The sequence below is a fragment of the Aotus nancymaae genome, unplaced genomic scaffold (assembly GCF_030222135.1).
Source record: "Aotus nancymaae isolate 86718 unplaced genomic scaffold, 86718_ANA_hifiasm-v0.15.2.pri h1tg000020l, whole genome shotgun sequence".
Lineage (NCBI taxonomy): Eukaryota > Metazoa > Chordata > Mammalia > Primates > Aotidae > Aotus > Aotus nancymaae.
The window spans coordinates 23285369-23429547 of record NW_026988432.1 but is presented as its reverse complement, the minus strand read 5'-3'; the positions used below and the strand labels follow the sequence as shown (position 1 = coordinate 23429547).

At 39.4% G+C, this 144179-nt stretch overlaps 1 protein-coding gene, 1 non-coding gene and 1 pseudogene across 3 annotated transcripts; all 3 read right to left on the bottom strand.

The window, feature by feature from the left end:
* Positions 1 to 28365: 28365 nt before the first annotated feature.
* Positions 28366 to 28906, bottom strand: LOC105725271 (ferritin light chain-like; annotated as a pseudogene).
* A 38507-nt stretch (positions 28907 to 67413) lies between these two features.
* On the bottom strand, positions 67414 to 135270 carry MBD2 (methyl-CpG binding domain protein 2). Of its 2 annotated transcripts, XM_012464255.3 has the most exons (7): positions 134610 to 135270; positions 117292 to 117451; positions 101843 to 101980; positions 78227 to 78317; positions 76680 to 76857; positions 72324 to 72462; positions 67414 to 67887 (listed from the first exon to the last, which is right to left on the bottom strand). In XM_012464255.3, exons 1-6 carry the CDS (start codon positions 135158 to 135160, stop codon positions 72336 to 72338), a joined length of 1245 nt encoding a protein of 414 aa, XP_012319678.3. In that variant the 5' UTR covers positions 135161 to 135270; the 3' UTR covers positions 67414 to 67887; positions 72324 to 72335. The 2 variants fall into 2 exon arrangements, with proteins under 2 accessions (XP_012319678.3, XP_064235220.1); XM_064379150.1 differs by lacking the exons at positions 67414 to 67887; positions 72324 to 72462; positions 76680 to 76857; positions 78227 to 78317; positions 101843 to 101980 and adding an exon at positions 115007 to 115371.
* On the bottom strand, positions 132303 to 132431 carry LOC135276149 (small nucleolar RNA SNORA30/SNORA37 family). The gene has a single exon (XR_010343713.1). It is a non-coding gene; the product is annotated as a small nucleolar RNA SNORA30/SNORA37 family (small nucleolar RNA).
* Positions 135271 to 144179: the final 8909 nt, after the last annotated feature.

Below are 144179 nucleotides of genomic sequence, written 5' to 3'. Positions count from 1 at the left end.
GAGGTGAGCCAAGATCATGCCGAAGTCAAAATGTATAGCAAATTTTGTAACAGCCTGGGCAACAAGAGTGAAATGCCATCTCAAAAAAAAAAAAATAAAAGGTTAAAACAAAATAGTAAATTTTCTCTTATGTACTTTTTACCACCATAAAAAAATGAAGTTGACTCACAAGCGTCTTCTGGCTGTTCCAGAATAAGCAGAATATGTAACCTGCATTTGAAAAGAAGGGGATTAGGTGGGGAAGAGTAAGAGAGTAGAAGCATGGGTCGTTTTCTACCCAGAAGGAATATTTGGTAGAGGGACCTAGGCAGCCAACTGGCCATAGCAGGGTGCCAGGTGTGTTGGGGATGAGAAAGTGGACAGGATGGAAAGGAAACTGCAAGAGAATGGCTAGGAAACAGTCAGGGTGAATAGACTGGGGCATCTGTCACCCTGTTGATCCAGTTGGCCTATCTGGAGTCCTCTTCCTTCTTCCATTTTCATGTATGTCTTTGCCAAGGCTGTAAAGACTAATTTTCTAATGTGGGACCATCATTCTTGATGAAAGATAAGAGAATAGCAATCCCCTGCTTGGACTTCCAAATAAGCTCTTAAGCCCATTTGTTGGAATCCATAGAAGCCACTCCCATTTTTGCTTTTATAAGTGCCTACTCAACCCAAATGCCCATCAGTTATAGATTGGACAAAGAAAATGTGGCACATATACACCATGGAATACTATGCAGCCATAAAAACAATGAGTTCATGTCCTTTGTAGGGACTTGGATGAATCTGGAAACCATCATTCTCAGCAAATTGACATAAGAACAGAAAACCAAATACCGCATCTTCTCACTCATAGACGGGTGTTGAACAATGAGAACAGGTGATCTCAGGGAGAGGAGCATCACACACTGGGGTCAGTGGGGGGCTAGAGGAGGGACAGCAGGGGGTGGGGAGGGTGTGGAGGCATAACATGGGGAGAAATGCTAGATATAGATGAAGGGGGAATGGAGGCAGCAAACCACCGGGTTATCTATGCACCTATGCAACAACCCTGCATGATTTGCACATGTACCCCAGAACCTAAAGTACAATAATAAAGTAAAATAAGTGCCTACTCTAGTTTTTTTTGAAACATTAGCTCACTTAATTTAAAAAATACTATTATCATTATTATTTACATATGTAGGTAAGGAAACAATGTCAGGGACATTAGGAAAATCTCTTCAGTATCATTCAGTTAAACAGGGGATGGTGGCTCACACCTGTAATCCTAGCACTTTGGCAGGCCAAGGTGGGAGGATCACGTGAGCCCAGGAGTTTGAGACCAGCCTGGGCAACATAGTGAAATCTTGTCTCTATGAAAAAACTAAATAAATAAATAAGTAACCGGGTACGATGGCACATGCCTGTAGTTCCAAGCTACTGGGGCCAGGGGGAGGGGGGTGGGTTCTAAGTGTCTGAGTGTCTGAGGTTGGAGGATCACTTGCGCCCAGGAGGTTGAGGCTGTAGTATCCCAAGATCACATCACTACACTCCAACCTGGGCACAGAGCAAGACTCTGTCTCAAAATAATTATAATAATATTAATAACAGAGCTGAAAATTAAGTCTAAATATGTTTGGCAGAAGGCCATAGTTGATTCCTAATGGACAAATACATTATCATTTGCTGAGAAACATTTGTCGAGTACCTACAATTACAAAGTATGATACAAAGAAGCTTGTCTTGTAGAAAAAACAAAGAGATATAAATCTATCTGGGAAGATAAACCATACACCCATAAGAAGATTGCTGCCACAAATTCAAACCAAGAATTGCTCATGGCTGTAACTGTTATTTATTGGTACAATAGGCTGCCGAACAAACCACCACAAAATGCAGTAGCTTAAGACAATCATCATGTAATAGCTTCCAATTGTGCCAAGCAGTGATTTAGAGGGGGTCCCAGCTAAGCTAACAACACAAGCCTAGCAGTCAGCTGAAGTTCAGCTGTTCTAGGACGGCCTCTCCTGGGATGGTGGGGACAGCCTCGTTGGCCCCTCCTGATTTCATCCTTCAACCTTTCTCATGGAGGGTAGAGGAAGGAGAGAATCGATATAGGAAATGAAAACACATACATGCTTTTTTAGGCCTCTGTAATATCTTATTTGCTGATGTCAGTCATGTGACTAAACTAGGAGGGAAGAGAAGGCAATGAGCTCTAGCTCTGTAGAAAAAAACCTGCAAGTCACATGGCAAAGAGCACAGACCTGAGGAGGATGAAGAATTGAGGTCAGCAGTGCCATCCATGTGCCACAAGAGCCAGTGGTGGCTGTAAGAGAAAGTCTGAGTGCAGTGGGCAGGGCGCTCTTCCAAGCATTTCATATAGTCTTTAAATAATTATCAAAGCTTTTCTACACGATAGTGATAACTATCCCCATTTTATAGATGAGGGAACCGAAGTATATAAAGGTTAACCATGTAGCCTCTGTCTGTAAATGGCAGAGCCTAATGTAGACACTGTCATGTCTGACTCCAAAGCCTTTTTGTTCAATTTGGACTTCAGAGAAAATTATTTTAAATAACGTTAAAAGGGTGATTTAAAATTTAAAATCTAATTTTAAAAACATGACATTTTATAAGAATTCCAATCATAAGCTCTACAATTTCTAAAAATATGTTTCATAGCAATTCTTTAATAATATTTGGTAGATGAATCAAGCCATTGAATATTTATGTTAGATATAAATACTTTACCTTATTTGCAAAACTCTTCAGTAGGATTCATGAAAATCATAGCAAACCTGACATAAACACCAATTTTCTTCTGACCTGAACACTAGGGAATATTGGAGTGTTACATGCTAGGCAAGTGACAAAAAGCACCGGAGAAAATGTGCTACCTAGTATGCTTTTACATGTAAGAACTCAAGAAGGTATTCTAATGTATCTTTTAAAATGAAATTAAAGCTTCTCGAGTGGTCAGAACACCATTGCATTGAATTTAGAAAACCGTAAGCAGGACAGTCACAAACTATGCCATTTGCTAACACGGTCCATTACATTTTGTTCATTACTGCAGTGCATTTACTACAAACAGCAATAAATCATTGAGAGCTATGGAAAATCTGGCCTCTGAAACATGCAGTGGTAAGATTCAGCACAAAACCTGATCAAAACAATCCCCACACAGCTAAGAAATCGTAGCTCACTTTTGGCAACAGTACACTTCAATTTCCTTTCCACCTTTTCGTTTCTCATAGCTCCTCACTGTGATATTATCAGTTGGTGTTATCCTCCTCCAGTCTACCTAGCAACAGGCAAGGGAGGTGGGAAGAGAGGAAAATCCCAAGAGTCATGGGTTACTTGCCTTGTAGGGAGGGCAAGAGCAAGGAAGGAGGGATGGAAGGATTTTCTTTCTTTTTTTTTTTTTCTTGAGACAGAGTCACGCTCAGTCACCAGGTGCCAGGCTGGAGTGCAGTGGCACGATCTCGGCTCACTGCAACCTCCACCTCCCGGGTTCAAGCAATTCTCCTGCCTCAGCCTCCCGAGTAGCTGGGACTACAGGTGCATGCCACCATTTTTGTATTTTTAGTAGAGACAGGGTTTCACCATTTGGCCAGGATGGTCTCAATGGTTTTGACCTCATGATCCGCCCGCCTCGGCCTCCCAAAGTGCTGGGATTACAGGCGTGAGCCACCACGTCCGGCCAGGAAGGATTTTCAAAAAGGAGATTCTAACACTGGTTCCCTGCTTGGACACCGGCTTAGGCAACAGGCTTATTAATATGCCCTGAATTTTAAAAAGCAAAATAGAGACAGGTCTGCAGCAGAGCAGCAAGCCCTTCCTAGATTTAGCCAAACAAGAATGGTGAATGTGCCATGGGCAAAGTGGACCCTTCAGATGCTAATCAGCTTGAGCAATTTTGTCAGTCTCCACCCTAGAGAGCTTTTCATTGGGACAAGACCTCACTGAAAGAGTCTTCAGCATTGACACCAGCCTTGCGAATTAAACATGCTGACTGTGCATAGCAAGGGACAGTCTGCAGGTGCATCTCACAAAATCTCACTAAATCCTCCAAGGGACTCACACATTTGCCACAGAGGGGCCAGCATTTGGACAGCTGTCACAGAGAGAGCATTGAATGGCAACACCCAATGCAGGATTGCAATTCCATACCCAGTTAAGTTAAAATATATATATATTTTTTCCTCCTACCATATCCAACCCCAGAAAAATCTAGAGGCACAGTAGAGGGAAGAGAGAGAAAGCATGGAACACCAGACTATGTTCTTTCTCTATTCCAAGCCCTTCATAGCCAGGCCTGGCCCATGCTAGGAGGAGGGGAGATGATAACCTACATTAAGACTGGCATTTTAAATTGGCCTAGGCTGAACTGGAGTTGCTAATAACTGAAAGTGACTGGAAAGACATGGGATAAACCTGAGATGTCACAGAGAAATAGAAAAAAAGAGATCAGCAGAGCATGGTATAAGGCAATGATTAGAGAAAAATAGCACGATTCCTGAATCAGACTCTTCATAAGTCTGTGACTCTTTATCTAGGTCTCAATTTTCTCCTTTGAAAATTGGAATCCTTCCAGTTTTAACATTCCCTAAAAGCCAGGCTCTTTACCTACATAACTGGATTTTTCACGTGACAATCGAATTCTAATTCTAATACCGTTCTAATGCTGTTCACAGCGTGTAAAATTGCCACATTCCATCTTCAATTGCAGGTTCTGCTACAGTAAACAAAACCACCAAAATTAGTATTCAGAACCATCAGAAATGAGTAATGAACATTCACCGATGTTGACATCATCATCATGGACCTCGCCCCCTTGGAGTGGGAGACATTAGTCCAGGTGTCAAAACATGATTAGCTTTAGTCCTGCTTCAGAATAAATTTTCTTAGTTTCTCTAGTTCTTCAACCCAATGTATTCAGTCAACCCAATATATGCTTCTGACAGTTGTTTAACAGATGTAGTGAAGTTTGCAATGTTATGTTACACTGTAATAATGCTTCTTGAGTTTTTCTTTTGGGAGTGATTTCAGTTTCTCATAGAAGGCAGTAATGAACCATTGGTCTCCCACTAATCATTAACAAATCACTTGATCATTTCCCTGAGGACTATTTCTGCCTTTATTAAACAGTGACAGCAGAAACTTTGTTCTGAGTTTTAATGGAATCCTTTCACTGGTAAGAGTACACAGCTTTTTTGTAAAAGTCAAGCAAACTTATCAATGACTCAAGGACATATATTCAATGTTAGTGATTAAGAGGAATTCTATATAAAATTATTTTATGAAGTAAGCCATCTCTGGTTTATTTTCTTTTCTATAAATTCTATTTCCTATTTATTAGGCCAGCAAAAAAATTAAGTTCAGCTGACATTTTTAAAGTTTTGTTAATATAGGTGGAGCTAAGAAATACCAGCACCTCCACTGCAGAAGGGATTGTTCTGAAAGCAGGCATCCCCCCTGGGCTCTGGGGCAGATGGAACAGAGCACACTGAGAGGATGAGCCTGGACTGTATTTGTTTCCCCAAGCCTGCAACCTAAGGACTGATAAGGAGCTCATGGTAGTTTGGAAGGCAGAGGCCTTTTTTAGCAGACCCACATGTAATCAAACAGTAATTGAAGGGGACGACCTTATGGCATAGGACCACTGAAGAGGATGGCCTTATGGCGTAGGACCATTGAAGGGGATAGCCTTATGGCACAAGCAACCTAAAAGATCAGCCATACATACAGGGTAGGTATCAGAGCACTGGGAGTCATGTCAAGGAGGAACCCATAGAACATTGGGATAAATAGGCCATTTTTATTCAGCTATTAGCAGGTTGTCTATTATACAGTATAAAACAATCCAGCTTATAGGATGATCTAAGTTTTCCTTCTCTAAAATTCCAATCTAAATGATACTTGTTATATAACAAGTACCCTGGTTTAATTTCTACCATTTAAGCAAGTGATAACAGATAGACCCTTGGTCTCACTCTGTCTGCCAGGCTGGAGTGCAGTGGCACAATCATGGCTCATGGTAGCCTCAACTTCCCAGGCTGAAACAGTCCTCCTACCTCAGCCTCCCAAATAGCTGGGACCACAGGCGTGCACCACCATGTCCCAATAACCTTATTATATTTTTACTGAATGAGTAGTTTGCCCAGCCAAAATCCTGGGTCCAAATGCTTATATCATAGTAACTGTGAAAGAAAGTATCTGCTTCCCACCTACTGCAGCTGCTAAGAACTGGACTCACAAGGGCTGCTGCGGCTTGAATGTGTCCCACAAAAGTTCATGTGTTAGAAGTTTCACCTTCAACACAAGTGTTGGAATGCAGGTCCTAATGAGGACAGAGCCCTTATCAATGGATTAATGTCATTCATTATCATGGAAATGGGTTAGTTATTAAGAGAGTGGGTTGTTTTAAAGTATGTCTGTTTGTTCCAATTCTTCTAAAATATCAAAATTTTATATATTAAAAAAAAGCATGTCCAGCCCTGGTGTCTCTCTTTTTGGCATGAGCTCACTTGCTGTCTCACGTTCCACCATTTGACGGCACAGTCCAAAGGCCTTCGCCATATGCCAGTCTCTTGATTTTGGACTTTCCTTCCTCCAGAATCATGAGATAAATAAATTTCTGTTTCTTATAAATTAGCCAGCCTGTTGTATTCTGTTATAGCAACAGAAAACATAGTAAGACAGGGGTTTAACCCCAGTACTCTTGGGGAAGAATTCTTTTAACCATCAAAGGTCAACATAATTAAGAAATCCATATGGGTCAGTGAGTTACAAGCAAATTCCAAACATATAACTATAGCAGATAAAATACTCAAAAAATGACATAAGCCTGATTCTATGTTCCTTATTGAAGAAGAGGTCAGGTGGAGTAAGTGTTTAAAAGCATTCCAATCCACACATGACTCGCCACTTAGTGACATAAGCTCAAAGGATATATTGTCATTTGATACCAGAAGATGTCAGCTCAGGGTTGTCCTCTGAATTTCTGTTTTTGAGTGTCCCTAGGTCACACTCAAGAGACACATGACAAGTATTAGCACTTCATTTAGACAATGATATGCAAGTGCTACTTTTCAATTAGCATAAGTGCATTAGACTGTCCTCACATTGCTACAAAAATATACCTAAGACTGGATAATTCATCAATAAAAGAGGTTTAATTGGCTCACAGTTCTGTAGGTTGTACAAGAAGCATGATGCTGGAATCTGCTCAGCTTCTGGGGAGGTCTCAGGAAACTTACAATCATGGTAGAAGGCAAAGAGAAAGCAGACCCATCTTACAAGCCCAGAGCAGAAGGGAGAGAGAGCAATGGGGTAGGCGCTGCATACTTTTAAACAACTCAACAACTCACTATCACGAGAGCAGCACCAAGGGGATGGTGCTAACCCATTCATGAGAAATCAACCCGCATGATCTAATCACCTCCCACCAGGTCTCACCTCCCTCACTGGGAATTATATTCAACAGGAGATTTGTTGGGGACACAGATCCAAACCCTATCAGTAAGTCAGTCTAAGCAGATGGGAGTCAGGGAGACAGACAAGCAGAAAGAAAGGAGACTGTGAAGCCAGAGAGGACCAAGGGGATATTGTCCTCATAAAGACTAGCTTTTAAATGAGCAAATGCACCAGCAGAGAGTCTAAAAATCAGTGCAACTACTGACGTTCATCAACGGCAAACTATTGTTTCTGAGACTGTGCTAATAGATCACTAAGGCAGTAGCCATCACTTAGAGATTACAGTTTTGCTCTGGTCTCAAACTCTTAACCTCAGGCGATCCACCCACCTGGGCCTCCCAAAGTGCTATGATTACAAGCATGAACCACAGTGCTCTACCTACCATTTTGCTCTGAATGCAGCAACAACCTCATCAGGTGGCCCTTCACCTGCCCTGCTGAGCGATGTGATTCTTGCCTGTCTGGAGTGGTAATGGCTGGGCCTGCCCCAAAGACAAGCAACCAGTCAGCCTCACGGGCTCTCTCACCACCTTAGACTGCTTCCATTGCTATGACCATCCATCTCTACCAAAACATGTGCTGTGTTATTTAAAACCAATTTTTCAAAGCTTTTCATTGATTTTTCAAAGCAAAACACAAAGAATAAGCAGTAAACCCATTGCTTATTATTGGCAAAGCATATCTAAAGTGTCGCATCTAATTTCGATGAAAACTGCACTTTAGTGGTGTTTGGTATGAGTGCAAACAAAACGCAATGACATTTTAGAGCTGAGGGAACATCCTCATTTTACAGATGAAAAGACCACTATCCACAGGGTAAAGACGCTCAGGCAAGGAGTGTGGTGCAGAACTAAAAATGAAGCTTTGGTTTATACTCCACTCCACCCAAGCCTCTGACACCATTACAGGCTGGCTCCACCTGTTCTCAGGTTAGGTCCACCACCTGATAGCGGAGATGTTGCTCTTACACAACTCCACGTGCCCTGAAGTGCACGCTGAGAGCCACAGACTATGGTCGCACTCTCTCTCTCCATTTCCCATAGTCATGTTTCCTTAAGACTATAGATGAGTCTCTGAGCTGAGAGTTTCAAGAAGGGTCATCCTTGATCTCAGCCCTCACACCTCATCTGGCCTTACCAGATTTTTCACAACTTTGTGATTTAGCAACAGCCTCATGTATTATTCTTTTATTGTATTTCCTCTTGACTCTGAAATTCAATGAATATGAATACTTTTCTAATAAGGGCTCCTATTTGATAATGGCAGTATTTCCACAGACTGCCTCAAGTAACACTCCTCCCAGACTGACCCCATTGCACTTTGTCTGCCTGATTTTCCTGGTGTAGTAGTTGCCGTTGGTACTTGCCATTATCTAAATGTTTGTGTCCTCCCAAAATTCTTGGGGTCCTCATGAATGGGATTCATGCCCTTATAAAAGGTGCCCAAGAGAGCTCCCACTTACCCATTTTTTTTTTTTTTTTTTTTAGTCAGAACCTTGCTCTGTTACCCAGGCTGGAGAGCAGTAATGCAATCTCAGTTCAGTGCAACCTCTGCCTCCCAAGTTCAAGTGATTCTCGTGCCTCAGCCTCCAGAGTAGCTGGGATTACAGGCGTGTACCACAATGCCCAGCTAATTTTTGTATTTTTAGTAGAGATGGGGTTTCTACTAAACTATAGCACTATGTTGGCCAGGTTGCTCTGGAACTCCTGGCCTGAAGCAATCCACCCACCTTGGCCTCTCAAAGCGCTGGGATTATAGGCACGAGCCACTGCGCCCGCCTCCCTTGCCCTTTCTACCGTGCGAGGACACAGCAAAAAAGAGAGTGGTTCATGAACCAGAAAGCAGGCCCTCACCAGACACAGAATCCTCTGGGTTCTTGATCTTGGACTTCCTAGACTCCGGAACCATGAAAAATAAATTTCTTTTGCTTAAAGGCCCCCCAGTCTATAGCACTTTGTTATAGTAGATCAAATGAACTAAGAGAGTACCCTGCCCACATCATCTGGGCTGATACACGCATCCCAGCTGCTTGGAGAATTGGAAGTTGCCCATTTCTCTGGATAATTGCCTATAACTAGGAGCCACCTCACCCAGGAGGAGAAAGAGAAAGGAGAGGGAGGCAGCCCAAAGCCAGTGACTGATTGAATGAGCACACAAGGCCAGTTGTTTACCTGAAGGAGGGGCAGCAGTAGTGTTGTTTGATTTATTTTCTTAGCCCTCTCTTCTCCCATGGAACATGCCAAGACTAGGCTTTCCCTCAGACCACACCCTCACTCAGTTCCTTTCCCTTCCTCTCCTGCTCTCCTCACTCTCTTACAGGTTTTTCTGAAGATTCTCCCTCACTTGCGGCCAAATCTTGCAATTTGCATCTAGAGAACTCTGCCTAGGATATCTGTCCTTGGAGGTTAGCTGTGGCCACTCATTGAAAACACTAGCTGCTGTCAGGGTCAACACCTCAACCTACTGAGCCTTGGAGGGATTTTAAGTCAAGTTCAAATTCTGGGATATGTTAGCTCCTTGAAATTGGTCACATTATTTAACCTTTATAAGCTTCAATTTCTTCATCTCTAAAATTAGATATTAGTAGAAAATTAGGCCTGGTAAAGTGACTCATGCCTGTAATCCCAGCACTCTGGGAGGCTGAGGCAGGTGGATCACCTGAGGTCCAAAGTTTGTGACCAGCCTGAGCAAAGTGACAAAACCTGTCTCTACTAATAATACAAAAATTAGCCAGGTCTGGTGGCAAGTGCCTGTAATCGCAGCTACTTGGGAGGCTGAGGCAGGCGAATCACTTGAACCCGGGAGGCGGAGGTTGCAGTGAGCAGAGATTGCACCACTGCATTCCAACCTGGATGACAGAGCGAAACTCCATCTCAAAAAAAGAAAAAAAAGAAAAGAAAAGAATATAAAAATTATTGTAAGAATTAAAAGTTGTAGTGCTACTAAAAGTTTCTAGGCTGATGCTAAACACATTTCGTCTTATAGGTCAACATTAGTAATAGTAGTAGCTAATATTTCCTGGGCATTTACTATGTTCTAGGATCTGTGTTAAGCATGTTATATTTGTTATTGGATTTAATCCTCACATCAGGCTTTTAAGGTTGGTTCTACTGTTTCCCCCACTTTAAAGATAAAGAAACTGAAACTATAACTTGACTAAAGTCTCATACTTAGTAAGCAGTAGAGCTCAGATGTGGACCCAGGCAGTTAGTGCTGTATTTTGTGCTCAGTAGCATTACGTTTGCTTTCTCATAGCCATACCTTTCTTCTTACCTTCATTCTAAGCCCCTAAACTCCTGCTTCCCTTAAGATGCCTACTTACACGTAGCACTTCACAATTAAATGCCCACATGCTCTTGGTCTCTATCTCCCAACAAAATTTACCCCTGTGTTCTAACCCCTGTGTCCCGTTCTGCATTAGCTGACTCTGATCATCCCAAGCTCACGCAGGCATCATATGACTGAAGACAATGATTGTATGTGGATCAAGCACAGATAACCTTTGTGTTTTAAACTTGTCCTTCAATGGCATCTCCCCAACAAGTGCATGTACTGTCATAATTTCAGGCATCTTGGTGGGTCAGTAGAAAAAAAAAATATTTTTGTTGGCAGAGTGTTTATTCCAGTATTTCACAAATCCTTCCACATTGGTGATTACCACTTTCTCACTGCAAAACATTCCTAGCCAAACCCCTGTCTCTGAGGAATTACACACCTGATCATTGGAGGATCAATTTTCCATTAGCTCAGCTGGACAGCTCCCATTCAGTTACCCCTGCCATCATAAACATTACATATTCCTATTTTTTAAGGCAGAAAAGACGTTTCTACTTCTGAAAAGCATGAGGGTCAGTTTTAGCTTCTTCCTTACAAACAGGAGAAAAGAGAGAGAAAGAAAAATGGAAAATAAAAATGAGCTAATATCCTCTTTTCTGTTATGTCTTATTTTATTTTAGTTTACTTGTGCAAGTATCTAGATTATGCTTAAACAGCAAAGCTTTCTTCTTTGCAGTCCCTTGCAGACATTTGCATTAGGTAGAGAAAAGAAAGGTTAAGAAAAAGTTCCGCTGAACAAATGAGCCTTTAGATAGGAACTTTCATTAGGCACACAGCTCGTTGAATCTAATCGGAGAGATTCAAAGGAGAGTCACACTTGACCTCAACCCTCTTCCGCTGGGGTAGATAGTAGGTGCTCAGCTTGGTCCTTGATTTCTGAATGTCAATTAGAGAGGAAAGGTCCATAAGACATGCTCACATGGATTATGCATAAAGAAATGGGGACTTTAAATCTTTTTTTTTTCTTTTCTTATCCCCACAGGGAACCCAGCAAGTTCCTTAATAATCAGAAAATACGCTTCGCAATTCAAAAAAGCACTACAGGATCACATTTCAGATATAATGGCTAAAATTCACAGCAAATAAGCCAGAAAACAAGACTTACAAAGTGAAACAAAAGAAATCAGATAACAAAAGCAAATCACCTTAGATCACTAACTGAAAAAGAAAAAACAAAGAAGCCTTACACAACAGTATATATGGTTCATGTCGGTTAAAAAAATACACATATATATACATATGCATTTCTTAAAAGATCTAGAAAAATATTCAATAAGGTGCTACCAATGGTTATCTCTGAATGGCAGGAACATATTTGATACGGTTTGAACTGTGTCTCCCAAAGAGATATGTTGAAGTTCTAATCCCTAGTACCCCAAAATGTCACCTTATTGAAAACAGGGTCAATGCACATGTGATTAGTTAAGATGAGCTCACACTGGAATGGACCCTTAAGCCAATATGAATGTTGTCCTTATAAGAAGAGGGGAAAGCCATGCAGGGGAGGGGACCATGTGATAACAGACACACGAGGAGAGGGCCACATGCCGAGAGGCAGGGATTAGGGTGATGCAGCTGCCAGCCAAGGAACTCCAAGTCTTGACAGCCCCAGGAGAAGCTAGAAAGAGACAAGTAAGGATTCTCCCTTCTGTGTTTCAGAGAGCTACGCTGTCGAGGCCTTAGTGTGGGATTCCTGGCCTCTGGGGCCATGAGAAAAAAATATCTGTGGCTTTAAGCCACCCAGTTTGCAGCACTTTGTCATGGAAATCCTGATAAATGAATACAATAATAATTTTCAAAATTTTGCTTGTCTATAAGTTCCTACTGTCAACGCACATAGACTAATTTTGCATATATACTAATGCTTGACACTAATTTTGTAATTTTGAGAAGGTCGTTATAATAAAAGAAAGAAGAGAGGGAAAGGAAGAAAAGAAAAAAGAACAAAGGAAGGAAGAAAAGATGGTGAGAATAAATTCTTGTATTGTTAAGTGAGCCACTTTGGATGATGCCACAGGAGATATTTAATAAAAGAATAATAAAAATCACATCTGACAGGAGCCCGGAGATGCCAGCAGCACAGTTGCTGGGGGCCTCTCTCTATATCCCTTGGTCACTTCATTTGCTGATAAGTAACTATGTCTTACCCTCTGATAAGTTCCTCCAAATACTAGCAAAGTGCCCCTGAGCTGCTGCTCCTAAGCCCTCTCCATTCCATTTATCAGTCCTGTTGCCCCAGAGCCCTGCTCTCTGTATGACAGTCTTTTATTTATTCACTCATCAATCATTTGTTGAGTAGTACTCTGGTCCAGGCAATGGGCTAGGGATGTCAAAATAAACAAGAACAGCCCTTGTCTGCAAGGAGCTCACAGTCTAGTAGAACAGAAAGGCAAGAAACAGAAAGTTCATTAGAGCCGCAGTCCCCAAACTTTTTGGCCCCAGGGATCAATTTCATGGAAGACAATTTTTCCACTGACTAGCAGAGGGGGCTGATTTCAGGATGATTTGAGCACATTACATTTATTATGCACTTTGTTTCTATTACTATTACATTGCACTAAATAATGAAAAGTTATACAACTCACCATAATGTAGAATCAGTGGGAGCCCTGAGTTTGTTTTCCTGCATCTAGGGTGGTCTTATCTGGTGGTGATGGGAGACAGTAACAGATCATCAGGCATTAGATTCTCATAAGGATCATGCAGTCTAGATCCCTCACACGCACAATTCACAACAGGGGTTCACGCTCCTAGGAGAACCTGAAGTCACTGCTGATCCGATAGGAGATGGAGCTCTCAGTCACTTGCCCACCATTCACCTCCTGCTGTATGGCCTGGTCCGGAACAGACCACAGACTGATACTGGTCTGCCAGCCCCTGACTTGGAGACCCCGTATTAGAAGTTTGTAAGTGACTCGTTAGGCCAAGCAAGAGAGAATGAGCTGAAGGGCTACCAGGCAGAAGAGTGGCTGAGAATGGTAATACTCCGACACATTCCAGGTGCGAATCCTATTCGCTATCTACTTTTTGCATAAAGTTGGGCAAAGTTACTCACCTTTTTGTGCTTCGGTTTTCTCTTCTCTAAAGTGAAAACAATGATAGGACTTATGAGGCTGTGGCGAAAATTAAATGAGATAATGCGCATCAAGTGCTCTACAACTGTCCGGCATATATTATGTACTCAACAAACATTATCGTTATTATTAATACTCACTGGCCAGGCGTTGTGGCTTAAGCCTGTGATCCCAGCACTTTGGGAGGCCAAGGCAGGAGACTTGCTTGAGCGTATGAGTTTGAGACCAGACTGGGCAGCATGGAGAGACCCTTGTCTGTGCAAAAAAATCAAAAAATGTGCTGGGTGTGGTGGCACATGCCTGTGGTCCCAGCTACTTGGGGGGCTGAGGTAGGAGGATTGCTTGAGCCTAGAATGTCGAGGCTGCAGTGAGCCGTGATTGTGCCACTTCACTCCAGCCTGGGTGACCACTAAGACCCTCTTTCAAAAAAAAAAAAAATGGCTGGATACAGTTGCTCACAACTGTAATCTCAGCACTTTGGGAGGCTGAGGCAGGTGGATCACGAGGTCAAGAGAACGAGACCATCCTGGCCAACATGGTGAAACCCCGTCTCTACGAAAAATACAAAAATTAGCTGGGCATGGTGGCACACACCTATAGTCTCAGCTACTCCAGAGGCAGAGGCAGGAGAATTGCTTGGGGAAGTGGAGGTTGCAGTGAGCAGAGATTGCACCACTGCACTCCAGCCTGGTAACAGAGCAAGACTCCATCTCAAAAAAAAAAAAAAAATTTACTCACTCATATATATAGATGAGTCCAGAGACCTTTGCGAATGTTGTGGAGAGTGAGAGTAAGAGACAAATTCCAATGCAATTCTAAGTTTTAACTGGTATCTATCTACTCTGCTTCCTTTTTCCTGGCTAACTTAAATGAGATCTTTTCTCTTTTTTTTCTTGCAGATAGAGTCTCACTCTCATCCAGGCTGGAGTGCAATGGAGCAATCTTGGCTCACTGCAACCTCCGCCTCCTATGTTCAAGTGATTCTCCTGCCTCAGCCTCCCAAGTAGCTGGGATTACAGGCGTGACCCACCATGCCCAGCCGAGATCTTTTCTTATACATGACTCTCCAGAAAGTCCTCCTGATTGCTTACGTCTGGATTGTCTTATGAGCCCCATGCACTGTCCCACTATAGCATTGACTACATGACACTATAATGGTTCTTTCCCTGTCCCTCCCTGGACTGCAAGCTCCATGAGAAAAGGGCCATGTCCACAGTATTCATCACTGTGTTCCCAGTACTTAGCTTGGCACTGGAGTTTCATATAGTTATGATGAGTGCACAAATGAGTGAATAATTTTATTAATTAATCCAGATGAAGGGGAGAAGATAGCAAGGTCAGTTTTGAACATCTTCAGATTAAGATATCTGCAAAATATTCAAATGAAGTTATCTCACAGACAACTGGTAACAGGTTTATAGAGCTCCAGAAAGTATGTTTGGGCTAAAAATAGACAATCAGCATTAGCAGCCTCAATAAGATAACAGAACAATGAGGAAACCTGGGAAAAATCAGAAATATGAGAAGAGATTGAGTGAGTGAGTCACAGCAGGTTGGCTGACATCTCTGTGCTCTGTGGTATTGCCCTGCCTTTTTTGAGACAGAGTATTGCTCTGTCACCCAGGCTGGAGTGCAGTGGCACAATCTCAGCTCACTGCAACCTCCCCCTCCCGGGTTCAAGTGATTCTTCTGCCTCAGCCTCCCGGGTAGCTGGGATTACGGGCATGCACCACCATGCCTGGCAAATTTTTGTATTTTTTGTAAAGAAGGGGTTTCACCATGTTGGTCAGACTGGTCTTGAACTCTTGACCTTGTGATCTGCCCGCCTTGGCCTTCCAAAGTGCTGGGATTTCAGGCATGAGCCACCATGTCCAGCCTGCCCTGCCATTTAATAAAAGCAATAGTAAATCTCTTATGGATGATGATGGTTTACTGAAATTCTTTTTATAGATGGAACTCTCTTGGAACCCCTCAGAACATACCATGTGGGCAGCCATGTAGTGAATTAGTCCATCTCTCTTAGTTCCAGCTACTGTAACAAAATATAGATGGTCTCCAACTTATGATGGTTGAACTTACAACTTTTTGACTTTGCATAACCCTACTGTAAGACTAGGAGCATCTATACCATAGACTGAGTGGCTTACAAACAACAGAAGTTTACTTTGCACAGTTCTGGAGGCTAGAAGTTCAAGATCAGGGTACCAGCATAGTTGAGTTCTGGTGAGGCTGTGCTTGCAGATTGCAAACTGCCATCTTGTATCCTTACATGATGAAAAGAGAGCAAGAGAGCTTCCTGGGGTTCTCTGTGTAAGGACACTGATCCCATTCATGAGGGGATCCACCTTCATTGCCTAATTATCTCCCAATGGTCCCACCTCCTAAAACCATCACATTGGAAGTTGCAATTTCAACATATAAATTTTGTGGTGACATAAATATTTAGTTCATTGCAGTACTACCTGTTCAGTAGTCTATCTCTAGTAGATAATGCTGATTGAGTGCTTATGATGTGAGAGGTATTATTCTAAATGCTTGTATTCTCTCATTTAATCCTCACAATACTGTGAGGCAGGTCTTGTCATCCCCATTTTACAGACATAGAAACTGAGACCCTGAGATTCAGCCTATTGTGACTCCCTCGTAAACCATAATGACAGCTCTCTAGATATATTAGAAAACAAAATTGTTTGGTTGCTAAAACCAAGTGTCCAGAGAATGAGGAGAGTCTCCAAGTCAATAAGCTCCATGTGATTCATCTATAAGACCTGGGGGTTTTATCCATTAAGAGCAAAGCACCATCCTCCCTTAGTAGAAATGCCCCTTCTAGACTTCGTTCACTGGCAACACTTCCTGGGCACGCATTCCTGACAGCTGATTGAACACATTAAATCAGCCCACAGGAATAAGTCAAAGTCTATTAGTAACTCTGTAAAAATGCTAAGTCTATTTATTTATTATGAGTTATTCACAAACATCAAGACTAGACTCTACAATTTAATACCACCTGCAATGAGTCCTGAAAGTGGCAGTATTTTACCACTACGATCTGATTAATTGAGCTGTTCAAACAGAGCTCCAACTCAAGCATAACTTCCCTTTGACAGAAGTGTATTCATCTTCATCTCAAAGCCAGCCTTCTTGACTCATCAGGGGAGAACAAAACAGCTCATCTAAGGAAACCAATTAAAAGTATCTAAAATAATATGGATATTCCACTAAATAAATATTTATAAGCTCTTAGTATTTTCTTTTCTAAAAATATACAAAAGAGTACACACTTTATCATTTCAATCATATATGTTCAAAAACACACAAATATAATGGAACTGTCAGAAGTCAGGACAAGGGTTTTCCTTGGCAGCAAAGGCTGGGAAGACCTAATCCCTGGGGTAGGGCATGAGAGGGGCCTCTGAGGGACTGGCTCTGGGTGCTGGTTTCATGGCTGTGTTCACCTTGTGAAAATTCATCATATGCACACCTTTCCAACTCCTAGATGTAATTACTAGATGGGCAAATCACATTAAATGAACCTCAGTTTGCTCACTTGTAAAATAAGAATAATGCCACTGCATAAGTGGGTTAAAAATGACTATAAAAATTTTTATATATGTTTATATGTATATTATTATTTGACAATTTGTAACTTGCTATGAAAATTCAGTATTATGCTACTATTATTGTTATAATTATTATGTAATCCTTAATTTCTTTACTTTTTTTTTTTTTTTTTTTGAGACAGGGTCTCACTCTGTCACCCATGCTGGAGTGCAGTGGCATGATCTCAGCTCACTGCAACATCAGCCTCCCAGGCTTAAGCAATTCTTGTGCCTCAGCCTCCAGAGTAGCTGGGTCTATAGAATTGTATACCACCCCCAGCTGATTGGGGTTTCTCAGTGTTACCCAAGCTGGTCTCGAACCCCTGAGCTCAGACAATCCACCTACCTTGGCCTCTCAAAGTGCTAGGATTACAGGTATGAGCCACGATGCCAGGTCTACAATCCTTAATTTCAACAAAGGTGCATTTTACTCTTCCTGACTGTGCCTAAGCAGAGAAGTTAATACTTTGACTTTTTAAAATTCTATTTGGATTGGCCCTGAAATAATAAAAGGATTAAACTAACAAGAGCCCAATATTTTGCCATGTCTATGAGTCTTGAAATCCCATTGTTCATAACAGTCACAGGCAGGGCCAGCCTTTCGCCAGGATGAGTTAGCAGCCCCTCTTCCAGACCTTTTCCTCAAACCCTAACCTAAAATTCAAACATGAGGCATTCCTTTGACTGGCAATAGAGAAGAATACACAATTTGGAAGAGAGAATCAAGTAGACCATTCTCAGCCTTTTCAAGTTTCCAGCCACTCATTAGAGAAGCAGGATGCTGGGTGGAGGAATAAAGGCAAGGGAGATTTACAGCTCTAAAAGATCGGGTGTTCCACCATTATAGATGGGATGTGTGGGGGCCATTATCTTGTTCTTTTTTTTCTTAGGTCTATTGCCACAGACAACTGCTTTCAGATGAACTCATTCTTTTTAATGATGTCAATACAGGCAAATGGTTTACATTCAACGTCATTCATTCCACAAGTGACTATGCATATATGTCAGGTGCTGAGGACGCTGTTGGAGAAAGTCAGTAAGCTCCTGCTCCCAGCAGGCTTACAGTCTAGAGGAGGCTGTAGAAGGCTTTCACAGTCAGGCAGGTATAGTCAATATTGCATATGAGGTTCCCTCATCAAGGAGTGACAACATTCATCAGGAGTAAATGAACCGAATTCTCTTTTACCACCATGTTTCAATCTCAATTAATGCTTCCATCACAGCACACACATTAATTCTAGAACACTGAGAAACAGTGATGTAGATTAAAATCGCTTCAAGAATTCAGGGAAATAAGAGAACAATAAAGACTGGAGTCATCAGAAAGGCTTAAATAGAGGAAATGAGACTGGCCCATGGATAGCTTGATTCTTGTTTTTAGACAGTTTGCCCTCAAACATTAAGGATGAGTTTCAGCCTCTGTTCTATGAAAACATCCAGTGTAAACAAGCTTAGCACTTAGCTGGTTCCCCAAGGATACACTTGACACAAGGCTACTTGCCTGGTAGCCTGGCCATGTCCGTCACTTGACCTTTCTAGAATGAAGCAGGGATCTTGAGGCCTTGCAAAGGAGTTTTTCTATCTACAAAGGACTTTAAAACCATCTAGCCCAGAGTTTCTAAAACTGTGATTATAACCTATGAGTGAAATCCAATTCAGTGAGTCTCAACCAGCATTTTTCTTTCAATAAAATAAAAGAGGCCAGACATGGTAGCTTATGCCTGTAATCCTAGCATTTTGGGAGGCTAAAGCAGGAGGATCACTTGAGGTCAGGAATTTTAGACCAGCCTGACCAACATGGTGAAAATCCGTCTCTACTGAAAATACAAAAATTAGCTGGGTGTGGTGGTATGCACCTGTAATACCAGCTACTTGGGAGGCTGAGGCACAAGAATTGCTTGAACCAAGAGGTGGAGGTTGCAGTAAGCTGAGATCACACCACTGCACTCCAGCCTGGGGGATGGAATGAGACTCTGTCTCAACAAAAGAAAAAGATATATAGATAGATAGAACGGAATCAAATGTATTAGAAAATATCAGAGCATCATACATAGAAAGAGTAACACTAATTTTTTCTTGAAACTTTGTTTATGTGCCTATTCATACATGTGTGTATGTATACTAGGTTATAATATAAAATTCATTTCTTACTGTGAGTTGTAACCAAAATGTTTAAATGCCCATGGTACGACTTAATACCCTCATTTTATATATGAGGCCAGTCTCATTTTCTTTATTTAAGCCTTTCTGATGACTCAATTAATGAAGAGAAGTAGAGTAGGTGGCTTACAGACACAGAGCTAGCTAGTGATAAAGCCATAATTAGAATCCAGCTCCTGAGACTCCCTGTTCAGTGCTCCTGCCACTACATCAACTATTCAAAAACAAAGTTACACCTCATCTCCACCTTTAATACAGCACATTCCTGCCTATAAAACTTGTTTAAAAATGTATATACAATAACTCTCTGTTCCTTGCCTTAAAACTCTAAACAAGATAATAATATCGACCTTTGTTGAGATCTATACCAGATAGACATAGAGCCTGAGGCAAACCTAAAGGTGTTTAATTTTTTGCCTTGTAAATCTTCTCCCTAAATATGACAGAAGGGAATATAGCTGGAAGCACTATAAACTCCTATTAAAGAAGTTATCTCTTAAATAGATACTGCTTACAAAATAAACCATACAGTCCCATTTTCTCCTTTATGATCTAATTTTCTTGTCAGCAGAGCTTAGATATTTTTTTCCTAAGGGGGTAAAAACCTACTTTAGCTGCAGTGGTGTCTTCCTTACCCCCCAATCAACCAGAGCTAGTTATAAATAATAACAACATGATCCTAGGGTTACAGTAGCTTTTAAATTGCAAAGAATTCTCTCAAGGGATTTAAGTCAAGGGGGTAAAGCCTAAAATATAGCATTTTCAATTAATCTACTTACTGGCAAAAGTTGCTAAAGAAGAGAAGGAAAATGAATATTATTTTTGTTTCTTCTTTAAATCTTTTACAAATAATTATGCAAGGTACTTCAGCTATTTAAATTGAACTTCAAGCCTGCAAAAAAAAAATTGTGCTCATGTTTCTGAAGATAAATTCTCTAAAATAATAACTGGCACATGGGAAAATACATGCTGGCAGGCGTTTCAAAGGCAAGAACTTTTATTTTTGTTTTGTTTCTTCCTCCAGGGCAACTTTGTGAGCCATCATTTTTCTTGCAAGATTTCTATCCCCTGAGGTGTTCCACATATACACTATAATAAATGAAACAGGTGCAATTCAAAATGTATGGAAAAGGGATGTGGACAGAATAGATTTGATTGAGATCCCATGGTACTGGCCCGAGTGATGGGAATTTCACTGAAATGCCCCAGTCTGCTGAGTTTATGTTAGACCCATTCACCCGACTCTCCATCCTGCACCTGTTTTGTGAGTTCACAGAGCAATTGCCCCGACACAGCTCCAAAAAGGCAAGTCCTAACTTACCAGCATTTGTCTTTCAAATGTTTGCTTTTAATGTGGTTATTTGCAATGCTGTCTATAACAATGATAACAATAATAGTTCATATTTATGAAGTACATTCCATGTGCCAATTTTTATTCAAATTGCTTTACATGCTTTAACTCATGTCTGTAATCCCAGCACTTTGGGAGGCCAAGGTGAGAGGATCACTTGAGCCCAGGAGGTTGAGGCTGCAGTGAGCCATGATCACATCACTGTACTTCAGCTCAAGCTACAGAATAAGACTTTGTCTTAAGAGAAAGAGAGAGAGAGGGAGGGAGGGAGGGAGAGAGAGAGAGGGGGAGAGAGAGAGAGAGAGAGAGAGAGAGAGGGAGTTCTTGTGATTACAGTCATTTTACAGAAGAGAAAATATGGTTATACAATCAGTACATTATGACTTTAAGATTCAAATGCTGAATAACTCATTCTGAGTTCATGGGTTTTCTTATTGTAATCAACTGTCTTTTACTTACAGATTTTAATTAATTTGGCTTTAATTATTTTAAAAAATAACTTTTAATATTTTTTCCACCTACCAATGAATCATTGCACATTGCAGCATACATTCACCATCCTAGTTGGAAACCACTGGCAAGCTGACTGAGGCAGTCTGTTTTTAACTGTGCTTGCTTTTCTTAAATTCATTTTATCCTTGTCTTAAGGTGGTCTTGCTCATGGTAGTAATTAAAGTTTAAATTTTTTCTGATCACAATCTTGCCTAATCTAGACTTTTTTCCACACAAAAATCAATAAAAGACAAATAGCTAAAACACTATACTGAATCTCACATCACATGCTCATTTGATGTCATTCCCCAAAGCCATGAGATATTAGGAGGGATTTCTCCTTTCACAAGTCAAATGAATATGTAATTTGCTGTAGGCATAAGTAGGCAATTCAAAAGAGAAACAGAAATAGCCAAATCATGAAAAGAATAGCCAAAACAATCTTGAAAAATAACAAAGTTGGAGGACTCAGACTTCCCAATTTCAAAATTTATGTCAAAGCTACACTCATCAGGAGAGGGATAGCAGGGGAGTGGGAGGCTAGGGGAGGCATAGCATTAGAAGAAATACATAATGTAGATAACGAGGTGATGGATGCAGCAAACCACCATGGCACGTGCATACCTATGTAACAAACCTGCACGTTCTGCACATGTACCCCAGAATTTAAAGTATAAGAAAAAATAAAAAATAAAAAAAAAAAAACAAAAAACAGTGCCATACTGGTATAAAATGCATGTATGGTCGTCTCCCCTTATCTCTGGGGGATGTGTTCCAAGATGCCCCAGTGGATTCCTGAAACCATGGGTGGTACCAAACCAGACTGCCATAATCACAACACACTTCTGCTCACATCTTCTACCCACAAATTTAATACCTTTCCCGTCTTAACTAAATATTCATCATGCACTTTGGCTGTAACTTTTGCAATTTGAGGTATGACAGCAAAACCAGATTTTTTTTTTCCTGTCTTCACAATTTCATAGACATATTTGTTCTTACCACAGATCTTAGCAACCTTGGCATATAGGGATTTTTTTCTTTCCTGATTAAGTAGAGAACTTTCACCTTTTCACCTAAAGGAAGCACCCTAAGGCTTCTCTTTGGCATACCCAAATTGCTAGCATCACTACTCTTGTGCTTTGAAGCCATTACTAAGAGTGACTTGAACTCAAGCACTGCATGACAGTCTATCTGATAACCTAGATGGCTTCTAAGTGACTAACTTAGGGTGGGCAGCTTAGACAGCAGGGATCTGCTGGACAAATGGATGATTCATGTGTCAGGCAGGACAGAGTAGGATGGCACAAGATTGTATCATGCAATTTAAAACTGAGGAAGAGCATGCAATTTAAAACTGGGAATTATTCATTTGTGGAATTTTCCATTTAATATTTTTGTATTGTAGTTGACCACAGGTATCTGAAACCTCAGAAAGCAAATCCACAGATGAGTGAGGACTGCTGTATGTATCGATAGAATAGGGTTGAGTGTTCAAGAAATAAATTCATACCTTTATGGTCAATTGATTTTGCAACAGTCTTGTCAACAAATACTGCTGAAACAACTGGATGTGCCCATCTGAAAGGATGAAGTTGGACCCATCCCTCACACCACAGATGAAAATTAACTTGGCCAGGTGCATTGGCTCGTGCCTGAAATTCCAGCACTTTGGGAGGCAGAGGCAGTGGATCAGGAGGTCCAGAGTTCGAGATGAGCCTGACCAACATGGTGAAACCCCGTCTCTACTGAAAATACAAAAATTAGCCGGACGTGGTGGCGCATGCCTATAATCCCAACTACTCAGGAGGCTGAGGCAGGAGAATTGCCTGAACCCAGGAGGCAGAGGTTGCGGTGAGCCGAGATAGCGCCATTGCACTCCAGCCTGGGTAACAAGAGCGAAACTCCGTCTCAAAAAGAAAAAAAAAGAAAAAGAAAATTAACTCAAAATGGACCAAAGACTTAAATGTAAGAGCTAAAATGATAGAACTCTTAGAAATTGTGAAAAGATGTTTAAAATCACTAATAATCAAAAAATACAAATTGGAATGTTAAGAAACTGTATTTTATTTCTTCCAATTGATGAAAGAAATTCTAAAGACCAGTACAGGTTTTGGTTTGGAGGAAACAGAACATAGATACACTTTTTATGGTTATGTGTATTGGCCCCTTCTGGAAAGCAGCTTGGCAACATGAATCAGTGTCAAAATGTTTAAGTCAGCAATTTCATTGAAAAGGGATTACCCTAAAGACATACTGGATAAAGATACAAAGTTGTACATGCAAAGATGCCCATCTAGGCTTTTTTTTTTTTTTTTTTTTTTTTTTGAGACAGAGTCTCACTCCGTCACCAGGCACCAGGCTGGAGTGCAGTGGCACGACCTCGGCTCACTGCAACCTCCACCTCCTGGGTTCAAGCAATTCTCCTGCCTCAGCCTCCCGAGTAGCTGGGACTACAGGCGTGCACCACCACGCCCAGCTAATTTTTTTGTATTTTTAGTAGAGTCGGGGTTTCACCATGTTGGCCAGGATGGTCTCGATCTCTTGACCTCGTGATTTACCCGCCTTAGCCTCTCAAAGTGCTGGGATTACAGGCGTGAGCCACCGCGTCTGGCCTCATCTAGGCATTTTAAAGAAGAGCAAGTAATTTAGAGTAAAATAAATGCTTATCAGTTAGGGTTTGGTTATATACAGATATACAATAAAGTAATAAGCAACCATTGAAATCATTGATTGATAGGTGTGTTTTATTGACATAGAAAAAATGTTGAGAATATATTATTAAGGTAAAACAATCAGGCAATAAAATAGCATATTTTTTCTTTTCTTTTTCTTCTCAACTTCTATTTTAGGTTCAGGGGGAACATATTCACATTCAGGTTTTACATGGGTAAACTGTGTGTCATGGAAGTTTGGTATATAGTTTATTTTGTAACCCAGGTTATAAGCATAATTCCCGATAGGTAATTTTTTGATCCTCACCCCTCCTCCCACAAGAAAGCCCTGGTTTCTGTCATTCCCTTCTTTGCATCCACGTGTACTGAATGTCTGCCCCCCACTTATAAGGGAAAACATGCCATATTTGGTTTTCTTTCCACCTTAATTTGCTTAAGATAACAGCCTCTAGCTTCATCTATGTTGCTGCAAAGTATATTTCTTGTTATGGCTGTGTAGTATTCCATGGTGTATATGCACCACATTTTCTTTTTCCAGTCCACCATTGATGGCCATGTTGATTGGTTCCATGTCTTTGCTATTGTGAATAGCACTATGATGAACATACACGTGCATGTGTGTTTATGATAGAATTATTTCTATTCTCTTGCGTATATACTAAGCAGTAGGATTGCTTAGTTTAATGGTGGTTCTGTTTAAATTTATTTGAGAAAACTCCAAACTGCTTTCCACAGTGGCTGAACTAATTACATTCCCATCAACAGTGTATAAGCATTTCCTTTTCTCTGCAACCTCACCAGCAACTGTTATTTTTTGACTTTTTGATAATAGTCATTCTAACTGGTATGAAGTGGTATCTCATTGTGGTTTTGATTTTTATTTCTCTAATGATTAGTGATGTTGAGCATTTTTTCATATGCTTGTTGGCCATGTGTATGTCTTCTTTTGAAAAGCGTCTGTTCATATCCTTTGCTTATTTTTAATCCAGTTGTTTATTTTTATTAATTTTAAATTGCTTACAGATTCCAGATATTAGACTTTTGTCAGATGCATAGTTTGCAAATATTTCCTCCCATTCTGTTTCTGTAGGTTTTTAAAGTTTTAGGTTTCACATTTAAGTCTTTAATCCATCTTGACTTTATTTTTGTATACGGTTAAATGAGGGGATCCAGTTTAAATCTTCTGCATATGGCTAGCCAGTTATCCTGCACCATTTATTGAATAGGGAGTCCTTTTCTCATTGTTTGTTTTTGTCTACTTTGTCAAAGATCAGATGGTTGTGTGTGGCCTTATTTCTAGGTTCTCTCTTCTGTTCCACTGATCTGTGTGTCTGTTTTGCACCAGCACCATGCTGTTTTGGTTAATGTAGCCTTGTATAGTTTGAAGTCTGGTAGAGTGACGCCTCCAGCTTTGTTCTTCTTGCTTAGGATTGCTTTAGTTATTCAGGCTCTTTTTTGATTCCACATGAATTTTAGAATAGTTTTTTTTTTTTTTCCAATTCTGTGAAAAATATCATTAGGAGTTTGATAGAAATAGCATTGAATCTGTACATTGCTTTGGTCTGTATGGCCATTTTAATGATATTGAGTCTTCCTAACCATGAGCATGGAATGTTTCTCCATTTGTCTGTGTCATCTCTGATTTCTCTGAGCAGTGTTTTGTAATCCTCATTGAAGAGATCTTTCACCTTCCTGGTTAGCTGTATTCCAAGGCAGTATTGTGTGTGTGTGTGTCTATCTGTGTGTCTATTGTGAGTGGCATTGCATTCTTGATTTGGCACTCAGCTTGGATGTTATTGGTGTATAGAAATGTTGCTAATTTTAATACACTGATTTTTTATCCTGAAACTTTGCTAAAGTTGCTTATCAGATCTAGGAACTTTGGGCAGAGACTATGAGGTTTTCAAGGTATAAAATCGTATCATTTGTAAAGAAAGGTTGTATGACTTCCTCTGTACCTATTTAAATGCTTTTTATTTCCTGATTCCTCTGGCTAAGACTTCCAGTACCACATTGTTAAACAGGAGTGAGAAGACCATCCTTATCTTGCTCTGGTTCTCAAGGGGAATGCTTCCACCTTTTGCCCAATCAGTAAGATGTTGGCTATGAGTTTGTCATAGATGGCTCTTATTATTTTGAGGTATGTTCCTTCATGCCTAGTTTATTGGAAGTTTTATCATGAAGGGATGTTAAATTTTATCCAAAGCTTTCTCGGCATCTATTGAGAAGATCATGTGCTTTTTGTTTTTAGTTCTGTTTATGTGATGAATCACACTTATTGATTTGCATACGTTGAACCAACCTTACATCCCAGGGATAAAGTCTACTTGATTGTGATGGATTCACTTTTTGATGTGCTGCTGGATTAAGTTTGGTAGTATTTTGTTGAGGATGCTTGCAAATATGTTCACAGAGATATTGGCCTGAAGTTTTCTTTTTCTGTTGTGTCTCTGCCAAGTTTTGGTATCAGGATGATGCTGGCCTCCTAGAAGGAGTTACAGAGGAGTCTCTCCTTCTCATTTTTTTGTAATAGTTTCAATAGGATTGGTACCAGCTCTTCTTTATATATCTCATAGAATTTGGCTGTGAATCTGTCTGATCCAGGGCTTTTTCTGGTTGGAGGGCTATTTATTACTGATTCCATTTTGAAACTTGGTATTGGTCTGTTTGGGGTTTCTATTTCTTCCTGGTTCAATCTTGGTGGGGTAGTATGTTTCCAGTAATTTATCCATTTCTTCTAGGTTTTCTGGTTTTTATGCATAGAGGTGCTTGTAATAGTCCCTGAGGGTTTTTTTTTCTATTTCTGTGGGGTCAATGGTAATGCCCTCTTTGTCATTTCTGAGTGTGTTTATTTGGATCTTCTCTATTTTTTTTTATTACTCTAGCTAGTGGTCTATAAATCTTATTTATTCTTTCAAACAACCAACGTTTGGTTTTGTTGATATTTGTATGGTTTTTCATGTCTCAATTTCATTCAATTCAGCTCTAATTTTAATTATTTCTTTTCTTCTGCTAGCTTTGGAGTTGTTTTGCTTTTGTTTTTCTAGTTCCTCCATGTTTAATGTCAGTTTTGTCAGTTTGTTAATTTGAGGTTTTTCTTCTTGATGGGAGCATTTAGCACTATAATCTCTTTTAATGCTGCTATTGCTGTCTCCGAGATTCTGCCTTTTTATAAAAACAAGAAGATTTATAGTCTCATTTTTGTAAAAAGGCATAATCTATCTCAAAACTTTAAAAATGTTTTTCTCTGGATGTCGCAATTAGAGCTGATCTTCATTCTCTTCTTTTATATCTTTTTTTTTTTTTAGTTTTCTGCAATGAGTTTTTGTATTTGTAATTTTTAAACTATATGGATGGCATTTGGAAAAAAAGAGCCCCTTTCTTAACAAATAAGTATGAAGCTACGTATCTATTCCACTATCATATAGTTGCCTCACTTGCAAAAATAACATGTGATTGGAAAACCTCTCTTTTCCCACAAGCCTACCCTTCCCCTATAACTAAGACTGAAATTTCTTCAAGAGAAAACAAGACCATGGAGCCATATTTGACCAAAAAAAATACATTTTTCTAGAAAAAGTACCACATAACTCAAGCATTGAGGATATGTTTTCTCTCATTCCTACCCGTTCCTCTAATACCTTTCTCTCTTGCCTCTACTCCCTCCTCAACACCAGTATACTTTGCTCCACAATTGTCTGTTGAATGAATTAACAAGATCAACCTATTATCTATAATCAGAGAATTTTCTTAAAGCTGATTTTGATAGGAATATGTGGAGAGCCTATAAACACCGTATCCCTAACTCAAGGAAGAGAAAATGCAATAGTATACTATAGAATAGTAGATAGAATAGAATACTAAGCAACCGTTTAAATTGTTAATGAATATGTATATTGATGGACATGAAAAGTATTCAAATCTTATTGTTAAGGTAAAAAGAAAACAACTGTGCATTCCTGCCTCAGCTGGGGAGTACAGAAAAGAAAAATTAATATCCATTGAGAATACCTGAGTTGCCGAAGTTGAACTTTGTCTCCCCGTCTGCTTTTTCTTGGGTCAAATCTGGCTGTCTATTTCCTTCAGTATGCTACCATTTGATTTTTCCTTTTTTTTCTTCATATAGCTTTATTTCCATTTGGTCCAAGGCTTGTTAGGGTAGTTAGAAAGCTGCCTAGTGGCTGGAGGGAGAGGCTTAGGCAGAAGCCCTGTTATTTTGCAAGGGTCCTTCAGAAGTTGCTGGGCTCAGTAGGCTCTTAGTCGTGCTTGAGAGTGAGCCTTTCAAAGAGATACTCGCCCAGCCCAGCCTGTGGGCCAGCCGGCCTGTGGAGGTTGGTCAGGTGGTCATCCATCTTCTTGATGATTTTCACTTCCTCATCTAGGAAGTGACTCTCCAGGAAGTAACAGAGATGGGGGTCCGTGCGGGCAGAACCTAGGGCATGAAGATCCAAAAGGGCCTGGTTCAGATTTTTCTCCAGGGCCATGGCGGCTTCCATGGCGTCCAGGGTTTTACCCCACTCATCTTGAGCCGGCTTCCTGATGGCCTGAAAGAGAGCTTGGCCGCCCCGCTGGTTTTGCATCTTCAGGCCTCGTGCTTCTCCTCGGCCAGTTTGCGGAATAAGTGACTCAAGCCTTCCAGAGCGACATTATCGAGGTCGAAACGGTAGCCCAGAGAGAGGTAGGCGTGGGAGGCCTGCAGGTACACATGGGCCAGGCGGTTCACGGCTGCCTCCACGTCGGTGAATAATTCTGACGAACCTGGGAGCTCATGGTTGGTCGGCAAAAAAGGAGCTAAGCACAAAAACGGTGTTAGCAGGTTTCCAGAAGCAGGAGATGGCCGAGAAGATGGTCCCGGAGGTTGCAAGTGGAGAGGAAATTGGAGGGCGGTCAGAGGCTGGAAGAAAGAGTCCTTGGGATCTGTTCCGTCCAAGCACTGTTGAAGCAAGAGACAGATCCGCGGGACTGCCTAACTGCCTGATTTTTTTCTCTTATAAATGTGTCTGAGAAGTACATGCGCTCCACCCAGCTTCTAGGCTGGAAACAATCTGAACATTAGACCAACACTTATAATCCCATAATTTTAGATTGGCTGGTAGACATCAAGGAGCATTATTAGACAGTTTTCCCCTATTACTCCAGCCTGTGGCAAGAGGTTCTAATCTTTAGATAATTGGGATTGATGATCGAAAGTTACTGGATAATCCCAAAAACTCTAAATCCTTTAATGTAAAACAAATCATAACAACCAGCATTCTCAGCTAAGTGGTGGTATTCCTTTGTATTACAAAACACAAACCTCAGAAGTCCTTCAATGCTCACTCTTAGTTGGAACCCTCTGGAGAAAATGCCTGTCTGACCCAGGGAAGAGATGTATTTTTTCCTCCCACAAACTCCCTGGCAACATGCATCTGTCAATACAACTAAAGCCTACCCCACCCCAAACAGAGCAAAAATCAATAGCTTTTCTTCCTATCTCCTTCAAGAGAGTGCTTAGAGCATTAAAACAGCACATAAAAGATAAGAGATCAACTGTTTTTATTACTTGTCAACTGCTTGAGCTATATTTCATAACATTTTGGACACGCTTCCAACAGCCACAAAGAAGGTCCCTAGATGTACTACATTATGCAGGTATCCAAGAAACCAGGCAGCTTGCAAAGCTCCAGAGACAAAATACCAAGGACTGAGGCACCTGTCTCAAAAGCTCCTCCTTCCCTTCCTGGTGTCAAACTAAAGCACATATTCTCATACACTATCCATGTGTCATCCAAGCACAAAGGAGACTGACATTGCAATGAATCAGTCAATGTATATTTAGTTTCACTTCTGAAATGCTCAATTAAATGTGACAGTAAATTCATATTTAAAAAAAAAAAAAAAAACTGGGAACACATCTGTAACCCCAGCTGCTTGGGAGGCTGAGTCAGGAGGACTACGTGAGCCTAGGAGTTTGAGACCAGCCTGGGCAATGTAGCAAAACTCCATCTCTAAAAAATATTTTTAATTAAAAAAAATGTTTAAACTTGAGTAAAGTTAATGTTCCAGACAAGTTTCACATCTCCAAGTGTAAGCCATTTCCCAAGGTGGAAGAAGGAGGATTGCTTGTCATGTAATTCCAAGCATCACTAATGAGACAGCCTTAACTTTCTATTCTCTCCCTTTCATGAGAAATCTGTGCCCCTGGACCATTGCCTATGCCAGCTCAATTATCCTCAAAGATTTAACCTGATGATATTTTATCTTATTCTGTATCTGCCCTTCCAAAACCCCATGAGATATAGGGTATGGAATTTTTTAAAGAGAAGCACTACTAGACTGCTGCAAGAGGGGAGAGATGAATTTAATAGTGGTGCATGAAAAGCACCTGGTGCCCATATGTCTATCAAACAGAAGATCCATTTTTAGTCCTAACACTGATCAGAAAGTGACTTCTACTGTCAATAGTAGGGAAAGTTAAGGGTAGATCATGGGAAATACAAGGGAAAATGGCCAAAGCCCTGAAAGCAATTGGATTGAGGATCAAAAGCTATCAGAACAAACAGCTGGCATCTCATTCTTGAGATAATAATAACAACAGTTTTCAGAGCCTTCTGAGGGTAATAAGATTCATTAGGCAAACAGTATAAGTAAAAGAATATCTTGCTTCTTCTTAAAAACAAACTCTTCTGTTTTTCTGCCACTGGGTTTCATGATGGAAGCAACTGAAGTCTCTGGAAACACGAGTATAAGGGGAAAAAATATAAGAAATTCTTCAGAGAATAATCATATTTTATATAATGGAAAAAGAGATGCCCAGAGAAGACAAGAATAGGGCCTCTTCCCTTTGCATTCACTCATCATTTTCTTACTGAGGAACTTTCTACCAGATCCCTGCTTTTGCTTTGTTGTATGTATTTAAGTGCGTAGGAAATTTGTGTGACTTTCATTCCAAAGTATAAGTTCAATCATTATGAACTAATGTATCTTCACAAATTTCTGAAGTAAGGGCTAACTCCAGATAGCATGGGGGACAGATATCTGAACACAGGGGGCCCAAATGACTACAGCCGTTAGGAATCTAGTGCCAGGAGGGAACTGCTCCAACTGCATAAAGAATGTTACTCCAGAAAATCACCCACCTCCTAATACATCACCTTGACAGGATTTTTAATCTGTCTGGGAGGACTCTTTGCATTTAGTTCAGAACTTAGAAGACAAAGATGTGATTCTTTCTAAGTAAAGCCTAGAAAAGAAGGCCTATTTTTAAAAACCTTATCTGCCTGTGTGAACAAGCAAGGTTTCCAGCAGAGCTGAGTTCTTTGTATTGACCTGAGAAGTGACTCTATGCACAAGCATAGCTAGCCTCTGAGATAAACAACAGTTTGAGATGTAACTGGTTAGTCAAAGCTTTTCAGTGAAGCAGCCATAGTTTTCTTCTTCCTCTTTAGTGTTTCATAGTTACTAACATTCAAATATAGCTACAATTTCTAAGCCAAATACTAATTTTTATTATCTGATATTTAATAGATAGATGAACTGCATTATTCCTGCCTCTGTGGGAAGAGACAACAAATCAGTGTTTCACCAGGTTTTTGTAGCTGCCTTGCTCAGAGGTCAAATTCTTGCTCCTTTCTAAAAGTATCAGTAATTGTGCAGTAGATTGCAAAGACTTTCATCCAACAAGCTTGTGTGAAATACTATTACATGCTAGACACTGGATGCATAACAATAAGAAAAACAAAGTCCTGGACCTCCAAATACGCTAGAAGAAATGGTCAAAAACACAGATGGCACTATAGAAATATAAATACCATGTTAGAGATATGAACAAGACCCATGCGAATCCAGAAGAGTTGGTGATCAGAGCAGCTATTTCAATGTGGTTTACCAGTTACAGATAATATTTTGGGGCCCAAGAAATATATTTGTGCTGTTGCTCAGTGTTCTGCTGGAATCTATCTGCTTTTCCTAGGAAGGGTTTTACTGCCAGAGAGGACTTTACAAGCTCAGATCAAGTGTTAATACCACTATTACTATTCATCAGGCTGAAGGGTCATTTTTCTTGAATTCATCTTTAGGTGTCTCCTCTGATAATCCAATTTCAGTGAGGTCTTTGGCTTCATAAGGATGTGAAGCAAAATACTTGTATAGGTTGGTAGATGAATAAAAAGAAGTGATTCCGGATTGTAGACTTAGAGAAATTAGGATGAAATGGGAAAAAGAAATGAGAAGGCTGGTTAAGAGCTCTTTCAGAAATGTATTGATAACGAATGTGCACAAAACTACTATCTGTTCAATCATGTCTCAATTTATGTGTTATGTGCCATCTTAAAAACTGGACTGTGAAGTAATATTTGAGTCAAATTCTATTTCACATATACCCCAAGGCAATTTTTAAAAATAATTTGGAAAATTTCTCTGTAAAGCAGAGACTCTCTTACAACGTGAATAATCACTTCCCTATTTTATGTCTTGTAAGCTGGAGTTTGTCAAGTTTGCTTAATGAAGGACAAACTGCAACTATTTATGTTTAAAAAAATAAGTAATATTGACGCGTATGTAGGACTTTCTCTTTCTGTGCAGTCTAATCATTAGGTTCATGAGGTCAGTTGCTCTAATTCTGGATCACTGGCACCAAACAGACGAGCATCCCAGAAAATATTCAGAATAGCAGGGCAGTGTCTGCTCCAGGAAACCTCAGTTAAAAAACAGAAAGTGTGGCCGGGCGCGGTGGTTCACGCCTGTAATCCCAGCACTTTGGGAGGCCAAGGCAGGTGGATCACGAGGTCAAGAGATCGAGACCATCCTGGTCAACGTGGTGAAACCCCGTCTCTACTAAAAATACAAAAAATTAGCTGGGCACGGTGGCACGTGCCTGTAATCCCAGCTGCTCAGGAGGCTGAGGCAGGAGAATTGCCTGAACCCAGGAGGCGGAGGTTGTGGTGAGCCGAGATCGCGCCATTGCACTCCAGCCTGGGTAACAAGAGCGAAACTCCGTCTCAAAAAAAAAAAAAAATGTTATCTAAGCCAGCACTTCTCAAACTTTAACTCATATATAAAGCACCTGGGTTTTGTTAAAATGCAGATTCTAATTCAGGAGGTCTGGAGTGAGACACGAGGTTTTGCATTTCTCACAAGTGCCTGGGTGCTGACACCAATACAGCCGGTCCATGCACCACGCTTTAAGCAGCAAGGATCTAAGCTAAGCTGATTAACTAAATGGCAAGAAGCATGTGTTGTACTGTGCAGTTTATCAAACTTGAATATCCAGACAAAATATATTTGAGCAAAGTTTCCAAACCATATCAGTGATGAAACAAGCAGAAAAAAAGGGGGACTCACTGAGAAAATGTTTTCTGTTTCCTCCTATCACATTCCCATCTCCATCCTCACTTCCACAGGAGGGGGCACTCTGTTTAGAGTAGGGAGTCGGCTACCTTATCATTTCCTGCAGAGTCTTCCTATTTCACAACAGCAGTGAAAAAGCAGGCTAACTGGGGAATGGTCAAAAGTTTAGCTTTGATCTCACATATCATTCTTCTGAGCCTCCTATGCTCACTCTTTCAAAAAAATTAACGCAATGCCTTTTACTCTGGCTTCTTCCTCTCTTGAGATGTTTCTGGAACAGTAGTGAGGTGCTGGATATGCTAAGTTTTTCCTTTGAACTAAGGCAAAAGGAGTGCATAGGCCCCAGAATACCTTTAGGCTTAAGCACTGTATCAACTTTGAAACTAACTATGAGACTATAGTGTTATATTTTTAGAGATACATCTTTAACTGAAAAATTGTGGATAAGCCATTGCACCAATTTTTTAAAAGCCATGGCCCAAAAACAGGCACATAAAGAACTTCCCTCTCTTTGAGCCTCAGAATAATTTCTGTACCTTGGTTTTCTCAATAGTCAAAGAGTAATCCATAAGAAGATATACTTCATATTGCTCTTGTAAAGCTTCCATTTTCACATGATTTAGAGAACTCCTTAAAACCACAAATCAATCATGGCACTCAAAACGATTTAATCTCCAATCAGTAGAAGTAAGTCGACAGAAAGGATATTCAAAATCAAAATATTGCCACTTAGAAATTGCGGATAGCTATTCTACAAGCTGAAAAAAAATTATTCAAGTGGAAAAAATTAGGATATCAGAATTATTGTTTCAAAGATATATTAGGCAAAAGTAGGAAGTAAGGGCAAAATTTCTTGCAAAATGGCATGCCATGCCAAGTAATTTCACATTTATTTCTTCTTAAAATCTTTTTTTTTGTATGATGCCTATTTTATGCTTCAAAGTAAAACCAGGGTATACAAAACAATTTCTATTGCTAAACATCCTTTCTGTGTCCATAAAACCACTATAAGAATATACATTCACTTAGGATAGGTATCAATATAATATATATTTATATATTCTAGATGCTCGTAAATATTAAAGATATGCAGAGAAAGATACAGGAACGTAATTTTTAGGTTACATTTTTTACTAGCATGGTTTTTATTGTAAAACAGAACCTGCGTATGTTTCAAAAGATATGCCAGATCCGCCCTCTGGTGGAAAGATGGGATTAGCACTTCAAGCTTGCTACTCTGGTTTCCTCAATAGAAATTTGCCTGCAACTAGAGGAACATCATCACTGAACTAGCAGAAAAGTATGGATTCCATGCTGACCGTCATGTTGTGCTAGGAAAAAAGACACATCTGGGTATGTCTTTCAGTCAGTTGGGTAGGCTTTGCAGAGGTATGAGATATGAGAGAGCAGAGAAATGGAGAACCCTTGGGTAAGAGCTCAAGTGGAAGCCATCATGCCCATCCACTTGATGACAATGTTATAGACACCAAGGGATAATTTTGAGCACAGCACGTGTCTTTCATTGAGACTGTCCTCTGGCCCAAGGAGCCGTAGTCTTCTGTTAGAATTTTAGAAAGCTGAGAGCTGCTTGAACAGAATAATTTATTTTCAGGGTTATCATGGAAGCAGACGGTAGCACTGCCCTGGAACCAAGAGGGCATGACACAAAGCTAGGAGAATGATGTCCCCACACTTCATCTGTCAGCATAGTATGGCACCATCACATCAAGGGCACTGGACATAAAATAGCCTCAGCAGTGTCGGTGTTTTAGCACACAGCAGTAACTACAGGATCCTTTACAGTTAGCACTGCACAACTTCAGGGGACAAGAGCAAATACTGGTAACCAAGAGCTGCTTAGTAAGCAGCAGCACCAGAATCAAAAGCAACAAGGCACCATTCATTGCATGGGTCCACATCACCAACAACTATGGCAGAACAGGTCAGGATATATTGTCAAAAGAGGAAAATGGAAATGCCTTGTGGTGGCTGACAGGATTCTATTCATGAGCAACATGAGATACTCTCTGATGATCCCTAAAAATAACTGGCTGGCTGGCACGGTGGTTCAAGCCTGTAATTCCAGCACTTTGGCAGGCTGAGGCAGGTGGATCACGAGGTTAAGAGATCGAGACCATCCTGGATAACATGGTGAAAACCCGTCTCTGCTAAAAATACAAAAATTAGCCAGGCATGGTGGCACACACCTGTAGTCCCAGCTACTCAGGAGGCTGAGGCAGGAGAATTGCTTGGACCCAGGAGGTGGAGGTTGCAGTGAGCCAAGATTGCCCCACTGCACTCCGGCCTGGCGAAAGAGTGAGACTGCTTCTTAGGGGAAAAAAAAGAAAAGGAAAGAAAAGAAAAGAGAAAAGAAATAACTGGCTGTTGGAGATCCTAAAATTGCAGGACAGGAAAGAGCCAGACAAGTAGTATTTACACTACTATTGTGAGCAAGCTAATGTGGCTTGATAAAGAAAGCCCCATTAGTCCTGTGCACCATCTGGAACATTGTCATGATTTACTAATATGCAACATAAATTTTCTTGCGGATAAGGCAGCAACAGTTCTGATGAACAAACACACATCAAGAACAAAGGAAACAGAAGAAGTCTAGAAGAAACTAAAGAGTTTGGTTAAGATTGGAACAATCCAGGTTCCATAGAGATAAACCCCAGCAGATCTTCAATGCTCTAAACCTCAAACATACAGGAAACCTGTCAGCATCTTCACTGTGTTAATTATTCCCACCACAGGAGTTCATGCTTTGTATGTTTCAATTGGGCTTTTCACTTGGGTATCTGAACTCCTTATCATCATTCATGTCAAACTTGTTCCACATGTTTTCACCTCTGGGTTTCTCTGTGTCACTTTTAAAATCTATTTCCTCCACAATGTCTGGAACAGAGTAAGGGGCCGATACATTTTAAATGAACATATTTTATAAGCTAAATATTTTCCCCAACACAGAAGGTAAACCATTCTTAAAACTTACATAGAAATCAGGCTTCACTTCCCTCCACCTGCTTTTTATATTTATTCCTTCAGTATTAGTTAGACATCAGGAATATCCCAGGAATGAGACATATCAAAATCATCAGATACTAAAATTCTCATCCATAATTCCTGCACTATCCAAGTTTCCTAAAATAAGTGTGTATTACTGTTAACATCAAAATCAAAAACGAAATCTTAAAAATCCTTTCAGCTTAATTATCTTCTCCTAAACCATTTTTACCTACATGTTCACTCTCTGTTAATGGTGGGGCCACACCTCCCAGTCACCCAGTATCAAACCACAGGTGTCTCTGGACTCTTCCTTTCCCTGTTGCTCACCTCCCATATGCAAACAGCCTCCAGATTACATTTGAGCTTTTTTTTCCTTTTCATAAAGTATCTTGCAAACATCTTTTTTTTTTTCCATTCCCTCTGTCACGACCCCACTGAAGATTCTATAGCCTTATGGCTAGATGGCTGCAATCTCCTGTTGCACTTCTAGCTTTTCCCTGCTACATCCTGAAAATATTGCAAGGTTAACCTTATTTTAAAAATATATAGGCTGGATGTGGTTGCTCACACCTGTAATCCCAGCACTTTGGGAGGCCGAGGTGGGTGAATCACAAGGTCAAGAGATCGAAACCATCCTGGCTAGCATGGTGAAACCCTGTCTCTACTAAAAAATACAAAAATTAGCTGGTCATAGTGGCACGTGCCTGTAGTCCCAGCTACTCGGGAGGCTGAGGCAGGAGAATTGCTTGAACCCAGGAGGCGGAGGTTGCAGTGAGCTGAGATCGTGCCACTGCACTCCAACCTGGTGCTTGGTGACAGAGCCAGACTCTGTCTCAAAAAAAGGGAAAAAAAAAAAAATATATATATATATATGGGCTGGGTGTGGTTGCTCATGCCTGTAATCCCAGCACTTTAGGAAGCTCAAGTGGGAGGATCCCTTGAGCACAGGAGTTTGAGACCAACCTGGGCAAAATAGCAAAATCCCATGTCTACAAAAAATAAAGAAAAAGGAAAAAAAATAGGCTGACTTGATGGCATGCACTTGTAGTCCTGAGGTGAAAGGATTACAGAAGGCCAGGAGGTAGAGGCTGCAGTAAGCCATGATTGCATCACCGCACCTCATCCTGATCAAGAGAGTGAGACCGTGTCTCAAAAAAATAAATAAAATATAAACAAAAAATACACACACATATATATATTACATATGTATTATGGATATGTTTTATATATATGTATATCTTCTTTGGTTTGAGCAAATCACTCCAGTCAAAACTGTCATTCGTCCTTTTATTAGTCAGTTCTTGCACTGCTAATAAAGACATACCTGAGACTGGGTAATTTATAAAGAAAAAGAGATTTAATGGACTCACAGTTCCACACGGCTGGGGAGGTCTCACAATCACGACGAAAGGTGAAGAAGAAGCAAAGGCACATCTTACTCTTACATGGCAGCAGGCAAGAGAGGGTGTGCATGGGAACTGCCCTTTACAAAACCATCAAATCTCATGAGACTCACCATCATGAAAACAGGATGGGGGAGACCACCGCCATGATTCATGGTCCCTCCCGTGACACACGGGAATTATGGGAACTATAATTCAAGATGCGATTTGAATGGGGACGGACACAAAGCCTAATCATATCAGTCCCTCATTGCCTTGAATAAAAAATCCAAATGATCTAGCTTGACAAAGTTTTCTCCAGCTTCTGCTTGGCATTCAGCTACCCTCCTAACTTCTACACTCCCTCTTCTACCTGACTCATCACCACCTTCTATAAATTCTCTGTTCTCTATTCCTCATACAAACCATCTTATGTTCCCCCAGTGAATTTATGTCACTCACTTTTCCACACTTAAACATTTTCTCTCACCCTCTGTCACTAAGAAAATCCTCCTCTTTCTTCAAGGCCTGGGTCAAGGCACCCCTCTTCAGAGATTCTCTCTGTAGACTCCCAGTCTTGTAGTGATTGCTTTTTCCTCTGAACCTAGGATATTTGTGGTCCATATTACACATTGGACCACATCCTTAATGGGACCAGGTGTCCCCAGTTTGTGTGGAACAATCCTGGTTTGCACCTGTATTGCTGGTGAAATACTTAATAACATTTAAAAATGCTCGAAAATGCCCCAGTCTGGATGATTAAATGCAATCACCCACCTTATCAAACCTATCTTCGCAAAAATATCACCTCCCTGGCTGGGCTGCAAAGGACTCCATGATGGAACTGTGTCCCATTCCTCTGTATCCCTCTGCACATACTACTCTGTGCTTTTTCCAAAGGAGCAGCTCAAACAGCACTTGAAAATCAAAAGTCGTATTATCCTTGACAATGGGAATTGTTCATTTTGCTTACAAACAGATAATTCTATGGGAAATTACCTACCCCATCATCCTCCCTTGCACACGCGCACACACACACACACACACACACACACAGAGAGAGAGACTGACCAGAGTACAAAGAGTCTAAACTTCCACAGACATCATCTTATTCTCTTCCTCATTGCAGCTCAGGCTAGGGAAGGGGTTCCTTTGTGCCTTGCAGAGCACAGAACTACACTTTTAGATTTCAAATGTCCTTACTAGGGATTGGCCTGAAGCAAAATTCTCATGACATTTTGTCATCAATAACACTCATTTTCTCTTTTAGCACATCCACTGCCTCCTTCATTCACAAAACAATGAATGTCTGCCTTGTGCTAGACAGGAAGCAAGATGCTGTGGACTCAAAAAATCAGCAGCAGTCTTTCCCTTTAGGAACTTGAATCTGGTGGCAGAAAACAATCAGCACTCTACAGGATACACACGATGGAGAAATGGATCCTGTGCTAGGGGAGCATAGTGGAGAAGCACCTAATTCTTATTGGTCTGCTTGAATGAGTTGGGGAAGATTTCCCAGAGATGACATTAAAGCTCAGTGACCCTGTTTACAATAGCAAAGACCTGGAACCAACCCAAATGCCCATCGATGATAGACTGGACAAGGAAAATGTGGCACATATACACCATGGAATACTATGCAGTCATAAAAAACGATGAGTTCATGTCCTTTGTAGGGATATGGGTGAATCTGGAAACCATCATTCTCAGCAAACTGACACAAGAACAGAAAATCAAACACCGCATGTTCTCACTCATAGGCGGGTGTTGAACAATAAGAACACATGGACACAGGGAGGGGCGCATCACACGCTGGGGTCTTTTGTGGGGGAATAGAGGAGGGACAGAAGGGGACAGGGAAGTTGGGGAGAAATAACATGGAGAGAAATGCCACATATAGGTGATGCGGGGATGGAGGCAGCAAACCACATTGCCATGTATGTACGTATACAACAATCATGCATGTTCTGCACATGTACCCCAGAACCTAAAGTGCAATAAAATATATATATATACATATATATATATGTGTGTATATATATATATATTTGTAAAGCACAGTGTCCAAATAGAGAATTAGTAGGAAAAGGCACACCAAACAGAATTGCAAGGAAATTGTCCTGGAAAATGTCAATTAATTAAGTGTGTAAGAAACATGCCAGGCATGGGGCTGGATGTGGGGGAAGGAATGGGCAGAAAATATAGTTGGAAAGGGAGCGTGGAGCCAGATAAAGCCTTGGATAACATGCTAAGAGGTTTAGGATTTATGTTATAGGCAAAAATACACATATACACAGAGACAGAGAGAAAGAGAGAGATTTGTTAAGTTGGGAAGTGGTATGACTATTTTTATGATGACTATATTTATGTTTTAGATATCTTGCCTATACAGAAAGCTCCAAAACTCATACACAAAAGTTTGTGGGCAGCTTTCCTCAAATGAGAGGTTGCATGGAGAAGCTGTGTTTGCAGAGAAACTATGTCATTATACTTACAATGTGTTTACATAGGATGGTTGGATGGAAAGGGTGGTTTAATAGAGATTACAAAAAAGCAGCTGGGCACAGTGGCTCAGGCCTGTAATCCCAACACTTTGAGAGGCCAAGGAAGGCAGATCACTTGATGTCAGGAGTTTGAGACCAGCCTAGCCAACACGGTGAAACCCCATCTCTACTAAAAATACTTTGTCAAATGTGGTGGCACATGCTTGTAATCCCAGCTACTCAGAAGACTGAGACAGGAGAAGCGCTTGAACCTGGGAGGCAGAGGTTGCAGTGAGCAAGGATCAGGCCACTGCACTCTAGCTTGGATGACAGACTGAGACTCTGTCTCAAAAAAATAAATAAATAACTAAAACCCTCTCCACCAAATAATTGCCTATTTTACTCATTTGGCACCTCATATACGCCCTTTGTTATGGTTGAATTTTGAGGGAAACGAAGAAGCCATGGTGGGTCAGGAGTGTGAGGAATTAAAAGAGAGGAAGAGAAGCACCTGGCTTGGTCTACCAGATGGATAATGATGCCATTAATAAAGGTGGAGAATATAGGCCACTGAGATTTGGGAGCATATGATGAGCTTGGTTTTGGACATGCTAAAATTGAAAATGTTTGTAGGAGTTCCAGATGGAGAAATTGCATTGGTTATAGAACTATCTTAGAAGAAAAACTAAAGACAAATTTAGCAGAGTTTAATTGAACAAAGAACAATTTGTGAATCAGGCAGCCACACACACCAGAATAGGTTCAGAGTGATTCTAGGCCTGCTACATGGTAGGATAAGTTTTATGAACAGAAAAATGGAGTAAGGTCCAGAAAACGGAAGTGAGGTACAGAAACAGCTGAACTGATTACGGCTCAGCATTTCCTTTATTTGAATACTTGAATAGTCAGCCTCCTGTAATTGGCAGATTCTCCGTGATTGGTACAAGAGTAGATTACAGTCTGTTTCCACATCCAGTTGGGTCACAGTTCACTACGTAGGAAGAAACCTTTAAGCTGAACTTAAAATATGAAAGGAGGTGACTTTGACTTAATTTAACAATTGTCAGTGTTAGAGGTCAGGGAAAAGATTTGTTCTCAAGCTAAAGATTGGCATATTTTTTGCACCTGAGTACTAATTGAAACAGCAAGAAGAGATGATGTCATCCACAGAAGGGATGGATACCAAAATGAAACAGAATCAAGGACTGTAGGAGAGGCACAATTAAGGGAGGCAGGAAAGGAGGTTTCATCCACCATGTTGACATTGATCTATTGGTAGTGTCTGCAGGGAGTCCCCAAGGAAGACTCTAGGGCCACATTCAGGGTGCCAGGATGGATTCACAGGGTCGTTAGTCGATGGGGGAGGGGGAAGTAGTAGCACCCCAGATTTAGGAGACTGACAGAGAAAAAGGAGGTAGCAAGAGGTGACAGTACAAAAGAATGACAAGTAAGCACATCAGAAAGACATGTTTAATGGAGGCAGGTGCCTCAGGAGATGATATAGAATTACATGCTGAGAAAAGGGAGGCTGGAAATGAAACGTTTGCGATTTAATGGAGAGCTGTCATGTTGATTTAGAGGGGGCAGAACTGAGGAGAGTTAAAGAGCAAAAGGGAGGAGTTGAAATGACCTTGGTGAGTAAAGACGATGACCTCAAGAAATTCCCAGTGTCTTACCCACACTGTGAAACAACCCACTTCTACGTAAAGAAGCTTTGCCCTTCCAAGACTGCATCTCCAGTTTTAAAGTGGCTTCATTTGCACCTGGCTTAGAATCAGGACTCAGGGCCACCTGATCCCCATGGAGTGAACAATGCTCTCCAGCTGCCCTGGAAAGTTTATTGGGCTCAATAAGAGAAGCTGCATGGTGTCTGGGATCCTCATTGCCAGACTGTCTGTCTGAGCATGTGAGAGTCCTGATCGATTTTCCTCTGAGTAATTGCACTCCAACCTGGGTGACATAGTCTGCAATGTCTGCCTAAGAATCTCAACAGAATTCTTCATCCCAGCCTACCACTTTGGTGTGTCCTGTGTTTTTTGGGTTTTTGTTATTGTTGTTGTTCTTGTTTTGAGACAGGGTCTTGCTCTGTCACCCAGGCTGGAGTGCAGTGGCACACAGTGAGTCATAGCTTACTGCAGCCTACACTACCCAGACTCAAGTGATCTCCCACCTCAGCCACCTGAGTAGTTGGGACCACAGGCGAGCACCACCACACCCAGCTCATTTTTAATTATTTGTAGAGACAGAGTCTCACTATGTTGCCCATGTCCTGTGTTTTTTTATCATCTCTACCACAAAACCCCACACTACCCGCAACGTGCCCTAAACTGAACTATCCTTTGATAATATAACGAAAGAAGTAGAAAGTTTCCAATTTAAAAGATAGGCTGGGTATGGTGGCTCATGCCTGTAATCCCGACACTTTGGGAGGCCAAGGCAGACCGATCATTTGAGGTCAGGAGTTTGAGACCAGCTTGACCAACATAGTAAAACCCCATCTCTACTAAAAACACAAAGATTAGCCAGACATGGTGGCACGTGCCTGTAATCCCAGCTACTCAGGAAGCTGAGGCAGGAGAATCACCTGAACCTGGGAGGCAGCGGTTGTAGTAAGCGGAGATTGTACCACTGCACTCCAGCCTGGGTGACAGACTGAGACTCTGTCTCAAAAAAAAAAAAAGACAAAGGCCAAAGGGGCATATACATACAAAAGAAAAAGAACACACACACACACAGACACAAAACCAAGGCTCTCTCACTAAAAGAAATAGAATTTGGGGGCAGCTAAAGGGAAATAAAAGAACAGCAGTCCCCACCTACATTGGCCTGAACCCATGAAAGGACAGAGGGAGGAGAGAATCTTAGGTTCAAACAGAAAAGGTGAAAAGTATCGTATTTGAAAACAGCATTCCCAATCCTAAATTTCAAATTAGAGCTGCCTTTGATTGCAAATGTTTAAACTTATATTAAAGGAAAATGACCATCAAGGGGATTGTTTCTGGAGCTGGGCTCAGCATGAAGTAATGGGACTGTTCCCTCATTAGAATGAAACAGGAACAAAGCTATGCTTGAAACCTTAAAGACCAGGCTCCAGGGCCTGAGCTTGGGCCATTTTTTACGCTGCACTGACCCCTAGAGGTTCTTCGTTTTCATTCACAATCTGCTATACACTTGGCCCAGGGTAAAAAATAAATACAATAAGAGAAAATGTTGCTTTTCTTTCTTACAATCGAAAGGGGTATGAAGAGTAGGAAAGAGAAGGAAAGCGTGATCTCACTGCCAAGTGCTATCAATTAAAACCACCTTAATAGGAGCAAATCTCATCAGTGAATTTCTCATGCCCCAAGCGCCAGCAGTTAAGCTTGCTACAATATTAGTAAAACATTGGGAACAAGCGCTTGCATTTTAAATGTGCATCTTTGATTCCCTGCCCCATGTGGCAGCTGAGACCCTCGACCAGCTGCCAACCCCGTCCGGTCCCTTCCCAATACAAGGACAGTGGGAAGTTTTGGCCCTGTCTGAAGACCCGGCTGCTTGAATTGCTTTATCACTGCCACCTGGCTTAATTTCTCACCCAGAGGAGAAGGTCGAGTCCCCAAAGGGCCCACGTGCACATTAGGTTGAAACACGACTCTGCTCCGGGAAGCAAGCTGCATCATTGTTATGGGGTGGGGAAAAAAAGAGTGTGGCATGTCAAGTCCTCACAAGAATCTTAATGACACTCTTATGGCAATAGAAAATTTGATTTTTAACCACAGGCCATCCAGAGATCTGTCCTTTTATGGAGAAGGAAGGGAGGAAATCAGAAATATTGAGGAAGCTGGGATCCCCAGTCTGCAAGTGTAACCTAGGGGCAATTTTGAGAGTCCCTAAAATTAAGGAATTAATCCCTCTTCAGGGCAGACCGTCCAGAGGAATAAGAGTTCCAAAAGGGACTGGGACATGGGCCCTAAAATGCAAATAATCCACAACTGTGCATCCATCATTATAATTATATAGATTACATTATACAGTTACATATCATGTACATCATCTACAGTCTCACTAAAAGGGAAGAAAGAAAACTATAAGGCCGTTTGGAAACAACAGTTTGAAAACAATAACTTGGTTACTCTCTAAACATCATGTACAGACTTTTTCACCTGTGAAGCAGTGCCGTTCTACCTAAAGGAGACTTGCCCTTCCAAGACAGCTTCTCTGGTTTCAAAGTGGCTTCTTTTGCACCGGCCTAGGATCAGGACTCAGGGCCACCTGATCACCACTGAGTGAACGATGTTCCCCAACTGCCCTGGTGAGTTCACTGGGGTCAGTGGGAGAAGCTGCATATGGTGTCTGGGATCCTCACTGCCAGACTGTCTTTGTCTGAGCGTGCAAGAGTTCCTGTGAGAGTCCTGATCGATTTTCCTCTGGGTAATAATGGTCTTACCTGCATGACAGCTTCCCGAAAGCTCCTTTCCTCAGTGGTGGTGATCGTTACCACCTCAAAAAAAGTCGGCCTCTCCAGAGCACGCACCTGGGAAGAGGCTGAATTTATTGAAAATTGGTGAGCCTGAAAAACGTAATCTTAGGTAAATCTCTTTATCTCTACGAACTTTGAAGGAAGCATTTTTAAACCTGTGTGTATACGGCTGAATCTTTTTCTTCTGAAAAATGAATACTGAGTTAAGAACTTTTATCTGACTAGTGCAAGTCTTTGTAACTGATCAGGCCCAGAGAGACATGGCAATGAGGCAGCAATCATGCACTACTCCCCGCTTGGAGTTCTGTATTCATCTCTTGAAACTGCTTGCTAATGCCACAAATAGCCATAAATTCACCTAAGAATGCTGCACCAGCCACGATTACCCACACCCTGTAGCTTAACAGTGTATAGCCAATCACTAACCAGTGCTGTTTCTATAAACCCATGAGAATTCCTGGGTTTATACAAAGCAATTTTATATCAGCCCACTCCCTTTCCCTCTTTTTTGCCTTTACGAACGTACTTATAACAAAAGCCAAGGGAAGCCCAGATTACTGGGGTCTGAGTCTTCCAGACAGCTGTCCTCACTTTGGCTCAAGTAAACTCTCTACATTGTATGTTTTGACTCAGCCTCTTCCTTTTAGGTCTACAAAACTTACAAGAGGAGGGAGTTATTTCTAGTCTAGACATTGGATTTGACAGCAAAGATAAAAACATGGAAAGTAATTAAGCCACTGATGTCCTGTTACTTAACCAGTTGCCTTTTTCATGAAATTACACTTGTGCCTTAGACACTGGCCCAAGCATTATTCATTTGGAATTTCAGGCTGTCTTTACTACTGATCATCTAGTAATTCATTGGGTAGTGATCTGATTTAATGGGTGAGCTAGCTGAAATAACTGGATTGACAATTTCCATACATGAGGTGTTCACTCACCACACCATCTTTCACCCACTAGGATGTTATACGTTTACTCCAATAGATTCAAAGAGAATCATTCACAAAATTTTCCAATTTCCCACTACAGTTGTCACTCAGAAAGTATGCCAAGAAGCTCAGCAGAAGAAATGCATAAATATGTAAGCCCTTATTAAATGACTCACCTCACTGTTGGCAACCTTCAGTCTAGGAGCTCTCATTTTCATTTACTTAAGGAATTTTGACACAGTCCTAAGGCATATAGGACTACGAATGCCTTAAAAATGTATCCCGTTTCCTTACACGTATATTGAGTTTCCAAACAGTATCAGAACAAATACCAGTTGCAATATTACAAGGCTGCATGGTTACAGGTATAATTTCTGAAAAACTGGGTGCATACAAATATTTTCCAATTACAGAAAGATGTCACTAGTATTTACTTTCCCCATCAGTTGTGTTTTGTTAATTAAGCATCTTTTGCCTGAGGAAATAAGGCACTTCTTGTTCTCCCTGGGGTTGGAAGGTAAAAGTAAGTAGAGATTAGGCAGCCACTGGAATCCTAAAAGCAAGTGCTGTCTGGCTAACCCCTGTCCCCACCCCAGCCCAAGGCAAATGATAGAATGTTCTATTTAAAGAAGCCCATTGACAGTACTATTCTTTCAAAGCCTAGGAGAAAGTTAAATTGTATTGAGAATCTTTTTTTCCCTCCCTTCAAAATGTTGGGTATACATAAAATGATTGAGAAAAGAAAAATAACTCAGAGAAGTCTGAACTATGTGAGCTATGCAAAATGCATCAGTCCCAGAAAGGCAGGAGTATGAGACTTCAGTCATTTATCAGGCCCAGAAAGACCCTGCAACAACCCCTGCCTGGAGGCAATTGTTTAAAGGCATTTTGTTCTTGACTTCTGCTTCACTCATAGTCTTCATGTGTCTGGAGTTTGTGATACAAAAATCAATAACTTGTTATTTTAATGTAGATTTTGGTTAACAATTTAGGAACTCTGTCTTTTCCTTTTAAAAAAAAAATATTTTCCTTTAATAACCTACTTGTAACATCTGCTAATAGGAGTATATATTCAGGGCAACTTGAATCTATGCTTGCAATCCTCAAGCTTGGACCAAATAAACTCTCTACTTTTATTAATTCTGCCTCTGCTTCTTCCTTTTAGGTCAACATACTATGACATTCTAGAAAGCCTGATAAAGTTTTAAAGATTGTTATTTGTATTATTAAAGCAATTTCTGATAGTTATTGAGTTTAGATGCAATTATCATTGTTCATACATCCCAGGCAAATAGAAGGGTTAAATTTATGAGGTTTGGATGTGCTTGAATGCATGACTGTGGAAACACAAAATTATTGACTACCTGGAGGTAGAGAGCTCTAATACCAGCAGTTACCAAAGTGAGGCGCATACACGGCAAGGGCTTTTACAGAACTTTCAAATTCCTTCTCACTGTAAGTTTTGGGTAAAAATGTAAGTTATGTCAGTAGTTATTGATATAGTTTGGACATTTTTCCCCGCCCAAATCTCATGTTGAAATGTAATCCCCAGTGTTGGGGGTGGGGCCTGGTGGGAGATGATTGGATCAGGGACAGGATTTCTCATGAATGGTTCAGCACCATCCTCTTGGTGCTCTTCTCAGGATAGTGAGTTCTTGCAGGATCTAGTCGTTTAAAAGTGTGTGACGCCTCCCCCGCTCTTGCTCCTGCTCTGGCTACATGACCTGCCTGCTCCCCCTTCACCCTCCACCATGATTATAAGTTTCCAGAGGCCTCCCAAGAAGCCAGGCAGATGCCAACACCATGCTTCCTCTATAGCCTGCAAACATGTGAACCAATTAAATCTATTTTCTTTATAAATTACCCAATCTCAGGCGTTTCTTTATATTAATAGCAATGCAAGAACAGACTAACACAGTAATGAAGATCATTGATTCTATGGGTGCAAATAATATGGCTTGGAATTCTCGTGCATAATAGGAGAAAGGAGAGGCAGTGCAGGGTAGTGGTTAGCACTCTTGACCCAGACCATCTAGTTTTGAATCCCGGCTCTGACATTTGCTAATTCTGCGACCTAAGTTACTTAACCTTTGTGTACCTCAGTTTCCCATCTGTAAATATTACCTCCCTCAAGTGTCCCTGTGAGGATTAAATGAGATCCTATTAGGGAAGCACTTAAAACAGAGTCTGGCACATTATCAGAGCTATACAATGCTATATATGTGTTTGTTGAATACAGAAACAAAAGGTGGAGTGCTTGTTATTTATTGGAAGGATATTGTGAGATGAACAAGACAAAAACCCTTTATGTCAGTCATTAGATCCTTTTTTTTTTTCTTTGCATGGCAAACATTTTAAGAGTCTGATAGAAAAGTGATCATAATGTATAACACAATACATTTTGGCACATGATTTCAGTATGTTTATGGACCCTTACTCCACGTAGCCCATGGGCTCTAAATAAGAAGCTTTGCATTAAGCTGAAATTGTGTTTATGGTGAAAATATACGGGCACAGTGGACATTCATATAAACTTAACAAATGTAAACATCTGAGATGTCGTATGAGGTATTTAAGGTGTTAAGGGCAGAATTGCGTCCCCACACCCCCAACCCCTGCCAAATTCGTATGTTGAAGTTCTAACCCCCAGTGGCTTAGAATGTGACCATATTTGGAGACAGGATCTTTAAGAAGCAATTAAGTTCAAATGAGGCCATTAGGCTGGGCCTTCACCTAATACGACTGGTGTCCTTAAAAGAAGCGGAAATTTGAATACAGGCAGGCACAGAGTGAAAACTCAGGGAAGAGAAGATGGTCATCCACCAGCCAAGGAGAAAGGCCTCATAAGAAACCAACCCTGATGACATCTTTATCTTGAACTTCTAGCCTCCAGAACTATAAGAAAGTACAATTCTGTTGCTTAAACCACTCATCTGTCACACTTTCTTGTGGAAGACTTAGCAAACCAATAGCCCGGTTAATAGAAACAGCTGGAGCAATGAAGTACCCTAGACCAAAAAGTGGAAAAGTGTGGCAAAAAAGAAGAACATTTATTCCTTTATACTTTGATGTGCTAATAGTGAGAAAAGGTGGAGAAAAGCAGTGAATTCTACTGGGATTGCTATTATGAATTTTATTGGGACCTTGTTTTGAAATACCACTACATGCTCTGGAATTCCTAAATTAAAATGTGATACTATGTAAGATACAAATGATTGCTTCCAATGAGTCAGCAATAAACACAAAGCTTTTCATATCCAGATAATTTCAATTATATGGTAAGAGGAAAAGAATTCATAGGCAAGTACTCACAAGCATGAAAGATATAGATGTAGGTATTTATGTTTGGGGGAAAACTGTGACTGTCCCCTGTTAAAAACACTCATTAGGTTTGGCCAGAAGGCAAAGATTGTATCTCCCCATATAATACCTAGACTATCACCATACATAATTAAGGGTAATGGTAGGTATTTCAGGCAGATAGGAAGTGAATGTTAACACCAAATTGTATGTTCAAGTGAAATAATAGTTCAATTCTGTGAGCCAACCCTGATTGCTTTTCCTCTCCTAAAACAGATTCTGAAATGAAGCTATGCAGGCTGTGGTGCTGACTACTGAGAGGAAAGAAAGAAAAGAGGAGGCTGGGGGGAGGGGTGGTTCATGCGTGTAATCCCAGCACTTTTGGAGGCCAAGATAGGAGGGCCACTTGAGGTCAAGAGTTTGAGATCAGCCTGGGCAACATAGCAAGACTCTGTTTCTACCAAAACAAAAAAATTAGCTAGGGGATGGTGGTATATGTAAGCCTGTAGTCCCAGCTACTCAAGAGGCTAAGGCAGGAGGATTCCTTGCACCCAGAATTTGAAGCTGCAGTGAGCTATGATCAGGCCACTGCACTCCAGTCTGGGTGACAAAGTAAGACCCTATTTCAAAAAAAGGAAGAAAGGAGAGGAAAGAAAGGAAAGCCACCCCGTCCTAGAAATGGTTCCCTTTGATGTAGCCTGGGCAATCATTGCATACCAGCTCATAAAGGAATTAGAACAAAATGTCTGAGTGTGGCAAACTTGAACAGAACCTCAGAAGAGTTATTTTAGAAATTTAGCAGTGACTTTTTAGTGCCTGCTTCATAGAACACATTTCAAGTATTTCACTGACATTGATGAATGAGCTTGCAATGCTCATCTTAAATTTTCTTGAATAAAAACAATTCAGAAACTGGTTTGCACACATATTTTTACATTATTTTTAGAAAGAATGTAGCATTCGGGAAGGATATTAAATTGATAACTTATTCCCAAGAGTACAGAAAGTTTCCCATTTACCCTGCCTGGGCCATTAACTCTGCTTGGCCCATCTGAACCTGAGCTGTCTGGACAGCTAGGAAAAAAATGAAAGTAATGCAGCTGCCTCCCCAACCAAAGGCTGGAAGAAGTGAAGCATTAAAGAAGCACAGCAAAGATGCAAAACGCTAAAGAAGCAATATTTTCTAAAGTATCTAAATGTGGCTTCTTTCACCATGCCCTTATTTTCTTTCAATCTTTGACATAAGTTGTTTTTTTTAATCATCATTTTTCCTTATTCCCTGTATATATGTGAACGTATACCTGTATATATGAGTATGGTCCCACATATACATTTAAAATAGGGAATGGGCCGGGCACGGTGGCTCAGGCCCATTAATCCCAGCACCTTGGGAGGCCAAGGTAGACGGATTACGAGGTCAAGTGATTGAGACCATCCTGGCCAACATGGTGAAACCCCGTCTCTACTAAAAATACAAAAATTAGCTGGGCATGGTGATGCACACCTGTAGTGCCAGCTACTCGGGAGGCTGAGGCAGGAGAATTACTGGAACCCAAGAAGCAGAGGTTGCAGCGAGCTGAGATGGCACCACTGCACTCCAGCCTGGGCGACAGAAGAGAGACTCCATCTCGAAATTAAATAAATAAATAAATAGATAAATAAATAAATAAAATAGAGAATAGAAGGAATATATATGTATACATTTCTATCATAAGCCACATTTTCTCACCTTTCTCATTCTTTTTTCATTTCCAATTCCCCTACTGCTCTCAAACTCTCCATTCACCACTTGTTAGAGGTTATTTGACTTCTCTCAATTCTGGCGTTTCTACAATAATTATTGCCAAAAAGGTTCTTCTCTCCCTTTAACACAATCCATGTATCTCTAGGATCATTGTGGTTCCCCAATGCCATTGTTTCTCCGAATATACTAACCTGACCCACACAGAGAGAATCGAGAGGTGAAGATGGTGTCCTGTGTGGACCCTGGCACCACCCTGCAGGGGTTCAAGGTCTGTCTGAGGCCCACCAGCTGAGTGGCCCTGTAGAAGGTCCTCTAGGACTCAGTTCTCTCAGCTGCAAAATGGGGATAGTAGCATCTTTCATGCAGGGTTATTGTGAGTCTAAATTAAGAGCATGTATATCTGGTGTTATTGTTATTACAGTTGACCCTTGAACAACATGGGTTTGAACGGCGCTGGTCCACTTACATGCAGGTTTTCTTCTGCCTCTACCACCCCTAAGACGGCACGACCAACCCTTCCTCTTCCCCCTCCTCAGCCTACCCAATGTGAAAACAATGAGGAAAAAACCTGTATAATGATGCACTTCCACTTAACGAATAATAAATGTTTTCTCTTCCTTATGATTTTAATGCATTTCTATTCTCCTGCTTACTTTATCTCAAGAATACAGTATGTAATACATATAACAAATATCATATGTGTTAAATGACTGTTTATGTTATTGACAAGGGTTCCAGTCAACAGTACGCTATTAGTAGTTGAGTTTTGGTGAAGCTGAAAGTGATGTGCAGATTTTTGGCTGTGCACATTATTCCAGAGTCGACTATATTTCATGAGGTAGGCTCTGGAAGTTCATCAATTCAGTAAGGACTGATTAACATTTTCTATGGCAGCAAAAATTGGTTGTGGTTAAGAAACAAGAAAGTAATATTTATCCTGGATGTGTCTAACGTGTGTAATTTCCCAGGCAGGAAGGGAGTTATTGCAGGATGTTCTGTCCGTTTTCCAATGCGACCCCTAAATTGATCACAAGAGTGACCCTGGGTTCATGCCTCCTATATCCCTTCCCCTTCTCATATGTTTCTTCACACAGGGTTCTAAAAGTAGTTGCATCTTTTGAAAACACATCACTGAGTCAAACTGAGAGCTATTTCCTATGCTCACCAGTTCAGCCTACCAATTTTTCCTTATTTAGGATTATTAAGATGATGAAATCAGATTTCACCTTTTCTTCTTCAGGAATTATCCAAAAATTGTCCCCCAAACTATCCAAGAAAACAAAGAAACTAGTCTTCCATCAAAAAAGGAAATAAATTACAACTGAAATGTATGTAGTAAGGAAAATGCGACTATGATTTGTAGGTTCCACATTTGTACTACTATAGCCAAGATCTACCTGGAAAGCCTGCCTTTTCTCAGAGCTTCAGGAGGGTAATACTGATAAATGAGAAAGGCAACACACTCTTTTCTGGCCAGATCTGCTGAATCTATCCAGCAGATTTGTGGTATGGCAGATGTTGCAGCCAGATGTGTAGTCTCCTATCCACATTTGTTTAATAGTATGATAGCCAAAGAAATTCCGATCTCTAAGGATGAAAGTCGCTAAGATCAAAAAAAAAAAGGTCACTCAAAAATACTTACTAGGAAAATGTGAAAATAAATATCAAAATTGTTATATTTCCATAAGAATATCATTAACATTACACTATATTGTTTTCTTTTTCTCTTCAGCCCCACAAAGACTGTGATTACCAGGCAAATCACATCCCTATATTATCTTGGGTTAGGCCAGAGGACAAAAATGATGTCTAACTCATTGTCTAACACAACTAGTTTATTTTTATAAAATAAATGTGGTAAGATATACATAATATAGAATTCACAGTTTTAACAATTAGTATATATCAAAGTCAAGTACTGTGATGCCTTCTGCGTTGCTTTCTTTTGCTCAATTGTTTGGACTGTTCATTGTTTTTTGTGGTATCATAAAAATTGGGGGATTCTTTTTGTATGTGAAGAATGTCATTGGTATTTTGACAGTGATTGTATTAAACCTGTAGATCACTTTATGTAATATAAACATTGTAACAATATTAATTCTACAAATTTGTAAATAAAAAACATCTTTCTTGTCTTTTACTTAATATTTTTCCAGACAGAGTCTTGCTCTGTCACCCAGGCAGCCATGCACTGACACAACCATGGCTCATGCAGCCTAAACCTCTCGGGCTTAAGTAATCCTGCCACCTCAGCCTTCTGAATAGCTGTGACAGCAGGTGCATGCCACCATACCTGGCTAAATTTTAAAATTTTGTAAAGATGAGGTCTGTCTAAATTGCCCATGCTGGTCTTGAACTTCCGGACTCAAATGACTTTCCTGCCTTGGTCTCAAAATGCCGAGATTACAGGAGTGAGCCACCAGGCCCAATCTTTACTTAATTTCTTACTTTAATGTGCTTTGGCTTTTAGTGTAGAGATCTTTCATTTTCTTGGTTAAATTTATTTCTATCTACACTTTTTATAGCTATGGTAGTTGTAATTCTTTCTTGATTTCTTTTTCAGAGAATGTGTTCATACTGTATAGAAATGCTACTGACTTTGTGTTTTAATTTTGTATACTGAAAGTTTGCAGAATTTATGAGTTCTAACAGTTATTTGGTGGATTCTTTAAATTTTTTTATTATATAAGATCACATCATCTGCAAAGGATTATTTAACTTTTTTCTTTACAATCTGGATGACTTTGATTTTGTTCTCTAAAGGCTTAGATTTGGACATCCAGTACTATGTTGAACAAAAGTGATGAAAGTGGCCATCCTTGTCTTCTTATAGGTCTTAGAGAAAAAGCCTTACTTGTCTTTGTTTAGTACGATGTTACCTGTGCATTTGTCATACGGTCAGTATTGGCTTGAGGCACATTTGTTCTACACTGCGTATGATGAGAGTTGCAATCATAAAAGAATAATAAGTTATGTCAAATATTTGTTCTTTTTTTTTTTTTTTTTTTTTTTTTTTGACACGGAGTTTCGCTCTTGTTACCCAGGCTGAATGAAGTGCAATGGCGCGATCTCGGCTCACCGCAACCTCCGTCTCCTGGGTTCAAGCAATTCTCCTGCCTCAGCCTCCCGAGTAGCTGAAACTATAGGCGTGCGCCACCATGCCCAGCTAATTTTTGTATTTTTAGTAGAGATGGGGTTTCACCATGTTGACCAGGATGGTCTCGATCTCTTGACCTCGTGATCCACCCGTCTCGGCCTCCCAAAGTGAAATATTTTTTCTTAATCTATTTAAATGTTATACTTGGTCCTGGGGTCAGAATTTGGAGAAATGCATCCATACCTAGAGGAGTCCCCGATAGGGCATCACATTTAACATTCTGTGGACATGACCTGCCTATAATGTCTATTGTGAGTGTCTGACTCCCAAAAGAGAACTGAGGCCCAGGACTGTCATCTTTGTTCATTGAAGTATGCCTAGTTTTTAGAAACACAACTGTATAAATTAAGTGCTTTATATCTGTCTTCAATAAATGAACCCCAACCAGGAAAAACAAAAACAAAAATAGAATGGTATGCAGCTTTTCAGGCATGCTGGAACACTTTAGAATTCTCTACCCTCCCATCCACCCTCCATTCACTTCTGGAGATTGACCGTTACCTGAAAGACAAAATGAAATGATCAGACATCTCCACAGAATCTTAAAAAATATGTATTTCCTTAAGCCAGGGTTTTGGCACTATTGATATTTTGAAGGAGTGATCTGTGCATTGTAGGGCTTTTAGCAGCATGCCTGGCCTTTATGCACTTGATGTCAGTAGCAACTGCTCTCTTCTCCCCTCATTGTGACAACAAAAAATGGTTTAATGTTGTCATATATTTCCTAGGCAGTCTAAGGCAAAGCTAACTTAGACTGAGAATCGCTGCTTTAGACTAATTTTAAGAATTACTTTGGCCAAACCCCAAGGCTCATTCCTATAATCCCGCCAAGGCAAGAGGATTGCTTAAGCTTGGGCAACATAGTGAGACCTCATTTCTATTTTTTAAAAAAGAAATTGGCTGGGCATAGTAGCACATGCCAGTAGTCCCAGCTACTCGGGAGGCTGAGGTGGGAGGATCACCTGAGCCTGGGAAGCTGAGGCTGCAGTAAGCCAGGATTTCGCCACTACACTCCTGCCTGAGTGGCAGAGCAAGACCCTGTCTCAAAAGAAAAAAAGAATTACTTTATAGAATTGTGTATGCCAAACTATATCTGGTGTACTTTATAGGGGTTTAGAGAGTTTTCTAGGGTAATTTTGACTGGTGGATAGAGATATTTTTCACCTTCTCGACTTTGGAACCTCAGAACTCAGATAGTGATGACTTTATTATAGAAATAACATATGTCAAGACGTCGTCTCTTGTCCTGTAGCCTCGCTGATTTGGTTTATCCCTTTTATTAGAGTCATAGATTAGAACCAAAATAGTTCTAATATGATATAGGCAAAAAAATGGATAGAAAAGGTTTTAAAAATATTAAAGATAGAGAAGACCTATGGCTTCGTAATTGCTGCAATAACTATTATTGCTGAGCTTTAATGGAGATCATTGCTTTTTCTTTCCAGGAGGTAAAGTGTTTGCAAGATTACTGAGTCTATGTCCTTGTTGTTTATTCCTGAACCATTTATTTGCTTCAGATTAAGCAAAAAGAAAGCAATTATGTCTTAATTATCTTATATAATTTGTGAAGAAAGCACAACAGAGAAATTATCTTGCTTATTTTATGTGATGATTACAAGAACGTATTCCTATAAAGCTGAAAAATGAAGCTTTAGTGGAATGGCATTAAATGTTAATTGCTCTTAAAATATGATCATTCTAGAATACCTAAATAATAATTTGATTATCAAGGGAACTTTTCTCAGGGCCATAGTAATAATGAAATTAGTGTTTACTAACAAAATATTTATCACAAAGTATGGAATAAAGAATTTGACCTTGCCTAAAGAGAGAACTAGCCTTTCTCCTCAGCTTCTGGGGGATGTTCTAGGTCATATCTGATAAAAGTGCCTTCTTTTTAGGGTGTGACCTGGTCAGACTGGATTTTAGGGTAGGGCCACTTCCACCCAACAGTGTCAGGGTAGGATCTGACCACTCCAGAAAGGAGGTTTATACCCTCTGCGATATTTGTCAGTAATATCTCCCCCTCCCCATGGATATTAGAAAGAATATCATGGGGAAGGAGTATATTCCCTGTTATATTGGGAGTAATATCATCCTCTTTGCCCTGGATATTAGAAATAATATCACAGAAGGGGTGTACACCCCCAGTGATATGGGCAGTAATATCATCTCTCATCCCCTAGATATCAGGAACATTATCACAGGGGGGTTGTGCACTTCCTGCGATATTTGGAGTAATATCATCCTCTCCGTTTTTGGATATTAGAAACAATATTACAGTGGTGGTGTACACTCCCTGCGATATTGAGAGTATAATCATCCTCTCTCCCCCGGATATTAGGAACTGTATCACAGAAGCGTTGTACACTGCCTACGATATTGGAACAATATCACAGGGGCATGTAAACTCAATGGGATATTGTGAGTAATATTATCCTCTCCTCCCTAAGTATTAGAAAATATCACAAGGGGTGACACATCCCTTGTGATGTACATCCCTGTATATTAGTGACAATATCACGGGGGGGTGGTGTCTACCTTCTAGGATATTGGGAGTAATATCATCCTCTTTCCCCCTGGATATTAAAAACAATATCACAAGGGGATGGACACTGCTGCTTTATTGGGTGTAATATTATTCTGTCCACCCCCCCAAACTGGGTATTAGGAACAGTATCATAGAGGGGGTGTACACCCCCTGCGATTTTAAGAGTAATATCCCCCTCTGCCCCTTTAGCTCTTAGGAACAACATTAAGGATGGTGTGAACACCACCAGCGATACTGGGAGGAATATTATGCTCTACCCTCCAGATACCAGGAAAAATAGCACAGCATGGGTGTACAATTATTTCAATATTGGGAGTAATATCATCCTCTCCCCATCCTAGATATCAGAAACAAGACCACAGAGGGCGTGTACACCCGCTGGGATATTGGGAGCAATATAATCCTCTCCCTTCCTGGATATTAGAAAAAATGTCACAGGGGGCATACACCTTCTGTGATACTGGATGTCATATCATCCTCTCCTCCTCTGGATATTAGAAACACTATCATAGTGGGGGTGTACATTTCCTGTGATATTGGGAGTAATATCATCCTCTCCGCCACACCCCCCTCCCCTGGATATTAGGAACAATCACAGGAGTGGGGTCAACACCCCTGCGATATTAGGAGCAATAGTATCCTCTTCCCATGTGGATATTAGGAACCATATCACAGAATGGGTGTACACCCCCTAAGATATTGGAATTAATATCGTTCTCTCCTAGATATTAGGAACAATAAAACAGGAAGGTGTACACCCCCTGTGATATTGGGTGTAATATTATCTTCTTCCCCCTTGGATATTAGGAACAATATCACAGAAAGGTGTACACCTTCTGCGATTTGGGGAGTAATATTATCTTCTTCCCTTCTGAAAATTAAGAACAATATCATAATGAGGGTGTACACACCCTGAGATACTGAGAGTAATATCAGCCTATCTATCTCGGTTGGGCGCGGTGGCTCACGCCTGTAATCCCAGCACTTTGGGTGGCCGAGGCAGGTGGATCACTTGAGGTCGGGAGTTCGAGACCAGTCTGACCAACGTGGAGAAACCCCATCTCTACAAAAATACAAAAAATTAACCAGGTGTGGTGGCGCATGCCTATAATCCCAGCTACTCGGGAGGCTAAGGTAGAAGAATCACTTGAACCCAGGAGGGGGAGGTTGCAGTGAGCCCAGATCACACCATTGCACCCCAACCTGGGCAAAAAGAGCAAAACTCCATCTCAAAACAAAACAAAACAAAAAACCATCAGCTTATCCCCTTTTGGATATTAGGAACAATATCAAAGGAAGGGTGTATACCCTTTGCGATACTGGGAGTAATATCATCTTTTTCAAAAATTAATATTGAAAACAACATCACGGGGGGTGTATACCCCTTGCGATATTGGGAGTTATATCTTCTCTCACCCCTGGATATTAGAAACAGTATCCCTCAGGGGGTGGGGTAGTGTCCACCTGCTGCGATATTGCAAGTAATATAATCCTCTACCCTGCCCCCGATATTAGGAACAATATCACAGGGAGAGTGTACATCCTCTGCATTATTGGGAGTAATATCATCCTCTCTCCCTCTGGATATTAGAAACAATATCACATGAAAGGTGTGCACCCCCTGCAATATTGAGAGTAATATTATCCTCTTTCCCCCCTAGATATTAGAAACAGTATCACAAGTGGGTTGTGCACCCCCTGCAATATTAGGAGTAACATCATCCTCTCACCCCTGGATATTAGGGAGAATAACATGAGAAAGGTGTACATCACCTGTGATATTAGGAGTAGTATCATCCTCTCTCCCTTTGGATATAAAGAACCACATCACAGAATGGGTGTACACCCAATGCGATACTGGGAGTAATATCATCCTCTCCTCCCCTGGATATTAGGAACAATATCACAGGGGGTGTACACCTACCACAATACTGGGAGTAATATCATCATCTCCCCACCTGGATACTAGGAACAATATCACAGGGGGTGTACACCTACCGCAATACTGGGAGTAATATCATCATCTCCCCACCTGGATATTAGGAACAATATCACAGGGAGGGTGCACACTTTCTGCAATGTTGGGAGTAGTATCATCCTCTCCCCTCCTGGATATTACAAAGAATATCTCATGGGGGTGTACACTTCCTGCAGTATTTGGAGTAGCGTAATCCTCTTCTGCCTTAGATATTAGGAAGAATATCACAGGTGGGGTGTACGCCCCCTGCGATATTGGCAGTAATATCATTCTCTTCCCCCCAGGATATTAGAAACAATATCATCGAGGGGTGTACACTTGCTGTGATACTGGTAGCAGTATCATCTTCTCTCCCCCCAGATATTAAAAACAGTATCACAGGGGTGGTGTCCTCTGATATTCAGAATGATCTTTTTTCCCCCTGGATATAAGAAACAATATCACAGGGGGCAGGGGTGTATACCCCCACGATATTGAAAGTAATATCATTTTCTCCCCCGCCAGATATTAGAAACAGTATCACGGGGGGTTGTGCATCATGCGATATTGGGAGTAATAACCACGTGACTCAGGGTGGGATTTTGCGTTATGCATTTACTGCAGTCTTGGCTTCCCAGCCTCAAGTGATCTTCCCACCTCAGCCTCCCAAGTAGCTGGGACTCCCGGCACAAGCTACCATGCCCAGCTAATTTCTTTTTAAAAAAATAGAAATGAGGTTTCACTATATTGCCCAAGTTCAAGTGATCCTCCTGCCTTGGCCTCCCAAAGTGCTGGGATTGTAGGCATTAGCCTCTGGGCCTGGCCAAAGTCATTCTTAAAATTAGTCTAGGATTCTCAGTCTAAGACAGCTTTGCCTTAGAGTGCCTAGGAAATATATGACAATATAGCTGGAGACTGAGTAAAATCATGTGGGCATTCAATCAATTAATCATGTGTTAGGTGCAGTCCTATTAAAAACCCTGAACCCCAAAGCTTGGGTGAGCTTTCCTGGTTGGCAATACCGCATGTATATCACACATCAATGCTAGGAGGGTAATGTGCCCTCACTCAGTGGGAGGAGGACAAGGTGGGCTTTATGTTTGGAACTCTTGAAGACTGTGTGTCTCTCTGGCTAATGTTAACATGTATTCTTTCCCTACAACAAATCATAACCATGAACATAATCGTTTTTAGTAAGTCCTGTGAGTCCTTCCTATTATCCAACTTGAGGGTGATTTGGGAAATCCCCTAAACTTGCAGTGGTGTCAGAAGTGAGGGTGTTCCTGTGAAGGACTGTGCCCTCCAACTTTGCAGTATGCTTATGCCAGATACTTAACTCATTTGGGGATGAGTCGATGAACTCATGCCAAAATTCATTCTTTTTAAAAGTCATTGTTTATGTCTTAGAGGAACTTATAACGTAGTTAAGATGAGAAGCATTTGAGGAGCAGGCAATATGTACTCACATACAAGGTATCAGGCAGAGTCACACTACTAAGAAGGGACAGACTGGAGGGAGGAATGCATTTGACAAGCCTTTAGGAAAGAAATGTGATACTTTGTGTTTGCTTAGGTAAAAGATAGGATCTGGAAAAAGAAAAGAAAAGAAAACAAAGGGTCCAGACTGATTGTGAGAACAAGAAGCAGCTAATTCTACAGAGAAGAAATGAGTAAAAATGAAAGCACACAGGTAGGGGAAAGCACAGAAGAATAGCAGGCAGTTTGAGGCAGAATATCGAAGCAGGTGTTGTGGTTGACTCCCCAGCAGCCCTGACGCTCCCATATGATGATTAATCTAAGTCATCTGAGGTACTTCTAACCCCCTTTCTCAGCGACTAGTTTAGGAATGGGCGTATTAACCAATTCTAGCCAATGAGGTACAAGGGAAAGTCTTTGGGGCCTTCTAAAAAGCAGGCATGTGGCTGGGTGTGGTGGTTCATACCTGTAATCCCAGCACTTTGGGAAGCTAAGACAGAATTGCTTGAGATCAGGAGTTCAAGAGGCCAACATACTGAGATTCTATGTCTATCATATATTTAAAAGAGTAAATAAATAAATAAAAGCAGGCATAGGAAGAATTCTGTCTTCTCTTGCTTGCCATTGTCGTGTCTGGGCATGTCACCTGGGACCATCTTGCTACTGAGCTGAGGCTAAAGTCAATTCGCGGAGGAGAGGCCGTGGCTAGAGAACTAGACAGAGGCAAAGCTAGAGCCCTGGTGGTTCCCATTAAGAATCTAAAGTAGCCTAGAACTGTCTTTTAGATACATTTAATATACATTTATTTATTGTTCAAACCACCCGAGACTGATGTTGTTACTTGCAGCTAACAGTGTGTGGCAGGCAGAATGCCCTTTCCCCAAAAACGTATCCATGCCGTAATGTCTAGAAACTGTAATCATGTTAGGTTACATTGCCAAAGTGATTCTGCCAGTACAATTAAGGTTCCAGATCTCAAACTGGAAAGATTATCTTGGATCAGCTGGGTGAGCTTAATCTAATTAAATGAGTTCTTGAAGGCAGAGAAGTTTCTCTGGCTGGAGTGAAAGACATGACGCAGAAGTGGAAGTTGGAGCAATAAGAAAAATTTGACCTGATTTCTGGCTATAAAGACGAAGGGAGCCAGCTGGGGGAGGTGGCTCATGCCTGTTATCCCAGCATTTTGGGAGGCTGAGGCAGGCGGATCACCTGAGGTCAGGAGGTCGAGCCTGGCCAACATGGTGAAACCCCATCTCTACTAAAAACACAAAACTTAACTGGGTGTGGTGGTGCGTATGCCTGTAATCCCAGCTACCCAGGAGGCTGAGGCAGGAGAATCGCTGGAACCCAGGAGGTGGAGAGGCTGCAGTGAGCCAAGATTGCAACACTGCACTCCAGCCTGGGTGACGCAGCAAGGCTCTATTTCGAAAATAATAATAATAATAATAATAATGACAGGAGTATGAAGGGAGCATGAGCCAAGGAATGTGGGGCAGCCTCTAGACATTGAGAACAACACCTAAGAGTCAGCAAAAAACCGGGAACCTCAGTCCCACCCTAGCAGGAGGAAATTTCCCTGAGTAGGTTGAATTATCTCCATTCTTTAACTTTCACCCATATTTCCTCTTGCCTTTCCACTGATCTTTAAGAATATGGCAGTAGGGCCTATAGAATTTCATTTTTAAAAAAAGAAGAAGAGGAAGAAAAACAACAACGAAGATTGTGACCATTCCTTGAATGAATACGAAGTTCCAGTAAGGTTGAGTGTGTCTGACTCACTGAGTAATGATGCATTCACCCTTCCCCCAGCACTCCACCCCCAGTGTTAAATGTTTTCAGAGTTAGGTGACTAATTCATCCTCTTCTTACAGCAGCTTCTGTTAAACCAAAATCTTGTTTGTTCCAAAAAGCCACAAGAGTTTCTTAAAATAAAAGTCATAGTTGTATGTAGGGTTATAGCTTTCTGATTTTAAAAATTTTACTAAGTGACTCGGCTCTTGTTGCAGACAGAGGAGGGGAAGAGAAAGGTTTAAAAGAAGGCATTCATTCTTGATAGCACATTCTACCATGTTGCTCTTTGTATCAGTCCCCTCAAGTTTCCAAATGTTTCTGTGTTCACACAACTAGCTATTGTTGGGTGTAAGGCCTTTGTATGAATCATGCTGTGTTCAACAAGCATATTCTTGTTTGCTGTCAATCTCTCCCAACACACACACAATTAACTCCCTGCTTTGGTTCTCTTTCAGTCCAGGGAATATTTATCCAGTCAGCAAAAATCAAGGTAACTACCCCAAAAGCATGTTCCAATCCCTAATGATTTACCAGTGTTTTCTGTTTGTTTGTTTGTTTGTTTGTTTGTGAGGGAAGAGGTTGCTCCCATTTATGAAATACATTATCATATGCAGGCCACCGTATTACATATTTTGTTAGCACTAATTTATTAGGTCAAAATGGAAAGTCAGTTGGAGCCTACCAACAAATGCAACCACAATAACAAAATATCAAGCTGCAGATGATCTAAATTTTTATGTGCCAGCCATCCTGCCTCAAGAGTGGAGTGAAATCACTAGACCAGCCCTCAGTGGCTCATTCTTGGATATACATTCCCCATCGAGAATTTTACAAAAGCTACTAATACTACCCCAGGAGAAAGGCACATTGTCATGAAAATGTGTATGTAATGGCAAGAGTCTGGCAGGCTCCTTGACTCCAGGGGAATATGGACCCCTGATGAGGAGTCCTGCACTGGAGCGGGGGTCTCAAAACTCCTTTGCCAATACATCCTTTCCAAAACAAACACATATTTCCAAATGTGTGGATATTTACTTACAAATTATATACGTGTACTATTCTACTGTTTATAAGAAAACACTCAAAAATTAGAATTACAAAAACATTAGATAAAAACAAATATTAAAAGGTCAGTTATTTTCCAAAACCAAATATTAAAAGGTCAGCTATTTGCCCACTCCCTGCGAATGGTTTTACACATCCCCTACATCAGAGGCCCCAACTCCCAGGTGGCAGCAGACTGGTACTGATCTTCAGCCTGTTAGGAACCTGGCCACACAGCAGGAGGTGAGCAGGTGAGCAGGTGAGCAGTTGAGCGAGCATTCATGCCTGAGCTCCGCCTCCTCTCAGATCAGCCGTGGCTTTAGATTCTCATTGGCTCACGAACTCTATTGTGAACTGCACATGTGAGGGATCTAGGTTGCACACTCCTCATGGGAATCTGATGCCTGATGATCTGAGGTAGAACACTTCCATCTCAAAACCATCACCACACCCTACCCTGGTCTGTGGGAAAATTGTCTTCCATGAAACCAGTCTCTGGTGCCAAAAAGGTTGGGGACTCTTGCCCCAGGGCCTACGGTCCGGTTGCATCTTGCTGCCAGACTTCTCAGAGCATCAAGTTTATGAGGCAAAAAGCTGAAAGTACTATGAAGAAAATGCTAAGTAACCATCAGATAAAAATAATTCCCAAGATTCTGTGATTAAGAAGCTTTACCTAGTCTCACCTCTTTTATAAGATAAATAATCCTAGTAAAGATTTCTCAGCAGGCCGGTTTACTGGAAACGCTTTGACTGGTCACTCACAAAAGAACCAGATTTCCTAGGAAGAATCACTCTGCTTTCAGGCCACAGTCACACTGTACTTGTTAAACCAAACTGTGTTGCTTTTTGTCAGCTTAAGACTTGAGTGGAGAATAGCATTGGGGGTTGCATGGTGTTCTAGAAACAGAAAAGCTCTACATTCAAATTTCCCTCTCTGGATCTTATTGGCTAGGATAAGTCACTTAACTTGTCTGAGTCTTAGATTCCCTAAATCATAAATGAGGATAAGAAGAATATGTACATATTACATGGCTTACATGTGATTAAAATCCAAAGATGACATTAATGGAGGTGCAAGTGTTCCATAAATTACAAAATGCTATATAAATGTGAGGAAACAAAAAACTTGTTTTCCCATCATTAAAAGTTAAATAATTGAAAAAATTAACTATTTTCCCATAAAATTTGCATGTACCCTTATAGAGAAAACCAGTATGCAAATTGAAATTTTAAAGTACTCCAGATCCTTTTAGACATGCATTTTGACAAGCTGCTGCTCCAAGTCCAAACCCACAGCTACTCCGAGCTAATTAGGTTGTAACTGACTGGTGTTCCCTGCCCCCCGTGAACATTGGGACCTCACCCCCGCAGTCTGATGTTCCCTGTGCCCAAGAAACATGATCCAGAGATGTCCTTCATGAATTAAGTCATTGAAGATGACTTACACAAACGTTTTTAAAGCTTCAAAATTTATTGCTGTACATTTTCTCATAGCATTTACTATGGAAATACTAATAGTGCAAATATTTATTTTGGACTTCATAGCATTTGAGAGATCACAAAGCTTTTTTATATCTTTGCAATTATTTATGAAGATCTATATTATTTTTAAAATCCAAACGAGTAATCTTATATTCAAATAGATTGTATAACACTCTCTAGAGCTCCTTTTTAGACCAAAAAAAAAAAAAAAAATACCCTGGAAGCCACCAAGGGCATTTCTTTCCTTTATGATACATACAGCTTCTAACACTTTCCAACTGCATGACTCTTTGTTCAATCACAGATTCATTCAACAAATATTTAATGACAAGCTATTATGTGCCAGGCACTGGGCTAGGCTCTGGGAACATCAGGATGAAAAAAACACAATCTCTGCTTTCACGGTGCTTACAGTCTAATAGTAGAAACAGACATGCAAAAAAAATTACAATACAATACAATAAAGTGCTTCCATGGAGGTATTTACAAAGTGCAGTGGGAACTGGAAAGGGGGAAAGTACATCCACCTGGAGAAATCAGGGACAGCTTCACAGAGGAGGTAGCCATTGAGCTGAGACTTCACCAATGATTAGGAATTCACCATGTAGACAGGCAGGCCAGGGGTGTTTCAGGCAAAGGGAACAACAGGTACAAAGACACGGAGGCCCAAGGGGCACTTCAAAGAAGCAAGTAAAGAGGTTTTTCTTGAGCTGAAGGTGCAATGAAGATAGTGGCAGGATGAGGCCAGACAGATAAGCAGGGGTCAGATCATGAAGAGCCGTTTGATCATTCTTCCACTTATTAAGCAAACATTTACTGAGTGCTTACTAGGTGCCAGACACTCAGCTAAGTGCTGGGGCTGTAACAGGACATCAGACAAGCACATCCTTGCTCTCATGGAGCTTACATTCTAGTAGAGAAATAGACAAAAAGCCAACAAATAAATAAAATACAGATTTAGAAAATGTCTACAAGGGAAATAAACAAGGTGCTGAGGCAGAAAGTAGTGTCACAGGGATAGGCGGTAGTTAGGGTTATTAGCAAATGCCTCTTGCAAGGGATGTAAAACTCACACCTGCAGGGATAGGGAAAATAGTGTGCTCCAATGTGAGCATTCACTATGTGCCAGGCACTGTGCTACACACTTTAGAAACAGTCTATCTCACTGAATCCTCACAACAACTCTATGAGGTAGGTATTATTATTCCTATTTCACTGAGGAGGGACAGGCTCCAAGAGATTAAATAACCTGACAGGTCACACAAATGGCAAAATCAGGATTCAGACACAGGTTCTCGTAATTTCAAAGTGCGTGCTCTTAAAAACCACTCTAAGCTGCATACAAAGATAAGTGAGGGAAATGATACGGTCACATTTGCCTGTTTTGATGATCTTTCTGATGACTATATGGAGAGGAAAAAAAGGGGGATGGAGAAAGGGAAGGGGAAGGAAGTGGATAGGTGAGCAAAAAAGGAAGCCACTGGAAGTCCAGCGGACAGGAAAGGAAGTTCATACAAAGGCAGTGATGGGGATGGAGGAGAGATGTGAGGCACAGTCAGTAGTTCTAATAGGATTGATGAGAAGTCAGAAGCAAGGAAAAGAGTGGCATTTGGGCTCACTCCAGGGCTTCTGCCTTGGACAACTGGAGAAGATGGCTTGCTTTTACCAGAGTGAAGGAATGCAAGAGGGTGGTAGGTTTGTGGGGATCAGGTGATGAAGTTTTGAACATGTTGTCTTGTGGGTATATTGGGAACACCCTGGACTTATGGGATGGTCCCCAAGGGACACCATATAATGGCTTTCATACCTTGTTCACCACCTGAGCAAAGTATGTAAGAAAAAAACAATCAAGTTTTATATGTGTATACATTGTGTTTTTGCTTTTACAAGCTGTTTATAAAAGCACATATATCTTGGTTGGATTGGTTTGTAAAAAGAATATATGATCACCAAGGTGAAGCTCCCAACCCTGATCACAAATGAAGAATCATGGACTTGGGGGAGGAAGAGAAAAGCCCTTGGACATCCATTCTCACTAGTCATACTCACTTTTTAAAAAGAAATCACTATGACTCCTCACCCTACCCGAGTTGGGACAATTTGATGGGGCCAGGGCAGGCATCCTCGACCAATCGGCCTCCCAGAATCTACAAGTTTCCCTGCCCATCCATCAGCAGGACTTCTCCAAGGAAACTAATGGCCCTAGGGCCCAGGGATCAAAGTTGAGTGTAAATCAGAAATTCCAAAAAGTATTTATGTAGTTTGGCATAAAAGTCCCGGAAAAACAGCAGCCCACACCTAGCCACTCATATTGCTTTGACTATTCCCCTCTTCTTCCCTGCCTTGGGAACTGGAGGTAGTGGTAATAAAATGTACAGGTGACACTCATGTGGAACTGGCCACACTCCTGACTGCATCATTTAGGGTCTAATTTTAAAAGAACTCAAGAGTTAAGAAGAAATAAATACACCTTTTTTATAGAATAATTCTACTTTTGCTCTATCTCTCAAAATTTGTTTTAATTTGCTTATAACCACTCCCTCCCTTCCTTGGTATCAGATTATGTTTTGATTTTAGAACTCATTTAATAAGTAATGTTAGTTTTTATAATTAAATATCAATAAATTCAAATGATAATGAAAGTTACACTCATGAGTTTCAACAGAAAACATAATGTTAACATTTTGGAAGCCAGGCATGGTTTGTAAAGTATTATAAACCCTTTCATTAAGCAACTCTGCCTAGAAGCTGCCTCTCATTACAGCCAAGTCTGACCTGCACCTGTTAATTCAGTGAGCTAGTGGACGTTACTGAGTGCCAAACATTCTTTAAAAACCAATAAACATGGACAACTTCTAGTAACACCTGAAGGGTACTTGTGAATCTAATTCATGCCCAAGGTTAGAAAAGGCCTTATTCTTACAGAACTATCAAAAGTCCGAGTCACAGGCGAGAAAAAAAAATGACACATGCTAGATGATATTTCGCAGCAGTTCTTAGAAATTCTGGTGAAAGCACAATTCTCACAATGTCCAGAGGCAATAGTTCATACTGCAAATGTATGCACTACCTTCCACCACCTCCATTTCAAACCTAAGGCCCAGGGATCAGAGTTGAATGTAAATCAGGAAGGTAACTGAGGGGCTCTTTATTGTGTGTGCTCTTTAACAAAAAGAATTCCAATCAGTCTGTGAATATAATCATTTATTTGTCTTTACAGTAATGATGGAAGAATGTACAGGTGTCCCCTTTCAATAAAGTATAAAAATATGTTTATATACAGTGAAGTCACAATAATCTTTAACTGGGAAATTTATTTAGAATTCCTGATCTGTTCATATTAAAACTGTGGGGGAAACAAATATTTTATGTAAGTGCTACATTTCCAGTAGATTGCACCTGGCATCAAAAGCTCAGCTTCATCTTAGGGTCCTGCTTGATATTACAAAAGACTAATTTTAAGTCCTAGGACTCAAAATAAACATGATTTTTTGAATAATAGATATATACATCAAAAATACATCTAAAAAGGCATTGGTTAGTGCTATTAAAAAGCTCTATGTGCTCGGGTACATTTTTTTCTTACAGGCAAAAGCCAGTGGAAACATTTTCGTTCAATTTCTAGGAATTTTCTCTTGGGGAAAGTCGGTCAGAAGTTACCTGTTAAAAAAAAAAAGAAGAAGAACAAACTTAAGTAATCCAGTGATTTATCAGGTGAGCGGTCAGCAATACTTGAAAAAGAATTAGAGAATGAATTCCACTTAGAATCATGTTTTCACAGCCTTGGTGAGCATTTAGTTATAGCATTTCATAAATAAAAAGTGCTCAGCATATTCCCTCACTGTTTCAAGTGTTTTATTTTGATGATAACCTTTACTATCCTGTTCATTTTCCAAAGAAATCATGTGTATTCTTTTATATGTTTATGCAATATTTTCTATCTACAATTAACTACTTCAGCATAAAAAGAGAATTCAAAGGTCATACAAATGAAAAAGCAGAATAGATACATCCCAATCCAAATACATTTTGAGAAAATGTAGAAAAATTTCTACTCATACTTTATTTTACTTCACAATTTCTTTTACATGAGAGCATTTACAGATGACAGGTATGCACCGAATCTTTCTATCGTTTAGTCTGGGTGAAATGGCACTGTGTGACTGCAAATTGAAATATTTTTGATATGCTATCTCATGGATAGCTAAACATTTTCACACCTTTGTTTTTAGTCATCTTCTTCTTGTAATCACTCCTAAAATATCTGTCTAATAACCTGGCACTTCTCTAGGATTGTAAAATTTAAGTAACACTGTAAATTGCAACCTGTTATTTAACTAACCAAACAAATAAATGAATAAACATCCATCTTACTAATAAGGAGGAATTGAAAGAGCTGAGGCATGCTGAGGCTGGCAGACCTGAACGGACCTTGGTTATCTCTTATGAGCTGTGAAGATGGCCACATCCCATCCTTTGCCAATTAAGTCCTACCTAGGCCACAGGTTATTATAGACAGCTGATTAAATCATGTGGTCGTGCTCTAGTTTATTAAACCTTTTAGGAATATATGGGGTTATCTGAGCAAGGTAATTTTCATAATCAAGAAGTACATCTAAATCTTCCCCAACTACAAGTCTAATGGCTTGGTCTAATAATGCCATTCTTAAGCTTAGAAGATGATATACATAATTTAAACCTCTCCCTACCTAACATGCCAAAATAATGGCTACTTTGAAAGAACCGATTAAAATTCTAATCATTCAACATTAGTTTGTTACTACTATTATCCACATTTGTGCAAGGCAATGAGCAGCTGCCAACTTCTATATAAGTATAGTGCCAGTGCCTACAACACAGGCTTGCTCACATAAACAAGGGTACAGCCTGGATGTCAATCTGCAAAATAATCTGTAAAGGAAGCAAAAGTCTAGTAAAACCTCAGTTAGTGACCCTTGATTATCTGAAAAAGTGATGTCATGAGAAAAGTCTGAAAGAAAACCAGAAAGTTCCGACAGAAGAGAAGGGCTTTCTGAGAGTCCACTGTGAAGCAATGGTGCAGAAGCTGCATCAGGTAAGACCCAGATCCCCTCTGTGCTCCAGAGACGGCATGGCTAAAGCCGTGGACAGTAGAAACACACTTCAGACTTCCCTCTGAAAGACTTTCAGCATATTAAGTATACTCATCAAAGCCCATAAACACATCCTTCCCAGCTTAGAAAACAAAATCCAAGTAATAACACAGCACCTTCCTGTCTTCAACAAGGGAGGAGAAAAAGAGCTAAAATAGAATAGCACCGAACTGGATTGAAATGATTCTTTTCTTTTTTTTGAGATGGAGTTTTGCTCCTGTCACCCAGGCTGTGGTGCAATGGTGTGATCTTGGCTCACTGCAACCTCTGCTTCCTGGGTTCAAGCGATTCTCCTGCCTCGGCCTCCTGAGTAGTTGAGATTACAGGTGCCTGCCACCATGCCCAGCGAATTTTTGTATTTTTAGTAGAGACGGGGTTTCAACATGTTGGCTAGGCTGGTCTCAAACTCCTGACCTCAGGAGATCCACCCACCTCAGCCTCCCAAAGTGCTGGGACTACAGGTGTGAGCCCCCACACCCAGCCTGAAATGATTCTGTATGGTCAGGAAACTGTGACCCAGCAGTGCTGCCATGAATGGACATGTAAATGTAAGACATTATATTTATTATCGGATTTTGGTATTGCTGTGGCATGAGCTGCTCCTTGATTAAGACAAAGGCACTCATGGAAGTATTAACAATTAAACTCACCCTCCCTGCAATCCCTACCCTTAGCCTGTTCCCCTACCAAACAGAATTCCCTCCCACCCAGCTGAAATGAAAACCCTGAGGCATTGTGGCCACTCTCTTGCCCTCACTTCCAGTCCGTCACCTGGTCATGTGATTCCATCTCCAGATAATACATTAGATCTACCGTCTCCTCTTTTTCTCCCACCATCATCTCTTGCGAGACTACTACAGCAACATCCCAACTGGTCTCCTTGCTTCCAAGCTTTTCCTACTCCAATCCTTTTATTCATGCAGCAGCCATAGGGCTCTTGTAAAGAAGCAAATCTGACATGCTATTGACTCTTCAGTGATTCCTACTAATTTTCCAGATCAATCTCAAGCAGTCATCCATCTCCCTAACAATCCACAGGTCCTACGTGACTAGGTTCACTGCCCATACCTTCCCCCCACCCCTCCCCAGACGTACTACATTCCAATCACACACGGATATTTTCTTCATTCCTTAAAGAAACCAAGTTTCTCCTTGCTGTTCCTTCTAATGAAAACACTTTTACCCAAACCTCCCTTGACTCACTTCTATGTATCTTTCAGGCTCAACATAAATGTCACTTTCTCAGAGAGGCTTTGTTGACTTGACATCATGTTAGCACCCCCATCCCTCCATCTGTTTTGGCTTCAAAGGAAACTAATAAATAATTGGTTTTGGGGTGTGAAAAGGAAGACAAGGCCTGCAAAAACAAAGCAGGATGGAAGCTGGGAAGCAAGAGACCACAGAAAGCCTTGGAGATCGGCAGGTGCCCCCCTGAACACAATGTATGCCCACAGCACAGAGCTATAGCCTGGAATGTGAGTTTGAGATAAGATCAAAATGTGTATTTGTGTTGTTGCTGTTTGAGTCAGAGTCTTACTCCATCACCCAGGCTGGAGTGTAGTGGCTCGATCTTGGCTCACAACCTCTGCCTCCTGGGTTCAAGCAATTCTTGTGTCTTAGCCTCCTGAGTAGCTAGAATTACAAAATTCCAGCTATTCCACCACACCCAGCTAATTTTTGTATTTTTAGTAGAGACAAGGTTTCACCATGTTAGCCAGGCTGGTCTCAAACTCCTGACCTCAAGTGATCTGCCTGCCTTGGCGTCCCAAAGTACTGAGATTACAGGCATGAGCCACCATAACCAGCCTAAAATATGTATTTTTTCTTTTCCTTTTTTTTTGAGACAGAGTCCCGCACTGTCACTCGGGCTGGAGTGCAATGGCACGATCTTAGCTCACTGCAACCTCCACCTCCTGGCTTCAAGCAATTCTACAGCTTCAGCCTCTGGAGTAGCTGGGATTACAGGCGCATACCCCCACACCCAGCTAATTGTTTGTATTTTCATAATTAAGAAGTACACAGGGTCTCACTATGTTGGCCAGACTGGTCTCAAACTCCTGACCTCGTGATCCACCCACCTTGGCCTCCCAAAGTGCTGGGATTACACATGTGAGTCAACCGTGCCCAGCCTAAAATCTGTATTTTTTAAGGTAAAGTATTTATTGTATTTTTCAGTATCTTTCTTGTTCTCCCTGCATCAAATCTGTGCTAGGGAGAAGCTAGAAAAAGGGAGAGATTTTGCCTACTTCGCCATCATAATTTTAAAGAGGAAGCAGTATGTCCTGGGAGGCTACTGTGATGGAGATGACAGCCACCTTCCTCTCCTGGAGCTATTTCTCCCTACCTGACAAAGTCTGCTTCTTCTGCTGCTGCTCTTCTCTAGTGACACCTTAGAGGTTTTCTACCTGGTTTTAATAAAGGAGAGTAGATCCCTTGCAAGTGACTGCAGGGGTGCCAGTATCCTCCCAGATTGAGAACAAATGGATGCAATAACTTATATGGTCCTTAAATCCAGTGAGAAGAATCAAACAATAGCACATGCATGACCCGAACAGAGGAGTAGCTTTTTCATTCACTGCTGAGGAGCCCATAAAGGGAAAATAACAGCAAAATATGACACTTTTTTTTTTTTTTCTGAGATGGGGTCTCACTCTATTACCCAGGTTGGAGAACAGTGGTATGATTTTGGCTCACTGCAACTTCTGCCTCCCAGACTCAAGTGATTCTCCCACCTCAGCTTCCTGAATAGCTGGGACCACAGGCACATGACACCACACCCAGTTATTTTTTGTATTTTGAGTAGAGATGGGGTTTTGCCATGTTGCTCAACCTGGTCTCGAACTACTGAGCTCAATCGCCTGCCTCAGCCACCCGAAGTGCTGGGATTACAGGCAGGAGCCACTGTGCCCGGCCAAGAAAACATAACATCTAAGTTTCAAGTTACTCTCACTGGTGTCAGTTTACCTGATCATATTCTTAGGCTTCATCTCCACTGTCCATTTCAATATCCATCTCTTCTGTATCAGCAGCTCGAGACAAGATGTCTGCCATCAGTGCTTCTTCCAATTTTTTGCGTACTTGCTGTACTCGCTCTTCCTGTTTCCTTTTTAAAAACAGAATTAAAAGGCATTGAGAATTTGGCAAGTAATAACAATATGAAGCTGCTATAGAAGTTCATCCTTACTTCTAAATCATTAAATTCCTCAGAAGAATACACTGCCTTTTCAGATTTTGCAGAGGTTACTTCTACGCACAAATCAAATCTCAACAATGAGCCTTGCCAAAAAGAGGAATGTTCACACAGGCAGCTAGCCCTCATCACACACGAAATTCTAGAAAGAGTAGCCTGACGTCAGTAACCTTTCCTTCAACTTTGAAAATGTCAACTGTGTCAAGATTTGGGCTTATTCCTATAAAGACAATTAGAAATAACTTAGAAGTAGGAATCAAAGATGGAGGGAGCATAAATAATGAAGGAAAGGTGACTTGTTCACGGAAGCACTGAGAAAGATGGAGGAAGCAGAGACATGATAAGCTGGGATTTGACTGACATTCCGTGGCTAGGTTAGTTAGGAGAGAGCTCTCTCCTGGGTTCCCAGGTCTGTAGGCAACAGGTCACCATGAAGGAGCCAAGACCACATGATCCTGCACATGGAGGACAGAGACTGAAAAGCTTCTCTTCAACTGAGAGAGTAAGTTGCTTAAGAACACGTGTTCTCGTGTTCTCTTTGTAATCTGTGTTTCGGTGATTACAAAGGAACCTCAAAAGTGATGGCTAATAATTCCAAGTCATTAAGAAAGCTCTGAACCATCAGATGAAGAACAAAGCACAGGAAGAAAGGCTATCCATATATACCTAATCTTTATAAAGTAAGGAAAAAAAAAAGTAGCTCCCCCAGAGGGTAAGAGAGAAATTCCTAAAATGTGTCTAGCAAGTAAAGCAGGGTAAATAGGAACTGACATCCAGAACCAAGCAGAGAGGCAGCAGTTAAAGAAAGACAAGAGAAGAGAGAAGACTAGTAGGTAAAGCTTCCAGTGAGAACAAGAACAGAGCAAAACAGAGGAGGGAGGGTCAGCAGAATAGAAAACAGGACAAACCTCCTGAGACAAGAAGAAAGGAAATAAGGAAAGATGCAGAGTGGGAGATGAAGATGCAACAAGGAATATACTAAGAGTTCTACTGAAAAATTAAAGTAATTTTCTCTACCAATAATTGAGGAAGACAGATTGCAGCACTTCCCAAACCTGGGGCAGCAGAAGGGTAGAGGAGTAATGCTATGGAAGATTGCACTAAGGGCCCTGACTATTCACTCCACAGGGGCTCAACCAGTTGCCAAGTTATATTCAGTCTACTCAAGATCACAACCCTTTGACCAAATTAAGACTATGTCCAAGGTAGTGAAGGTGACATATATGTACTACATCCCACAAAAATGTTGGATATCTTTATTAAACTCTGAAACAACACAAAGAATTAAAAAGTATAGACTTCCACTTACTAAATGAATTTTCAAAAAGAGAGAAGCTGTCATTGGGTCAGTTTTAGCTCTATAGCCTCTGTGATATTAAAAGAAACTGGAGTTCAACAGATTTTTATGTAATGGGGCTATTTCTTATACAGTTAGTCTCACCTCTGGGTCAGTGACTCAAAGTTTATGACAAATGACGTATCGGTTTCACTGGCAGTCTCTCACTAATAACAGAGTACAAGAATCTGCACAGCTGTCCTAGAGTAACCTCATTAGGAAGACGGGGAAAATGGAACAAATGGCACGATCTGCAGTAATTTTGATGGAGAAATTTATCTTAAACTTTAACATTTGCCATTGATTTCTTCTCTCTTGAGCATTACTTTCCACATTTGTGAAAGCTGAAATTTAATCATTTGCCCATTGCTGTAGGCAGAATTCTAAGATGATCCCCAACAGTCCCCCTTCCCCACCACCACCCCCGTGTACTCCTCATATAATTCTCTCAGGTTACAAATCAACTGATTTTGAGTCAATCAAGAGAGAGATTATTGTAGTGAGCCTGACCTAATAGGACCCCTTAGTGGAGCTGGGCTCTTCCTGAAGGAAGCGCGAAGGGGTACGTGGAAGAACAACAAGACAAGGAACTGCAGGCAGCTTCCAGGAGCTGAGACAGCCACCATCCTGTAGCCAACAAGAGAACAGGGGTCTCAGCCCTAAAACACCAGGCATGAATTCTGCAACCACCATATGAGCTTGAAAGAGAACCCTAAGCTTCAGAAAGGAACACAGCCCAGTGACACATGTAAGACCCAAACACAGAACTCAGTCACACCAGGCCCAGACTTCTCATCCCACAGATCTTCAAGCTAATAAATGGGTGTTGTTTTAAGCTGCAAAGTTTGTGAGAATCTGTTACAAAGTATTAGAAAATGAAAGTACCCGTCAATGCAAATATTATCAAATATGCTAAAAATACTTGATATATATCTTGCTGGGCTCTTCAGTTGGAGGTTTAATGTAGACAGAATATTGGATACACAATAAGATAAAGAGTAACAGTTCCGTTTGCAGTAATTTATTTTGAACATGTACTAATTTAATAAGGAGCATTTGCTTCCAAATTTCTGTCATGACAATTAAATCAAATGAGCAATTTGTTAGACAAATTTACCCAAAAAGGAAATCATCCAGAATTGGCTTTGAAATAGTTTCCTCAGCTATCAAAAGATCTGATGTTGAAGCCATCAACATTCCTGTGATATAACTCAGAGAACCTCTGTCAACACCCGTAAGGACCTGGTAGAATCCCTGCTGATTAATGCAGTATTCATTCCAAGATGGAAAAGAACTAGTCTTTGGAATAATTTTCTTCCTCAAGGGTAAGAACAATCCAATGAGCAAGTTGATTCCTTTTCTGGATTTTACATTTTATTTTGTTTTCTTAAAAAATAAAGGTCTTAAGAAACTTTATTCATATTCATATGCCATCAAGGCATATGACTACAACCACTTTTTATCTTTGCAAAATAATTAAAACCCAAGGAGGGCTTTCCCATTATAAATCTAGCTAGACTTATCCATTTAAAAACATTTTCATGTCAACTTTGTATGGATTTAAAATATATATATACAAATATAAAGCATTTTAAAATTAGATGATTCACAAGTGCCATCTGCTGGTTTTGTCCAGGAATAATACTCCAATAAAACTGATTCACACTCAGAGGACAGAAATAGTGATGTATATACAAGGTCATATTTTTAAAGGAAATGCAATATACTACAGTATCACCATAACACAATGATATTGAGGTCAAAAAACCCATATAAGAATTGCTCTGTGGTCTTACTAACTGGAGTGATCTTGCTTTTCCTGTGCAATGGTTTGCTTCTACTTTCTGGATTCTGTCAATCTGAGCTGGATGTTTTCCTTTTACCATTTGCTGCTGAAACCCTAACTTGTGAGCCAGCCTTAGAAAGAGTGAAAGATGTCAGTAGACATAATTTATGTCTTTTCTCATTCCTGGCTCTGTTTTACTGCTTTACCTGTGGCTTCTTCTTTCTTACTTCTTAGTCTTCTTGCTCTACCGTGTAACAAGTAAGCTTAAAAACATCACCACTATCATCTGATTTAAAGAGAGATTGGTTTCCAGACAAACTAATGAAGGAAGCAATCAGAAAAGGAATGACTGAGTGAACGGAGTTCTTTATTTTATTTTTATTTTTCTGAGACAGGATCTAGCTCTGTCGCCATGGCTGGAGTGCAGTGATGTGACCATAGCTCACTGCAGCCTCGACCTCCCATGCTCAAGCAGTCCTCCCACGTCAGTCTCCCAAGTAACTGGGACTACAGTTACACAGTACCATGCCTGGCTAATTTTTTAAAATTTTTTGTGGAGATGGGGTCTCACTATGTTGCTCAGGCTGGTCTCAAACTACTGGGCTCAAGCGATCCTCCCACCTCAGCCTCCCAAAGTGCTAGGATTATAGGCATAAGCCACTGTGCCTGGAAGAAAGAGGTTCTTTAGAGTAGAAAGTAAGAATCCCAAATTGCAAAAGACACTGCAAAAATTATGGATAGGGAATATATCTGATCTGGTACTTGTCCTTTGGACACGACCATGATGATAGCCCTGGCATGCAGCATTTATACCTCCTTCAAGCATGTGCTTGTTATGATGATCTTTTTTCACCTTCCATCAGTTTCTGAAAAACTCTATAAAAAAAAAAAGTATCACTTTCTGGGTGATATATCACTTACTGGACATGCCACTGAACCTAATGAACAATATAAAACATACCTGAATGTAAAAACCCAAGTTTTAAAAGTCATGTTAAACTGCATTACCTAATGTCTTCATCTGTGACGATAAAAGCTTTGCAGAGGGGTTGAGATGTGTTAAGCCAAACAGCGGGGTTCTTTTCCACAGCAGCGGAGACTTGCCCTGTGATTGGCGCAGAGCTTGTGTGCAAAGCACTGGCAACAGCAGATAAAAGGGTCTCATCGTTGCTACCTGGACCAACTCCTGCAATGAGAAATAAGTACTAGTTAAAGGAAATGTCTCAATGTGCTGAGCAAACTTTATGTGACCTAAAACAACTGATATTTTTCTATTCATTTGGGATCACGTATATAAAATTGACATAAGACAAAGCAGCAAAGGATAATATCATATCTACTTAATAGATATGATACACCAAAGAATTCATATTACAGAAATAGTAACAAAATAGCTGAGCATTTTTTCTTAGTTAAAAAAAAAATTCTCATTCTTGCTGTCATCTTATAGCTGAGCATTTTAATAACACTTTACCGAACTTTAAAATGCCATTTTCCAAGGTACTAAACTTTTTAAAAGTTGGCTATATTTCCTCAAGCAATGTTAATTATTTTAATGAGGTGAGACCTCATGAAGCGAGTATACTCAAGTATCCCTTCTAATGTATTCCTAGAGTACTGGTATAGTTTCGCCTTGTGGCTTTTAACATGAATTTCCAGCAATATCTCAACAATTATGTTCTTTGTCTCAGGACTTCAAAGAAAAAGTCAATGCAAGCTGTACCTGTGGCTTTAACAGCTTTTTTCAAAAACCTAACAAAATATCCAAAACCAGAGAATTCATAACTGCACACCTTGATTACCTGTAAGATACTGGCACCACAGTCACATTTAAATGTAATCCTTAAAGTCCTAAACCAGTTTAACTAGTTAAGGCCAACATTTCCAAGAAATAAAAGGATAAGGCAATAATCTAACCATGAATTGTAAGGGTTTTTGAGCAATCCACAATATATCAAGCTTTAGATGGCAAAGTTTTAATACTTGAAAAACAATGCTTCTCTAGAACTTGGAGTTCTCATATAACATGAAAGGTAGACCAGCCACTGAGTTTTGCACCCCAGATCTCACTGGCTGCTGTTGCTGGACCAAAGTGCATCTGTTCCCACTGCTACTTACAGCACCAGTTTGTGGAGGGAGGGGCAGAAGGAGAGCCGTTAGTTATCCTTTTGTAAGAGGATGAGAGAAAGAGCAGGTGGTAGGGCCAGATGCTGCTATAAGCAGGAAGCTTAAGAAATTCTGTTACTCATCTGCAACTAGCACTAAAAGCAGCACGAGTTGACTTCTATGATGAACCTAACTTAAAGCCAAAATTTTTACACAGAGAAAAATCTAAGATAATATACTACACTGAAGCATCCCTGCAACATCCAAGTTTTTCATGTACATTCTGCCTGGGTTTACAAAAACACAAGAGGTACGTCATCCAGCAAGGCATACGACCTTCCAAAACAAAGACCTCCTGTCAGTCATTGCTGAAGCCACAGCAGCTGACAAAGTGCCTGGCATGCAGTAGGTACTTAATAAATGTCTGCTCAACTGAACTTATATAATACCTTGAAGACCTTTGGGTAGTTCCATGGTTTTAATAATTTGTTCTGTTACATCTGATGCACTAAGTCCTTGTAGCCTCTTCTCCCAGAAAAGCTGTAAAGCAAAATATCACTGTTAATAGATACATTCTTGACACAAGAAAGTAGCGCATCGATGCTGTTGAATAATGAAATTTAAATCATTTCAATTGTTTCCTGTAATTTCCTCATTTTTTCCTTATAAAAAGCTAAATGATATTCCAAACATGAATTATTTCAACACATCATAATCCTCTCAGATGACACTGCTCAAAAAAGATTGTTTTATGTAAACTATTCATTTGTTACAGTACTATAGATGATTATATGCTGTATACTATATATAGTTTTTTATAAGGTATCTTCCAAAGAATATAATTTGAATTTTTTAAAGATTCATCTGGCATGAAATTTTAATGCTAAAACTTATTAGGGAAAAGAAAACAAATTATATGATTTATTATCCCCCTTTATCCAGTATGACTAGAGAAAGAGCTACTCCAATATCTGATTTTTCTAAGACAAGGAAGTTTAGCCCTTTCGCACACTTTAAGGGAGAAAAAACCATTTTTAATGAAAAGTTTTCTAAAATGTTTTACATGCCTTCTTTATTTTTAAACTGGATGTCACATTCATGAGTGATTCCCTCCCTGCTGCACAGGGCCTGGGTCACCATGGTCACTTAGTGGCCCCGAGTCATCATTATGGGCATCAGTGAGCACACTGAGAGGCTCTTCACGGCCTGGGGGCTACCGAGGTTTTTGCTTATTCAAACACTAAATGGTCCAAGACAGTTATGGTTTTCATTTGATATCCTTTTCCTATTTGGTTCTCTCTCCTAGTTATCACTTTTCACTAATATCACTCATCCATTCAACATATATTTATTGAGCTACTACTAGGTGCTGTGCTCACCCTCCAGATGTGACAGTCATTAAGGGAGACAATGTCACTGTCCTCTAGCCTCATCTCTTTTCTAGTCTGCTTCATATTTACTGCAGCCAATAAAACAGATAACGGAATTCTATAGGACTCTGTACAACTGTCTTTAATCCTGGATGCCAGGGCCTGTCACATAGTATTGAAAAAATATTTGTGGAAATGACTGAAAATGGGAGCAACTGCACTCAGTGTGAGGATTTGGGGACACACAAACCCATGCTGAAATCTCAGCTGCAACCCTCTCTCTCTCTCTAGATAGACGACTGTGGACAAGGTCTATAACCTCTTCAGAAGCTTCAATTTATTTCCTCTTCTATAAATGTGGCAACAATGGCTATCACAAAAGATTACTACGGGAGTTAAATAAGGTAATATGTATAAAGCATCCCTTATATACAAGGCACAAGATTTATTGCATTTGCTTTTAGCAAACTGTGGCCACTCTGAGGGCTTTTGGGGCTTGTATTCTGACTTCTGGATATATGTAAAGTATCAGATAATTGTCCTCCAGACAAATGAGAAGATACAGTAGTGTAATTCTATTTATGTCAGAAGAGCAAGATGCTGAATTTGTAATAAGCTAAATGCTAGCACCAAGAGTAACCTTGCAACAGAATGCTTTACTCTTCTCTGAAGGCCTTTGGTATACGGTAACATCTCCTTATGTCTCCTTCCCTGCTAATCACATTATTAGTAGCATATGTTGTCAATATAAACAAGTCAACAATATGAGGATATAAATATATTAATCATCATGGATGAAAAGTAATAAGGGGAAGGTAATAATTGAGGAATGCGATAAACGTCCCAAGAAAACCTGGGCCTGCTTTCTCTTTGCTCTTTGGTGGTATAATATCATCTGTGTTTTGAATATCACAGCTATAGAAAAAAAAAAAAGAAAAACAAAACCCAGTTAAATTTCTAATTTAACACTATCCAGGAGAATTAGTAAGGATAAGATTAGTAAGTGCTTTTATAATTAAATATAATTAAACATTTATATATATGTGTGTGTGTGTATATATATACACAATTTAATTATAAAAGCACTTATTAATCTCATAGTCACTGATTTGTAAAATAAATTAGCACTACCAAATAAAAGCATGGGAATTATTAACAGATACAGATTTTAATATTTTACATCTAAAAGTTCCAATTCCAGACATTAAAATAACAATTTTTTTATGCTATCTTTTTTTTTTTTTTTTTTTTTTTTTTTGAGACAGAGTCTCACTCTGTCTCTCAGGCTGGAGTGCAGTGGCATGATCTCGGCTCACTTCAACCTCTGCCTCCCTGATTCAAGCAATTCTACTGCCTCAGCCTCCCAGGTAGCTGGGACTACAGGCACACGCCACCGCACCTGGCTAATTTTTTGTATTTTTAGTAGAGACAGGGTTTCACCATGTTAGCCAGGATGGTCTCAATCTCCTGACCTTGTGATCTGCCCACCTTGGCCTCCCAAAGTGCTGGGATTACAGGCGTGAGCCACTACACCCAGCCCTATTCAATCATTTTTAATTCTTAACTTTTAAATTGCTATCAGTAACAAGGAAAGCAATACAAAAATTTATAAAGAAAAATTTAGTAAAAATAAATCCTGGGTTGAAACACAAGTATATAGCTCTAGATTATATCATATCCTGGTACCACCACATGTCATCTGGCAGCCCTCAACTACAGCTAAAGTTAGAATCTGATATGTGTGGATGTCCTCTTTAGAAGAGAGGACATAAGAAAGTAAGATTTTGCATATGCTCTTTCGATAGTAAAAGCACCATTTCTAGAGTGCAGGAACAAAAACATAAAATTGTTATGCCATGAAAATGGAGAGAGAGAGAGATGTGTGTGTGTGTGTGTGTGTGTGTGTGTGTGTGTGTGTGTGTATGTGTGGATTTATCTTCCCCACCACCAAACCAGGGGAGAATGGGGAAGTGAAAAAGGTCAAAAAGGAAAGGAGGCTAGTTTAAGAAAACAAAACACTTAGGCTGGGCGCGATGGCTCACGTCTGTCTGTAATCCCAGCACTTTGGGAGGCTGAGGCAGGTGGAACACCAGAGGTCAGGAGCTCAAGACCAGCCTGGTCAACATGGTGAAACCCCGTTCCTACTAAAAATACAAGCAATTAGCTAAGTATGGTGGCACACACCTGTAACCCCAGCTACTCAGGAGGCTGAGGCAAGAGAATTGCTTGAACTAGGGAGGCAGAGGCTGCAGTGAGCCAAGATAGTGCCACTGTACTCCAGCCTGGGCAACAGAGCGAGACTGTCTCAAAAAAAAAAAAAAAAAGGAAGAAAACACTTAAGTGGTCAAGGTCACTTCCTCTCCAACCTTTCCACCACTTACTTAAAGCTAAGAAGCTCACCTAATTTCACTAGAAAATGAAACAGTCCTCAGGAGGTAAATGTCTGTTTACATCCCAGTATGTTCCTACATCACCTTTCTGTATATCCATCTTCTCAGAGTCCTCCCTGTTTTATTTGTTTGGGTGCGGGACAGGGGCAAGGATTCTTTGCATTTTAAAATGCATTTTAAATGTACATCCAGCAGGCATTATGCTAACTGAAAGAAGTCAGTCTTTCCCCCTGTGTGTGACTCCACTTCTATGACACCCTGAAAAGGAAAAGCTATAGGAATGGTTGCCAGAGATTGGGATGGAGGGGAGTCTGACAACAAAGGCTCAGCACAAGCAACTTCTTCGGGGTGCTGGGACTGTACTCTCTGGGTTTTAATACACTAAGACTTTACCAGCTTATATAATGACCATTTTCTTTTCTTTCCATGCCTGTTCCTCATGGTCCAATATGCACTATCGCCCTTTCTCAAGCCTACTGCAGCTTTATTACCCTACCCACTTTCTAGCCAACTTGCACTAAATGTACTCTAATAATCAGTCAGCTCCTCTCACCCAATTCCTTGATCTTCTCTCATTACCTTTGGCCACTTTATAGCCCTCAGTGCTTTGGAACGACATGGGGAGGAAAAGGCCTTCCTCTGACTAAGTTTAAAAATTAAAAATTTCCTGATCTACTCACTTAGGTGAGTAGGTTTATCCTACGCGATTCTGTTCACTTGGAGATCTACCCACTCTATTACTTTCTCAACCATTAGAAGTCCAAAGACAGTAATATTCAAAGATGAGCAATATTCAAAGTATTCAAAATATTTGTAAGGAGTCCCCCTCTATGATGGCTACTTAGTCTTTGCACCACACTTCATAAGCACTACCGCTGTCATAAATCCTAACCTACTCACTGAAAACCTGATTTCCCCTGCCAAATCTAGTGGTTTTCTCAGCTTAATGTTGCTGCCTGGTGTGAGGCCAAATAACCAATAAATAGACTAATGTATATGGAACAGTGATTTAATATTTGGAGAAACTCCCCAAATGTGCTATCACCCTTAGTTACTACATCTCCCTCTAGTCCTCACTAACCAGACCCTCTGAGTACATCTAACATCTTGTTCTCTTTGCCACCTTCCAGTATATTACAACATTGGCTAGCTCCACATGCGTATCACCTTATAACATAAATGGTCTGGGCAATGCCCTATCCAGGCAATCAGCTGATTGAAGGAGAAACATAAGATGGAATTAAAAGTCACTTAAAACCACCAAAGTACCTAAAATATAAGTGACAATGCAGAGCATCTTTGGAGAAACCATCCTAGTAGTCACTGGAGTTCATCTCTACACCTTTTCTCTTCACAGTTCTCCTAGTAAGTACATCCAGGGCATCAATGGAAGCACAGCTGCATGGACTTTACCCCAATTAGTGTCCCGGAGAACAAACATGAAGGTGTATTACAAAAACTGCTTCTTTAGTGAGATCAATGATCAAATCTGTTTACTGAAAGTAAAACAAACCCATGATAGCATTTTCTTTTTGTAATTGCTATTTATTTAACTTGGGTTTGGAGGGATTTGTTCAACTTCCCTTATGAAGAATATCCAAAGAGGATGAGAAAGAAACAGGGATCACAACTCTTGGCCACCATTCAGAGACACCAATCCCTATTCTGATGCTCTGGGAACTGAGGCTGATAATGTTTATTATTATTTACTTCCATCACCCTGAGCTTATTAATATTACTCTGAAGAGATTTGTACTCTTTAGTGAAGAACAAAAGAGATAGTTTGCTAGGAAAAGGCAATTTGAGGATCAACAATATTCAACAAATATTCTTTGAATGCCCATGATATGCAACGTGTTTTTCTGGCACTAGGGGTGCTTGGTAGGATAATCGGCAACTGCTGCCCTCCAGGAGCTGTCTGGTGGAAAACAAGCAAAACTCTACAAGGCTGACTGCAATAATGAAGATACAAAATTAACTTCAATTTGGGAGAATCTGGAAAGGCTTCCAGGAAGAGGCAGCCCTTGAAAACTGTGTAAGGAATTCTATAGGCATGTAGAAGAGAAACGACTATTCCAATCCAGGAAATCGTACAGGCAAGGAGGTGAGAGCGTGCAGGTCAGTGTTTCTAAAGATCTTATACAGAACAATAACCGAGGTGGCTTATTTTAAATATATATTCCAAGGTCTCATCCCCAGAGATTCTATTCAAAAGATCTGGTATTAGAGAGCTAATTTTATTATTTTTTTTTTTTACAAATACCTTAGGTGATTCTGATGCAGGTTCAAGGTATGAGAAAGACTGATGAGGTTCGTGGTATGAGAAAAACTAATTCTCAAATTGAAGTCAGTTTTGTATCTTCATACATATAGTCTTCATAAGGCAAGCGTGTTGAAAGAATGGTAATGTGTATGTAGTGGGGGATGTAGTGACCACCAAGATCTCCAAGTTTTATTCTTAATTATGCCTAAAGATTTAAAAAAATATTCTGTTCTCTTCCTTGCAGACAACAGGAAGAAGACATTTGCCTTTCTATTATCTAATTGCAGGAGGAGATATGTTGAAGTTTATTTTAAAGTAGAGCTGGCCAGGCACAGTGGCTCACACCTGTAATCCCAGCACCTTGGGGGACCAAGAAGGGCAGATCACAAGGTCAGGAGTTCAAGACCAGCCTGACAAACATGGTGAAACACCATCTCTACTAAAAATACAAAAATCAGCCAGGCATAGTGGCACGCACCTGTAATCCCAGCTATTCAGGAGGCTGAAGCAGGAGAATCGCTTGAACCCAGGAGGTGGAGGTTGCAATGAGCCGAGATTGCACCACTGCACTCCAGCCTGGGCAACAGAGTGAGACGGTGTCTCAAAAAAAAAAAAAAAAAAAAAAAAAAGTAGAGCTAATAGTTTAGTTATAAATCAAAAAAGGGCTTATCCAATGTTCTGTTTTACCCAGTGAAACTATGCCCAGTCCTACTGTCTTGATGAAATAGGGGGAGGAGGAGGAGGAAAACTACCACTTAGCCATCAACACCTTTCCATAGGCCTGGCACTGTGCTAAGTGCTTTACGTACAGAAATTCAGTTAAATTTTCCTGCAGCATTTTGGAGAAGATATTACTCCCATTTACACATGAAGAAACAGAAGCATGGGGACGTTAAATAACTTACACAATTAATCAGTGGTGCAGCTGGAATTGAAACTCAGGTCAGTGTGATTAAACAGTCCTTCTCTTAACAACAAAAGCTCTGAAAGAGCATTCACATGCTTGGCTCTTGGTAGGTTAAACAGTACAAGCCTCAGACACTCCTACTTATGTCATCAAAGGCTGTTGATAATAGATCAGTGAATTTTAAGAGAACTATCAAATTACTCTTTTTTTAAATTGCATTTTAGGTTTTGGGGTACATGTGAAGAACATGCAAGATTGTTGCATAGGTACACACATGGCAGTATGATTTGCTGCCTTCCTCTCCATCACCTATATCTGGCATTTATCCTTATGCTATCTCTCCCCAACTCTCCACCCCCCGCTGTCCCTCCCCTATTTCCCCCCGACAGACCCCAGTGTGTGATGCTCCCCTCTCTGTGTCCATGTGTTCTCATTGTTCAACACCCACCTCTGAGTGAGAACATGCAGTGTTTGATTTTCCGTTCTTGTGTCAGTTTGCTGAGAATGATGGTCTTAATTCATTTAATTGCTAAGTAATAGATACTGTGTAAGTCATCAATTGTAAGTGATCTATGCCTGATACCTGCCTCTTCTTTATACAGAATTAAGAAGACAGGCTTGTAACATATTGAGGCTAAAACCAGCACAGAGTTTTATGGGGATATCAAATTGTCATGAGAAGTAGCTCACATGATAAAAAATAAAGAATTGGTATATAACATATATTCTCTGCAAATTAGCTTTCTTAGACCACAATTTTGCAAATATCAATCACATAGAACATGAAATTTTTATTTGGTGGACAGAAATTAAAGAGACCCCCTACTCCAAGAAAACACTTCCAGATAAGTGACACTAACAATGTAGCAAGTATTTCAAAAAATAGAAAAAGGGTGTGATTTGCATATATAACTGAAGGCTTTTGAACTTTTTCAGTAAGAATACCGTTTCATAGCAATTATACTAATAGCTACTTCTCATGACCACATTGAAAAGCATCTAAACCATATATCCTAGCATTATTTTCATCAATCATTATATTCAATTTGAAAAGTACTGATGTGTCTCTGTTATGTTTATAAAAAAATTCACTAGACAAAATGAGACTGACTTTCCATGTATACTCATGACCTCAACTTGACAGTCAACCCTCAGGACAGGAATATCTAACATATTAGGAGATGAATGGGATTGGGCTTTAGAATCTGACCAACCAATTGCTTTTTCACTAGCTTTATAAACTTGGACAACTGACCTCTCTAAATTTCGGTTTCATACTGTATGGAATGGGAGAATATAAGCAGTCTCAAAGGGTTATGGGAACAAAATGAGGAGGTTTTATAAACACTTGAACACGCCCAGTACATAGCAACAATCATTTTACTATTTTGTTTCACCTGTGGCCTGTAGCACACTGCTGATCATACAATAGCACTTAGTAAGTAGTTGGTCATTTTGTTAAAATTGGTAAGCATAAAAAAAGCAAAAAGAATCAATTCTGAAAGGTAAGTATTAGCAAATGAAGAGTCTGAGCACACGAATATGAATCTGCCCTTTCCTCCCTTCCCTTTCAGCTGAGGACTTCTTGCTACTACAAATATTTTTAAATTTTTCCTCTTCCTCCTCTCCTCCAAGTCAGATTGCCTCTCACCTGGACCTAAGGTCGGTTGGGAGTACTTTGGTAAACAGTACTGGCTGTATAATTTACTGGGCCCAGAACAAAATAAAAATGTGAGATCTCAGCCAGGCACAGTGGCTCACACCTGCAATGCCAGCACTTTGGGAGGCTGAGGCAGGCAGATCACAAGATCGGGAGTTCAAGACCAGCCTGACTAACATGGTGAAACCTCGTCTCTATTAAAAATACAAAAATTAGCTGGGAGTGGTGGTGGGCATCTGTAATTCCAGCTACTCAGGAGGCTAAGGCAGGAGAACTGCTTGAACCCAGTAGGCAGAGGTTGCAGCAAGGTGAGATCGTGCCACTGCACTGCAGCCTGGGTGACAGAGTAAGACTCTATCTCAAAAGAAAAAAGAGAGACTTGTTAAAAATATATTAAGAATTTCCAGGGTAAAGCAGAAGAACACTAAACCAGGCATGGGCCCTTCCTTCTAAGTGAGGCACTCTTGTAAGCACAAGGTCCTGTGTAACTGCACAGGTCACATGTCCACGAAGCTGGCATTGGTGGCAAGTACAGGGCAGCAGTAGAAAGAAGGAAAGAAGAGTAGAGAAAGGAGATCCCTGTGCTGTGCAGCAGTACTTAAGGAAATGCTGGGATGTAATCTCATCCTGAAACTTTCTTAAAAGAAGAAGAACAACAGAAAACAGTTCTGGCTGGATCTATGCAATACAAAGGAACTTTCCCTTAACTCCTCATTAAAATAACACATGGATTTTTCATCCCTGTCATTTCTCACTGCAATGAACAGACTGCCAAGGCTCTCCACAATGGAACAGTGTGGGTAAGGAAGGTTGGAAGACCAGGGAATGAGGAAACCATCACAGGGAGGAAAGGACTAAAGCCTAGAGAAGGAGCAGAATTCTGCTTTATTTAAAGTCCAGTGGAGAGCATGGACAGCTTTTAATCAAGAATTCCTAAAACTATAATTTTCTTGTTATTTTTAGTCCATCTAGTTCCATGCTGTGATGATAGTAAAGCCCTCAGAAAAACCTCAAAAGAGCTGTGAGCTTGTTTCAAGAATAGAAGGTGGGAGAGAATCAGGGAACACAGACTATATTTCTATGCTGCAATGAATCAAAAAAGGAAAAAACAACCCTAACCAGTAGCAACTATCTGGAGCAGAATTTCTCAGTCTCGGCATTCTTCACATTTGGGGGTAGATGATTATCAACTTGCTTGGTTTATACCCACAAGATGTCAGTAGAACCACCCCAGTTGTGACAACCAAAAAACTGTCTCTGGACATTACCAAATGTGCCCAGGTAGGAAGGTGGGGAGTGGGCAGTAAGAGGAAATGGGGAAAGCAAAATCATGTCTAGTTGAGAACCACTGGTCCAGAGAAAGAAAAAAAGGTTAGGGATATAGGAGGTTTATAAAGGCAGGCACCCAGATCTCACAGCAGAAACAGAAAGGAGGGCCCCCGCCAGTATGCACCAGCACTGCAACTGCCCTCTCAGTTCTCAGCAGTGTCTCTCCCAGCTTCTCATTCATGACCTTAGAAGAACCAATCTAAACGCCTAAGAGGTGGGTGGTTTTTTTTTATTGTCAGACAACTAGGAGTGGTAGAAAGCCCAGGCATTCTGGACAGTAAGATAAAGCACAAGTAAGAGAAACGTTTCAGACCTCAGAAAGCTGTTAGTCAACATATTTGCTGCTAGAAATATGGTTGTAATTATTTTTAATAATTCAGATACACTTTAGATTAAATGGTCTTTTATGGGTGGGTCTGGGACACTAGTGCCATTTATAATATAATTTCTATTGGAAGATGTAGAGTTCCAAACATGAAATTTTATATCACAATCTGTAAACTAGAACGTGTCTGTATATAGAGATTTTAGAAGAAGCTCTCTTATTTACCACAGGATCGGGGTTCCCACATGTGAGAATCTGTCACTGACTACTGAGAAAGGCACAGCTCCATTTAGAATAGCTTTAAGTGTTCAAATGCAGGTACAATAGCAAAATACAACAGACAGATTTATTTGGAACATGTTAATTTCCATAAATTAGCATGCAGCTCTCAGTAGGCCTGGCTAATTCTTACATAAAAACCAGAGAAAATTCACCAAACCGAGCCACACGAAAACTTAAAACTTATTTTAGTCCTCATGCATTGTCTTAAAATGCATCTTCCCTTTTGAAATTATAATCTCCATTAGAACAAAAATAAACTGGCCAGAGAAACATGGTGAATTTCAATAATGAAACTAAGGGAAGTTCATCTAAAACTGCTACATATCCAAACTCCTGGTTTTTAATTGTTTATTTTGGACACCATAAGCTGTATATTAACCCCCAAGCCAAGAAGCCTGTAGAGCGACCTCAGAATGACTAGAAAAGCCAGGCGCTAAGCCTGAAGGCCTAGAGCCTCTGTGAACCTCATTTTTTCTACTTCAGATCTCCTTTCATTTTAGAGAAATAAGAATCCTGCTGCTCTTCTAAGATTATCCCGCCACCTGCGCTCTTGATCACATCTTCTACCTCCTCCTGACCTTGCCCCATCAATCTGCCCAACTTCTCTTCTCACATTTTTCATTTTTCCCTCCCTCTCCTGGGCCTTCTTCCTTTGAAGTGACAAAGGCACTTGAACACTGACAACTTAAAACATGTCCTTATTCACACTGCTTCCCCCTCAAACCATCTTTATCTTCCCTTTCCACTAGTGGGGAGATCTTCTGTCTTATTTCCTCACATTCTATTAATTCTTTTCCTCCTAACCTAGGCTCTGCCCCTCTTATTTATATTAACACCGACCTTGCCCAAGGTCACAATAACCTCATTACCAAATCCAATGCCTAGCTCAAGCCTCCCCTGTCCTACTTCACTGATACATTAGCCTGCTGTCAGGGGACTGAGGACCTTTCATGATGGTTCTCTGTATGTTTCTGTATTCTTTACTACCATTAAGCAACAAATTAAAATGTCTAACATTAACAGTCAAAAATTTAGACTATGAGCATTTCTTTTTTCTAATGAAAAAAATTTAAATGCATAAGATACGTGATATACTTTTTAAAGTATATGAGGACAAAAGTGTTAATGCTTTAGTTACCTTAAAAATCTCACCATTTTAAGAGTTTTATCTGCAATCTACATCTGTCAAGAGCAAGATGCTAGACACAAAATTAGCACTCAGATGTTTGTGGGATGCATTTCTGGCTAAGTAGAGGGAGGACAGGGTGATAGAAAGTACTGGTTTGGCAGCTAAATGCTTTAATCCTGGCTCAAACACTAAATAGGTGTGTTTGGGCAAAGCACTTAATCTCTTTGCATATATTTTCACTAGTAAACCGGAAATTCTAATAACCGTCAGATCTCTCTCAGGGTATCAAAACAGGAATAAAATATGAGAAAGTTCTTCAAGAATACAAATCTTTTATCAAATTGCTCAGAATTTTTTCTAATGTTAGGAATCCATAAATTCAATGAATATCTTATTCACTTTCATAAGGCATATACTAAATCTAATCAAATAATAGAGACTGTTGTCACATAATTATCCATTAAAGCAAAATCCAGAAAGTGTGTACTTTCTACTCACTCTCAAAAAGCTAAATATATGAGATACTGGGTTAGGGCTACAAGGATGAATGGTGTTTCTTGCCAAGAAGAAATTCACTGTTCAGTTTATAAATTGCTTTATTTCAATATTTAAAATAAAGCAGTTTATCTTTGTTTTGTTTTTTGCTGACCATAACTAGACAATTTAGTTATTGTCTAGTTATGGTCAGCAAAAAAAACAAAGATCCCAATTACTATAAGATTACTTCAAGGCAACTCTATATAGTATCTGAATTGTCTAGTTATGGTCAGCAAAAACAACTTAACTTAAATACCATGGCCTGCAAACATCAAAGATCAAGTATGAGCTATCCTCTTATTTTGTAAGGGTGGCCTAAGAAGAAAAGCTGGATAATGACAAGAAAATTATGCATAAACCAAGGACAAGCTTCCTTCATGTGGCTGTGCAAACTACAATGTGATCTCTTGTTAAAGCAAAAGATAATTTGGGCTAAACAGGATGGATGAATAAAGCAAAGGGCAAGTTTCAGGGTTCATGGAGAGGTGCAGTAGCCATTTGCTGTAGTTGTTTGTCTAAATTTTGCCACGAATACTCTCTAACTTACACACAGTGAGCATATAGTACTTGTCAAGTGCCTAAAAAGGTACAATTATCCTACGATGACCATGGAATGAGTATCATTCATGGTGCGTAGATTTTTCACGTGCTCCTCCCACAGAAAAAGTTATAATCATTTTCTTACTAATACATAAGTTCATATAGGAACTTAGATGTGCTCCTTCAATACTTTTCACATATTTGCCACACGTCAGTATACTTGGAATTACTTGTTTAGTGTTGGTTTTTCTTATTAGATTCAAAGTTTTATAAGGATGGGAACATGTTCGACTTTTTTCTTTATATAGCATCTGTTAATCAGCAATATATGCTGTGGAATGAATGAATTGATGATTTCAAAACCCACTCAACTGCAGGAACTTGGATCTCTAATAGATAAGGATTATCATTAGTTGTTTATAAGAAGATATGCCCTTAAGAAAAGCTTTCTTGAAACTAATTTCGTAGTGTAACTTAATTTCTACTCTTTTTGTAGGACACTGACACTATTTTCTTTTACTTTTTTTTTTTGAAACAGGGTATCATTTTGTTGCCCAAGCAGGAGTCAGGCATGCAGTGGGCATGATCACAGCTCACTGCAACCTAGAACTCCTGAGCTCAAGGAATCCTCCTGCCTCAGCCACCTGAGTAACTGGGACTACAAGCCCACACCACTGTGCCAGCTAGTTTATTAAAAATTTTCCTATAAAGATGGAGTCTCATTTTACTGCCAGGCTGGCCTCAAACTCATGGCCTCAAGCAATTCTCCCATCTCAGCCTCCCCAAGTGCTAGGATTATAGGCATAAGCCACCATGCCCAGCCATTCTTCCTTTTTAATACCAATAAACTGACAAATAGGGTACATATGCACTATTTGGAATATGACATTAATCAGCTACTAGAATTAAAATCAGGTTACAAATCCTCAAAATTACCAGAAGTATACATGTAAATGAAAAACCCAGACCACAGAACAAAAATATATCAAAAAATAATGACAAAGTATTAACAACAGTATATAAACACAGTGATAGAATTAAGACCAAACATATCTATAATGACAATAAATGTAATGGTAAACTCATCAATCAAGAAAAAAGACCTTCAGATCATATTTTTAAACAAATAAAAAAAACTCAACTATATGTTTTATGCAAGAGACAGAAAAATAAAGAGACTCAGAAAGCTGGAAATAAAAAGGAAGTGCAAAGAAATAGCAAACAAATACAGGCATTAAAAAAACAAAGATCCCAATAGTACTTTAAGATTACTTCAAGGCAACAGTGTCAAGTAAGATGAGGCATAATCCATTATAAAGAAATATCTTCTATAAAAGAAATGTTTTCTTATAAAAAGAAATTTGACAGAATTGGACTTGAATTTCAAGGAGGAAAAGCTCATATATAGACTGAGTTCAAAACTTGTCAGGAAAGATCTCCCCAATACTTCATTCCACTTTTCATTTGGATACTACCAATATCAGAAAAAAGAATATCACAATAGATATTGCAAACATTAAAAATATTACTAGAAATATATAAGCAACCATATGCCACTAAATTTGAAAATTATACAATGCATAAATTCCTAGAAAAACACATAACTAGAAAGAAAAAATAGAAAATATGAATATTCTTCCATGTACCTATTTTAAAAATTGAAGCCTGAGCAATAACATACTGAGACCCTAACCCTACAAAAAGCAGCAAAAATTTAAAAACTAGTCAGGCGTGGCAGTGTACACCTGTAGTCCCAACTACTCCAGAGGCTGAGGTGGGAGGCTCACTTAAGCCCAGAAGGGCACGGCTGCAGTGAGCTGTGATCGCACCATTACACTCCAGCCTGAGTGATAGAGCAAGACCCTGTCTCAAAAACAAAGAAAAAAATTAGCCCACCTTGGCCTCTAAAGTGCTTGGATTACAGGTGTGAGCCACCACGCCTGGCCTAAGTCTATAATTTAAAATTTTTCCATAAAAAAATTAGGCTGAAATGACTTTCCAATTAATTACTCCAAAAAGAAATTTTTTTTGTTTTTTTAAAAGAACTAATTTTACACAAACTCTTCCAGAGAATATAAGAAGAGGAATCACCTCTGAGCTCATTTTACAAAGCCAGAAAAACCTTGATACTAAAGCTTGAGAAGAAAATTACCAGAAAAGAAAAATGCATGTCAATTTAGAATATGAATATAAATGTAAAACATCCTAAACTTAATAATAGCAACTCTAAATAGTGATAAAAATCATAATACATTACAGGCACACTAGGCTTACTCCAAGAATTCTAGATCTGTTTCACATTCGAAAACATCAAGCAGTGAAATGAATCACATAAACCAATCAATATGATACACTGTGTTAACAGAATAAATAATAAACATTATTTGATCACTTAACTAGGTAGAGGAAAATAATTTGATATAATTTAATATCCATTCATGAGAAATATTCTTAGTAAAACAGAAATAGAAGCAAATTTCCTTAATCTGACAAAGAGTATTTACAAAAAAGTCTACAGCAAGTATCACATTTAATGGAGAAACATTAAAAATGTTCCCCGGTATCATGAATGAGACTAGAATATCTGTTATCATTAATTCTACTCAAGATTGTATTGGAAGTTCTAACCAGTAACATAAAACAAGGACAAAAATAATCAAAGGTTTAAAGATCGCTAGGAAAGAAAGGAAACTCTCATTGACAGATCACATGTTTATTCACATGTAAAGTCCAAAAGAATCACAGACGACTTAATAATTTAGAAAGATAACTAAATTCAGAGTCAATATACAAAATTGATTTATTTCTAATATTAGCAAAAGATAATTAGAATATAAAAATTTTATAAATGATACCATTTATAGTAACATAAAATATCTAAGAATCAATTAAAGATGTATAGGATCATTAGACTGAAAACTATAAAACTTTAATGGAGAAATATATAAGATTTGTGGACTGTAACACTTAATGTTACAAAAATATTAACTCTCCCCTGTTGATCCACAGATTTATATCCTAGCAGCATCAGGAAAATATCACTGATGGGCATGTGGCAGAAATTTTAAAATCAGAAAAGGTTAGCTATAATTATATTAGAAAACCTAACATACAGTTATTACGATTAAAAACAACAAAGAATTATGACAGAGAGGAGTGGTGATGGCAGGGCATTAATTACCCTACCCAGAAAAAAATTCATTCATAATAATGTAAACCCTGACTATTTAACCTATTTACCTAAAATTACGATACATCTAGGTTGGGAGCATGATGGCAGAGAGACAGAACTATGTAGTCATCTATCCTTGGGGAAAGTAAAGAAATAATGACTAAAATCAACAAAGACATAGCCTAATAAGTATATTAATTAGAAATATGAGAGAATTATAAAGAGATATGATAAGAATTAAGAATAAATGTTTCTGGCAGAGCCTAGAAGACTTAAACAACTGTAGTAATAAACTACTGTTTTGAGAAGTCATTTTTAAAAACACTATTTGATTTTTTTCATCTGTATTCCTGTTACTTAGAGGAAAAAAAATTTCACAGATCCTTTTACATAACAGTTGTCATGTTTTTAAAATGAACTAGAAAAATACATTATAATTATTGGTAACTATGAATGAATAGCCTATGCATTCCTTAATTTTTTCTTTTCTTTTCTTTTGAGACAGGGTCTCATTCTGGAGTGCAGTGGCCTGATCTCAGCTCACCACAACCACTGCCTCCTAGATTCAAGCAATTCTCATGCCTCAGCCTCCCAAGTTGGGACTACAGGCACGTGCCACCACATGTGGCTAATTTTTGGCATTTTTAGTAGAGGTGTATTTTCACCATGTTAGCCAGGTTGGTTTCTAACTCCTGGCCTCAAGAGATCTGCCTGCCTCAGCCTCCTAAAGTGCTAGGATTACAGATATTGAGCCACTGCATCCAGCCTCGTTCCTTAATTTTTAAAAATCTACATATAATGTTTCGATTGCAATTCTTCCCTCCATAAAGACTGACCATATCTCCAGACTCTCCTGGGCTCCAACCTATCATCTTTTACTAGCTGAACATGCAACAGTGACTTTAAGAGCCTAAATTTTCTAATATTCAAATTCATATTTTATTATTATTTAAAAATACTGAGCTACCCGTTAGTATGTCCATATTTCTGTCAGTGACATCATTCTCCCAGTCACTTTAAGATTCTTCATATAGGCAGAGCTGATAAGTCAATAAATTTTGTTAATTATTTTATGACCAGCATAAAACACACCCTTATCATTTATGCCCTAACTTCCTGTAAAGTTTCTTTAATAATCTCCTAACCCTGTCAGTCCTCATACTACATACCATTGACAGACTAAAACTTCTGTCTATAATGTTCCTCCATACTTCTCTGCTTTTGAAGATGACATGCTCTGTCACTCTTCTGGTGTTTTTTCATTGTACTTATCACAACATGATACATTATATATACATGTATTTGTCTGACTCACTTCCTATCATCACACTAGATGGAAAGTTCCATGAGAGCAGGGACTTTGTCTTGTTCACTCCAGTATCCCACTGTTTAGAAAAGTACAAGGTGAAGGCTCAAAAAATAATTTTTAATGAATGAATAATTTAATTCACTAATTCAACAAGTTTACATAGTAAGCACTATAATGGAGAAATGTGAAAAAGCAATGAATAGCCCAATACAGTTGTGATCAGAAAAGAAGAAAGATGAAACACTAAGGATGGTCTCCAAATCCAAACTTGGTAAATCAGAAGTTTTCTGAACAGAAGAAGTGACATCTAAGTTCTTGATGTAACTTGAGAGATGAGTAAGAAATAGGCAACTGAAGGCAGGAAAGGAAACAGCATGAAATTTGATTGGGGTGTGCAACGGTCAGGGGTAGGGGATGAATAGCATATTCAAAAACCTGAAAAATGTTCCATATGTAGAATAAGAGAACAAAGTGAGGCTAGAGAGGTAAGCAAAAGCCGTATCATGAAGGGCTATGTCAGTTATGTTAAAGTGTTCTGAATTTACCCTAAAAGCTACCAGAAAGCACTAAAGAGTTTTCAGCAGTGTAACACTATTAACACTATTAGACCATCATCCCAGCAGAACTCCTGGCTGCAATATGAAGAGAGAAGTTAGGGAATAAGAGAAGAAGCACTTGTGCCCAGGAGTTCAAGACCAGCCTGGGCAACATAGTGAAATTCCATCTCTATAAAAAACACAAAATTAGCCAGGCATGGTGGTATGTGCCTGTGGTCCCAGCTACTCAGGAGGCTGAGGTGGGAGCATCACTTGAGCCCAGGAGGTTGAGGCTGCAGTGAGCTGTGATTGTGCTACTGCACTCTAGCCTGGGTGACTAAGCAAGATGCTGTCTCCAAAAAAAAAAAAAAAGACAAGAAGCAGAGAGAGAGAGATGAGATGAAATGAATGATAGTTACCTGGTATCAGAATGCAGTAAGTGAACGTTCAGGAGGTAGGATCAATAGGACTTGCTGGCTAACTAGATGCTTGAGGTGAAAGATAGGAAGAATCAAGGATGATGCTTGGGTTTCCAGCTTAGGCAGCCAAGTGGACAGCGGTCTTTTCACTGAGATAAAGCACATCTAATAAAAGGCAGATTTGATCGGATGACAAAGGAGTTTAGAGAGATAAAGAGATAAATTACAGGTGCTGGTGAGACTTTCAAGTGAGCAATGTTAGTAGGTGAATTGACACAAATGACTGAAGCTCAGGATGAAGACATAAATTTGGGAATCATTAACATATGGACGATAACTGAAGCCATAGGAATGAATGAAATCACCCCTAGAGGGTTTACATACAAACAAGAATGCATAGTATCCCCTGGGAAACCACGACATTTTAAAAGACAGATAGAGAGAGAAGAACCTAAGAAGGAGATTGAGAAAATAGAAAAGTATAGAGGAAAACCAAGAAAGTATAGAGTCAAAGAATGAAAGCTAATGTTTCAGAAAGAGGGGTAGTCACCTTGTTTAATGTTAAAGCAGGGCAAGAAATTTATAGACTGAAACTTGTCCATTCAGTTTAAAAAGGAACATCAGCGATCCTGATAAGAACAGTTTCAGCGAGAACAAAAGCTATTATTTCAGAGATAGAAAACATTGAGTCAGAGGTAAAGCAGATCGTAAATGGACACAATGCCAAGAAGTTTGACTTTAACAAGAAAAGAAAGAGAACAAATGCTAAAAGGGGAGAAGGAGTAAGGTGTATAATGTTTTTTAAGATGAGTGGATTTGAATATATTTAAATGTTTTGAAGAAGAAGCCAGTTTAGAGACAGGCTGAAGATAAATGGTAACTGACATACTCCATTGGATGAGGTCTCTGAGAAGGAAGGAGGAAGTGCATCTGCAGAGTACAGATGTTGGAATAGCTTTTGGCCACCAGGAGATACCTTTAAGTTCAGTTCAGATGGATAATATAAAAGCTACTCTCTAGTTAAAAATGATCTAAATGTTTCTCATTTTCAAATTTTAACACAAATGCCTCAGTCTATTTAATTTTACATATATTGAAATATAAATTTAAAATAAAATACCCTTTTAAACAACTGAATTACCCGCCCCCCAAAAATAAGTACTAATAATACTCAAAGCTATAGAAAAGTGATCCTCAACCCCCAGACCACAGACAGGTACCAATCCATAGCCTGTTAGGAGCTGGGCAGCACAGCAGAAGGTAAAGCATTACCGCCTCGGCTCTACCTCCTGTCTGATCAGTGGCAGCATTAGATTCTCACAGAAGCACGAACCCCATTGTGATCTGTGCGTGTAAGGGATCTAGTTTGCACACTCCTCATAAAAATCTAATGCCTGATGATCTGAGGTGGAATGGTTTCATCCCAAAACCATCCCCCTCCCCCTCATCTGGTCCATGGAAACACTGTCTTCCATGAAACCAGTCCCTGGTGCCAAAAATGTTGGAGACTGCTGCTATAGAAGGTAAGCTGAAACTGGAATGGACGTAGCTTTTTTATAGTCTTTTAATTTGGTATAACCCTTTGGAAACCAATTTCCTAGTATGTATCAAAAATGTAAATATTCACACTAATTATATTTCTGGGAATCTAGCCCAAGGAAACATAAAATATTGTTACAAAATATTTTTTACATTTTAAAAATATGTCCAGCATATATCTCATGCCTTTTCTAAAGATTTCTTCAAGCCTCCTAGCAACAGTAACCTCACTTTTCTTGAACACCTATAGCACCTGCCTGTATTACTCTACTATTCATTTGGCACTTTGTATATGGCATCTTCCCAACATTACCCAGAGTAATACTTTTAAGTGTTATAGGACACATCCTCTATTTTCTCTGTCCAGGCAGCCAATTTTTCTGTGCAGAGCAAAGGAATATAATATCCTCCATGAGACTCTGTGCTTTAGCCTATCTGTCATTCATTAAGAACATTATAATGAGAACGTACTAGAAATAACTGTTAGAGATTAGAAACAAGTAAATGTTGCTAGAATGCCTGAAATAGTAACCCTCTGGGTTTTAGCAACTGAAAGCTGAACTATTTTATGCATTTTTCATACAAAATATCGTTAAAATGCACATTTTAAAAATTTATCTTTCATCAGGAAAGTTTCTTCTAATACATTTAATTCCTTCTAAAAGAAAAGGCTGGCTTCTGGAAGTGGGTAAAGGAAAGTTTCATATCCTTGAAATGCGAATTGGCAAAATGAAATAAAAGGAAAAAAAATCTAAGATCAAGTGGAAGATTCAAGTCTACTTCTTCACTATTAAACAATTACTCCTACAAAAAAAGTGAATATTCTGTAAGAAACGTAATTAATATTCAAAGACTGTCAAAAACACCAAAAGCCTATTAGCCCTCTATAATCTAATACTTAAAAGTAAGAAGTAATAGTTCAAAGATAAAACTTCTTTGGTTTGAGGCTAAAAGAGAAAAAGAAGCAATCAAGAAACTAGATAGTATCAAAGATGACAGCAGCAAAAAAGTAAGAAACAGAAATGATAGTTCTTCATATTATGCAGTGGGTAAACTAGAAAAGGCATTGTTACCAGCAAAAATTACAACTCAATTAGACTAAAAAGATCTTGAGATGTGTTTTATGCATTGAGCTGAATAAAGATATCTCAGTGATTACTGTTTGGGATAATAGTCTGATAATTGGTAGAGTTTCCTCCTCTCTACTACAGAGGTCTTTTTAATCTAAAGAAAAGATAAGCAATCATCAAATACTCTGATGCTATATACAAAAATGGCTGCCTACTACCCTATTATAACTAGGTTTTACAAATTCCATCACTACCTTATAATTTTAATTATAAGTAGAACTCACTGCTGAATTCTGTTTAATACTTTTCTTTACATACCCTAATTTGCACTTTTAAAGCTAAGGCATTTTCAAAGAGTCAATACATTAAAAATTCATAATTTATATATTTTATAGAATTCAAATTAGGCTCAAATTAGGCTGCCATATATATGACCTGGGCATAGGATGTTGGTTATAAAAGACAGAATTATTATTTTTAATGATTGCTTCTCATGTAAATTAAAGATTTCAGATCTTTTCACGGTAGAGCCTAGTTAAGATTCAGAAACCTCATCCCAGTTATAGGCCTCAAAATTCAACACTTTAAAAGGAATGACAATACCACTATCTTGAGCATCTTATTAAAAGAATTTGATATAGTTAAAGAATAAAAACATTTCTATCTATCAAACCTCAAAAATAGAAACCTCATTGTCTAATTCATTTACTCTATGATAAAAATAACTTCTCCAAATGGAATATTTGGCAATTTATATTACCAACTGAGTCAATGAATCCAAGTAATGGATAGCAAAACTGGAAGAATCACTTTTGCCTATGTATATTTTGCCAACTATCTCCTCAATAACAATAGCTGATAAACAGTCATCTGCCATATGTATATCAAAATAGAATTAAAACCAACATCTTCCTTTTACTAACTAACTGAATCTAAACTGGAATACTTGGGATAACAGATCATGATTTTTAAAACATTAATACGAAAATTGTCTTTGTATTATTTTCCTATATTCTGCCCAATGTACAGTCCTATTTGTGAGACAGAGGTCAAATATTATCTCAATTCTTACACTGAAGATAAAGAAAGAGAAAAGACAACTAATGTCTTAGCATAATCAAAAGCATCCAACAAAAATTGTCAGGTACCATAAGGATAAAGTAAAAAACAGCCAAAGCTTTTGGAGAAGTGGCCCAATAAAAAATTTTAACACTTCCTGTCTATGCAAGCTAAGAGGAAGATTAAACCCTGAAAAGATCTGGGTTGAAATGACATAAGCTTCTGGGGAGAGACAGAGGAGATGGAACTTTAGCATTTTGGACGCATACCTTTCATTTGAGAATAATCTCATACACCATAATAAAAGACAGAAAATTTAAAACTATTCAACATACCAAAGAACAAGGAGCAACTAGTCTGGTTATTTCAACTTTAAACTTCTAAGTTACCAATATCTTTATAGCCAGATAAACACCCAGTAAATAAATACTAGAGTTTTTTTTTAAACGGTGACTGAATTTAGGTGCAGAAAATAATTAAATTACTGTTAAAATGGCCAGAATTTACTAATCAATTGATGTTTAAATAAAACATTTGGGTTTATAGACTATATTGAGAATGATTTGGCAAAGAAAAGATGAGGATAAAATCTATTAAATACTATCTGATCTCAATAAGGCAACTCAAATTTCCAACGTGGAACAACATTTTTAATTAAAGATTACATTCCACCTTCTTTATCTTTCAGAATTTTTGGAGCAAATCTGTTTTACCCAATTACATACTTTCAAAATTTTCAATTAATAAATACCTTTGCGGGGAAATGATTTTTAAATCACCAAAAAGTCAAAGGACAAGATGTTCAAGACTTTAGATAGTATCTGAGAAAGAACACAACCAGGGAATGACTTTGTCAAGGCGGCCAAAGTTCAGAATGGCAGAATTCCTTCCCTGTTGTAATGAATATACTGCAACTTCCAGTGGTTTGGTGACTATCACTGGGTGTGGGAGTAAAACAGAAGGGAAAAGCCTCACACAGAAAGCTGAATGGCCCAAAGAAAACCTAAGTGGTGACAAGAGCCTAAAGGCACATGCAGGTACGCATCTTTTATGTTGGATGTGATACACTTACATGGCCCCTGTTGAATCTCTTGGGGACCAACAGTAAAGCAAGTTTAGAACTTCAAATCTTGAGACATCTATAGCAAGATGCTGATCCAATGTGGCTCCAAATATCTTCTGTTTTCCTGGCTCACCTGAAGAGGAAAAAACACTACAGAGGATGTGGGAACTGAATTTCTTTATGTAGTTTCTTTAAGAGCAACTGTCTGAAAGTTTTGGCCCAATCCTTTATGAAGTCTGGAGATGAGACACTTGGAGGACTAGTGAAAAACAAAATTCAAATGAAAAGGTGGAGTGAGACATCTAAAAGGGGAATACGAGAGCAAAAGATAATCGCCGTAGGTAAATCAGTGTTTCTAATCCTTAGGTGGACTCAGGTGGGAGGAGGCAGAGAAAGGAGAGGAAAAAAAATGCACAGATGTTTCTCCCTCCACTCCCTCACCCCAATTGCTACTAAAAATTCATGAACTACCTAGGCTTTATGACCACAATTAGGGAGTGAATAAGCAAGATTACTTGGAAGGTTTAAGCATTTTGTCCAGTCTCCCTCCCCGGGCTATATGGCATTATTAGGCAGCAGGGAGGCCTTTCATGTAATGCTTTTTTTTTCTAAGAAAAGATTCTGGTGGAATACAGCTTGAAGCAATAAAGAAAGAGAAAAATTAATTGAATTTGTACAAAAATGGAAGTCACAGGACAATATATCATATTGACAAAGTTTATCTAATTCTGTTTTTCAAAAGGGGTGGGACAGATTTCACGAAATAAGAAATCAGAATAAAAAGTAGTTTTAGCTTCCAAATAATAGAAAATATTTTTAAACTAAGCAACACAAACTACATGCTTTATTCTTCTATGAGATATTATCCTTGGAAAGAAAATCTTTAAAAAACTAAGATTGACAGAACCAAGTCTGATGTATATGACCACACGAAAAGCCTAAAAATTTAGTCCGTAATATTAATTAGATTCATTCTTAATTATATTTTTTCTTAAAACATTTGACCTAAATTTTGCATACTCCAGCATTCATGTAATAGCCAAGGACATAAAACAATTTTCTTTCCAAATATGCTTCATTTTAACCAGAATTTATTTGAATTATGTCTGGTAAAAATACTGATATTTTTCTGAAAAATAAGATTGGAGAACGAATTAGATCCTTACCTGACGTGGCTGTTCATTCATTCGTTGTGGGTCTGATTTCACTTTATTACTAGGATGATTTGTGACTTTGGTTACTGGTTGTTTGAAAATTGATGCTGTTTGTCTAATTGGCAATGTTGTATTCAAGTCTGGTTTACCCTGTGAATATAAACGTATTTTTATTTAAAATATTAATACAATCAGATGACTTCTAGTTCAAAAATCTATTACTTTAAATTATTCCAAACTTCTCAGTCTATTGCAGCATTTTAAATACTCCAAAGTGCATTTAAAGCATTAATATGTAATACATGCATGAAGTTTCCTCAAAATAAATAAAAAGCTTTTTGTATACTTTTTTTTTTTTTTTTTTTTTGAGACGGAGTTTCGCTGTTGTTACCCAGCCTGGAGTGCAATGGCGCAATCTCGGCTCACCGCAACTTCCGCCTCCTGGGTTCAGGCAATTCTCCTGCCTCAGCCTCCTGAGTAACTGGGATTACAGGCACGCGCCACCATGCCCAGCTAATTTTTTGTATTTTTTAGTAGAGATGGGGTTTCACCATATTGACCGGGATGGTCTCGATCTCCTGACCTTGTGATCCACCTGCCTTGGCCTCCCAAAGTGCTGGGATTACAAGCGTGAGCCACCGCGCCCAGCCCTTGTATACTTTTAAGTGTAAGAAAATTCTCTATATAAAGTTTGTATCTGATTAGCAAGGTACTAAAAACTTTTAAATGAAGAAATGTTTACTGTTGGTTTATACAAAAAAAGAACTTTGGGGTTTCTTTAGAGACAGGGTCTCACTCTGTTGCCCAGGCTGGAGCACAGTGGCATGATCATGGCTCACAGCAGCCTCGACCTCCTGGGTTCAAGCAATCCTCCCACCTCAGCCTCTCGAGTAGCTGGGACTATAAGCACGTGCCACCACACTAAGCTAATTTTTGTATTTTTTGTAGAGATGGGGTCTCCATACATTGCCAGACTGGTCTCAAATTCCTGGACTCAAGCAATCTGCAGGCCTCAGCCTCCCAAAGTGCTGGGATTACAGGCGTGAGCCACCACACCCAGGGAAGAACTTTAAGGATAACAATCAGGATAGCAATCATTTCTACATTCTGCAAATGGAGGAAGACACTGATACACTTGGGCATTAAAATATAAACAACTTGATCAGCAGTTAGGAGGCCAGACTTACATAAAACCACATAAATTAACCTCTTTCATACAAAAGTAGGTAAGTAGAAATGGAAATTCTAATTCCAGCAAACAGAACTCAATTTAGAAAAACGTGGTAAGGAAGTATTCCTTATTCTTAATGTATCATACGTCTTTGAATAATGTCGTTTTGTTCAATGTCATTTTGTTATAACAATGATGAGAAAAAAAATAATCCACTCCCAGCCTAAGCCCATCTGTGTGAAGTTAGCATGTTCTCCCCAGGTCTGTTTGGGTTTTCTCTACGTACTCCTGTTTCCTCTCACCTCGAGAAGGTGAGTGCACTTTACGTTCAGTGGTGCATCCCCATGGTCCCAGCCTGAGCAAGTATAACTATGACCTGTGATGGGATGGGGTCCTGTCCAGGGTGGGGTCCCACCTGGTACCCTGAGGTGCTGAAAGAGGCTCTGGCCACCCACGACCCTGAACTGAAATCAGTGGGTGAATAATTTTTTTATATTAATCTTTCTTAAATGTGCATAGAGCTCACATTAATTTCAATGTTTATCATTAGAAGTGTTTTTGTCTTTATTTAGAAGTTTGAGATGTTTTGTGACCAGAAATATGCCATGGGAACTTAATTTTTGTTATATCAGTTAGCCTAGAGTAAATAGGTTCCATTATACATCATTTGGCTAAGTCAGTTTCCAAGAACCTATTAACATTAAGTGAAGACTTACTGAATATTATATTTAATACTTTTAAAGGAGACTTAACAATGAAGCTGAAAGCCACAATACTTATTTATCTAGTTTTAATCAACCAATAAATAAAGTCTAAGATGTGTTCCAGTGAGGTCAAAATGTGGCACAGAACTGCTATTAAGTTCATTTGCAATACTCTTAACAAGAAAGAAAACGGAGAAAACACAATTATTGTGTGTTCTGATTCTGGCAAAAAAGATGAAAAGTTATATAAACCTGAAAACAAAAAAAATCTGATATAATTTTGATACAGAAATAAATTTGATACATTTATAGGATATTTGATGAACTTCTATCTTTACTACTAACCCCATATAGAAATTGTAATATCAACTTCCATGCTCCAAAACAGTGGTTCTCAAGCATAAGCGTGCATCAGAATCACCCAGAGGGCTTGTTAAAACACAGATGACTGAGTCTCATCCCTGGCACTGGGCATTCGGCAGGTCTGAGAGCCCAGGAATCTGTGTTTCTATTAAGGTCTCAGGTGATACTGATGCTGCTAATCCGGGGACCACACTTGGAGAAGCGCAGCTCTAAAACAAAGATTGCGAATTGGTGGCAGGTGGATCAAGCCCAACCCAGAGATGAGTGTTCAGTTTTTAGTGTCTTTAATAAATTAAGTCAGCACCTAAAAATCTAGAGTCTTCATATAAAATCCAGAATTCTAGCTTCTTTTAAAAACTGAAAGATCTAGAAATACGGACTTGGTTTGGCAACAATAGGCCGTGACTGATTGTAATGGCTGTCCATTAGTGGCCTCAGGGTCTACTGTTGCAACATTCCTCAACAACTCATATTTGCATTACCTGTCTGGGCCTGTAGGCACTGAGTTTGTGACCTCTATTTAAAGAATATTAGCATGCCTAGAAAGGTAAGCCTCACAATAATCTGACAATTGTTACAATTACAGTATTATTTAGATCCACTAAGTGTCCTCACCTCTACCCCTCCCCACACAACATAGCCCTCCTCTATGTTTGTACTGGGCAATCCTGTCATTCCTTTGTCTCATTTTTTCTCCCAATGTCTCTGCTTACCTTTAAAAACTATGTGCATCTCAAATGACTCTAACAGTATTATTTCTCAGGTATTTAGCTTTATCTTTATGGATTTTCAAAAAATATATAATGTGTAAATTTGGCAACAAGCGGCAAAGTAACCACTAAGTTTGCCAACTCTACGAAGTGTGAAGCTCAGGGATACGCATTTTAAATGCTCTTCTGGTCATTCTGTGATGCAAAGAAAGTTTGAACACCTCTGATTTATGATATCTAGACCATTTGGAGGCCCTAAATGAAGTCACCCAACCTATTAAAGACAGGAGACAATATTCAATCCTAAAGCAGCTTCACACATAAATGCTTATAGGGAACTTCTTGTCACTAATTAGGTAAAATCAGTATGTATTATTAAACGATATACCTTGTTTGGCATTTAACGTTTTTGTTTTTGAGAGGAGTCTCACTCTGTTACCAGGCCGGAGTGCAGTGGCAGGATCTTGGCTCACTGCAACATCTGCCTCCCAGGTTCAAGCGATTCTCCTGCCTCAGCCTCCCAAGTAGCAGGGACTACAGGCATGCGCCACCATGCCCAGCTAATTTTTGTATTTTTAGTAGAGATGGGGTTTCACCATGTTGGCCAGGATGGTCTCAACCTCTTGACCTTGGTGATCCACCAGTCTCACCTTCCCAAAGTGATGCGATTACAGGTGTGAGCCACCACACCTAGCCTTTATTCTTTGATAAAGAATGATATACTCTGCTGGTATTAGAACAAAGGTGGCATTACCTGTCTACTTCAGTAGACACACCGAAGTATTTGCAACTGTCTGCATGTGTAAACATATTCAAGTCTGTGAGATTCTCATTGTTACCAAGGATGACAGGAGGCAGCAGGAACTACTCTAAGCTGTTCTAAACTATGAATCCTGAATCCCTAAAGACTGGGAGGAAGCATGGAATATGTCAAACTATTGATGCTACAATATTGATGCTATTGATGCTACACTGGTAAGATGGATGTTTTTCCATTAACTTATGTTTTTGTGCAGTAAAAAAAAATTAAAAGAAAAACCTGGCTGAAATATTCAATATATACAATTAACTTCCACTGTCTAATAAGACAGTTCATTCCCCATCGGCACAGAATGGGACATTATCCAAAATGTGCCGCATTATTCTTCAATCTTATTTTGGTTTTTAGTATTTTTTCTCCTTTTAACTGGCCTAGAAGCTCTGACAACAGAAAACAAAATGTCTTTAATTTAGTATTCTAAAACAATAGCCTATGAAGTTGAGTAATCTGTAAAGCTGGACTAACAAGTTTTCCCAGAAACTGTCACAGAAACAGTAAATTCTATTACCTCTACCCTGAGGACTGCCCTGAGTCACTATTAATTTATGCCCAGTTGTGTGTCTGGAGTTTTTCTACAGTTTAGAATGAAAGAACCAATCAACCATCAACTTCAGAGTTAAATGCCAAACACTTTTTTATGGGACAAGATTAAAGCTGTTGATGTACATGTAAGCTACCCTTTCAATATAAGAAAAGTGAAGCAGAAATTCTTTGTTACAAAATTAAACTGGCAAACACATTCCAATATCAAAACTAAGTTTCCAACCTTTGACAAATCTATGTACAGACTATCCCTCAAATCAAAATTTAATAAATTTCATAATAATGTATTAGGTTGAAAATATTTTTCTTGAGAATCTATTTTATTCCCCTAGTTGCAGGGAGGAATATAAAGATAAATCTTTCTTATTTTTAAAAATTTTACTTCCCATCTTTCCAATAAGTATCTGAGATATGTCTTTTGTACACTCCCAAAGGACAAATACACAATAAAAATTAATTTTTAAAATCAGAAAATCAAGGACAAGGAAAAAACAGATACCCTTTTGAAAAGATCACTAGTGATACTAGAGCCAAGTATGAAATGTGGATCTGAATGTTCAAGGGGCCTGGGCAAAAAGAGAAACATTCAATTTACAGATATCATGGTCAGAAAGGACAACACATACCAAATAATGAGGAAAACAAAAAAAGTCCAGGTATTAAATCTAGAAGAAAATTAATAAAGGCACTGAACTTCACAACAAATATTAAGCAGATTTCAAATGCTTTTTCTTTTTTCAGTGACTTTCCATAAAAACCAAGAACATAAGTCTTAAAGAACAACTCAGTAAAGGTGAGTCTGAAAGGGTCTAATTATTGTGTAACCTTCCAGTGATCTCACATGATTAAGGATACTAGAGAATACCTAAAGAGGTAGATGAAGAACACATATCATAAGCCAGTGGTTATCAAATATTTTTGTATTTCTACCCCTTACAAGGAATCTGAAAATATATATACCCGACCTGCATTTTAAAGTCAGCAAGAATATTTCATATTTTAATCAGTTGCAAAGGGTGCACTTATCAGAAGTAATTTAAATGCCAATACTTCAATAATAAACTGTTACCTGTAACAGAATCTAAAGATACCCACCATTACCTATGTATATATGAACAAACTCTCAATGGTTATAAATTTTCATTCTCTTTGCTCTTTGAATAATTCCATTTCCAAAGTCATTTTCCATTTTAAACTTGATAATCTTTCACTGATCATTTATATATCATGAAATTATTTAACCTTCTGTGACCATAAAGCTCTTGATGATAAAACAACAAATTTCTTCTGGTTTATACAATTATTAGTATATAAGTGACCAAAATAAAGCATTACAATATATAATTACATATAAAAGATAGAAATTTATTGTGTGTGTGTATATATATAACTTAAAGAATTTTTTAAATAGTTTTATATTCTCAATATTAGTAATTGCTAGAATGGGACAAGGTAGAGCCTCTATTCTTCCTTTTTTATAGATGTAGCACTAAGAAACCTTGTTCACATAAATGAGTAGATAGAATTAATTTTATTCCATGTCATTCAGATTCTCTGAACTCCCTCTGAGTTATATGATAGAATGTAACAGTGAACCATCAAAAAATTTTAAAAATCAGTCAACATCTACATAAAGTCCTCTAAATTTTGTAGAAAGCAAAAACTGTACTTGTGGAAAGAACTGACTGTTTGAGTCATTCATGTTCTCAATCCAATATCTCATAGTGTCCCTTTATCAGATATCCATCATTTTGTACCATGGCAATATTGCATACAAGTGAGAAGTATGCTGTTCTGTAAAATGGGAGGTTGACTATAAAGGAGAATTACAGAAAAAAATAATGTATACTTCTATTATAGGTTACATTCTCAGATCAGTTGAAGGAAAGAGTGTATATGGAATTTAAAGATATCAAAATGGATTCTTTTAAAACCATCCATGTCAATGTGTATCATGTAAAGCCTCCACACAGCATAGTTTGAACACCAGGGACTTACACTATACTATATTGTAAATACCACTCTTTTTCAGTCTGTGCTTTGAAATAAAGCTGTATGACAGTTCAAGTTGTATATATTCTAGGGCCCAAGCCTAGTAAACTCATTTTATCTTTAAAATTCACGCAAATTTTGCCCTTTACCTTAAACATTAGCCATGTTTAAGGTAAAAATGTTACTCTACCACCCAAAATGTTCAAATAAAACTGACACTTCCAAATATTATTCAAGTGTCATGTTAATTCTGTGGTTTTTGCATGCACCACACACTCCCCAAAAGATACTCATGCCCCAATTTGAGAAGCAAGACTATAAGGTCACTTGCCTCATCTGGAAATGAGAATAATAATAGCTATTGCGTAAGAGTCTTATAAAAATCAAATAAGATAATGCACGTTATGCTGCTGCTGCTGCTGCTAAAATGAAGCTTTCATTCAGTTGTTCATTGAACAAATACTGAGTGCTTACTACGTGCCAGGCACTGACTGGACCATCAATATATAGTCATAAAAAAAAAATCAGCCCTTAGTAAAACAAGTTTATAGTTTATAGTCATGTTGGTATAAATTCTAAATAAATAGCAGCTATTTCTTTAATATAAGCAGGTTATTGAACATGCTATTGAAATTTAGAAATTTACCCTGTTAAGGTTTCCCAGAAACAACCCTATCCCCTCATTCAAACAAAGGTGTGCCTGAGTGATACCTTTAGGTCAAATCAAGGCTGTCCTAAAAAGTAACTGCAGATTTGCACCAGAATATATACGGTATAGTGAATATCTTTCCACAAAATCAAATGCCAACAATGGAAGTGCCTTACAATTCTTCATAAGATTTTAATTAATTCACATACCATAAAACTCGTCATTTTAAAATGTATAATTCAGTGATTTCTATATTAACTAATTTGTGCAACTTCACAGGCTTTTACAAAAAGTTAAAAAATTATCTGGTATCCATGATGTTTATGCAGAAAATCCACTTAGTCTAATATCCTAAGTTGAGAACAAGATTTTTTTAAAGGAGATCGATGGCATATTAAAATATTAATAGAATGGATGGATTACACTCTGAGCTCATTAAAAAGGACTACACCTGTTAACAGAAGAATGAAGGATTGCAATTCATCAGTGAAAACACAGTTTTCAAGAGTTCTGCTTAAAAAATAACTTATTGGAGCTTTAGTTAATGTGAGGTCATTAACAGACATCACCAAAGATGCCAGAGAGTTTCAACCAGATATCCTAGAGCCTACTCAGACAGTTATTGTATGGAATTAATCATCTCCTTTACTCCTCAGTTGGCATGAGTTATATACACATCCTTGGGAGAACTATGGAAATAGTGACACAAATGGTTTGCTGTAGGGCTTAATTCTATTGCTGACCTGGAGTCTACAAGTTAGGTTAACTCTTCAGGACCTATAAAAGTTGGAAAAATAGACCTTGGTTGTCAACAGAACACCTGGGCATACAAACAAATCTTGTTAAAGCCATACATATCATGGACAATTCTGTCTCCGAATCTACCTTTATTATTAGCAAATCCAGACCCTCTCAAAAAGTTGTCACACACTTAGACACATTTGAAGCACTCGTTTATAACATGATCAAGCTAATACCATACTGAACAAATCATTCCCATCAGCAGGGCTATTTGCTAGCATGGCTAACATTCTTCTGTTCACTCTTTGCTTCCTAGCAATCTCTAGCCAATCAATGTCTACACGACTCAAATGGAACAGTACTATTAATAGCTAATAACCTTCTGATTATCTTCATTAGCTAAAGATTTATCAGCTAAAGATAAATACCCTTTATGTATTCACTCATTAAAACTATTTCTATATATAAAATTAGAAGTTATTTGAACAAGATCAATACAAATTCATTCTAGTGTCCTTTGCTACATCCTACCCTTTCTTCCTTTATTCATTCATTAAACCAGTACTGTCCAAGTCACCATCATCCCCCACCTGGATAAATAAAACAGCTTCCTAACTGGCCTCCTACTTCCACCTCTATATCTCTACATTTTCCACACGCAGTCAAAGCAGTCATATTTCCCCCTACATAAAACCCTCAAACTGCATTCTATACTATTCCTTATGCTGGCTGGCACAGCCCTATGACTGTTTTGACCAGGCTTGCCTACGTTAACCTCACCTAGTACTCCTACCCCGCTAACTAAGCTCCAGCCAACCTTACCTTTTTGTCTTCATGAGCGCAATCTACCTTAGGGAATTAACACTGGCTACCCCCTCCATAAGGAAAGTTTTTCCTTCTGGTTTTTGTATAGCATCTCAAACTTTGAATATTCAAAATTGATTTTATTTACTCATATAAATTATTTCCCTAAAGCTACTGCAATAAATGGCACCTCAATCTACCCACTTAATCTAAAAACCAAGAACTCACCTTTAAGTACTCTTTTTCTGTTATGCTTTACACACAATTCATCAGCAAAACCAGTCAATCCTATTTTCAAGAGATTTAGAACTTGTCCACTTCTGTCTCCACAGCACCATATATCTAGATCATCATCATCATCAAAATAATCATCAAACTATAGCAGCTACTTGCTCCTCACTTCTATTTTTAATTTCAGTATCAAATTAATAGAAACCCATACTGAACAGTGGCCCACACTTATCCCTTGGAGGGACTTTAGGGTCTAGAAATGCTAGACTTATCACCTATAACCTATTCGCTCCCCTTTCCTGGCCCAACTTTATCTACAGAGAACAGAAGACACTCCGTTGAGCAAGACTTTAACAACTGACAAAAAGAGTATCAGTATCTTTGGAAATAATTTTACTTTCTCCATAGGTCAGGAATGTTGGTGGAATAAATGAAGCCTTTGTTTTCCATTTGGATGGAGGAATCCTAGGAAGGTAGAAGCCAAGAGGCAGTTCTTACGACTCTATGCCCTACCAGGAGCTGGTAACCACAATGGTCCTACCACAGGGCTCTGATGGTGATGAACTGGCCATGGAGTACCTTAGGTAGAAATAAGTCAGCCCAGTAAGGCATTAACTTCAGTAACTGAAAAATCCATAGGCAAACAAATGCCTAATCTGAGCTGCAGCAAGTGACATGGCTCTTCACCTCCTCCCTCACATCTTCTGCCAAGCTCCTTCTCCCGATTTTAAAAAAAGTGATTATTTTTCAGTTACAGATTCCATTGAGAATTTGAAGAAGATAAGCTTTCTTAGAAAAATGTATACAAAGCTGGATGCAGTGGCTCACTCCTGTAATCCTAGCACTTTGGGAGGCCAAGGCAGGTGGATCAGTCGAGCTCATGAATTTGAGATCAGCCTGGGCAACATGGCAAAACCATCACTACAAAAAAATGCAAGAAAATCAGCCAGGAGTGGTGGCCTGCACCTGTAGCCCCACCTACTCAGGAGGCTGAGATGGGAGGATCACCTGAGCCCAGGAGGTCAAGGCTGAGTGAGCTGTGATGGCACCACTGCACTTCCCTCTAGGCGAGAAAGTGAGACCCTGTCTCAACAACAATAAAATGTATACACAAAAAAAATTGCACACAATTCAAAGGTTCCTGGAGGTCTGAGCCATGGTTGCCCAGATTAGAAACCTCCCTGCCTCTCTATTGGTTCCTTCCAAGCATTTTCTTTGATAATGCATTCTCTTCTAAGTATCATCTTCTCTCTTTCACTGTTCATTCAAGTTTCTTAAGAGTAGTCCAACCGTTTTTGTGGAAAGGGTTTATGCACATGTGTACATGTTTGCAAATGCATATAAGCATTTAGATAGACATACAAAAGTCTCATTAACAAGTTTCCTCTAAAGAGGAGGACTGGGACTGAAACAGGAGAGAGGGAGACATTTTTCACTCTGTGCCCAAATTACTTAACCAAGTAATAAAATTTTAAACATCTGAAAGAACAGGCACATTGTGTTTCTAATTTCTCATTTCCCAGAAACCTTCTGGCATTCTAGATAGGACTTCTGATCCTTTCTATTCATAATCAACTGGTTATGTAAAGTCACCAGTTGCTTATACTGGAAATCCAATAGATAACGTCTATCCTCCCTGATCTCTAAGAAAAACCTTGTTTTCCAGGCTTTTGTAGTACCACATTCTCTTGATTCTCCTATTTCCTTTCTGGAAGGTCCTCTTACTCTCCACAAGATTCATTTATTCGTTTAATCCACGGGCCTACAGAATGACAAGATACACTTCATTTGTCCTTATTTTTGGCATTATCAATGACAAAACACTGGGAAAGGAGTTCTCAAAGTGTGACCTGAGAATTCCTGGGGGTCCCCAAGGTCCTTCTGGAAGTCCAAGAAAAAAAACTATTTTAACTCATCTGCCCCACTCCACCCCCAAACTTGCCCTAATTCCCCTATTCCCTGACTTCCCCGCCCCAAGTGACCAAAGCCAAAATTGTTGCAGCCATCAATTCTCTTTCTGTAACCATCAGGTACTTATATCTAATTTCTCGGGTCTCACCTTTCCATACTTCCTGCCAGAGGATTAGTTCAGGCCATCTTATTTTTCCAGACTAAAACAGCCAACTATTCTCCCTACTTCTAGTTTCACCCCTTTCCAAATCGTCTCCATACTGTGCCCCCTTCTATATATCCAAATCTGATACTTCACCAAGGGTTTCTCAAACTACACAGATATTGCCAAGATAGATGAGCTCTCCACAAAAATTATTATTATTGAGGATAATTAAAACAAGTACTTTCTGGATCATGATTGAGAACCTAGTATACAGCCCTATACAATCCAAGTCTGTGTTTATACTCACAATAACATACTACCACTTTAAACCAAGATAATTCATGAGAAATAAATAATGGCAGACTTAACATACAACTGATTCCATTCAAGAGAATATAATGTTCTTTATTTTGAAATGTATCCATTTTGGGTGAATAGAGAAATGTGATTAAAGACCTGAGTCTTTCCAAGATACTAGAACTCTCTAGCCAAAATAAAAAATAATTTGTTTCATACCATATTCATATTGCAAGCAATTTGTAAAATATGTCATATGTCACATTAAATTAATGTTAGGGAACTTGAATTTTATTAGTTTTGTAGATTTAATTTATGAAACATCTGATGTTAAGACCTAGAAACACAAATTCAGTATGTTTATACATCTAAAACATTAAAATAAGCTTCTAGTGACAAACCAAGCTACTTGAAGTCCCCTACACATATCTTGCACTTAGAATCACTGTACTCTTCTTTATCCAATCCTAGAGTATCTCCAATTAAATTTTAATATCATCTTGCCTCTCCTCCCAGTTCCCTGCTAAAAATGTTGACAGTCACATCTGTGAAACCCTGAAACATCTTCTCTTTAAAGACAAACATAAATGCCTAAACAATATTTAGCTTTTGAAGCAAAAGTTTGGTTTTTATTTGCATATTGAGAGGCAAAGCTCTGGAACTGTGCTGTTTAACAGGACAGCCACTAGGTACACCTGGCTATTTAAAGTAAAACTAGAAATTGAGTTATTCAGTCAGACTAACCACGTCAAGCACTCAACAGCCAACTGTGGCTGTGGCTGAAAAGAATCCCATCATCACAGAATGTTCTCCTGGATATGCTGCTCTGTAACTTTTCCCTTTAAGTAGGCTCTAAGAAATCTGCTCGTAACTTCAAATATAAACTGGGCTGATGACTTCCAAATCTTTCTCTAGTCTTTTTCCATTAACCTAATGGATTATCTTCAGTAACCTGCTTGCTATTTCAACAATGTCAGCTGAAGAGATGGAGGTGGTGGCTGGAAATAATTATGGCAGAGTCAAGAAAATCAATAAGGTATAATGTAATCAAGAATGGACTAGATTTTCAGGGTAAGGTTAAGATTAAGTTTGAGATATCTGAAATAGGTACTGCAAAAATAGTAGTAGAGATGAAAGACAATGCTCACTTCATCCTACCCACCCATCCTAAAAGAATTAAAAACCACTTTGCAGAGTTCAAAAGACATCTTTCCAATCACATCTAAAGATATAATTCATCACTAGTAATTCACCTCTGATATGAAAGGTATATTAAAATCATAGCTTATAATTACTTAATGTAAATTATAATTTAGCCTGTTTCAATGTTTATTTTGTCAATTAAATCTCTAATTCTTTCAAGGTAAGAGTTTAAAAAAACAAAACAGGCCGGGTGTGGTGGCTCACGCCTGGGACACCAGCACTTCGGAAGGCCAAGGCGGGCAGATCACCTGAGCTCAGGAGTTTAAGACCAGCCTGGCCAACATGGCAAAACCCCATCTCCACTAAAAATACAAAAATTAACCAGGTGTGGTGGTGGGTGCCTGTAATACCAGCTACTCAGGAGGCTGAGGCAGGGAGAATCACTTGAACCTGGGGGTCGGAGGTTGCAGTAAGCCAAGACTGTGCCATTGCATTCCAGCATGGGTGACAGCAAGATTCTGTCTCAAAACAAAACGAAACCAATACAATAATGTACTTAAGCCAGATTTACAACCACAAAGCAAAACAGTACCCTCAGATTTCTATTACTTTAAAGCTCTCAGCTTTTTTTACACTGTACTATCATAAAAAAGACATAATATAGTTATCACTTAATTAGGCACAAATACATTTTCTGCTTTATAGAGCTACCTAATGTTGTTGGTATTACTTTCGAAGAGAACTTATTTTAAAAATGCAAAACCTCACTTTCTATTTAAATAAAATAGATGCAAAAAAAAAATACCATGACTCCAAAAATTCAGGCAGAAAGCTTCAGAAAACAATGAAAATGAAAGACATTTCCAAAATTATGTCTGGTATGTAATTTATTTGTTTAATAAACATTTATGACCACTATACACTTCAGAAATGAGGTGGACAGTAAATCAAATAAACATAAAGCAATATTTATTAAGTACCTACCGTGTACTAGGCTTTGGCTACATATACAAAAACAAAAACAGACACGGTCCCTGCCCTCATGGAGCTCACAGTCTAGCTGAAGCAGACAAACAGTCACAAATACAATGGCAAAGCACCAGGGAAACATTATGGAAGAAGGGATTGGTTCTGCCTGGAGTATGCAGGGCAGGCTTCCCAGAGATGGAGACAATGGAGCTGGGTCTTGGATAAGTAGGAGTTCGCCAGATGGAGGGGAAGGGGGTAAGCACATTCCAAGCAGAGCAAACAGCATATGAGCAAGCGGAGTCTTGAAAGCGCATGCCATGGTGCAGAACGATGAGTGGTCCAGCGCAGCTAGAGCAGAAAAGTGCACACAAACTGAAGAGATGAATTAGTGTTTGGTTTTTGATGAAACATAAGTGTCAGAAAACAAATCTGCACATTACACTTAATGTAACTAAACTGTGGTTCTGGCAACAGTACAGTAATCTGAATATACTCTTCATTTCATAAATACTGAAGCCCCTTTTATAGGTACCCAGCACTGTGTTTTAAGATAGCAGTTTTAGAAACATAAACCTGAATTCTCCTCTATACATATAAGAAGCAAAGTAACCTCAGAATAAAGGTTTCCTGAAGCTGAAATCACAGTGATTTACAAACACACGAGGTCCTAACTTTTGATAACTTGCGCTCCCTCTACTGCTATTACTACCTTTCTTAACATCTTCATAATGATCAACTCAAATCCACCCCACAGTTAGGCGATAGAGAGGCAATTTAGCCTTCTCTTCCCGTTCTACCTCTCTAAACAAGGGACCTGCCAATGTCCCTATGAAAACCAATGCAAAGTATTAAGGTATAAGGAAACAGTACATTTTGATATCTGTATCAATTATGAGAAATGACATTACTATAAACTGCACTGTAATTTAAACTGTAAATTTAAGCTGAATTCTGAATGAAGATAGGTATGAAGCAGAGACCCCATGCCCCTCAGAAAATGTAAAATGACAAAAGGGAAGAGAGCTTGGGTCAGGAATTTTCCAATGCTGGCCACCAGGCAACACTGTGCACCGAGGTGGCTTGGTGCTCAGCAAAGGCGCAGCTTGGGAAAGAGCAGTGTGGAAAGCAAAGGAATTAACATGGGTCAAATTTACTTTGCTAGTTGTTTTATATAAATTCCCATTTACGCCTCACAACAATGCTAAGGGGAAAATTTTCTTACCTTAATTTTACAAATGAGACAGCTAAGGCCCTTGGAGCCTAAGGAAGCTTCTCATGACTGCATCAGCTAATAAGTAGCAGAGCCAGTTCACCAAACCATGCCTTCCTGGGTCCAAAGCCCTTTTTACTCTACTACACTCCCAATGGGTTCCTAAATGAACACAGCACTCCCAAGAGACTTATGAAGTTATATTAGTCACATCTTAAGAAAGAGAGCCCCTACTTCTCCCTCCACTATTTTCACACTGTCAATGTGAAGACAATGGTGGTGGCAATACACGTACACACAGATCCCCTAAGTTTAGAGGAAGAAAAAATAAGAAAAAAGTCATATATGTTTAGTTGTCCTCAGGGAAAAAGGAGCTTTCTTTGTAAAGATACTGGGTCCTTTAATACAATTAAATTAGTACAGGCTTAAGAATCTCTTATTTGAAATGCCTAGGGCTGGAAGAGTTTCAGATTTCAGATTTTTCAGATTTGGAATGCTCAATCCGTATCATAATTCAAATGACATTTGCTTAAATTGCTATACAATAAACTATCAACCAAACAGCTTGATAAAACTAAGAGCTAATGGAAAAATATCCAAACATAGTATTAAAATGAGAATATTATTCCTAAAAGTCATTATCCTCAACATCATCAAAGGTCAAAAAAAACACTGCCCTTTCTCAAGACCTGAATCTGAAAATCAATAAACTATGAGGTGAGGATACCTGCCACATTAAAATTTTGCTACTTTTTGGAGAACAAGAACTATGTGAGGGAAAAAAAAAAAGCAGACAATTAACACCAAAGGAACCTTTTGTAAATAGCCCCACTGGGTCAGAAAGTGTGATGTACACTGACCTAGAGAGATACTGAAATGCTGTTTTCTACTGTGCACAATTTACTTATGCTCTCTTTTGCCGGGGCAGGGTGGGAGAGGTGTGGGGACATTCATGGGACATCTGGACAACCAAAATTCCAGTGACTTAATTACGATGTGAGACACTTTTTGGAGAGCTTTTGAAGTAGCATATACATGGGACAGGTAAATTAACCAACCTTATTTTGATTGAGAGGATCGTTTCGTAGTCTCTGTTTGTTCTTCTGTAATTTACTAGGCATCATCTTTCCAGTTCTGAAGTCAAAACTGCTGAGATCAACAGTATTTCCCAGGTACCTTGCCAACTGAGGCTTGCTTCTGAACTTCTTACCACTTGGACTAAAAGAAAAATAAGGTTAATTGAACAAAAGGCAACAACATTTACTCTAGGTCTCTACATAAACCTTTTCTTCATGCCTTCCTCTACCCTCAATTGCTACCCCATGCTAATTTTACATATTTTTTAAAGAAATGTTAAAGTTTTGCCAGGTGCAGTGGCTCATGCCTGTAATCCCAGCACTTTAGGAGTCCGAGGTGGGTGGATCACCTGAGCTCAGGAGTTCAGAACCTGTCTGGCCAACATGGTGAAACCCCATCTCTCCTAAAAAAAAAAAAATATATATATATATATATATATATATATATATCAAAAATTAGCCGGGCGTGGTGGTGGGCGCCTGTAATCTCAGCTACTTCAGAGGTTGAAGCAGGAAAATCGCTTGAACCCAGGAGGTGGAGGTTTCAGTGAGCCAAGATCACACCACTGCAGCACTCAAGCCTGGGCAACAAGAGCGAAACTATCTCAAAAAAAAAAAAAAAAAAAAAAAAAAGTTAAAGTTTTAAAGGAACTCCGTAACTTCCATGTAAGAAGAGATCACATGTCACCTAATAAAACGCTCCCCTAGGTATCTGAAACACATAACATGCTGCCACAGTCTATCCCACTGGTCACTCAGCAACTAACAGAACCTAAGTCCAAACTTCATGCGCAGTGTAACAGGTACACTAAAAATGTCTTCAATCTCACAAACTTCCTTTCCAAATTGATTCTGAAATACTTTTATTTCCCTGCAAGTATTACATATACAAAAATGCCAGCAATAATCAGAAAAAACTTGAGAACAAATTCTTCTAAAGTCAGCAATCCTTGCTTAAAATACACACACAAACACACACACACACACACACACACAAATATGTGGAATCCATATAATATTTGAGCTACCAATTTGGACTCATAACACTCATAATAAAAAAAATTCTTAAATATTGACAATATCTAAATGCTCTCTAATACTAGTGAAATGAGAAAACTAGAGCAAACATTTATGAACGTGCTTGTACAATGCTGGCATGAGTTTTGTCAGCCCAACTCCTCCCTTAGGGAAGCATATGAAGAATAATTTACCTCTTTGGAAGTAACACTGCCAAAGCTGGAAAATTACAAAGTCCCAGAATTATACAGAGGACTAGTCTTTCCTAAAAAAAATTTTCCTCTGTGGCATTAATCTGTAAGAAATTTTTTTATAGGAAGAATGCCCCAAAGTCTTACCTAATAAATTTTCTGAACCAAATAAATGTGCTAGAACAAAGTCAGTGTGATGTGTCACAAGAAAACTGTGAGAATTCTAGAATCCTTCTCAAAGAAGCCAACATGTCACATTTAGAACTTACCCTTGCACCAAATGACCACAAAAACAAAAAAATACTCTTAAGGAAAAAGGCTGAGAAACCAAGCAATAAATACTCTCCTGGAACAAGAAAACTTCTCTCTGAGTCAAATCCAAACCAATACAACCCTGACTTGTCACAAACTCTTTGGTATTCTGCCCCAACAGACTTCAAGACAACTGAATATCCTATCAACATTCTTTTTGCACAACCACATGACTTAAATATTCCTGAAACACAATTCAAGGTATAGAGTTCAGCAGGCAGATGAAGGTAACAGCCAGGAACAAGAACAAAGTAGACAAGAACATACCAGAGGAAAAAGTGCAGGATCCTACACAAGCAAAGCTCAGCTCCAACTCTAACGCAGATTTCCAGAATACTCAGTATCACAAAATAAAATAGCAAGTTACTCACAATATTGTCCAAAACTTGAATCACCTCTGCCCACCACACAGTTCCACCCCAAAACCTGATCTTCTATACTCCACACCTTGTCAGCAGCACTGCGTCCACTTAGTACTTCATTCTCCAAGCTAGAAGGCTACATTATGATCCTTCAGCGCTCCCATGTCTCAGCCACACATCCAGTATCAAGTTTTAAATGTTCAGACTCCTCAAGGCTGACAAAAAAGCTTCACCTCCTTAATAAGCCATCGAAGGCTTTACATCTGTTATCTTTTTCCAGACTCTTTTACCACCAGCCTTGGTAGTGTACATTCCAAACTCTACAGCACCAAATATGCCATATAGCTTTGACTATTCCAGTTATGTCTTTCCAGATGGAAAGATGAACACAGCAACATCCTGCCTGTCAAAAGGCTATTAAATCCCCCAAGCCCGGCTACAATGTCCTCCACCTCCACTAGGAAGCCTTCTGGGATTCTCCAATTCAAGTCAGAAATAATCTACTACCCGTCGAAATTCTATTTCATTACAATAATTTCTATATAATTCCTCGCTGAGTCAAACAACAATGCCACTCTTAAACTTCAAATACCATTATAGGATAGCACTAAATGAGGTAACTTTCTGAGAGCAAAAAAACTTATCAGTTGAATACCAGGAAGTGGCTTTCATTTGCAGACACAATGGGATAAATATTATTGCTTATTTAAAAGTTATATTACATAGAATTTTAAAAACTAAGCTAGAAAACATTTTCATGATTAAGGTATTTTACTACATAAGAAATAAAGTATTACTAATGACTTAAATTGGTATGAAAAATTAGTCAAGATTACTTTGCTATTATGTCACTTATAAAAAGCTGCAATAGCCATATAGTCCTTATTATCAGATACTCAAGTTATTGATAAACAAGACTCTGGTAAACTAGTCAACATACCTCAAAAAATGAAAAACAAAATCTCTCCACAAAATAAAATGACAGTTCTCAGTCAGCTATCCCTCAAATAGATCTCTTTAGTGCAATAAAAAACTGAGCTCAAGAATAGATACCTTATTTCAACAGACTCATTTTCCAGAAGATGAAATATTCAGGCAGTAACTCTTACCAAAAAGATAAGCACTACTGTTCTTAGCATAAGGCTTAGAGACAAATAGGAAGCTACTTACGAGGGAATCAACTGACAAACTTCACAAATTAAACCTGCAATAAGTAGTTCCTTATCTAACAGTTGAAATAGTTATCCACTGCAGCTGAAAACATAATAGAGCCTCACTACAATGTTTCTCTATAGAACAAAACTCATTAGAGATCAGTTCATTTTAGATACCTCTCCCCCAAAATCAAGATAATTTAAATACCTAAGAAGTCAATTAAAAGGCTATACTCTCATGGCTAACATGGTGAAACCTTATTTCTACTAAAAATACAAAAAATTAGCCAGGCATGGTGGCACAAGCCTGTAATCCCAGCTACTGGGAGGTTGAAGCAAGAGAATCGCTTGAATTCAGGAGGTGGAGGTTGCAGTGAGCCAAGCTCGCACCACTGCACTCCAGCATGGACAACAAGAGTGAAACTCCATCTCAAAAAAAAAAAAAAAGAAAGAAAAGGCTATACTCATGAAATGTGATTGCTTACATTTATCATCTAGATTAGCAGTTTATTAAACATGGCTTCATGTTATTTATTGATTTTAAAAATGAGATGGAAGGTATTTATTATAAACAAAAAGGTCAGACATCCTCTACTAATAAACTAAATTAGCAATGAAGGAAAAAAGGTAGAAGTTTTAACTATTAGCATATCCAAAAGAAAGTTGGAATACTCACTAGCAACCAGTAAATTCTTATTCATAATGAATCACCACTTCCTGTCTTACAGATGGAATTCTATGAAACATCTGTATTGGATAGCTACAAGTATTTATTCTACATATTGCTGCCTTCACAAAACAGTAGTAGAAGCCATTTTCTTCTCCGTAACTGTTCAAGTTTGTATATGGTGCTTTAAGGAAAGTCAGCCTGGCTGTCCCAGGGGATTTTAGGCCAGAGACCCTACTCTTCAGGAGATGAAAGCAAACATGGAGGGCAAGGCCCAAGGGAATGGTTAAGTAGGAATTCTGCCCATGAGATACAGACCAGCTGTACAGGGGCAAACTGACCCTAGGAGAGGCAAACTGAGGGAATAAATGCTAGATTAACACAAAGACTCTTACCTAAGTTCTAGTTCTTACCCAAACTGATTAAGTTTAATCACCTGTGTACCCTCGATCATGTCTGCTGTAGGTCCTGGTTTCAGAAACACCAAGACTTAAAGTGACTAAGCTTTTATTTTAAAAGAATCAATTCATAACTTAGGGAAGTTCAAAACCTGTTTAAACGCTAGAAGATTACAATGAAGGATATTAGTCATTTCAGTTTTCTCTGTCCAAAATGATTACTTCCAATCCCAGTAATAAAATACTATTTCACTTTCAACCACAAAAAAAAATTCCCTATCAACTGCCCCGCTAGATACACATTCCTGAACCAACTGTGATCACACCTTTAACTTCTTCAACCCACTATTTAAATAAACTCTGAAAAAATCCCTGAAGAAACATACTAATTAAATGAAAATCAAAAACATGAATTGTATTTTCCCAGTTCACATAAGAACATTTCATCACTTAAAAATTAAAATAACAACAAAAAAGAACATTTCATCACTTAAACTATGTCTTGACCTCCTTTCATTTCAATTGAACTGTTTAAAGCAATATTTAAGCCTAACTCCATCTTAGCAATTTTAATGTTTCTATTAGAAGTTTCTATTATCGGCCGGGCACGGTGGCTCACTCCTGTAATCCCAGCACTTTGGGAGGCCGAGGTATGTGAATCACGAAGTCAGGAGTTCAAGACCAGCCTGACCAACGTGGTGAAACCCTGTTTCTACTAAATATACAAAACTTAGCCAGGTGTGGTGGTGTGCACCTGTAGTCCCAGCTACTCAGGAGGCTGAGAGAGGAGAATCGCTTGAACCCAGAAGCCAGAGGGAGGTTGCAGTGAGCCAAGATCGCCCCACGGCACTCCAGCCAGCCAGGCAACAGAGTGAGACTCCATCGCAAAAAAAAAAAAAAAAAAAAAAAAAAGTTTCTATTATCAAAAAGAAAGAAATTTTATGAGGCAGCTGACTTTCAAATCTTAAAAAAAAAAAAAAGTAATTGAAACCAGAAATACTCAAATTATGTTCACTTTAATTTAATAGTATTCATATTTTGTGGCACTGTGAACTTACTTGTAATTACCATTACCTGAGCTAGATAACTATAATATGCCCTGCCAGTCTATGACATAAAATTATATCTCCAGGAGACCTGCTGCTTGCATGTGACAGGAGACCTGCTGCTTGCATGTGAAACTGTACTCTGAAACCACCGCTCTAATACAGCAGAAGATATTTTTGCTTGTTTCTTTGGTAACATGGATAATCATGATGTTCAGTCAAACCATTATGAGAAGAACACGACTCTAAATAAACACAATTCTATTTTCAAACCAATTTCTAACATGAAGAACTGTGGAGTAGCAGTCACCAGAGTGGAATAAGATGAAATGGCCTGTGAGTGACAAGGGGTATCACAGATGGCAGATGGCCAGCTAGACAGCTAAACAGCATGTTCAGAGGCATATCACTTCCCATCAGTATCAGGAAATACTTTGTGGGGAATCATAAAAATCTCTATACCAAAAATTCTGTAAGCTACAGCATGGAAATGTTGGGACTAAAGAAACATCAACTTTCAATTTTTTTTTTTTTTTTTGAGACAGAGTCTCACTCTGTTGCCAGGTTGGAGTGCAGTAGTGTGATCTCAGTTCACTGCAACCTCCGCCTCCCAGGTTCAAGCGATTCTCCTGTCTCAGCCACCTGAGACACAGGTACACGCCCAGCTAAGTTTTGTATTTTTAGTAGAGACAGAGTTTCACCATGTTGGCCAGGATGGTCTCGATCTCTTGACCTCGTGATCCGCCCGCCTCAGCCTCCCTCCCAAAGTGCTGGGATTACAGACATGAGCCACTGCACCCTGCCAACTTTCTATTTTTTTTTTTTTAATCTCTTTAAAAGTTAATGCTTACTTCTTACAAGAGTAAGTATTCAAAGAAACATTTCCCTAACAATTTTCTTCAAAATTTCAGCTGAGACTAAAAACATGAAATCCGATTATCGTTTTTGCACTTAGATACAAAACAATCAGAAACCCACCAAATTAAAAGAATGTATACCATTGCTACACACACGAGAGAGAGAGAGCGAGAGACAGACAGACAGACAGACAGACAGACAGAGAAATCTACCTAACTCCTCTCCTCTTAATCTTTAAATGTAGGCCTTTCCTACAAGGCACCATCCTCATCCCTTCTCTACAACTTGTCCCTGATAGATTTTATCTACTCTTATTTTATTCATATCTTCCATGTCTGATCACTTCCTAAGTGATCACCTTTAAACCCAGCTTTCCTTTCCATTGCCACTGCCCTAATCAAATCTCCATCACCTCAGGTCTAAATCACCATGATAACCTAACCGATTTTCTCCTTGCTAGTCTCTTTGCATTCACACTATCCACATAGCCCTTCCTAAAACAACATTTTGACCACAGCTCTGGCTTAACAGTCTTCAGTGGACTTTTACCCCATTAGCAAAAAAGATAGCCAAGCATCTTAGGCCTGAGTTTTAGATCCTTTTTCATATGGCCTGCTCTTAACCTTTCAACCCTACTTTCCACTCCTCTTACCTAGTGACCATTGCTCCAGCCATATTGGTTTAGTCACTCTGAGGAAGCCAAATGGCTTCTGCAGTTCTTTGCAAGAACCATGTCTTTTACTCGGTGCATAATGCATGAGCCCCAGTCTCCAATAGCCCAGAAATACCAATCCACCTTATATACTACCTCTTCCATAAAGCCTTCACAGAACCTAGTAATAGGAATTTTCCTTCCTCTGAACCCATATAGTAATTTTGCCTATGATAGGCAAATAATCACCAACTGCCTGTTGGCCTTATTCTAGCTTTGAAATATTTAGTTCTGCATTGGCAGAAAATTTTCACAAGTTAAATCTTTGCAAATAGCATACTGAATACTTATTTATGAATGAACTTATGTGATGTCAGATTTGCTTCAAATAATGAAGGTTGGGACAGGAGTAGAAAATTGAGACAGGGATGAAATAAGATTGGCCATGGGTTGACAAATTGTTTAAGCTGGGGAGTTCCCACTACTTTTGTGTGTATGTAAGAAAATTTCATTTTCTTTAAACATTAAATATGCCAGCTGAAGATATCCCCTGAAAATAGGAAAGCTTTAAAAAAATATATCAAGACTCTGGGCAAGTAAATTTGAGCATTAAAGAATTTGCTGGCCACACACAGTGGCTCATCCCTGTAATCCCAGTACTTTGGGAGGCTGAGGTAGGCGGTCACTTAAGCCAGGAGTTCAAGACCAGCCTGGGCAAAAAGGCGAAACTCAATCTCTACAAAAAACACTAAACTTAGCTGAGCATGGTGGCACATGCCTGTAGTCCTAGCTACTCAGAAAGCTGAGGTGAGAGGATTGCTTGAGCCTGGGAGGTGGAGGCTACAGTGAGCCAAGATCATTGTACTCCAGCCTAGGCAACAGAGCAAGACCTTGCCTCAAAAAAAAAAAAAAAAAAATTCCTTGGCAGTGGGGATGCGGCAGGGTGGAGAATTATTTTTAAAGTATGAATAAGGAAAAAAATGTATTACAGTAAATTACTGTAGCTAATATTATCTCTATTTCAAGGATCCCCAAGCCCTGGCCACCAACTGTAGCCGACAGGAACCAGGTGGCACAGCAGGAGATGAGCATTATGGCCCAAGCTCTTCCTCCTGTCAGATCAGCAGCAGCTTTAGATTCTCATAGGAGCATGAAACCTACTGTGAACTGCACATGCAAGGGACCTAGATTGTGTGCTCCTTATGAGAATCTAACTAATGCCTGATGATCAGAGGTGGATCAGTTTCATTCCAAAACCATTCTCCCCTACCCCCGCCCCCAATCCGTGGAAAAACTGTCTTCTACGAAACCGGACCCTGGTGCCAAAAAGGCTGGGGACCACAGCTCTGTGTAAGTTTGTTTAAAAAAAAAAAAATTAAAAACCAGAGTCTGCCACTAAAATGTGAAAAATGAATATATGTTGAATTCTACCTAATCTCATCCTTAAGGCATTTGCTTTCTAAGAAAGGAAAAAAGAAAAACACTGGTTACTTTGGTTGAATTGGGGACTGGATGCTGCTACGAAACTGTCAGAAATTAAGTATGTTTGGGAATTATTTCAAAATATAACTAGGGGAAAGGGGTGAATATAGGTAAAACAAGACTGGCCAAGAGCTGGTAACTGTTGAAACTGGATGATGACTATATAGGGATTCATTATATTTTTCCATCTATTTTTGCATATGTTTGAACTTTTCCATAATTAAAAGTATGTGTATGTAGGTATATGTGTGTGTGTATGTATACATATATATATACCCACATATGTATCTTACATATATATACACACACACACGTTAATATATACTTCGACAAATATGCCCCAAAACCAGACTGGAAGCTACTATATCAAAATTAACAATGGTTCTCTTTTTTTTTTTTTTAACAACCAACATTGCCTGAAACAGTAGTTCTCTTTGAGACTATAATAATGACTGTCATTACTTCACTGTACTCTTCTATATTTTCCCAACTTTCTGACTGAGCATGGGTTACTTTTATAACCCATGTGTGAGAGACAGAGACAGGGAGAGAGAGTGTGTGTGTACGTGTGTGTGTGTGTGTGTGTGTGTGTGTGTATGTTTAGAGACAGGGTCTCACTCTGTCGCCCAGGCTGGAGTGCAGTGGAGCAACTCCTCAGCTGAAGGAATCCTGCCACCTCAGCCTCCAGAGTAGCTAGGAGTACACGCTCAGGCTAACATGCCCAACTAATTTTTCAAAATTTTTTGTAGAGACAAGAGTCTCACTATGTTAGCCAGGCTGGTCTCAAATTCCTGCCTCAAGCAATTCTCATCCTGCTTCGGCCTCCCAAAGTGCTGTGATTACAGGTATGTGCCACCATACCTGACCTATGTATAATATGTTTTTAAAACTTTGAGAAACCTTTATAATCTAAGGTCTGCCCTAATCACATTTTAAAATAGACAAAATACAGTAAACCTTCACATAATTACCAAGCATGTGCTTCTATTTCTATTGGCTAAATAATTAAATGAAAAGAAAGGAGCTAACATTTTACTGATCTACTAACCATCACACACGGTAAACACATTTAATTCCAAAACAATTCCACAAGGTAGAATTCTTACACTAGATTTATAGTTGAGGAAACAAAGGCTTACAAAAACTTATCCATCCAAGATTAACACAGTAAAGCAAGATATAAGCCCCAATTTTTCGACTGAGAAGTCCTCATTCTTTATTCTAAACCAGGACAACCAAAGTGTGTTCTGTGCACAACCTTACTGGTCTTCAAATAAGTATGCAAGCGTAGAGAAAGCACTTAGAAACTGTCATGGTAACTTGACAGGGTAAGTTTACGACTCAGGAATATGGTGCTAAAAAGTTGCAACATGTCTTTTGTATGTCTATTTTTACTTCATTTTTCTCTTCTTTTTTAATACAGGTCACTCTAGTTTCAAGATACTCTAACCAACACTTCACATTTGTAGCCAAATAAAAAAATAAATTAGTTAAAATTAGGTTGAAACACAGCCTCCCAAGATGATACAAAAGCAGTTTCTGAAGACAGATTTTTTTCAGGCAAATATAAAATTATTTATTAAAAATGAAATCAAAAGTCCTATAAATCATTGTAGATCTAAAAGCCTATAGGTAATACACACACACATATATATATATATATCAACACTACATATACACAAGTTTGAGGAAAAAAATTACATTTACTCAGCTATTCAATATTTGTATACCTGATTTAGTGCAAGGCAGGATGCTGGTAATTGTAGGGCACACAACATAGCCCCTATAAGGGCAGTCAGGCCTACTGCTACAGCCAGCATTAACCACAAGTTTTTGGATTAATAGAGAAATTTACTATTTGCTTCAATTAGCAAGGATTTACTTAAAATGTTCCATATGATACCAGGGACTGTGCTGGATACTGAAGATTCAAAAATGAATTAGACACAGCTCCTGACCTTGAGGAGGTTTAGAATCTCGTGGGCAACAAAGACTTACCAACTATTTCTTAAAAGCAAATGTGGTAAGAGTTAACAGAATTATACCGAAATGCCACAGGAGTTTCCCATTCCTGCTAGGGGACTCTAGGAAAGGCTTTTTAAAAGTGACGAACGCCTGTTAAAAAGAATTTTAAGGGCATTCATCCTTGCTTACATATGCATTCTGCCAGTGTAAAAATAACAAAAGAAAAGAATACCAAGATACAGCATTCAAAAAAATTCTTGAAAAGGGGATGATGGGCCAGGCGTGGTGGCTCACGCCTGTAATGCTCAGCATTTTGGGAGGGCAAGACAGGCTGATCACCTGAGTCAGGAGTTTGAGACCAGCCTGGCCAGCATGGTGAAATCCCATCTCTACTAAAAATACAGAATTACCCAGGCATGGTGGCACGTGCCGGTAATCCCAGCTACTGGGGAGACTGAGGCAGGAGAAACACTTGAACCTGGGAGGCAGAGGTTGCAGTGAGCCAAGATCACGCCACTGCACTCCAGCCTGGGCAACAATAGCAAAACTCCATCTCAAAAATAAAATAAAATAAAATAAAAGGGGATAAGTTCTTCTTCCTCACATCTGTAAAACACTTGATTATTCCTGAAAAATGCTAAGTGTTCAATTTCAAAATATAATTTTAAATTTTATTACTTATATTCACATAGAGCTTATGTACATCAAGATCCCAAACGAATGAGTTTGAATTTGTATTATACTCAGAAACAATACAGGATGAAATCATGAAATCTGCAGATATTATTCAAACTTCATTGTATTCCATATTTATATTCTCCTTCCTTGGGAAGTTTTAGTTTTTAGAAGTCCTGATAAAATTAGGTAAAACATAATTTTACAGAATTTTCCTAATCATTTCTTACTGGAAATGGCAAAGAACAATGAAAGATCAATACATAACAGCTGTTAGAGGTATTAACATTCCAAGCCAAACACTAAATCCATGAAGAGTTAATGATTTATTTCTAATTCATCATGCAAGTCTTGAGAAGATTTTAAATGTGAGTAAAAGTTATGAATTTCTATCAGTCCCATTATAAAATCTAAAAAACAAAATCTAAAAAGCATCACTTCCTTTAAAATTCCATTAAAACTAAATTATGAAAAAAAAGACTATCTCATTATTAACATTTTAAAAGCAATGTGAAAAAAATCTACCAATTTCTGTTGGAGATTATTTTTAGAATGTATATGCATCAGTTCCTTTGAGCTATGTATTTTCTCTAATACATACTATTTACTCTAATAGGTAACTGTGGGTGTTGTGGCAGGTGAGACTTTGCATGTCAGCTTCTAAAAATCAAATGTAAGACAGATGGCAATGCTGCACCCTAACAAAAATTCCTCTGGCACCTCACAAAAGTATGTGATGGTACAGCTAAGGAAGATGTATCAGAGCACAATCTCCACCACACCTATGTCTTCCATTTCTGGATGCAAGCGTCAATCATGAAACATCAAGAGAAAAGACTAAAAGCAAGCCAAACTTTCAATTATGCAAGAAGCTCTTAAGAAATATTGGATTTCTTTCCTTTCTCCGACTAGAGATTTTTTAAACTGATCTTTAGGGTATTATTCAACTGTATTTCAAACCTCAATATCTGAGAAATAACAGGGTTAATCCTAGGTTGAACATTTATCAAAGAGAGAATTTTTTTTAACAAATTGATCACTTTTATTACTCAGAACAATACTGCTTTAATTATGTGGATTTATTATATTTTTTCCCCTCCAGGATTATATAAAGCTGGAGGGTCATTCTTTGTTACAATAGCTTCACTACTAAATAGGATTTAAAATTTACCCTTTAACGCCTTCAGGATACAAATGCAATAGTAAATAATCACATTGTTTCAATGGCACACTAAGCCCAATAAAGTAGATTAGACATGAGGTGTTGCAATATTTGAGAATACAAGTAGGAATCTCTATGTCATGCAACAGAACACGGTGGTTAGGAGTTCTGCGGTTAAACCACCTGCTTCAGGATTGTAACTTTGCACTTACTAGCTGTACAACCCCAAGCACGCTATTTCCCTTTGCCAACTCCCCATCTGTAAAATGGAGATAATTGTACCTATGTCTCATACAGTTATAATAATCCAATATGATAATTCACGTAAAGCATTTAGCAAAATAATGCTGATAGCTGACAAAATTTTGAGAGCTGTAACACAAATACACATAGAATTAAGGCACAGAAGACCCTACACTACTATATCCTATATTACAGTCAATGAAATTCAAATGCTGATTTCTCACTTGTGTCTATGCACTATGAGTCTCCTATTTACCATTTTCACTGTATCGCTAATATTCAAAATCCCAGAAAAAAGGCTTTCTTCAGTACCTTCACATAGATGATGAAAATTAGAAACTAGAAAATGTGTAGCCTTATTAATAAAATATCTCAACCAATTTTATCCCAACACACCACCACAGGTAACAGAAATAAAGCAAAAACTTCTTAAGAAGTCATTTTAAGGCTTGTTTTACAAAATATTAGTTGTAATACCAATTGATAAACCCTCAATCTCCCTGGGCTCAGGTTGTCTTCCCATCTCAGCCTCCTGGAATAGCTGGGATTACAGGCGTGTGTCAACATGCCCAGTTAATTTTTTTGTATTTTTTGTAAAGATGGGGTTTCCCCATGTTGCCCAGGCTGGTCTTAAACTCCTGGGTTCAGGCAATCCATCTGCCTGAGCCTTCCAAAGCGCTGGGATTCTTAGCATGACCCATCACACTCAGCCAGTAAAATCTTTTTAGTTTCTCATCATGCATCTCTCCCTTTGATTATTTTAATTCTCTGGTCTCACTATACCTTTTTCTTTTTTCAGAAGTGTGATAACATCAGGTACAAATACATCATAATTTTGATTAAAAAAAAAAGAGTCAAAAACATGTTTCCAATATCCAATCAAATGATACTTTATGGCAGCAGCTGTAACAGTTTACCATTACCAAGTTCTTTAACCCTAGTAATAACCAAGAATCTAGAACTCTAGTGGGCATGGTGGCTCATGCCTGTAATCCCAACACTTTGGGAGGTTAAGGTGGGAAGATTGCTTAAGCCCGGGAGTTCAAGAGCAGCCTGTTAACACAGTGAGACACTGTTTATATAAATATATATTAAAGTAAAAAAGAATTTTTTAGAGAGGAAAAAGGAAGGAAGGAAGGAAGGAAAGAAAAGAGACTACAATTGAACAAGTTTATACTTGATTTTTTAAAAGGACAAGAGCGGGAAACTAAAAGACCCTGTGAAGAAGAAAATATTTCAAAAATATCAATCAGCAAATGTTATGCAAGAAACTAGAAATGACAGGAGTCAAGGAGTCAAGTTAGAAAATTATTGTTCAAATAATGGGTTCAAATGATGGTACAAACTTTTTCAGAAAATATACCAATGGATACAATCAAACCACACCCTTTTAAACAAACACATTGGATGATAACATATGAACCGCCACAACACTATCAGTAATCCTGACAGAAGGCATAATTATATTGCTTAACTGGCAACTAGGGGCACGCCTTCTTTCTATTAGAACTTGGCAGTTTCAAAAAAGCATCCAAAAAACTACCAAAATTTGAGGCTTTCTCGATGAGCTTAATTTCAGTCCAATTAGTAAGTGTCTGCCAAACCCTACATTAACAGACACAGATTTGTTTAAATTAATCTCCCCAGGGGCAGGCTAATTCAGGGGTTAACATTATTAGAATCTGTGTGAACAAGTGGGTGCAGGTGTTCACATTACCAAGGGGAGAATTAATTCTTAACCCACCTACTAGCAGATAGTGGGTGTTCTGTGAACTACCGGAATTTTTAAAGGGTGGAATGTATATGGGGACACTAATACGTAAAGCAGTGACACTGTAGGCTGAAAAAAAATTTGCCTTCCTTTACAATAAGTGACTGCCTATCATTCATCACAGAAAGCTACAGTCACAAGTCAAAGTAACTATCGTATCACAATTATCATATTATGCTAAGTATATGTTACTGCTTCAGAATGCAACCTTTCAGAAGAAAACCAAGACTGGGTGTTAACAATCCTGTAAAGTAACTAAGCCTTTGTAGATAGTTAATAAACAGCAGACAATGCTCCTTTTGGCCCTGAACTGAACAGGTGTGGCATAAATCTGTTCAATGTGTCCTTTCCATTTTACATAAACAAGTAAAAGGCAAATCATGCTCCAATGTCCCAGAAAAAGACTTTCATTTTAGGGAGTAACTGCCTATAGTGGCTTGCGACTGCCTTAAGATGAATTTGTTTAGAAAGTTTGTTTTAAATTGATCATATCCGTTTTTCTAACATAAAATACTAAGTTTGTATTTAAAAAATGTAACATCAAAAAATTTACAACACATTCAAGAAAATGTTAAGTGGCCACAAATCCAAATGAGCACTGCAACAATCTGACTTCCTGAAATAACTTTTCCAACTATGACAAGGAAAACAAACAAACAAAAAGTTTTGCAATCGCCAAAGTTAGCTTGAAAAATACATCATCCCAAAACCAAACAAACCATATCCCAAGAGAACTGCCACGAGTAAAATTCAAAGTTTAAGATGCTCTACTGAGAACAGACTAGTCATCTATTCCTCAAGGAGTTCAATCACAGACACAGAACAGTCTTGTCAAATACAATTGCCTACAAGACATCAGCACATAGTTCAAAGAAGGTTATGCAGACTGCCTGCTTAGAAAGAAACAGAATGCTGGTAATGAAAGATATCAAAAAATGAACAATTGTGAACAGCAGTAAATGAAACTAATGAACTTGAGAGGACTAATCTTTTTTAACCACAGTAACTTTTTTTTTTTTTTAGTATTTTATCAGGATAAATTGTCCCATTGAGTGACAGCTGCCACTGGCACAGTCCCAGGGCAAGTATGCCATCAAAGGCTTTCTCTCAGCACCAGCTACCAAATCCTGGCCCCACAGCCTGAGGGAGGACCTGTGAAAGTGCTCACAATAATTTTCTTGCCATTAAATCAAATATTTGATGAGGAAATACAAAACAAGACTATCACACTTTTTCTTTTTTTTCTTTAAAGAGATGGGGTTTCACTCTATCACCCAAGTCACTGCAGCCTGGAACTCCTGGACTCAAGAAATTCTCTCACCCCAGCCTCCTGAGTAGCTGGGACCACAGGCGATTATCACTATTATATTTAAAACAAGTTTTCCATTTTATCATGAGGTTTCAAGATGAGGGTCTTAAGTGGAAAACTAAGTTAAAATGAAACATCACTTTTCTTTTTTTACTTGAGGTGAATTTACTAAAACTACTTACTCATCCATATATGGCAACCATCAGGAATGTGTTCATATTTACATGCTGCAGCAGCAGTGATCACATTCCTGTGTGTGCATATGTATATATGGGTATGCATATTTCTTTAACTTTTTCAATCTAGTTAAAAGTATTAGTTCATAAGCATTGTATGTGTACAGATGCATTTTCCCAGAACTACTTGAAGAGGACAGGAAATCCTTCGTAACATTATTACAATGGCTAAATGACTGACAATTGTCTCTAATACCCATAAACATTCCCTGAAAAACGCTTCAATCAGTCCACAAACTGTATTTCCAAACCACTGAATACAAGTTTATATTGTCTTCTATCAATGGGATGGCTTATTACAAAATTTAGTAAATTTGTTTGTAAGTCCATGGGTATTGATAGCCATAGGCACTTTCTTGAGCTTACTGGGTCACACAAACTAAAGACATGAAGGCCGGGCAAGGTGGTTCACACCTGTAATACCAGCACTTTGGGAGGCTGAGGCGGAAGGATCACGAGGTCAGGAGTTCAAGACCAGCCTGGCCAACATAGTGAAACTCCGTCTCTACTAAAAATACAAAAATTAGCTAGGTGTGGTGGCACGCACCTGTAGTCCCAGCTACTTGGGAGGCTGAAGCAGGAGAATCACTTGAACTCGGGAGGGGGAGGTTGCAGTGAGCCGAGACCACCCCATTGCACTCCAGCCTGGGTGACAGAGTGACACTCCATTTAAAAAAAAAAAAATTCTAAAAGTCCCACCTGGGACCCGGGTGAGGGCTCATGCCTGTAATCTCAGCACTTTGGGAGGCCGAGGCAGGCGGATCACGAGGTCAAGAGTTCAAGACCAGTCTGGCCAACATAGTGAAACCCCATCTCCACTAAAAGTACAAAAAATTAGCCAGGCATGGTGGCAGACATCTGTAATCCCAGCTACTCAGGAGGCTGAGGCAGGAGAATCACTTGAACCTGGGAGGCAGAGGTTGCAGTGAGCAGAGATCTCGCCATTGCACTCTAGCCCTGCCGACAGTGCGAGACTCCGTCTGGAGGGGTCGGGGGGAGACATGAACAGCATGACCACAGGATTGCAAGATTAAGGTGAAAAACCTTGAATCATTTAAAATAGGATGTCTCAACCTCAGCACAGGTGACATTTTCGGCCAGATCAGTCTGTTGTGGGAGCTCTCCTTTGTATTATCGAATATGTGGCAGCATCGCTGGCCTCTACCCACTAGATGCCAGTATCACACCCTCTCCAGGTGTAAGAACATTGACAAATGTTTCCTGGGGAGCAAATTTTGGTCTAGGAGTCTACGAACTTAGTACAGTGTGCCAGTTTCAAAAGAGTATACTCTGCAACACCAAGGAAGTTCCAAAAACACCAGGCATTCCAAATAGCTGCTTTATACAATACTTTCTTGGATGAAGTAAATGAAACCTTGTTACCGTAGATAGCTAATTCTTCCACATGTGCATGATTAAACACTTGTGATGATGAATCTGGGACAGGCTGGGACAGGAGCCAACAGTGACTGGGTTTTATAGTTTCGATGAATTACACCTCCTTTTAACCCTTCAGTGGATTAACCATCCCTGCCAGGTTAACCCTTTCTTCGCATACCATCTTCAGGCCTTCCATTAAGATGCCCTCCTGCGGGCCTCCACCTTTGACACTGCCTCCCAAAGCACTGGGGTCAACTCTCACTCAAGGGTTCAGCCACCTTCCACCCCCACGACAGGCTGTCCTTGACACATCATGCCCCCGGGCCGCAGCTCTCAACCTAGCATCCCCTACCCAGGCCTGCTCTTGACCCCTGACCCCGGCCTGACCCCGCCACCCCCTCCCCGCCCCCAGGGAGGTACCTGAAGTAGTAGACATCGCTCTTGCCAGCACTGAGCCCAGATTTTCGGATCACTTCCTCCTTCTTCCATCCGGGGGGGAGGGCCGGGCAGTCCATCCTCTTCCCGCTCTCCGTGGCCCGGGGTCCCCTGGGCCCCGGCCCCGCGCTCCCCGACGGGAAAGGGACCGGCTCCCGCCGGGGGGCGCCGCCGCCACCGCTGCTGCCGCCGACACCGACGCCGCAGCCGCCGCCGTCGCCGCCAAGGCCGCTGCCGCCACTCGGGGGACGGCCGCGGCCCCGGCCCCGGCCCCGGCCCCGTCCCCGGCCACGGCCCCGGCCCCGGCCACGGCCACAGACGCCGCCGCCCCGGCCCGCCTGCTTCCACCGCCCCCGGCCACGGCCGCCGCCCCGAGCGCCTTCCCTGCGCACGCCGCTCACCGGGGACGGGGCGAGCGCGCTGCCCTGGCCCCCCTGCTCTATGGCGGAGTCGCCGCCAGCGCCGCTGCCGCCCGCCGCGCTCTCCCCCTCCTCCTGCTCCGGGCAGCAGCGGCCTCCCCCCGGGTGCGCGCGCATCCAGCCCCCTCCCCAGCCGGCGCTGCGCTTCTTCCGTAACCGAGCCCTTGGAATCCCGGAGACCCGCCCCGCCCGCAGCGCGGCGCGCGGGGGACGCGCGCAAGCATCATAGAGCGGGCGCGCACAGAGCGGCCCTCCTGCCCGGGGCGTGGCCCCGGCCACCGCCTCTTAGGTCCTCCAAGCACTCTGGGCAGCCATCTTGTCTCCGCCTCCTCGGGGCCACGCCCCTTGTCGCGGTTTTCCAGCCCGGGTCCCCAACGGGGCTCGCGTTACCCCCCACCGTTACGTGATTTTACCTATGTTTGCTTCCCAATTAATGAATAACAAGCAAAAAAGATCTTATATTTTATACTCACTAACTCGGCTATTCATTTGAGGGGATGATAGCCCCTTTTCCCGCCTCTGCACAAAGCTTTCGGGGAGCTTATATTGAAGGAATGAAGCAAAGTGTCCCATTCGCTGAATACCAATGTCCTCCTGAGCCTGACTTCAGAGCCATTGACAGATTCTCCTGGAATCTTGTAGGGATGTAGGAAGGGAAATGGTAACTTGGAATCTAACCATGAGGCAGATGGGGCTTACCTCTAGATTCTCCTTAGAATGACCAGAATCCCTAAATCCATCTAGAAATTTCCAGATGTCTTTGTCTAATACAAAAATCAATGACCTTTTATTTGGTAAATATTCCCTTATATTGAAAGTCCAACCTAAGCCACTGTCACAAGCCTTTAGGAAACTGTGTTGGATTCATTTCGGTCTGCCAACTCATTCAAGAGTGATTTTAAAGCATAATGGCAAATCAATTAAGGAAACTGATTTGAATTTTAGAAATGCATATTTACTATAAGTTGTTGAACATTCATAAAAGTGTGCTATTGAAATTCAAGATAATACATTATGAAATGCTTGGATGATTGAAAAATGTAAAGCACATTTTATCAGCTTCATGGTACTATGTTGGCTTTCTATACTCACGTGATCTAAAAACTGAGGACCAAGTTTCATGTATAGAAAAGGTTGATTAATATAAATAACAAAAATCTAAAATTAATCTCTGGTTTATCTTTGCAGTAGATGCAAACACTAACTCATAATATACACAAACTTGTCTGTCTCTAAACCTGACCTTAGTCTTTTAATGTCTTTTAGTTGAAAGACACCAAATTATGGCTTTCTCCGAGAAATTTTGAAATGTGAATCTAAAAATTTATCTAGAAACGAGTTCTGAGGAGCAAGGTCAGTACTGGAGACATTCATTTAGAAGTCATTTGTGAAAGTGACAATTGAAGGAGACCGTGCAAGTAGGTAAGATCTCCGAGGAAGAGCCTGCATGGTTAGTAATGAAAGAGGATCAAGAACTGAATCTTGAGGAATGCCAATACTTAAGGTTCTACTGAAGGAATAAAGGGAAAAAAATGAGATTAAACTTTGTATGATGTAAAAGAGTGATTTTCACACATTGAAAATAAAGTGTAAACATTAGCAAAAAATCTCAGTAGAAACAGTAATTGAGACAGGTAGCTGAGACAACAGATGGGAACAGATGCACTTTTGGAAAATTCTACCTTTTCATGCTGTGCTAATAAGGCTGTAGATCAAATGATATAATGGATATAAAAGCATGCTTAAGAAATAAATCACAGGATTTTAGGGTCATTATTTTGATTTCTACTACCAGATTCCATTTGCTAAATCCCAGACGAGGTAGTGTAATGTTCCCTCATTTAGACATTTCAAAAGCTTTTTGGTTGCACTTGAACTTTTCTGCTGTGGTATCATAGAGCAAAGTAAAAGAAATATATATTTTTAAATAAAAATAAATGCATTTACTTATTTCCACTAATAGAAAAAAATACTCCAATTGAGTCAACAGTAAATTCCAAAGGGGACTAGATTGATATCTAAAAGTGTTAAGAATAGATGCTACATACCTGAGAGACAGACCCCTTAGTTCCTCTTTAAATACTGGACAAATAATAACTCTTTTGTAATTCTAGGAAAATGCATTGTATAGTACTCCTCCAAGAAGCATAGCACGCTGTTTTTCTCAGGTAGTAAAGTCGTGACCAAATTTTCAATTTTGTCTCTCTTACAATGGAGAAGCTTTGCTAGCTTATCTCTCAGAAAAAGTGAAAGACAAAAGCGAGAGAGGATTATATTTGAAATCTGGTCCACTAAATGAACAATAGAGATGCAACCACCTCTGATCTCTGCCTCTTAGGTGTAAAGGCAGGTGTTAAAACACCAGCTGTCACCCCAGAAGACGATTCATTCTTTGATTTTCCGCTTGTTTACCAGGCAAAGCTGAATGAAGTTAAGCCATTAAAGAAAAAGTTACTTTTAAGAGAGGTGTTAATTTGGATTTTTAATTTGAAAATTAGAACAAATTCAGGGAATAAAACTTAAAAGAATATTAGGAGGTAAGACTGATTTTGAGAACTATGTATTTTATCAAATATATAACCTGCATTTAAATCTTTGAGTGTGATAAAATACCCAGTAAAAGAAGGTGTTTGTTTTTGTTTTTTGTTTGTTTGTTTTTGTTTTTATTCTTTGTTTTTTGGTTCTTGTTTTTTTTTGTTTTTGTTTTTGTTTTTTTGCCTCCTGTATCACTGGTACCACAGGTACATGCCACCACACCCAGCTAATTAAACCTTTTTTTTTTTTTTTTTTTTTTTTGGTAGAGATGGGAGTCTCGCCATATTGCCTAGGCTGGTTTCAAACTCCTGGGCTCAAGAAATCCACCCGCCCACATCCCAAAGCGCTAGGATTACAGCAGTGAACCTCTGCACCCAGCCAGAAAAAGGTTTCAAATATTGGAAAACCTTACTTTTTTCAATGAGCATTTTTGCATCAAGGGATAAGAGGGACATTAGGTGTTTTTCTCTTAGACTCCAAAACAGTAAGGTCAGAATTTATCAAAACATTACATAGGAGTTAGGGCACAACGGAGCGGGGGTGAGGGGGGACATTTTCCAGCACTAATTAACAGGTTTTATGATTCATTAGGTTGGCCCAACTACTATTCTCACCTAATTCCCAGGCACAGCATGTCAGGAGGCCAAATGACACTTTCAAGTGCAAGAGCTTGTAGTATAAGGAGGGCAGAGATCACCTGGTGACCATCAAGCAGGCCATCCAGAGGCAAAACTACTTACGTGAGGAATTTAGAGGTAATTAGACTCCTCTTTTATCTAAACCTGGCATCTGGTTCCAGGCATCTTTCCCCAAAATTCATTAGTAACTAGAATTTCTATACATCTCCAATGCATGCATGTTAAAACTCATTGTGCGGCCCTTGCTGACGTTAAGGCATCAAAATGTCTAAAAGTGTTATCATTTATCATGGCCTACAATCCACTCAGTCCTCTCTTGCTGAGGCGCCCCACTGCACTCTTCTGCAGTGTATTTTCTCTATAATAAAACTATATTTCAAACCTACACTGTCTTCTGTAAATTCTTAATACCCTACGACCCGTGAGCCAACCATTTTCTGATGCCAGGGCTCTGACACCTCAGCTGGCATAATATAAATAAAGATTTGTTTGTTTGTTTTATAACATTCCACTTGGAAAGACTACATAGTTCTTTCTAAACTTAAAAGAAAAGAATTACCTGAAAAGCAAGAGAAAACAAGAAGGGATAAATTTTGAACTAAGGAAAATCATTTAAGAAGTATCTGGTGGTTTGTTTTTTTTTTTTCAAACTAAAAAGAGAAGAATTAATTACCTGAAAAGCAAGAGAAAACAAGAAGGGATAAATTTTGAACCAAGGAAAATCATTTAAGAAGTATCTGGTGGGTTTTTTTTTTTAAATAGAGATGATGTTTCACCATGTTGGCCAGGATGGTCTCGATCTCTTGACCTCATGATCCGCCCGCCTTGGCCTCCCAAAGTGCTGGGATTAGAGGCTTGAGCCACCGCCCCCGGCATATCTGGTGTTTTTAAATTTCTGTCAGTTGTTACATTTGTCATAAGTAAATGTTTGGGATTAAAGAATAGAGACATGCTTATTTAACACCCCCTCCCCCTCCAAAAAAAAACCCGAAAAACAAAACACAGTGCAACCACTTGACCAAAAATGATCTTTAGGTTTTAGAGTCCTTGGATACCACTTAATATGCTGAACAGTGGTTTTCAACTTTTCTTTTTTTTTTTGAGACAGAGTTTCACTCTCGTTGCCCAGGCTGGAGCATAATGGCAGGATCTTGGCCTACCGCAACCACCACCTCCCAGGTTCAAGAAGTTCTCCTGCCTCAGCCTCCTGAGTAGCTGGGATTACAGGCATGCACCACCATGCCCAGTTAATTTTGTATTTTTACTAGAGACAGGGTTTCTCTATGTTGGTCAGGCTGGTCTCCCAACCTCAGGTGATCCACCTGCCTCAGCCTCCCAAAGTGCTGGGATTACAGGCGTGAGCCACCACGCCCAGCTGGTTTTTAACTTAAATTCTGGCTGCAAAACACCAGAATGCTAGGACATGTGATCCATCAGAAATGAGTGCTGACTATGCTATGATTGCAGTTCACAAGTGAGAGGTGAGTCGTAACTGAGTAAATCAGAAAATACATCTCATCAAGAGAGACTTTGTACCTAAAATGACTTTCCCAATTTCTCACAAATATCTCACAAGAGGCAGGGCAAAGACTAGAACTCAAGTCTCCTGACTCCCAACTTTAGAACTTTGTCTGCTTTCACTGCCTGTCTCCCCTTCAATGGTCTCTTCACTCACTCTCACACTTGCTGCTACTTCAAATTGGAAAAAGATTGTTTCCAACCACACTCTCACCCCAACCATCCATTTGGCTAATTCCTACTTACCTGTTAGATTTCACTTTAGGCATCACCTCATCCAAGGTGCCTTTTCTAACCTCCCCAGGAACCTCATGCTGATTCGGCACTGCCGCCTGGGTTGTATACTCTGCATCACACTAGTTATCATTTGGTACTTCCCCATCCATTTATTTTACTTTATTGAATTAGTTTTGTAATTGTCTTTTTTCCCTCACCAGCCCACAGGGTCACTTTTCACATTCACCACTGCATTCTCAGTTCCTATTACTGGACTTGCCTGGCACATGGGAAGCATTCATTAGATACCTGATGAATACATTGAATTAATACTTTTTTTTTTTTTTGAGACAGAGTTTTGCTCTTGTCGCCCAGGCTGGAGTACAGTGGCGTGATCTCTGCCTCCCGGGTTCAAGTGATTCTGCCTCAGCCTTCCAATTAGCTAGAATTATAGGCACCTGCCATCATGCCTGGCTAATTTTTATATTTTTAGTAGAGACAGAGTTTCACCATGTTGGCCAGGCTGGTCTCAAACTCCTGACTTCAGGTGATTCTTTTTTTTTTCTTTCTTTCTTTTGAGACGGAGTTTCGCTCTTGTTACCCAGGCTGGAGTGCAATGGCGCGATCTTGGCTCACCGAAACCTCCGCCTCCTGGGTTCAAGCAATTCTCCTGCCTCAGCCTCCCAAGTAGCTGGGACTACAGGTGTGCACCAGCACGCCCAGCTAATTTTTTTGTATTTTTAGTAGAGACGGGGTTTCACCATGTTGACCAGTATGGTCTCGATCTCTTGACCTCGTGATCCACCCGCCTCGGCCTCCCAAAGTGCTGGGATTATAGGCATGAGCCACCGCACCCGGCCTCTCAGGTGATTCTTTTGTAAAAATTGTATACTCTTAAAATTATAAGCAGTATATTTGCTTCTCAATGAGAGTATAATCACATGGAATATATAAAAAAGAAATTCACAGCTCATCCAGTCTTTGAAGAGTTCAAAAAGTTTTTATGCCTGAGAGACATTTAACAATAAATCTGATGGTTTTTCTATAAATGTGGGGTACAAAGGCAATTTTATTACATGTATCAATTGTATAGTGGTAAAGTCAGAGTTTTTAAAGTGTCCCTCACCCATATAATATATGTTGTACACATTAAGTAATTTCTCAGCAACCACCCTATCCAACCCATCACTCTTCCAAGTCCCCATTGTCTGTTATTCCACACGCAATGTCCATATGTACACAATAGTTATCTCCCACCTATAAGTAAGAAAAGTGATATTTGACTTTCTGTGTTTGGCTTGTTTTGCTTAAGACAATGACCTCCAGTTCTATCTGTGTTGCTACAAAAGACATGATTTCATTCTTATTTGTGGCTGAACAGTATTCCATTGTGTATATATGCCACATTTTCTTCATTCAATCATCTGTTGATGGACACTTACATTGATTCCATATATTTGCTATTGTGAATAGTACTGCAATAAACATATGAATACAGACATATTTTGGATAAAATTATTTCTAAGAATTTCTTTTCTTTTTCTTTTTTTTTTTTTTGAGATGGAGTTTCACTCTTGTTGCCCAGGCTGGAGTGCAATGGCACAATCTCAGCTCACCACAACCTCCGCCTCTTGGGTTCAAGCGGTTCTCCTGCCTCAACCTCCCGAGTAGCTGGGATTACATGCGTGTGTCACCACGCCCAGCTAATTTTGTATTCTTAGTAGAGACGGGGTTTCTTCATGTTGGTCAGGCTGATCTCAAGCTCCTGACCTCAGGTAATCCGCCCTCCTCAGCCTCCCACAGTGCTGGGATTACAGGTGTGAGCCACCACACCCGATCTCTAATAATTTCTTTAACTTTGGGTAGACAACCAGAATTTAACTTTATCTTAATTAAAAATGAGGCTTAAATTCGTTTTACAAATATAATGTTTGATCATAAGACAATTATAAAATGTTATTAATATAATATCTTCAAAAGTATTGTCAAATATACGTCATAGAAGATAATCACAAAATTACTACTTCTAAAAAACTATTCCTGGATTAAAATACTTATCTGCATTCATGTTTCCGCTCATTTGGCTTCAAATAATTTGACTCCTCCTGATAGTCTAAGTTACATATATTCACATGTCTCATGTCTTTTTGTTTATTTTGGAACCATCTACAAAGTTCTCAGAGTATTTTCTTTATGCCTTTGCTCATTTCTAATGGGTCCCTAATCTGTAGTGCTTCTGAGCACAGTTTAAAAAACTAATAGAGGGTTCATAATTTGGTCCGGTGATGTTGTTAATCACAATTGTATATAATTGCTTCCTTCCAGGCATCTGTTGTTATTGCCACATATCCTTCTGCATAGCTTGGAAGTCTGTCCTCTGGGTGGGGGATTGGAACAACAGTGACCCAGCAACTTCCTCTGTCACCACCTGTGGCAGACACACTGGTTGGCAAAATCAAACACCCATTACCAATCTGAGTTTCCCTTGTCCACCTTCTCTATAGTAACTAGAAAGTATAAATACTTACTCTCCCAATCTCCTTAGGCAAGAACAGGAGAGAAGCAAGAGTGACTATGGGAAGGTGTTTACTTCTTTATTTAATAAATAAATAAATAAATAAATAAATAAAAAGCGGCTGAGCACAGTGGCTCACACCTTTAATCCCAGCACTTTGGGAAGGCAAAGCAGGTGGATCACCTGAGGTCAGGAGTTTGAGACCAGCCTGGCCCATGTGGTGAAAACCCATATCTACTAAAAAATACAAAAAATTAGCCTAGCATGGTGGTGGATGCCTGTAGTTTCAGCTAGTCAGGAGGCTGAGGCAGGAAAATTGCTTGAACCTGAGACGTGGAGGTTGCAGTGAGCCGAGAACATGCCATTGCACTCCAGCCTGGGCAACAAGAGCGAAAATCCATCTCAAAAATAAATACATAAAAAAATAAAGAAGACATGATCAGCACCTCCCTTTTTCCTTTGTTCCTGCTAGAACTTGGGCATGATTTCTGAAGCTGTGACAGCCGTCTTGCAACTATGAAGCAAAGAACACTAAAAGGCCAGCATCCTAAAAATAGCAGAGCCAGAAAATGGAGAGCTGAATGACATTATTGAGCAGCTGAACTGTCTCGCAACTATTCATCTCCAGACTTTTTGTTATATTAGAAAGACCATGTTTGATTAAACCAGGTTTAGTTTTTGGATACCTGCAGCAGAAAGCATTCTTTGCTGTTAAAATTTCTTCCTTTAATGGATTATTTAAATCTTGCTAGAATTCAGGCAGCTCCCAGGCTTGAGACCTTGGTGTAAGAGATTGCAAAGAGTAGGCAGGTCGTGGTGACTCATGCCTGTAATCCCAGCACCTTGGGAAGCTGAGGTGGGCGAATCACAAGGTCAGGAGTTAGAGACCAGCCTGGCCAACATGGCAAAACCCCATCTCTACTAAAATTACAAAAAAAATAAAATTAGCTGAGCATGATGGCACACACCTGTAATCTCAGCTACTAGGGAGGCTGAGGCAGGGAGAATCATTTGAACCCAGGAGGCAGAAGTTGCAGTGAGCCAAGATTGCACCACTGCACTCCAGCTCTGGCGACAGAGTGAGACTCCATCTCAAAATACAAAAGATAGACAGATAACAAAAAGTAAAAGAGGAAGCAAGAGAGAAATATAAAGAGACAGATCGGGGGAGAGTGGTTAGTAGGCTTTCCCTTAGTAGCAGGAGTCCCTTAGACTCTAATCTCCTTGCTAGGCACAATGTGAGCTCCAGCTCCAGAAGGTATGGCCCAATAAATTATCTAAGAACTTGATCATTTCATAGCAACTATCCTCTTTTCTGAATAGAGTAACAGGTATGGGGAAGGAGACCCTTCCAACTGAGATCCACAGATGGACTCTGTTTGCCAATTCCCTACCACAAAATTTTAGCATGAAATTTTCATTGCAATAATAATGTTTTTATTTTCTTTTAAGCCACAACATAAGCATACAATGGGCTGTCTGCATAATCATCTGGTATCTGAGTCATGTTTCCTTATTTCACTGCCCCAGCTTGATCTAGTTGGTAACAAGCAGTGTTACTTTGAATGACATTGACTAACGATAAAGGAACAGATGCCAACATAATGTGCAAATAATGAGTTTGTGCAGATGAAGACCAAGTAACTTCAGGGCACATTGAATGAAAGTTTCATATCATTCCATCAGAGGAAAGTGGTGGGAAAACTTAGTCACC

Coding starts and splice junctions, on each gene's coding strand:
- MBD2 (XM_012464255.3), bottom strand. CDS start 135,160: ATGCGCGCGCACCCGGGGGGAGGCCGCTGCTGCCCGGAGCAGGAGGAG. Junction 78,318..101,842: donor TGAATGAACAGCCACGTCAG/GTAAGGATCTAA, acceptor TTTGCTTTACAG/CTTTTCTGGGAGAAGAGGCT. Junction 72,463..76,679: donor GTCACAGATGAAGACATTAG/GTAATGCAGTTT, acceptor GTTTTTAAAAAG/GAAACAGGAAGAGCGAGTAC.